We start from the raw sequence: 144,179 nt of genomic DNA on the forward strand, positions 1-144,179 counted from the left end.
TATTAACGGATGCACCTATATGTACCTATATACCGAAGTTCTAGTTCCAAACAGGGGCGGTGGGCTAGCCTAGTGGTTAAAGCATCCGCTCGTCACGCTGAAGACCTGGGTTCGAATTCCCATATGGATACATTGTGTGAAAGCATTTCAGCTAGATATTGGACTGTGACTGATATATAATTGATTATTTCCCCTGCTTGCAGTGTTCAAGGGTGCCTCCGGACGGTGGGGTAGTCCTGTGGTTAAAGCGTTTGCTCGTCAAGTCGAAGACCCGGTTTCGATCCCCACATGGTTACATTGTGTGTATCTCATTTTGGTGTCCCCCGCCGTGATACAGCTGGAATATTGCATAAAGCTGCGTAAAACTCACTCACTCACTCATTCACTCAGGGTGCCTCAGTCTTCAGAAGCCCCAATCGCTGTGCAGAGTTGCGTCCCTTGGACACAACTTTGAATGTGGGTTCTTCCCGGTCCACCACGATTCTGTTTTATGGCAGCACCTTATCCGTGTTCACAGGTTTCATCAAAGTGGAACCGCCTATATGTCCGAAATTGCTCAAACCCCCCATCCCCCAGTACATGTGTACAAATTGCTGACCCCCATCTCCCCAGAACAAAATGGGTGACACCCCCCACCCACCCCTAAAAAAACCCATCACCAAACCCAACCAAACTACTACATGGGGATGACCTCAGGTCACATTATGACGGACTACTTTCCTGATTATTGATAGCCTACTGGTGTCTCGGTCTAACCCCCTCCGATCTATGTCGGGACTTTATGGTTGTGAGTTAATAAATGTCCTTGGGTTTTGTCTGACGTCTGTGTGTCTACAGGGCCACACTAAGGCTGAAGTGGTCGTTGTCGGCATGGGTACTACAGATGAATACCCCAGGTGTACAGAAACGTACCCTAGACAAAATCCAAATACAGAAGGGCGGTGGGATAGCCTAGTGGTTAAAGCGTTCGCCCGTCACGCCGAAGATCCGGGTTTGATTCCTCACATGGGTACAATGTGTGAAGCCAGTTTCGGGTGTCCCCCGTGGTGATATTGATTGAATATTGCTAGAAGCGGCGTAAAATAATTCTCACTCACCCACTAATTCCGCACAAACACGGCCATGCGGTCAATAATTCTATGAGATGAAACTGCTGCCTCCACAACTGAGTTTACGACGCGGTTACACACACCGACGATTTACCACAGAGCGGTATGTCTAACGACTTCGACCGAAGATAATATAGTAAATAACATTAATGTGAGATCAACCAGCCACGCGCTGATGCTCCTTGAGAACCCGGTGAACCTGACGTGCGGGTCGATTAGCGAAACAAAGGAGACGTTTCATATAACAGTGCAGTCCAGTGAGGTAAGATAGATCTAACGCTTTGAAACTGCAATGACTCAGCGTTCGAAATACCTGCCTGCCCGACCGCCCGGGACGGGTTATTTTCAACACGGACTGCCAGAATCTCAATTCACCTGCCCGACGGTCGGGTTAAAATTTAAACATGCTTATTAGTATTTTATTTTTGTGGGCAGGTAAGTTTTGATCAGGGCTAGCAAGTTTTACATCTAACCAGTTATGTGGTCTGGCTGAAAGTTTTGGGAGTTTCATACCCTGGCAATGTGATCCTTCATATAAGTCGCCCGATGCATCGTCCAAGTCTCTCACTTGTATCCCTCGTCTACATTACGTGTCGTTAAATCGTGTCTTGTATCCCTCATCTACACTGCGTGTCGTTAAGTCGTGTCATCACCAAACACATACCGTACCTATATCTGTAACACTCGTCCGTCAACCAGCGTGCAATCCGTCATGTTAGAGGAACATCCCACGCGTAACACCTGCGAGGTTCAAGCGTTCTCATCGCGAGAGTTTTTTGGTAGGAGTTACTGTTTTGTTGTATCAAAAGTGTTGTATAGCTGTATGGCGACGGTCTGTAAATAATCGAGTCGTCGACCAGAGAATCCAGTGATCAACATCATGAACATCGGTCTACGCAACTGGGATACGATGGCATATGTCAACCAAGTCAGCAAGCCTGACTACCCGATCCCGTTAGTTGATTCTTACGACAAGCATGTGATGCTGAAGACCAATTCTAAGTCGGATCTTCACGGGTTCTTTAATGACCAAGGTAGGAGAACCTGTGAACGCGCCGAGCGAGCTTCGCAAACGAGACGCGTTTGTACACGAAATTCTTGAACTAAAACACTTACACCTACATCCTAAGCAAATCACATCTATAAGTAATCATAATTTTCAACATTCGAAGTTGAATCTTGATTGAGTCGATACCCTTAAAAAGGATTGCAATAGAAAACAACAGAGAGATGATTGCATAATAGCAGGAAAACGAGAAAAGCGTGCAATGCGAGGGATACGGGATGTCGCGCTAACATGGATTCTGATGAAGAAGGGAGAGGTGTGTTGCCTCAATCTGTGGACCAAACTGAAAATACGTCTGTCTAAAGTTACCAACATAAAGGACGGAACCTGAAAATGATAGCAGATGTTTTAAGAACGTTTGTTTTGATTTGGAAGATGACATTTTTCCAAGCCCATTGGGAGAACCGGATAAACACGTTGGTAAGTAACACGAAAGTGGTTCAGTAAACATATCGAGATATGCCTCCTGTTCTGTTTGTTGTTTAACGCCACACTCAGCATTGTCACCAATATTCCAGCAAACTGACAGCGATCATTAAACAATTTAGACTAGACAATCCAGTGTTCAACATCATGAACATCGATCTAAGCAATTGGGATACAATTGGGGGCGCGATGGGCGAGCTGGCTAAGGTGCCACGATAGTGATCCAGCGAGGTTGAGGTGCCAGGATCGAGCCCACATGTGACCGGGTGTAAAAACCTAGGAGTCAACTTTGTGTATAGACTCTTTCAGTGTTGTCACAACACCTAGCGTACAGTACACAACCCTGTGCACTTAAAAGAACCCACGAATCCGTTGTTATATGACCAAATGGTGGCCACATGAATACGTGCCAACACCTAGTTGCAGGTACAGCAATGTGCAGTGAAGTTGGACAAAGTACTGTGACTATGTGTCCCAGTCCACCCAGCTGTGAATGGGTACCTCGTTAGGATGAGAAAGCCACAATAACTCGGTGCGCCTAGTGGGTGCAAGAGTTGTATACTCCCCAGGGAGTTGAGATTGCTAATACGATGTACAGCTGATATTGACATCCAATGATCGAGGGAAAAAATACCAGCGCCTTGAGCATGCACTAGTGCGTGGATATCTGCGCTATATAAATATCCTATAATAAAATACATAAAAATACGATGAGTCGATGACATGTGTCAACCAAGTCAGACAGCCTGACAGCCCGATCCCGTTAGTCACCTCTTAGGGGCGGTAGGGTAGCCTAGTGGTTAAAGCGTTGGCTCGTCACACCGAAGACCCGGGTTCGAATCCACACATGGGTACAATGTGTAAAGCCCATTTCTGGTGTCCCCCGCCGTGATGTTGCTGGAATATTGCTAAAAGCGGCGTAAAACCAAACTCAGTCAGTAGTCACCTCTTACGTATGGGCAGCTGAAGACCGATTCTAAACCGGATCTTCACGGGTACATATAAGTTCATTGCCTGGTAGTTCGCTCATTACTCCAAAGACCCGGGTTCGATTCCTCACATGGTCACAATTTACATTTCCACTGTTTCTTGCGATTATATTGCATGAATATTGCTTTAAACTCTATAATTGATGTCTTTGACATTTCAGTGCGCTTGTCAGAGGAGGCCAACGGATCGGGTAGTCATGCTCGCTGATGCAGTTCACCGTATCCCAGTAGCGTAGATCGATGCCCATAGTGGCAATTATTATGCTAGCATTTGTATAGCTCCGATATCCAGCTCAGCTCAGCTGCTCAAAGGCGCTTTGTTTTTCCCTCGTTCACTGGATGTCAATCTCAACGGCACATCGTATTGTCAATCTCAACTCCCCTGGGGAGCATACAACTCTTGCAGCCTACTAGGCGCACCGAGTTAGTGTGGCATTCCCATCCTTACGAGGTACCCATTTTTACAGCTGGGTGGACTGGGACACATAGTCACAGTACTTTGTCCATGTTTACTGCACGTTGCTGTACCCGCAACTGGGTGTTTGCACGTATTCATGTGGCCACCATCTGGTCATATACCAACGGATTCGTGGGTTCTTTTAAGTGCACAGGGTTGTGTACCGTACACTAGGGGTTGTGACAACACTGAAAGAGTCTGCACACAAAGTTGACTCCAAGGTTTTTACACCCGGTCACAGGTGGGCTCGATCCCGCCACCTCAATCTCGCTGGATCACTAGCCTGGCGCTTTAGCCAGTTCGCCCACCGCGCCCCCAATCACTGTATCGCCTGGTCCAAACTCTATTTTTTTACAGACCGCCGTCACACAGGAAGGGAGATTGCCTACTGCAACGAAGTGTTACATATTATAGATGATGAGGTGAGGTGAGGCGAAATTGGGTTTAACGTCGTGCTTGAGAATATAGATGATGATATTTGGTGTTTCAAAATTTGAAGCTAACCCATTCATTATCTGTCCTAAACGTCTCGACTCGGATTGTTTACAGGTACCAGTCTGGTGTTCTGCAAGACGAAACTGTTGGTGACTGTGACGTCGTAGGGAAGAACAAGCTTAAGAAGATCAGAAATAGTACATCCAGTACGAACAAGTCTTTGGGAAATATCTCCAATTCGAAAGTGACCACAACTGATGAATTCCTTCCAGTAACTATAATACATTGTCATTATCATCAAACATCGGCATAAATACCTGGAATGAACAATATTAACAATCGTCTGACAATAAAACGAATGCTCTTTGATTTCCCTGGGTTTGTTTTCATTGTGTAGAGAAACGTTTCAGCGATTTGTCTAATTGATGAGTGAGGTCAGAGTGACCTTTATGTTGTTTTGTTTGTGTTTGTTTTGTTTTGTTTTGTTTTGGTTTATTTATTTATTTATTTATTTATTTATTTATTTATTTATTCATTTATTTTTGTTTATTTATTTTATTTATTTAATATTTATTTATTTATTTATTTATTTTATTTTTAATTATTTTTTTATTTATTTATCTATTTATTTATTTATTTTTTTATTTTTTTTGGGGGGGGGATACTGTTCAGTGTTGATATCTATATGGTATCATTAATATAAGTAGGCATACTCCACCAAAACATTGTATTTACCATGCATAAAAAATGTATTCAGATGTATTTTGTTATGTAATGGCAGGTTATTGAAATGGATTACAACATCAAGCAACCAATTTCTTGTTTTGGAAATATAGAAAAGGCACACAAATATGATGCTCGTTATATATATGTTAGGTTTAATGTGTCTACCAGTCGACATAATCTTAGATTGTATCATACTTGTGCCATAATTCTGCTGTCACGGACTCTAGTAAAGAGATCTACTTCCTTTACCAGAGTTGCCTCCCTTATACCGCTGCTGTGTTTTCCAAACTTAACACATCGCGCGAATCTTTAGTCACACCCAAGTCAATTTGTTTATTGACATGTATTTGATTTTATCAATTGTACTCAGACGAACTTCATAGATATTTGCTTATGCAGCTTATGTAACGTGAGGGAACGAGTGGTCTATCACCTAACTGTACAATTAACTGCACAGCGTCCCGTATTCGTCAGTCATTATACAATCGAAAGTGATTATGCTTTCGAAGTAGTATATTTCACCCCCCAATAACTGAGTGATTGTTAGTATTACCTCGGTATCACACGCATAAGTCTCTTAAGGAGGCTTTTTTTACTCTCAGTCCGAAATCTGTGAAGGTGAATCAAAGATGACATTTAATACAATGAATACAAGACTAATTGGAATATTTTACACTTTGCATAGTTGAATTACGAAAAGAATTAATTATTTTTATTACTACCAAGTTTGGTACAAATAAAAAAGTGCACAAACTTTAAAATGTTTGTTTAAATAACATATTCTTTCGGTATATACAAGAGTTCTTCCTCTAAAACAATACATCTAAAACTGATAAATCATTTTTGGCTCCTGAAAAAATATGCATACATTCAGCTTTCGATTTAATGTGTTGTTCAAGTAACCAACAAAGATGAACAATAAACACGCACAGTTCTAAATAAATAATGGCGGTGGGATAGCCAAGTGGTTAACGCGTTCGGTCGTCACGCTGAACACCCGGGTTCGATTCTCCTCGTGGACCAATGTGTGAAGCACTTTTCTTAACATTGTTAATACCGATGAATGTCACTTTAAACCAAAAAGTAAAACAAATAAAGTGAATTTAAGACTGCGAATCCTCATGATTTTACCTTGCCAATTGAACATTTAAATCTCAGAATTTTATTCGACTTAGGATAAAAGTTGTTTAACAAGCGATCATAGTTTCGCATGGCTATTATTGGTTTGTATTACAAGGGGGTATGCACATCAAATGAAACACCGAAAACGACAAGGGCTGTTATAAGTTAACGCTCTTCGTGTACCGCACGTGCATTTGTTTCACTGTTCCAATTACTGCGCTTACCCCATTGTAATACAAACCAGTAATAGCGATTTGAATCTATGATCGTTTGTTAAACATTTTTGATTCAGCCATCTTGGATATCGGAAACGGATATTGTAAAAAGATCTCGGCGCATGCGCAAAATATGCTTGTGAAATTACAAGCCATGTCCTTTCAGCCGATGCTGTGATATTTGACACGCTGACCTTACGTGGTTTAAAACCTCCTCATAAACCAAACTATCATGGTGTGTTTTCCGATGCTCATAGACAGACACTTTGGAACGATAAATTCAACTGGACGATGTCTTTCCGCCTTGATTCAGACATTGTGGTACCAAATAACATTCTCGTTTCAGGGGCGTAGGAACAAGGTATTGTAATCACATAAAAATGAAACATTATGAGGACGTCCTCCAAAGAAAAACGAGGCGAGCGTTATGGGTGACAAACGACTGTAATACCTCATCGAGGAGGGAAAGAAATGTCGAGCAACTTCGTCGACACATTTCCGTTGATGTTGACGCTACCTGAGAAGAATCAAATGTATCCGATTCGCTTTCCGGCATAACCACCATTTTCGCGTTACAAGAAAGTATAAATTTTACCTGGCGTTTGAAAATGATTTGTGTGTTGATTACAGATGAGCTATTTCAGACTTACCCAACCGACATTATCCCGGTCGTGAGGGGTGGGGCACAATACAGCACCCTCCTTCCAGACGGAGGGGCGGTGGGGTAGCCTAATGATTAAAGCGTTGGCTCGTCACGCCGAAGACCCGGGTTCGAATCCCCACATGGGCACCATGTGTGAAGCCCATTTCTGGTGTCCCCCGCCGTGATGTTGCTGGAATATTGCTTAAAGCGGCGTAAAACCAAACTTAGTCAGTCAGTCAGTCCTTCCAGACGGAACATACATAAACACTGCCGACTACCGGAGTCCTTCTGATCTTGCTCGATACCTGCATTATCTCGACAAGAATGTCATAGAGTATGTACATTTCCGTGAACGTAAGTCATTGTTTCAGTTGCCAAGCAAATTGTCTACGTTACAATCAGTATTTTGCGATCTGTACCTAAAACTTCACAATTTGCCCTACTTTGAAAATAGATATTTTAGTGTACATAAATGGCTGACTGGGGAAATTTATGAAAGTCCCTCAGATTTGTGAAAGTCCCTCATATTTGTTATACATCTGTCATTCAGCTGTTCTACTCGTAACTTTTATGCGCCAATAAATATACATTGCACAGTTCACCGTCTGTGTTTTCCGGTGACGGTTGGTTTATTAAAGGACCCAGACAACAGGAATGATTTATCTGGAGATCCCTAACACCGGGGTGACGTGTAGCTTTGTCATGATGTGTAGTACAAACCGATAATCAGACTATACAGGAATTGAGAAAGGATCACATTGTATAGTAACTGTTGTACATAAATAGTTTTACTGTACAAGGTCAGGAATGCTTATACTACGCACCTATTGATCTTGCTTCCCAAGTTACGACAATAAGCATCATGTAATTAATAAACGATCATATGACACACATATAATTATGATCATACTAAACAAGTACCGTTAAATGACCATACTAAACAAATACCGTTAAATGACCATACTAAACAAGTACCGTTAAATGATCATACTAAACAAGTACCGTTAAATGACCATACTAAACAAATACCGTTAAATGACCATACTAAACAAGTACCGTTAAATGACCATACTAAACAAGTACCGTTAAATGACCATACTAAACAAATACCGTTAAATGACCATACTAAACAAATACCGTTAAATGACCATACTAAACAAGTACCGTTAAATGATCATACTAAACAAGTACCGTTAAATGATCATACTAAACAAGTACCGTTAAATGACCATACTAAACAAGTACCGTTAAATGATCATACTAAACAAGTACCGTTAAATGACCATACTAAACAAGTACCGTTAAATGATCATACTAAACAAGTACCGTTAAATGACCATACTAAACAAGTACCGTTAAATGATCATACTAAACAAGTACCGTTAAATGACCATACTAAACAAGTACCGTTAAATGACCATACTAAACAAGTACCGTTAAATGACCATACTAAACAAGTACCGTTAAATGACCGTTAAATGACCATACTAAACAAGTACCGTTAAATGACCATACTAAACAAGTACCGTTAAATGACCATACTAAACAAGTACCGTTAAATGATCATACTAAACAAGTACCGTTAAATGACCATACTAAACAAATACCGTTAAATGACCATACTAAAAACAAGTACCGTTAAATGACCATACTAAACCCGTTAAATGACTATACTAAACAAGTACCGTTAAATGATCATACTAAACAAGTACCGTTAAATGACCATACTAAACAAGTACCGTTAAATGACCATACTAAACAAGTACCGTTAAATGACCATACTAAACAAATACCGTTAAATGACCATACTAAACAAGTACCGTTAAATGACCATACTAAACAAGTACCGTTAAATGATCATACTAAACAAGTACCGTTAAATGACCATACTAAACAAGTACCGTTAAATGACCATACTAAACAAGTACCGTTAAATGATCATACTAAACAAGTACCGTTAAATGACCATACTAAACAAGTACCGTTAAATGTTAAATGACCATACTAAACAACTACCGTTAAATGACCATACTAAACAAGTACCGTTAAATGACCATACTAAACAAGTACCGTTAAATGACCATACTAAACAAGTACCGTTAAATGACCATACTAAACAAGTACCGTTAAATGACCATACTAAACAAGTACCGTTAAATGATCATGCTAAACAATACCGTTAAATGACCATACTAAACAAGTACCGTTAAATGACCATACTAAACAAGTACCGTTAAATGATCATGCTAAACAAGTACCGTTAAATGATCATGCTAAACAAGTACCGTTAAATGACCATACTAAACAACTACCGTTAAATGACCATACTGCATACCGAAGAAATGAATAAAAAATGTAAATGAGCCAAAAATGAAACTTCCTCATAAATAAATAATACATTATCATACTGCAGATATACTGACAGATTATTAGTTTTCAGTAGTTGCCCTATTGAGGTGTACATTACTGATCGGAAAGCGGCAAAACAACCGTAGTATCTGATATAAGAAATAAAGCGCAAACTTCACTCTGTTTCAAAGTTAAAACGACAAAATACTAACCGCAAACACCACCAAAATAGACAAATAAATAAATAAATAAATAATGATGTTAAAGCAGCTCACAGCTCTCAACATCCGTTTATATCACTTTCCAATTCCTCTTCCAAAGATATATGTGATGCAAATATAAGCACAGTCTCATATACAACTTCCGCTGCTCCCGGAATATCATCTGAGATTAACTTTCTATAAAGGGAAAACAACTGGCCAAATCTCAGACAGCGGGGTGGATAGGCAGACCACATTCCCATTGCACCGCAGGTCAATTACGATACGAATCATTCAGACATTATAGACGATTTCACTACTAAAATTGTACCATATAGATACGTATATCAAACACCGGAAATAAACCTTATTACGTTAGTGTAGGAATAGAAAAACATGTACAGAACATTCACAGAACTACTCATGACATGTCGTTAACCAAGGCACAGTGCTCACATACGGCTTGTTGAGACACCATGCGTGGGGTGTGACAACCGCCGCTCCCTGTGAGACTGGAATGACCCCAAGTTGGTCAGAAGTTAATTACATTTATCGACGATGGCGCGATAGTTCTATTTTCATCAGTATACCAATCAAATGGACCATACATTGTCTTTATTTGTTCTGAGCATAACTGGTCTGACTGTTACCGAATCACAGTAACGTAATTATGACACATAAATCATGAATCAAAGTTTAAATTCCATCCCATGCGTTTTTATAAACTTTAATGCACCAGTTTGAACAATGGCGCCACTTTTAATATGAACGAGAACAAAATCAATTATATATTGATAAATATTGATAATTGATAGCACTGTTTAAACATATCTGATATTTATAATTGCAAATGCATTGAAAGTAGATAAGTCAAGAACAATGGCTGAAAGATAATGAAGACTTAAAACTGCACTGTTTAATAACATGGCATTCTCTGTCAAGTATGGAATAACTATACTAAGCAGCAAAAGAAACGTCAGTTTGGACTTTTCCTTCGCAGAAACGGATAACTGTAAACTCATTTAATGTTTTGATTGTATATTTTTGACAACATCTGAGCAAAGACATTCCTTCCCAAACTCAGAATAGAACCCAGGAAATGGTTTCAAAAACGCAACCTGATCTCGGAGATGGTACTGTGTTCTCCATGTTTTTCATGCAACTCATGCTCCACGTGCTGTTCACAAGGACCAGCCCTATAAAATGCACCCCCAAACCTGGTTGAAACATTCACATTACAGCGTCAGCAGGATGCCTCCTCTCACGACAGCTGAGAGGAACAAGGCGCTAGGAAGACTTGAAGCTGGCCACACTGCACAAGCCGTTGCCAATCACTTCCAGTTCAACGTTTGGACCATCTACAGGCTGCAGCAACGTTTCCGGGCCACCAACACCACAAATGATCGCTCCCGTACTGGCAGACCAAGGGTGACCACAAGACGACAAGACCGCCATGTTGTGCGACAGCATATACAGAATCCCTTCATGCAGGCATCCGAAACAGCACGCCGGACAGTGGGAACACACGGAAGACCAATCGGTACTGATACAGTACGCCGACGTCTTAACAGCGGGAACCTCCATTACCGTAGACCTTACCGTGGACCTCTCCTCACCCCTCGTCATCGGCGTGAACGTCTACAGTTTGCCCTACAACACCAAAACTGGCGATACAGGCAATGGAGAACTGTTCTGTTCTCAGATGAGAGTCGGTACTGCGTATCAACTGCAGATGGCAGAACAAGAATATGGCGGTGACGGGGCCAGCGTTACTCAGACCAATGTGTTATGGAAAGACACTCATGGGGAGGTGCAAGCATCATGGTATGGGGTAGAATAAGCCTGAAACAGAGAGTGGATCCTGTGGTGTTCCAGAACCTATTCCAGGGAGAGGAGGCGGCATCACAGCGGTGCGCTACATCGACCAAGCTCTCAGACCCCACGTCATACCACATTCCGCACGTCACCGGAACAACATTTTCCAGCATGATAACGCCCTGGCCCATACTGCCAGTGCTACACGGGACTTCCTACAACAGAGCGGTGTCAACATTATGCAGTGGCCAGCCCTTAGTCCTGATTTAAACCCAATTGAACATCTTTGGGATGAAATTCAGAGGAGACTTAATAATGTCTCAGAGTGTGGTTCAAGGTGCCAATGGTCTTCATCATCGATTGGTGCACTCCATGCATAGACGTTGTGCTGCAGTTATTGCCGCTCGTGGTGGTCACACTAGATACTGAAGTCAAGAATCCTAATGGACTGCAAACGTTCACGTACTGTCTTGAAATTGTGCAGAGTTATTCATTGATGTGTCAAGATATTGCACACTCAAAAATGTTTTTGATCCGCTTATGTGCATTTCTGTAATGATTTGATTACAGTGCCTATCTAAATTTGAATTCGTACTGACGCTTTATTTTTATGCTGGTGAGTATATATAGCATGCGACTTTCCCAGTGAATGATACAGGTTTCTGAGAAAGCAATCAAATTCATTGTTTTAAGTTAGCATTAACGACATATGTTTTCTCTTCTTTACCTTAAATAGTGCCAGTCCAAGCCCATGTTGCTGACGTTATTGCTTTTAAAAGTTCCTCTGGTGATGATCCTGGTTGGAATTGGTCTTCAGCAACCCATACGTGTTGTAAAAGGTGATTAAGGGGATTGGGTGGTCAGGTTATCTGACATAGTAGACGCATGTCATCCATGTTGGAACCATTGATAATTAAAACCAATAATGCCACGGATCAGTATCGTTGAACCAAACAGCATAGATGAGTATCATTGCGTCAAAATTCTCTTCAAATCAGTATATGGGTTCTGGTGAAGCAGCTTGACAATACAAGCTATCCACAAAACAGCTCACATTGTTCCGCTGATCACCTTCAGCTTGTGTCAACATCAATGTAAGCTCCACATACATGTTGCTCGTTAAAATGTGAATTCGAAGGGAACATATTTAAATCAATGTTTAATGAAGCAACACAATATTAAAATCAATTAACTCAGATCTAAAGCCGGACCGATCGATACCAGTTGATAATTGAGTTTACCCCCGCATTCCTCGGTGACGATGTTATACAGGGATTAATGCACTAACACATCCAGACTCCCATCGCTTCAGACATGTTATAGATTCTGATTGCGAATCCACCATAGGGAGCCCCTCCTATCTGATCTTTAGAATTGGATATTTGTCCATTATGGTCCTATTAGCTAAATTCATTGGGCCCATAAATCAGTTAAAAAGCGTCTTTACAGCTCGGAACTGCTGAAAAAGCGTTTACCTTAAGCCTTCGTTCGGAAACCCAGTAACAGTTGCCATGTAATGATATTAATATTTGCCTTGCTGAAAAACCAGGCAAGTATCCTTTGAATTCCTCCTGTTGCCATCGCTGGGATGGTGCAAGCAATTACATGGCGTTGTACAGTGGTTTAGACCATCTTCGATGCTAAATGCAACCAATCAAGCGAAAAATTGTGTCAATAGCTCGGCCACAAGATTGATACATAATCAAAGGTGTCCGTTGGGTCCACTGTCATTCTGTCTCCTGTCGTGACGTCATATGGTTTGTTTTCCTCATAAACACTCGCCAGGTAATTGCTCCCCGTTCAACCATAAACGACTGTTATGACAAGGAGGTTCATTTATTACACGTGTGAATTTGACGTGTGAGAGTGTTACTTGTATTCCTGAATGTGGCAAAGCAAGGAATTGATTGAAAGATGGGCCGACGAATAAGGTACAAGTGGGCGTTTTCTCAGCTAGATGTGGTTAACAACATCAGTCTAGACTGACTGACTGAGTGAGTTTGGTATTACGCCGCTTTTAGCAATATTCCAGCAACATCACGGCGGGGGACATCAGAAATGGGCTACACACATTGTACCCATGTGGGGATTCGAACCCGGGTCTTCGGCGTGATGAGCCAACGCTTTAACCACTAGGCTACCCCACCGTCCCTCAGTCTAGACAATCTGGCCAATAAAACAATTCACCTGGCCCTGAAAACAGCATGAGCATTGGTAATAATCAACTGTATGTCACGCCCCGAATAGAAGGATCTGAGTGAGTGAGTGAGGATTGAGTATGCTTATGCATGCATTTTGCAGAATGCATGTTTGATGTACAAAGGTCCTCGCCGCCCGTTTTAGTACAGGAGTACGCCAATCAAGTCAAACTAGAGAACGGTATCGGGCATCATTTTGGTCACTAATTTGTTAAATGTGTGAATGCCCTCTTCGAAGGACATTGAATACCATTGTCAACGTAAATGAACAGTTCCAGTAAGCATACCTTCATCTATGCATGCCGAAGTTCATATACTTTTAAGGTATTCTTAACTCTTTATCTTAACGAGGGACCTTGCCAGATTGTTACCCTAGCTAATCTCAATGATTCCAGTTCAACAATACTTGACTTTTGGTAATATCAATTTCTGGTCTCTGATTACGATGATGGGCACATCGTCATCCTGTTGAACCCAATAGATATTACACGCGAATAAAACTTAACGAATAATGTGTTAACGTTAGAAGTGTATTGGTTGATGAATTGACTAACCGTTTGATCAGATTCCCAAGTAACTGAACGTTGATATGTATCACATATCTTATTTTGTAAAAATGGACACCTCTGTGTACCAAAATACTGATGTTTGTCATTTTTCCGTGCTGCAGTTGAGGATGCCTGAGTTGAGGATGTTCCAATTTTTTCGAGACAGCATGTAAAACAGAGTTGAGTGTAGTGTACCAAGAAACACCGACCTAACAAAATTCGGGTTAGAATGGGTCTTCAGCAACACATGATTGTCGTATGATGTGACTAACGGGATCCGGTGGTCAGGCTCGGTAAATTGGTTACAAGGCATGTCACCGCATCTCAGTTGCGTCAATCCGTGCTCATGATGTGAATCCCTGTACTGTCTGGCCGAGATACGTATTTAAAGTGTGTGTGTGTCTGATCGTGCGTGCGTGCGTGAGTATGTGTGCGCGGCTGCTTGTTCTAGTCCGGGCTAGTGTCGGCTTTGAAGTGGTTGCCCACTGAGATACCATGCCGCAATTTAAATATGTTTAACTTACTAATCACACACTGACTCTCTCTCCACCCCGATCACCTGCGTTTCGTCACCTAAACAGATAGGCAGGGAAACAACAAGTATCGTTTTGTGGTATGACGCGCCCGGGGATCGAACCACCGATCCACCAACCCACAGCTCTCCAGGCAGACATGCTGTCCACTACAGACGTGCTATCCAATTATATCCAGATCTTATTGAAATATTTATTTTGATGTTTGCCGATGATGTGGTGTTTTTCTCAGAGTCAGTAATTGGTCTACAGAGGCAAATTAATGCTTTAGAAACCTACTGTAATAAATGGTCCTTAAATGTTAACCTTGATAAAACTAAAATTATGATTTTTAAAAAAGGACCTAACCTATCAAAATCAGAAAAATGGACATATAAATCAGCTATGCTTGAAGTTGTTACATCGTACCAGTACCTTGGAGTATCATTCAATAGAACTCTAAATTGGTCCCTCTCTGCCAAAAACATTTCACTTAAAGCAAAGAAAGCTTTAGTGTCTATTACAAAATGCCTTTGTAGCTTTAAAGACTTGTCATATGATGTCTATTTCAAAATATTCGACTGAAAGATACTACCCATATTATTGTATGGGTCAGAATTATGGGGCTTTCACAAACATGATTGTCTGGAAAGGGTATTGCTTTATGCATGTAAACGATTCCTTGGTGTGCGAATGTCTACACCAAATACAATTGTCCTTGGAGAAACTGGTAGATATCCTATTCATGTGTACACTCTAAAACGCTGTATTGCTTACTGGCTAAAGCTCCTCTCCATGCCCTCTTCACGCTACCCATCTAAAGCTTACAAAATGTTATGTAATCTAGATTTAAACGCAAGCGCCGAGCGTAATAGGTTTAATTGGGCTACACATGTAAAAACAGTTTTATTTAGATTTGGACTAGGTTATGCGTCGATATGGCAGGGAGTTGGAAATAAGCACCAATTCTTAAATTTACTTGTAAGAAGAAGCAAAGATTGCTTTATACAGGAGTGGCATGCAAAACTCCGAAATAGTCCCTGTACATTTACTTATTCCCTGTTAAAACAAGACTTCTTGTGTGAACCATATGTACGTTGTATCAATATCAAGAAAGTAAGACTAGCCTTATCACAGTTTCGTTCCGTTTATTATGATTTAAGTTGTTATAAGGGAAAATTTCATAAGAAATCTACTGTGTGCAGATACTGTAAAATGAATGTCTTGGAAGATGAATACCATGTTCTGCTAATTTGTGATTATTATAGAAACATTAGAAGCAAATATATACCCAGTTACTTTACGAAACAACCGTCAAAACATAAATTAATCCAACTGTTGTCAACTTCTAATCGTATATTGATTGAAAATATTGCTTTGTTCATATACCATGCGATAGTGCAGAGAAACCCACTCTGCTTTTGAACTTTGTATATACCTGTACTATGGGCCTGTGGCCTTCAGTTCTGAATAAAGATTGATTGATACAGACCTGCTGTCCACTACAGACTTGCTGTCCACTACAGACGTGCTGTCCACTACAGACCTGCTGTCCACTACAGACGTGCTATCCACCACAGACGTTCTGTCCGCTACTGACATGCTATCCACTACAGAAATGCTATCCACTACAGACGTGCTGTCCACTACAGACGTGCTGTCCGCTACAGACGTGCTATCCACTACAGACGTGCTATCCGCTACAGACATGCTATCCGCTACAGACATGCTATCCACTACAGACGTACTGTGTTAGACTATTGACCAGGATACGACAAACATAAATGACGATGTTCCGCTGTCCAGAGAGATGCTCCACCTTCTTGACCAAGGAGGCTGCCCAGTGCACATTTGATGTATCATTAACAATTTAATGGTCGTTATAACTGTTCCAGTATTTATTTCAATCAGACGTCTGAGACCAACGTCGCTGAGGGCTTGGCTCAAAACGTTTGGCTGACACGCTGTAATATAACCGATACTGTTAAAAGCGACGTGAAACCAAACTTAGTCGTCGTTACAGCTGCCGCGAGGACTACAAATCTTCCATAAGTGTACTCCTAGAATGAGACTTGTTAACAAATTCATATGACCTATACCGTACAGGTATGATTAGAGAGTATATTAATTGTCCCATCAGACTGATGGCTCTGCAGGTATACCATTACCTGATGTAATACACTTAAGGGATTAGATACCGAGAAAATTCTTATAAATATTACATTTTGAGAATTGCTTCAGGGAAATTGGTAAGAGTTAATGGATGTTGTTTAAGGCTACTTCTGATTGTTCCTGAGCAACGTACTTAGCTATGACTGCTCGGTGTCAGTTGTTTTCTTTTTTCTGTGTGATAACATTAATACTGCTTTGATTACGACTTCAGAAAAAATGACATGCTGTCGTTTGATTACAAATCTTTTAAAAAGTTGAAATTGTACATTTTTTACTCCTTTCTGTTATTGCTTTCAATTCTCGAGGGATTCATGTTTTGATTGACCCGGGACTTTTGGGTATTTGATTTAGCAGTCGGCATATGATGCTGTACTTTTCGGCCAGTGAACATAATTGAACTCACACAGGAGGTACAGGTTTCCGAGTGGTCACAGTAAGTTTCGACCCTTGGCCATGATCCGCTATACTCCCTGATATTCACACATCTCTGTAGTGCAATTCTCTTGCCATGTTACACCACAGTAGTACATGACAACAATACCAAAAACTGATCGGAATCGATTATGTGTAGAAACAAATTCGGATTATACAGATACATAAAAGCAAAATAGTGATGACATATCATCACATAACATTGGTGATGACACCAGGTGTTCACATCATGATGACAAGCAACGTGTTGTGTTTAGTCTATGCGTCTGAATGTCTTAACGTTTTTCGAATGATTTGAGAATGTATTTTATGTTGAGGTTTTAAAGAAACTTTCCATATTCCAAAGACTTATTCATTGTACGATACAGATTGTATTATGACCATGTGTTTGTCAGTATCAGATCGTGATATAACCATTTAAAGGTGAGCGTTCTTGCTCCAACTCATTCAAAAACGTGTCCGTTGTTCACTCGAACAAACACCGGAACACGTGGTAAAGGAGAAAATAGGGAATTGCATCGAACGCCTTTGTTTGTCCCAGATCGCCATGTGGAAATGCCATGTAGCTGACAACCATAAAACATTTGAAAGCTTTACAGAGGCATATACATTTACACGATGCGTGGAACTTCTTTTGAGCAAGAGTTGTATGACACTGCCTGAAATCTTTGTAGAAAGAGTGCAGAAGAACCAAGCGGAGCTCTCACTTGTGTGACGTGAAACGGGAAGACAGGTCACAACAGTGCATCATAGACACACTGTGACTTTCTATGAAAACCAGGTGTCGTTTGACTGGCATTGGAATATCACCATAATATGTTATGGCTTTGACAGTTACATAACCAGCAAACATAGAGCTCACGCCCCCAGGAAAATGGATAATTTGGGATTGTTGACTGTTGCCTTCTGGCGCCAAAACATTGTGTAAGCATAGGCCACTGCTTAGCTGCACGATGAAGCTAATGAAGCAGGGATGTTACTGTGTTCAATGTGTTTGATGGAATGTTTCCTGAAACTATTTGTGATATTTGTTTGTGCTGATCAACATTTGTGTGACAATGATTATTCACAGAATACTTGTTCTTGTATCCAATTATCTGTGTGTTTTGATTTTGGGATTATTATTGATCATTGTTTTCATTCAACTTGTGGACAAGATGTGTTCACGTGAAGTGATTTGTAAGTCGTTTTTGACGTCTACAATCCGTCGGCTTTGCCCACTTGTTAGTTCCGTGGATTGTTTGACTTGAGGATATCCTGTAAAACTTGGTGTCAATGTTTAGGCAAGCCGGTAGTGTGTGCCAATGAAAATCCTTTTAGAACAATTTGTTGACGTTGTTGACAATTCTTCACCCTATACCTTGTTAAACACTGTCTGTTTTAAACTATGAGGTACGGTTGGGTAACCTACATGTTAAAGTTAGAGACCAGGGATCGATTCCCCACATGGCTACAGTGTGTGAGGCCCCATTTTCCTCTCCTCGCAGTGATATTGCTGGAATACTACAAAAAGCCTTTCTTACTAAACCATGATCACATGAGTCCAGTGATATTGTGATCACATAAGTCTAGGTTTTTCCGTTGCTCTTTTTACGATGTAACGTAACAATTAAACACATCCATCCATCCATCCATCCATCCATCCCTTATTCGAATTGTCCTTCATATGTCGGTGAGGCACTGCACATGTTATTACAGTTGGACCCTCACTCTTTTAATGATGGTGGTCCATAAACTCAAGTTGTGTTCCTTAACTTTTTAAAAAATGTTTTTAGTGGTAAATTAATTGCCAAATCGTTAAATGATTAGCATAGGTACCCTAAGCAGTAGCGTCTCATCCGTTTCCCCGGATCTGTATTTTGTGGCTATCAGTACTGGCCAACTGAGGAATCGAACCCGGACCATGTGTTTGACGTATCACGGTTACAACCTTGTTCGTCGAATAGGTTTTCATCCGCACGTTTTAAGAAAACTATTCAAAGCTTGGTGAAATATTTCTCCATGAAATGTGCAAAAATCAGGAATTCTACGATTTATTAAAGACTAAATAACAAAGACGTTTAAACGTAACTAACACACTTACCAAGGTCGTCAGAGAGATGATGCATGGAGAACCACTGACGTCTTCCTCACCAACATCACTGCGCTGAAACAGAAGAACTGGCTGACCAAGTGCCAACTTAGCGTAGAAGAATGTTTAAGCCTCTGAGATGGTTTGCATCAACACCACAGTCCATATGGCGGTGATATGAGGGATCTATTCTTTATAGGCAAAGGTGCCAAATTAGCATAGGTTATTTCCTTTGAAGTCATTAGAAGCAGGGTGAGGTTCTCCCCCAGAGTAGCGCAGACTAAATCCCTTGGATAGCTCAAGTGACCGTGTTTTAATCATCGTTACTTCCATGTGCGTGAGCAATACATTTGGGAGGGATGCATGAAGTACATACATGAATACACTATAAAGATCAGAAGACCCAAGCCCGAGAGACCATTCTTCTGATAATGGTCGATCATTTCACTGGCAACGTGGTGTTTCACATTGCAGTTAATGAAATGACAATATCCGACAGACACAGTTAAATAATGGTTAAAAGTATAAGTTGGATTGCTGCAGTTAGAATCCTCTGTGTAGACATGTAACTCATATCAGTTGTCAGATTCACAGGAACTTTTTAAACCATTTTGATATATGTCGTGTCGTACATAAAGTGAACAATAATGTTTTTAGATTAATAAATATTAAATAAATAATGTGATTCGAGATGGCTGGGTGTTGCAGAGTATCCGCTGCGCTGAGGTCTTAGCATGTAAATGTCCGGGAATCGAGAACTCTGTAACACTGTAATATGAAAATTCATATTGTTTATGTTTTACTGGAGACACAAAGAAACATCACATTCTGTGTGTCAGAAACTTCACTTACGGGAAATGCTGACTCTGGAACTTCCTGTGTAAACCCTGGAAGTCGCACCTCTTTGTCATGGATGTCCTGCAATACGCAAAAGAGTAAGCTTTTGAATAACATTGAAAGCTTGCGTACTTTTGAGAACCTAACCGTCGATGAACCGATTCGGAGGATTTCTGTAACACTGTTCAGCGCTCCGTTTGACACTGTTGATTTCAATTCATGTTACTCAGACCAACTGTGAATTCGAAAATATTGAAACCAAACATCCGTTGAGCCAGTAAGTTAATACATAGACGTTCATATAGGCAGTGCCAAGGACTGTAATTATTGATAAATAATCGCGCCTCCGTCAAATGCAATTCTGTTCGATCAGAATCATACCTCAGTTGCGTAGATCGATGTCCATGCTGTTGATCACTGGATTTTCTGGTTCAGACTCGATTATTTACAGACCGCCGTCATAAAGCCAAGACAGAGAGACTATGATGAGACCATCTGCAAATTCATTCATGTATGCACATATACGCACTGTCTCATATATAAGTTCCGCTGCTCCCGGAATATCATCTGTGATTAACTTTCTATAAAGGGAAAAAGAACAACTGGCCAAATCTCAGACAGCGGGATGGATAGCCAGACCACATTCCCATTGCACCGCAAGTCAATTACGATACGAATCATTCAGACATTATAGACGATTGCACTACTACATTTAGACCATATGGATACGTATCTCAAACACCGGAAATAAACCTTATTACGTTAATGTAGGAATAGACAAACATGTACAGAACATTCACAGAACCACGCATGACATGTCGTTAACCAAGGCATCGTGCTCACATACGCCTGTTGAGACACCATGCGTGGGGTGTGACAAACGGTGCTGCTTGTGAGACCGGAATGACCCAAGTTAGTCAGAAGTTAATTACATTTATCCACGATGGCGCGATAGTTCTATTTTCATCAGTATACCAATCAAATGGACGATAACATTGTCTTTATTTGTTCTGAGCATAACCTGGTCTGACAGTTACCGAATCACAGTAACGTAATTATGACACATTTATGATGAATTAATGCTTTCCCTTACTTGAACCCAAGTTTTGATTCCACCCCATGCGTTTTTATAAACTTTAATACACCAGTATGAACAACGGCGCCACTTTTAATATGAACGAGAACAAAATTATTTACATATTGATAAATATTGATAATTGATAGCACTATAGATAAACGTATCTGATATTAATATTGCAGAGATGCACTAAAAGTAGATAAGTCAAGAACAATGGCAGAATGATTATGAAGACTGTAAAACAGCATTGTTTAATAACATGATATGATCTGTCAAGTATGGAATATGTATATATAGCATGAAACCTACCCAGTGAATGACACAAGTTTCTGAGAAAGAAGTCAAATTTATTGTTTCAAGTTCGTATTCAAGACATGTGTTTTCTTTTCTTGACCTTCAAAAGTGCCAGTTCAAGCCCATATTCATGACGTCATTGCTTTTTAAATTTAATTTGGTGAAGATCTGGGTCTTCAGCAGCCCATGCTTGTCGTAAGAGATCATTAAGGGGATCGGGTGGTCGGGTCAGCTGACATGGCTGACACGTGTCATCGTATCCCTATTACTTTCTCACTTTATCATTGAACGTGACTAATTGGAGTTAGATTGATCTACGCTTGTCATACAAGGCTCGTTGGCTTGATTGATGCATGTCATCATATCACGATTACGCAAATCGATGCTCATGATGTCAATCACACGACTCTCAGGTCCAGACTCGATTATTGCACGGACCGCCGTAGTATCGCCGGAATATTAGTGAGTGAGTTCAATTTACGCCGCACTCAGCAATATTACAGCTATATGGCGGCGGTCTGTAATAATCCAGTCTGGACCAGACAATCCAGTGATCAACAACATGAGCATCGATATGAGCAATTGGGAATCGATGACAGGTGTCAACCAAGTCAGAGAGTCTGACCACCCGATCCCGTTAGTCGCCTCTTACACGCATGGGCTGCTGAAGACCAATTTTGTCTTTGTTTTGCCGAAAACACAGCTTCATAATACAATGTAATCACGGCATCTATTCAAGTCAGGGGCTGTGGGATAGCCTAATGGTTAAAGCGTTGGCTCGTCACGCCGAAGACCCGGGATGGACTCCCCACATGGGCACAATGTGTGAAACCCATTTCTGGTGTCCCCTGCCGTGATGTTGCTGGAATATTGCTAAAAGCGGCGTAAAACCACACTCAGTCAGTCAGTCAGTCTATTCAAGTCAAGTCAAAGTGTTTATTGTATTTAAGGCCTCCGGCCCACATACAAGGAGAATACATGATATACATATATAAATACTCACAATAAGACAAGGATGACAGGAATAAAGTTAATCAATGCTTAACAGTTCATTTCTTAAAGATTAAGCATGTTTTACATATAAGGCAAGTTGGAGAATAACGTTTTCATTATTTGAGGATAGAATTGACACGAAGGCAGTTTCGGGATAATTGGACTGATATTGTACTGGTATATATTTGGTTCTTAGATCAACATAAAATGGACAGAAAAATGTAAAATGGATTTCATTTTCAATGACTGAATGACATAAAGGACATAATCGTAAACATTTCTCTATTCACAATCTTCTACCCTTATTTACGAATATGTCTGAAAGACCAAGTCGATACTGAATAAAATTGCGTCTGAGATTTTTGGATGTTAGCACAGATAAGTATTATTCTGGTTGAATGAGACTCTTGAAGGATCTATATGGATCATAACGTGAACTTGTTTCTAATCCCATGTTGTTTTACCAATATTATCTAAATTGAGAATCATATTATAAGCTAATTTTGGAATTCGTTGTTCGTGCATTCCGAGAATCTTAAACCAATACTTTAAGCATCTAATTTGTGAGTTGATAAAAAGAGGTCATCTACCACACTCGCCATATATCATGCAATTTGGCGTTGATTTACCAACGGATAGAAATCTTTGACAAGCTAAAAGATGCAATTTCTCAATACAATCATGTTTTGGAACCCCCAAATTTCTGAGGCATTATGGGTTGAATTTGAGAATCAAACAATTTAAAATATATACTATGTGTTAAAACGCCTAAGTTCTGATTCACTAAACAGCTCACAGTCCAACTTCCCCTTTCCGCTGATCACCTTCAGCTGACGTCAACCCCAATGTAAGTTCACATACATGTTGCTCGTTAAAATGTGAATTCGAAGGGAACATATTTAAATCAATGTTTAATGAAGCAACACAATATTAAAATCAATTAACTCAGATCTAAAGTCGAAATGATCGATACCAGTTGATAATTGAGTTTACCCCCGCATTCCTCGGTGACGATGTAATACAGGGATTAATGCACCAACACATCCAGACTCCCATCGCTTCAGACATGTTATAGATTCTGATTGCGAATCCACCACAGGGAGCCCCTCCTATCTGATCTTTAGAATTGGATATTTGTCCACCATGGTCCTATTAGCCAAATTCATTGGGCCCATAAATCAGTTAGAAAGCGTCTTTACAGCTCGGAACTGCTGAAAAAGCGTTTACCTTAAGCCTTCGTTCGGAAACCCAGTAACAGTTGCCATGTAATGATATTAATATTTGCCTTGCTGAAAAACCAGGCAAGTATCCTTTTGAATTCCTCCTGTTGCCATCGCTGGGATGGTGCAAGCAATTATATGGCGTTGTACAATGATTTAGACCATCTTCGATGCTAAATGCAACCAATCAAGCGAGAAATTATGTCAATAGCTCGGCCACAAGATTGATACATAATCAAAGGTGTCCGTTGGGTCCACTGTCATTCTGTCTCCAGTCGTGACGTCATATGGTTTGTTTTCCTCATAAACACTCGCCAGGTAATTACTCCCCGGTCAACCATAAACGACTATTATGACAAGGAGGTTCATTTATTACACGTGTGAGTTTGACGTGTGAGAGTGTTACTTGCATTCATGAATGTGGCAAAACAAGGAATTGATTGAAAGATGGGCCGACGAATAAGGGGCAAGTGGCCGTTTTCTCAGCTAGATGTGGTTAACAATCATTAGTCTGGTACACAATCTGGCCAATAAAACAATTCATCTGGCCCTGAAAAATCATGATCCCGCTTAAAACTGAACGAAGGCATGTCTTGTATTATCCATGTAACCCAGTTAATTTTGGGACCCTACATAGCGGATGATGTAACGTAGATCTATTTACAGGATATTTCTTCTTAACAAGGACTCCGGAAAGCTTTTAAACTCGGCTTAGAGATTTTCATGATTGGTGAAAAATTTCTTAATGAATGATTTTTTTTGGATTTTTTTTTTTAATTTTTTTTCTGTTTTGTTGTTGTTTTTCTTTTCTTGGTTTTGTTTTTTGTTGTGGTTTGGGTTGTTTTGTGGTTTTCCTTCTTTTTTTCTCTTTTTTTGTGGGGTGGGGTGGTTTGGGTGCGCGGTTAATGCCGCACGCAGCAGTATTCCCGGAAAATGGTGCAGGTGTGTAAATATTCGCTGGTCGCCTCTTGCGGTGAGTAAGTAAACTTCGACTGCCCCTTACAGTACAGTCCAGCTGCCTATGGCGCAAGATGTCGCTGTGTAGAATTCCGTCCAAAAGATCTGATATGATTGTTATGAGTTTCAACCCGTATAAAAGAATCGACAGAGTGTGTGGGCGAGTGGGTGAGTGAGTGAGTGATACCTGTCAACAATCATTTACTTTGGGCAATATCAATATCAGGTGTAGCTATGTCTCAATAACGTGTCTCTGATTACGATGATGGACACATCGTCATCCTATTTAACCCAACAGAACTTACAGGCGAATAACAGTGACTAAAGAGTTAAGGTTAGAAATGTTTTGGTTGATGGATTGATCAACCGTTTGACTAAACCTCCAAGCAATTGAATGTTCGTATGCATCACATATCTTATCTATAAATAAATGGACACGTCTGTGGACCAAAATACTGAGTTTTGCCATTTGTGTACGTGAGTACATGCGTTGAGGATCGTCCCAATTTTTTCCAAGCAACATTGAAAACAGAAAGTGGACTGTTGTATACCTGGAAACACCGACCTATCAAAATGGGTTAGAATGGTTCTTCAGCAACCCATGATTGTCGTATGATGCCACTAAGAGGATTAGGGGTGGTCAGGCTCGGTAAATCGGGTGGTCAGGCTCGGTAAATTGGTAAAGGCATGTCAACGCATCTTATTTGTTTAGATCAATACTCATAATGTAAATCCCTGGACTGTGATATTTAAAGTGCGTGTGCGCGGCTGCTTTTCCTAATCTGGGATTGAGCTGGTTTTGAAGTGATTGTCCACTGAGATATTATGTTGCAGTTTAAATATGTATATCTTTCTTAAACACACACTGACTCCCTGTCCGCAACGATCACCTGCGTTTTGTCACCTAAACAGATAGGCAAGGTAACAACAAGTAGCGTTTGTTTTGGTATGACGCGCCCGGGGATCGACCCACCGACCTACTGCTATACGCTACAGAGGCCCTGTGGTAGAATATTGACCAGGATACGACAAACATACATGACGATGTTCCGCTCTCCAGACAGAAGCTCCACCTACTTGACCAAGGAGGCTTCCCAGTGCACATTTGATGTACCATCAACAATTTAATAATCGTTATGATCGTTCCAATATTTATCTCAATCAGACGTCTGAGACCAACATCGCTTGGGCCTTGGCTCAAAACGTTTGGCTGACACGCTGTAATATAACCGATACTGTTAAAAGCGACTTGAAACCAAACTCAGTCGTCGTTACAGCTGCCGCGAGGACTACAAATCTTCCATAAGTGTACTCCTAGAATGAGACTTGTTAACAAATTCATGTGACCTATACTGTACAGGTATGATTAGAGAGTATATTAATTGTCCCATCAGACTGATGGCTCTTCAGGTATATCATTACCTGATGTAATACACTGAAGGGATTAAATACCGAGAAAGTTCTTATAACTATTACATTTTGAGAATTGCTTCAGGGAAATTGGTAAAAGTTAATGGATGGTGTTTAAGGATACTTCTGATTGTTCCTGAGCAACGCACTTAGCTATGACTGCTCGGTGTCAGTTGTTTTCTTTTTTCTGTGTGATAAAATGAATACTGCTTTGATTACGACTTCAGAAAAAATGACATGCTGTCGTGTGATTAAAACGTTTTACAAAAGTTGAAATTGTACATTTTTTACGCCTTTCTGTTATTGGTTTCAATCCTTGAGTGACTCATGTTTTGATTGACCCGGGACTTTTGGGTATTTGATTTAGTAGTCGGCACATGATGCTGTACTTTTCGGCCAGTGAACATAATTGAACTCACACAGGTGGCAAGGTTTCCGAGTGGTCACAGTAAGTTTCGACCCTTGGCCAAGATCCGCCATACTCCCCGATATTCACACATCTCTGTAGTGTAATTCTCTTGCCATGTTACACCAAAGTAGTACATGCCAAACACTGATCGGAATCGATTATGTGTAGAAACAAATTCGGATTACACAGATACATAAAAGCAAAATAGTGAATACGTATATGAGGCTATCACATAACATCGGTCATGACACCAGGTGTTCACAAGCTTAGGTTATCGTGTCCTTCTCTTCAGGTATCACCCGACGTTTACAAACGTTTCTTGACTTACGTTGCTTTCAGTGATACACCTGCTGTACGACGACGGACTGTAAACAAAAGAGATGACACTAGATAATCCGTTGATCAGTTATGTGTTATGAGCATTGCTGCAAGCCTGATTCTCCGATTCATTGTAAGAAGTGCCAGGAGATGTGAAACCCGTGTAGGCCATACTACTGGTTGATATCGCACATCATGATGACAAGCAACGTGTTGTGTTTAGTCTATGCGTCTGAATGTCTTAACGTTTTTCGAATGATTTGAGAATGTATTTTATGATGAGGTTTAACAGAAACTTTGCATATTCCAAAGACTTATTCATTGTACGATACAGATTGTATTATGACCATGTGTTTATCAGTATCAGATCGTGATATTACCATTTAAAGGTGAGCGTTCTTGCCCCAACTCATTCAAAGACGTGTCAGTTGTTCACTCGAACAAACACCGGAACACGTGGTAAAGGAGAAAATAGGGAATTGCATCGAACGCCTTTGTTTGTCCCAGATCGCCATGTGGAAATGCCATGTAACTGACAACCATAAAACATTTGAAAGCTTTACTGAGACCTACAAACTTACACGATGCGTGGAACTTCTTTGGAGCAAGAGTTGTATGACACTGCCTGAAATCTTTGTAGAAAGAGTGCAGAAGAACCAAGCGGAGCTCTCACTTGTGTGACGTGAAACGGGAAGATAGGTCGTTTCAGTGCATTACAGTCGGTGTCACTGTGGCTTTCTATGAAAACCAGGTGTCGTTTGACTGGCATTGGACTTGGAGGAATATCACCATTCACTGTTATTGCACATACAGTTACATAACCAGCAAACATAGAGCTCACGCCTCCAGCAAAATGGATAATTTGAGATTGTTGACTGTTGCCTTCAGGCGCCGAAACATTGTGTAAGTAATGAATCAGGGATGTTACTGTGTTCAATGTGTTTGATGGAATGTTTCCTGAAACTATTTGTGATATTTGTTTGTGCTGATCAACATTTGTGTGACAATGATTATTCACAGAATACTTGTTCTTTTATCCAATTATCTGTGTGTTTTGATTTTGGGATTATTATTGATCATTGTTTTCATTCAACTTGTGGACAAGGTGTGTTCACGTGAAGTGATTTGTAAGTCGTTTTTTGCCCACATTGTTAGTTCCGTGGATTGTTTGACTTGAGGATATCTTGTAAAACTTGGTTTGCAATGTTTAGGCAAGCCGGTAGTGTGTGCCAATGAAAATCCTTTTAGAACAATTTGTTGACGTTGTTCACAATTCTTCACCCTATACCTTGTTAAACACTGTCTGTTTTAAACTATGAGGTATGGTTGGGTAACCTACATGTTAAAGTTAGAGACCCGGGTTCGATTCCCCACATGGCTACAGTGTGTGAAGCCCCATTTTCCTCTTCTCGCAGTGATATTGCTGGAATACTACTAAAAGCCTTACTCACTAAACCATGATCACGTGAGTCCAGTGTTTTTCGTTGTTTTCATAAACACTTGTTGTCATCCACGGTATATAATCACCAGCAAACACACATAAGGGTCTGATGGTACCCGTTTTTTATGTCATAACATGAGTACCAAGTACCATTTAGCAATAACGAAATCTGTTTGCACGACATGGCCATATCTATATGAGGTGTGTTGCAACTTTCTGTCTGGTGATATGGTGATATTGTCATACAAGAAATCGCATTCATTTCCATTCTCAAAACTGATTCTTCGTAGAAATGGAGTTTCATTGTTTAGCCCTCTTCCTTGGTTCACGGCAATCTTTTCAATGTAAAGTTCATATTTTCTTCTATATCTCTTATGCTTCAGTGGGTACCCGTACTGACAAAATGAGGATTCGAACCCAGACCATGTGTTTCATGTGTCACGATTACAACCTTGTTAATCGAATAGGTTTTCATCCGCACATTTCTAGAAAACTGTTCAAAGCTATGTGAAATATTTCTCCATGAAATGTGTTAAAACAGGAATTCTTCGAATGCTTAAATTATAACCAAACCATATGACAAAGTAGTGTAAACGTAACTAACAAAATTACTAAGGTAGTCCAAGAGTTGATGCATGAAGAACCACTGGCGTCTTCCTCAGCAACATCACAGGGCCGACCAAGTGCCAACTTAGCCTAGTAGAATGTTTAAGCCTCTGAGATGGCTTGCATCAACACCACAGTCAATATGGCGGTGATGTGAGGGATCTATTCTTTATAGGCAAAGGTCCCAATTAGCATAGGTTATTTCCTTTGAAGTCATTAAAAGCAGGGTGAGGTTCTCCCTTGAGTAGCGCAGACTAAATCCCTTGGTTAGCTCAAGTGACCGAATTTTAATCATCGTTACTTCCATGTGCGTGAGCAAAACATTTGGGAGGGCTGCATGAAGTACATACGTGAATATACTATAAAGATCAGAAGACCCAAGCCCGAGAGACCATTCTTCTGATAATGGTCGATCATTTCACTGGCAAAATTAACATTACAGTTAATGAAATGACAATATCCGACAGACACAGTTAAATAATGGTTAAAAGTATAAGTTGGATTGCTGCAGATAGAATCCTGTGTGTAGACATGTAACTCATATCAGTTGTCAGATTCACAGGAACTTTTTAAACCATTTTGATATATGTCGTGTCGTACATAAAGTGAACAATAATGTTTTTAGATTAATAAATATTAAATAAATCATGTGATTCGAGATGGTTGGGTGTTGCAGAGTATCCGCTGTGCTGAGGTCTTAGCATGTAAATGTCCGGGAATCGAACACTCTGTAACACTGTAATATGAAAACTCATATTGTTTATGTTTTACTGGAGACACAAAGAAACATCACATTCTGTGTGTCAGAAACTTCACTTACGGGAAATGCTGACTCTGGAACTTCCTGTGTAAACCCTGGAAGTCGCACCTCTGTGTCATGGATGTCCTGCAATACGCAAAAGAGTAAGCTTTTGAATAACCTTGAAAATCAGACATTGAGTGTTCGTCAAAAGAAAGCTTGCGTACTTTTGGAGAACCTAGCCGTCGGTGAACCGATTCGCAGGATTTCTGTAACACTGTTCAACGCTCCGTTTGACACTGTTGATTTCAATTCATGTTTCTCAGACCAACTGTGAATTCGAAAATATTGAAACCAAACATCCGTTGAGCCAGTAAGTTAATACATAGACGTTCATATAGGCAGTGCCAAGGACTGTAATTATTGATAAATAATCGCGCCTCCGTCAAATGCAATTCTGTTCGATCAGAATCATACCTCAGTTGCGTAGATCGATGTCCATGCTGTTGATCACTGGATTTTCTGGTTCAGACTCGATTAGTTACAGACCGCCGTCATAAAGCCAAGACGGAGAGACTATGATGAGACCACATGCAAATTCATTCATGTATGCACATATACGCACTGTCTCATATATAAGTTCCGCTGCTCCCGGAATATCTTCTGAGATTAACTTTCTATAAAGGGAAAAAGAACAACTGGCAAAATCTCAGACAACGGGATGGATAGCCAGACCACATTCCCATTGCACCGCAAGTCAATTACGATACGAATCATTCAGACATTATAGACGATTACAATACTAAATTTATACCATATAGAAACGTATCTCAAACACCGGAAATAAACCTTATTACGTTAATGTAGGAATAGAAAAGCATGTACAGAACATTCACAGAACCACGCATGACATGTCGTTAACCAATGCACAGTGCTCACATACGGCTTGTTGAGACACCATGCGTGGGGTGTGACAAACGGTGCTCCTTGTGAGACTGGAATGACCCAAGTTGGTCAGAAGTTAATTACATTTATCGACGATGGCGCGATAGTTCTATTTTCATCAGTATACCAATCAAATGGACCATACATTGTCTTTATTTGTTCTGAGCATAACTGGTCTGACTGTTACCGAATCACAGTAACGTAATTATGACGCATTTATCATGAATCAATGCTTTCCCTTACTTGAACCCAAGTTTTGATTCCACCCCATGCGTTTTTATAAACTTTAATACACCAGTATGAACAATGGCGCCACTTTTAATATGAACGAGAACAAAATTGATTACATATTGATAAATATTGATAATTGATAGCACTCTTTAAACGTATCTGATATTAATATTGGAGAGATGCGCTAAAAGTAGATAAGTCAAGAACAATGGCAGAATGATTATGAAGACTGTAAAACAGCATTGTTTAATAACATGATATGATCTGTCAAGTATGGAATATAGATATATATCATGAAACCTACCCAGTGAAATTTATTGTTTCAAGTTCGCATTCAAGACATGTGTTTTCTTTTCTTGACCTTCAAAAGTGCCAGTTCAAGCCCATATTAATGACGTCATTGCTTTTTAAGTTTAATCTGGTGAAGATCTGGGTCTTCAGCATCCCATGCTTGTCGTAAGAGCTGATTAAGGGGATCGGGTGGTCAGGTCAGCTGACATGGTTGACACGTGTCATCGTATCCCTATTACTTTCTCACTTTATCAATGAACGTGACTAATTAGAGTTAGATTGATCTACGCTTGTCATACAAGGCTCGTTGGCTTGACTGATGCATGTCATCATATCACAATTACGCAAATCGATGCTCATGATGTCAATCACACGACTCTCAGGTCCAGACTCGATTATTGCCCGGACCGCCGTAATATCGCCGGAATATTAGTGAGTGAGTGAGTTCAATTTACGCCGCACTCAGCAATATTACAGCTATATGGCGGCGGTCTGTAAATAATCGAATCTGGACCAGACAATCCAGTGATCAACAGCATGAGCATCGATATGAGCAATTGTATTTAAGGCTTCCGGCCCACATACAAAGAGAATACATGATATACATATATAAATACACAAAATAGTACAAGTATGAAAGAAATAAAGTTAATCAATGCTTAACAGTTCATTTCTTAAAGATAAAGCATGTTTTACATATAAGGCAAGTTGAGAATAACGGTTTCATTATTTGAGGATAAAACTGACACGAAGGCAGTTTCGGGATAACTGGATTGATATTGTACCGGTATATATTTGGTTCTTAGATCAACATAAAATGGACAGAAAAATGTACAATGGATTTCATTTTCAATGACTAAATGACATAAAGGACATAATCTTAAACATGTCTCTATTGACAAGCTTCTACCCTTATTTACGAATATGTCTGGAAGACCAAGTCGATATTGAATAAAATTGCGTCTGAGACTTTTGGATGTTAGCACAGATAGATATTTTTCGGTTGAATGAGACTCTTGAAGGATCTATATGGATCATAACGTGAACTTGTTTCTAATCCCATGTTGTTTTACCAATATTATCTAAATTGAGAAGCATATTATAAGCTTATTTTGGAATTCGTTGTTCGTGCATTCCGAGAATCTTAAACCAATACTTTAAGCATCTTATTTGTGAGTTGATGAAAAGAGGACATCTACCACACTCACCATATATCATGCAATTTGGCGTTGATTTACCAACGGATAGAAATCTTTGACAAGCTAAAAGATGCAATTTCTCAATACAATCATGTTTTGGAACCCCCAAATTTCTGAGGCATTATGGGTTGAATTTGGGAATCAAACAATTTAAAATATATACTATGTGTTAAAACGCCTAAGTTCTGATTCACAAAACAACTCACAGTCCAACTTCCCCGTTCCGCTGATCACCTTCAGCTGACGTCAACCCCAATGAAGGGAACATATTTAAATCAATGTTTAATGAAGCAACACAATATTAAAATCAGTTAACTCAGATCTAAAGTCGGACTGATCGATACCAGTTGATAATTAAGTTTACCCCCGCATTCCTCGGTGACGATGTCATACAGGGATTAATGCACCAACACATCCAGACTCCCATCGCTTCAGACATGTTATAGATTCTGATTGCGAATCCACCATAGGGAGCCCCTCCTATCTGATCTTTAGAATTGGATATTTGTCCACCATGGTCCTATTAGCTAAATTCATTGGGCCCATAAATCAGTTAAAAAGCGTCTTTACAGCTCGGAACTGCTGAAAAAGCGTTTACCTTAAGCCTTCGTTCGGAAACCCAGTAACAGTTGCCATGTAATGATATTAATATTTGCCTTGCTGAAAAACCAGGCAAGTATCCTTTTGAATTCCTCCTGTTGCCATCGCTGGGATGGTGCAAGCAATTATATGGCGTTGTACAATGATTTAGACCATCTTCGATGCTAAATGCAACCAATCAAGCGAGAAATTGTGTCAATAGCTCGGCCACAAGATTGATACATAATCAAAGGTGTCCGTTGGGTCCACTGTCATTCTGTCTCCTGTCGTGACGTCATATGGTTTGTTTTCCTCATAAACACTCGCCAGGTAATTACTCCCCGTTCAACCATAAACGACTGTTATGACAAGGAGGTTAATTTATTATTATTATTTTCATGATTGGTGAAAAATTTCTTAATGAATGATTTTTTAGTTTTGTTTTGTTTCTGTTTTGTTGTTGTTTTTCTTTTCTTGGTTTTGTTTTTTGTTGTTTTGTGTTTTGTTTTGTTTGTTTGTTGTTTTTTGTTGTGGTTTGGGTTGTTTTGTGGTTTTCCTTCTTTTTTTCTCTTTTTGGGGGGTTGGGGTGGTTCGGGTGCGCGGTTAATGCCGCACGCAGCAGTATTTCCGGTATATGGTGCAGGTGTGTAAATATTCGCTGGTCGCCTCTTGCGGTGAGCACCACCGCTTACAGCAGTCTAAGTAAACTTCGACTGCCCCTTACAGTACAGTCCAGCTGCCTATGGCGAAGATGTCGCTGTGTAGAATTCCGTCCAAAAGATCTGATATGATTGTTATGAGTTTCAACCCGTATAAAAGAATCGATAGAGTGTGTGGGCGAGTGGATGAGTGAGTGAGTGATACCTGTCAACAATCCTTTACTTTGGGCAATATCAATATCAGGTGTAGCTATGTCTCAGTAACGTGTCTCTGATTACGATGATGGACACATCGTCATCCTATTTAACCCAACAGAACTTACAGGCGAATAACAGTGACTAAAGAGTTAACGTTAGAAATGTGTTGGTTGATGGATTGATCAACCGTTTGACTAAACCTCCAAGCAATTGAATGTTCGTATGCATCACATATCTTATCTATAAATAAATGGAGACGTCTGTGGCCCAAAATACTGATTTTGCCATTTCTGTACGTGTGTGCCTGCGTTGAGGATCGTCCCATTTTTTTCCAAGCAACATTAAAAATAGAAAGTGGACTGTTGTATACCTGGAAACACCGACCTATCAAAATGGGTTAGAATGGTTCTTCAGCAACCCATGATTGTCGTGTGATGCCACTAAAAGGATTGGGTGGTCAGGCTCGGTAAATCGGGTGGTCAGGCTTGGTAAATCGGGTGGTCAGGCTCGGTAAATTGGGTGGTCAGGCTCGGTAAATTGGTAAAGGCATGTCAACGCATCTTATTTGTTTAGATCAATACTCATGATGTAAATCCCTGGACTGTGATATTTAAAGTGCGTGTGCGCGGCTGCTTTTCCTAATCTGGGATTGAGCTGGTTTTGAAGTGATTGTCCACTGAGATATTATGTTGCAGTTTAAATATGTATATCTTACTTAAACACACACTGACTCCCTGTCCGCAACGATCACCTGCGTTTTGTCACCTAAACAGATAGGCATGGTGACAACAAGTGGCGTTTGTTTTGGTATGACGCGCCCGGGGATCGACCCACCGACCTACTGTTATACGCTACAGAGGCCCTGTGTTAGAAAATTAACCAGGATACGAGAGACATACATGACGATGTTCCGCTCTCCAGACAGAAGCTCCACCTTCTTGACTAAGCAGACTGCCCAGTGCACATTTGATGTGTCATCAACAATTTAATGGTCGTTATGACCGTTCCAGTATTTATCTCAATCAGACGTCTGAGACCAACATCGCTTGGGGCTTGGCTCAAAACGTTTGGCTGACACGCTGTAATATAACCGATACTGTTAAAAGCGACGTGAAACCAAACTCAGTCGTCGTTACAGCTGCCGCGAGGACTACAAATCTTCCATAAGTGTACTCCTAGAATGAGACTTGTTAACAAATTCATGTGACCTATACCGTACAGGAATGATTAGAGAGTATATTAATTGTCCCATCAGACTGATGGCTCTTCAGGTATACCATTACCTGATGTAATACACTTAACGGATTAGATACCGAGAAAATTCTTATAAATATTACATTTTGAGAATTGCTTCAGGGAAATTGTTAAGAGTTTATGAATGGTATTGAATGATACTTCCGACTCTCTCTGAGCAACGTACGAAGGTATAACGACTCTGTGACGGTTTTTCTCTGTATTTTCTCTTTTGTATGTGGGGCGGTGGGGTAGCCTAGTGGTTAAAGCGTTGGCTCGTCACGCCGAAGGCCCGGGTTCGATTCCCCACATGGGCACAATGTGTTAAGCCCATTTCTGGTGTCCCCCGCCGTGATATTGCTGGATATTTTGTATGTGATAAAATTAATACTGCTTTGATTACGACTTCAGAAAAAAACCCAAATGGCATGTTGTCATTTGATTAAAAAAGTTTGAAATGATACATTTTTTACTCCTTTCTGTTATTGCTTTCAATCTTCAAGTGATTCATGTTTTGATCGAGCCGGGCCTTCATCTTTGTATTGTCTCGTTGAGTATTTGATTTAATAATCGGCACATGATGTGTCCAAAGCGGGCTGTAGTTTTCGGCCAGAGAACATACCTCAACTCACACAGAGAGGCACGGCTTTTCGAGTGACCATAGTGGATGTCGCCCCTTGGCCATGATCCGCTAGACACAGGTTTCGACTCACAGATATCCACTCCATTGTCATCTTCGTAGTGCAATACTCTTGCCATGTTACACCAAAGTAGTAAATGATAACAATGCTTAAAACTGTCGAAACAGATTCAGAATATACAGATGCATAAAAGCAAAGTAGTGATGGCATATGAATCTATCACATAAGATCACAAGATTGGGTTATCGTGTCCTTCTCTTCAGGTCTCACCCGACGCATACAAAATGGTCTTGACCCCCGTCGCTTTCAGAGATAATCCTGTCATACGACGACGGACTTTAAACAATAGAGTCTGGACTACATAATTCTGTGATCAGTATCAGGAGCACTGCTGCAAGTCTGATTGTCCGATTCATTGTAAGTAGTGACAAGTGAAAACTCGCATCGGTTATAATACCGGATGGCATCATGATGACAAGTAACGTGTCATGTTTAGTCTATTCATCTGATTGTCTCAACATTTCTCGAATTATTTGACTACGTATTTGATAGTGAGTTAAAGAGGAGTTATCTTTCGTTATTCCAAGGACATGTTCATTGTATGATTCCGTGTGTCTATCACTACCGTGCACGTTTCCTGTCCAACCCATTCAAAGACATCATTTAACGATTTGGAAATTAATTTACCACTAATGGTCGATCATTTCACTGGCAACGTGGTGTTTCACATTACAGTTAATGAAATGACAATATCCGATAGACATCGTTAAATGATGGTTAAAAGTATAAGTTGGCTTGCTACAGTTAGAATCCTGTGTCTACATTTGTAGGCATGTAAGGCATATCAGTTGTCAGATTCAACTTTGTAAACCATATGACTAGTGTTCCTAAACGGTGTCGTACAAAAAGTGAACAATAATATTTTTAGACAAATTAATTATATATTAAATAAATAATGTGATTCCAGATTCAGGGTGTTGTAGAGTGTACGATGGGCTGAAGTCTTAACATGTAAATTTCCGGCAATCGAACGCTGTATAACCATATAATATGAAAACTCGTATTGTTTATGTTTCACTGCAAACACAACGAAACATCACATTTATGTGAGTCAGAAACTTTACTCACGCGAAATACTGACTCTGGAACTTGCTGTGTAAACCCTGGAGATCTCACCTCTTTATCATGAAAGTTTTGCAACTCGCAAAAAGAGTAAGCTTTTCAATAACACTGAAAATCAGATATTGAGTATTCGTCAACTTGAAGCTTATGTACTTCTGAGAGCCTTAGCGTCAGGGAACTGGATCGAAGGATTTCTGTTGCTTCACTTGACACTGTTGATTGTAAATCATGTTTCTCAGACCAGCTGTGAATTCGGAAATATTGAAACCAAACATCCGTGAAACCAGCACGATGACACATGGACACTCGTGTAAGTAGTGGCACGGAATGTAATTATTGATAATAAAGGGCCCTTTCTCTAATGAGCAAGGTTAGTTAAAATGTTAGGTCTGAAAACTTCGTGCTTGATATGCTGCGTTACAGACAGACAAATAGTGAGTACGGTTTCACGCTAGTTTTAATAACATTCCATACATATCACGGAGGGATGCACCAGAAACGTGTAAAACCCGAAAGACAGACAGATAGAAAGAGAGACATGGTATTTTGAGATATCACCTCGTTACATATAAAACACATATAAAACACAATAACACTCTCCTAGTGTTCACGAATATAGAGTTACTATGTGTGTGCGTGCGTGCGTGCGTGCGTGCGTGCGTACGTGTGCGCGTTGCTTATTGAAGTTACACGCTGCTACAATACGTCACATGTTGCTTGGTAACTGTGTAGATGAACACCTTGACGTATTGTAGTGAGATTCTTGTTGTCCGACTTCACCTAAAGACATCAGTTGTTTCTTTCTAACTCACCCTCCATGCGTGTTCCTACCCCTTTGCCAGCTAAGCCACAAATTGTTGCAAGAACTGTCTCGGAGCAGCTTCAAACAGAGTCAGTGTCGAGCTGACACTTTCTTCATTGCTATGGTGTCTCTGATGATGTAAGGTAATACTTGGAAATTCCTTCTGAAGCAGCAATATGGCGCATGTCATTCGGCGGTCGGTCATCGCCATATCTAGGATTCTCTGGGGCAAATTTGACGGTGCTGGTGCGACATGTTTTCTTGGTTTGAGGTCGTCTTCATGTCTCCACCAGCCACGCATAGCCCCATTTACCTACAGCTTGTTCAGCTTGAACCTGATCAAGTGAATACTAATACATTGTGTGACCGTGTCACCACTGGTTTGGTCCATTATTGTGAAGGGGTGCACCTTTGTCAGTTGATTGTCAACATGGTCGAACAGCCGAGACAAGGTCGCCGTTTGACATCTCTTTGTCTAAAAATCGCAACAATGTGCTCTATTGACTCGAGCGTTTGAGGATGTACATATAAAACGTCAAAAGAGTTCATTATTTTGCTATTCCATCCATGCAAGATATAGAGGTATCGGTCAACCCACGTAAGTCCATCATTCAGACAATGAGCGAAAGGTCGTAGGTTCGATCCCCGGCCGCGTCAGACCAAAAGACGTTAAAATATGGTACTTGTTGGTCCCTGCCTGGCGCTCGGCATTAATGGGTACAACAAGGACTGGTCGGCTCGGAGTCAGCATAACGTGTCTGAGTGGGGCATTCATGCTTAACTGCGGCATGGTATCTTAATGAGCTAGCGTTATAAAACCAGCTTAAGTCTGGGCTAGTACAAGCAACGGCACATACACACGCATGCACGTCGTCATATGAGCGAAATATTCTCAAGTACAACGTTAAACCCATTTCACCTCACCTCACCCACTAACTATCAGTCCTCAGGGAAGCTACCATATTAATCATTCCCAAAAACAATTACGTATTTAGGTTACAATATTGAATTTAAAAGTTCGAATGAATTAATGCAACGTTGCATTAAATCGACTCTCTCGACATCTACCGGCCGAACATTATTTCAAGCGAACCCCACAGCGTTATGTCCCTGGGAGCGCTCTTTACGAATATCCTACGCACAACTTTTGATTGAAACCAGTTTGGCAAACAACGAAAACACCGCGTGTGACAGTTTTCGGTGTATGGAGCAATTGTTTACATTCCATATATGGTAAGTGTTCTCTGTTTGGAAGCTGTTCGCCTCTGAGTTAAAATTGTCGATTTCAGGCAAGTCGATAATAAGAATTTTATTGCATCAATAGGAACCTAAAGTGAGCGCATATGACCCAATATATATACAATAATATAGGCCAAAATATTGTGGAAAATGGGTGACATTGTGCCTTTAAGATTAAATTTTCACAGAATACATAACCCATCTATGGGTTTAAAAGCCTTCTATAGTTTGTTATCAACTATGATGAGGTCGTGACCGATGACTCTCATTATACTGTTTATGTGTAATGTGATGACAATATCTGCATTCAGCCGTATTTGCAAAAAAAGAAGGAATTTGCTTACCATTAGACATTTTTATTAATCTCCACAATTGGCGCCAGTGATAAATTAGTTCAAGTAATGTTTTCAGATTATTTCTAACAACGTCATATCTTGATGTATTACCCCAAGGGTAAAACTGATCGGTACACATTTTGTCACATTTGCACAGCGTGTACTTTTCACATTTCAGTCATTCTATGTATCTGACTGAGATAGATTGACATAGATTTCGATTACAAGGACGCTGTTTTTATGCGAAAATTGTAAGTTTGATTTGAAATTTAATGTTGAAGAAAATCAATATCTAAAATGCAGCTGATTATTGCGTTCGCTAAATTTATCATCATACAAACTACAAATTACAAAACTGAGACACGTGAAGATCCGGGTTAGAATTGATCTTCAGTAACCCATGCCTGTCGTAGGAGGCGACTAACGGGATCGGGTGGTCAGGCTCGCTGACTTGGTTCGTATCGTATCCAAACTGCCTAGATCGATGCCCAAGCTGTTGTTCACTGGATTGTCTGGTCCAGACTCGATTATTTACAGACCACCGTCATATAGCTAGAATATTGCTGAGCGCGCGGCGTAAAACTAAACTCACTCACTAACAAAACTGAGAATCAGAATCCAAACAATCCTCTAAAATATCTCTGAACAGCGCCAAAGAGCACCAAGTACTTCTCAACAGTATTTCTTTTTCACACTGCCCAGGGCCATGGCTTATCATCGGTAGTATATTGTTCCATATTCGCAAAAACATCCACGCCCAATGTTAAATCATTACTGAGCATCAACACAGGATGTGAGACCGTAGGACAAACTGTGTACATTGAGTAGTCCTTGATGCATATGGTCAGTTTCAGTTTCAGATCTATCGTCAGCAACGGGAATTACAACATGGCTGATAGCATCCTATATTTCAGCTTGTTTTCAATTTGGCTAAATAAAACCATTTGGGAAAACTTAAAATTATTTGGGACACCAACATGCATAGGTTATATTCCTGGTGTAAGAACATGTTGCTAAACAATGAAACTAAACATTTGACGTGACACATTGCTGTGGGACATGACGTGTTGTTGTGAGACGTGACATATGTATGTGATACGTGACACATTGCTGTGAGACGTGACATATCCCTGTGATACGTGACATATCGCTGTGATACGCGACATATCGCTGTGAGACGTGACATATCGGTGTGGTACGTGACACATCGCTGTGATACTTGACACATCGCTGTGAGACGTGACACATCGCTGTGATTTGTGACATATCGCTGTGATACGTGACATATCGGTGTGGTACGTGAAACATCGCTGTAATACGTGACACATTGCTGTGAGACGCGACATCGCTGTGAGACGTGACATATTGTTGTGAGACGTGACATACTGAAGACGTGACATATTCCTGTGATAAGTGACATATCGCTGTGATACGTGACATATCGCTGTGAGACGTGACATATCGGTGTGGTACGTGACACATCGCTGTGATACTTGACATATCGCTGTGAGACGTGACACGTTGCTGTGATACGTGACATATCGCTGTGAGACGTGACACATCGCTGTGATTCGTGACATATCGCTGTGATACGTGACATATCGGTGTGGTACGTGAAACATCGCTGTGATACGTGACATATTGCTGTGAGACGTGACATATCGCTGAGACGTGACACATTGCTGTGAGACGCGACACGTGACATATCGGTGTGGTACGTGAAACATCGCTGTGATACGTGACATATTGCTGTGAGACGTGACATATCGCTGAGACGTGACACATTGCTGTGATACGCGACATCGCTGTGAGACGTGACATATTGTTGTGAGACGTGACATACTGAAGACGTGACATATCCCTGTGATACGTGACATATCGGTGTGGTACGTGAAACATCGCTGTGATACGTGACATATTGCTGTGAGACGTGACATATCGCTGAGACGTGACACATTGCTGTGAGACGTGACATACTGAAGACGTGACATATCGCTGTGATACGTGACATATCGGTGTGGTACGTGAAACATCGCTGTGATACGTGACATATTGCTGTGAGACGTGACATATTGTTGTGAGACGTGACATACTGAAGACAGATGTGACATGTTGGTGTGCAACGTGACATGTCGCTTAGAGATGTGACATATTGTTGTGAGACGTGACATACTGAAGACAGATGTGACATGTTTATGTGCAACGTGACATGTTGCTTAGATATGTGACATGTTGATGTGCAACGTGACATGTCGCTTAGAGATGTGACATATTGCTGTGAGACGTGACATACTGAAGAGAGATGTGACATGTTTATGTGCAACGTGACATGTCGCTTAGATATGTGACATGTTGATGTGCAGCGTGACATGTTGCTTAGAGATGTGACATGTTGATGTGCAACGTGACATGTCGTGGTGAGTCATGATATATCGCTGTGAGATGCAGCATGTTGATATGTAACTTGACATGTTGATGTGTAACGTGACGTGTTGCTGGGTAACGCGTGTTTCTGTGTAAAACGGCATTCTGCTGGGAAATCATGTTTCTCCTCAACGTAATGACACGCATCGTGTTGCTGCACAGCTGTTACCTGACATGTTTCTATCTAACCTCTTATTTTGATGTGTAACTAAACTCTTGATGTGATGAGCGCCCTGTTGCATGATTTAACCCGAGTATAACTGACTTTTAGCTGTGTGAAATGGCATTTTCTGTATCACGTGCCATCACGTTTGCAGCATATCTGTGACATCTTTAACATTACATGGTGTAACGTGACATGTTGCTGTGATTTATAATTAGTTCCAGTGTCACAAAATTTTGTGATTTTTAGCACGAGTTGATTGCTGGTCAACTTTTCCTTTAGGCTTGTACCTCGACATGCTGCTTGTAACGTATTGATCTGTAATGTGTTCTGTGGTCTTGTAACTCGACATGCTGCTTGTAACGTATTGATCTGTAATGTGTTCTGTGGTCTTGTAACTCGACATGCTGCTTGTAACATATTGATCTGTAATGTGTTCTGTGGTCTTGTAACTCGACATGCTGCTTGTAACATATTGATCTGTAATGTGTTCTGTGGTATTGTAACTCGACATGCTGCTTGAAAGGTTTTGATCTGTAATGTGTTCTGTGGTCTTGTAACTCGACATGCTGCTTGTAACATATTGATCTGTAATGTGTTCTGTGGTATTGTACCTCGACATGCTGCTTGTAATGTATTGATCTGTAATGTGTTCTGTGGTCTTGTGGCTTGGCACGCTGCTCGTAAAGTGTCATGCTGCTGTGTCATGTTGCTGCATACCGTGTGGCGTGACTTGCTACTGTAGACCGTGTCATGTGTTCTCGTACCTCGGCGTATTGTTGTGTGACGTGACTTGCTACTGTAGACTGTGTCCTGTGTTCTCGTACCTCGACGTATTGCTGTTTGACGTGCCTCATTACTGTAGACCATGCCCTGTGTTCTCGTACCTCGACGTATTGCTGTGTGACGTGACTTGTTACTGTAGACCGTGTCATGTGTTCTCGTACCTCGACGTATTGCTGTGTGACGTCACTTGTTACTGTAGACCGTGTCATGTCTTCTCGTACCTCGGCGTATTGCTGTGTGACGTCACTTGTTACTGTAGACCGTGTCATGTGGTCCAGTACCTCGGCGTATTGCTGTGTGACGTGACTTGTTACTGTAGACCGTGTCATGTGTTCTCATACCTCGACGTATTGCTGTGTGACGAGACTTGCTACTGTAGACCGTGTCATGTGTTCTCGTACCTCGACCCATTGCTGTGTGACGTGACTTGCTACTGTAGACCGTGTCATGTGTTCTCGTACCTCGACCCATTGCTGTGTGACGTCACTTGTTACTGTAGGCCGTGTCATGTGTTCTCGTAACTCGGCGTATTGCTGTGTGACGTCACGTGTTACTGTAGACCGTGTCATGTGGTCCAGTACCTCGGCGTATTGCTGTGTGACGTGACTTGTTACTGTAGACCGTGTCCTGTGTTCTCGTAGCTCGACGTATTGCTGTGTGGCGTGACTTGCTACTGTAGACCGTGTCATGTGTTTTCGTACCTCGACGTATTGCTGTGTGACGTGACTTGTTACTGTAGACCGTGTCATGCGTTCTCGTACCACGACCCATTGCTGTGTGACGTCACTTGCTACTGTAGACCGTGTCCTGTGTTCTCGTACCTCGACGTGTTGCTGTGTGACGTCACTTGTTACTGTAGACCGTTTCATGTGGTCTAGTACCTCGGCGTATTGCTGTGTGACGTCACTTGTTACTGTAGACCACGTCATGTGTTCTCGTACCTCGACGTATTGCGGTGTGGCGTGACTTGCTACTGTAGACCGTGTCATGTGTTCTCGTACCTCGACGTATTGCGGTGTGGCGTGACTTGTTACTGTAGATCGTGTCATGAGTTCTCGTACCTCGACGTATTGCTGTGTGACGTGACTTGTTACTGTAGACCGTGTCATGTGTTCTCGTACCTCGACGTATTGCTGTGTGACGTGACTTACTACTGTAGACCGTGTCATGTGTTCTCGTACCTCGGCGTATTGCGGTGTGGCGAGACTTGCTACTGTAGACCGTGTCCTGTGTTCTAGTACCTCTACCCATTGCTGTGTGACTTGACTTTCTACTGTAGACCGTGTTATATGTTCTCGCACCTCGACGCATTGCGGTGTGACGTTCCTTGTTACTGTAGACCGTGTCATGTGGTCTAGTACCTCGGTGTATTGCTGTGTGACGTCACTTGTTACTGTAGACCGTGCCATGTGTTCTCGCACCTCGCCGTATTGCTGTGATGTGACTTGCTACTGTAGACCGTGTCATGTGTTCTCGTACCTCGACCCATTGCTGTGTGGCGTGACTTGTTACTGTAGACCGTGTCCTGTGTTCTCGTACCTCGACGTATTGCTGTGTGGCGTGACTTGCTACTGTAGACTGTGTCCTGTGTTCTCGTACCTCGACGTATTGCTGTGTGACGTCACTTGTTACTGTAGACCGTGTCATGTCTTCTCGTACCTCAATGGTTGCTGTGTGACGTCACTTGTTACTGTAGACCGTGTCATGTCTTCTCGTACCTCGACCCATTGCTGTGTGACGTCACTTGTTACTGTAGACCGTGTCATGTGTTCTCGTACCTCGGCGTATTGCTGTGTGACGTCACTTGTTACTGTAGACCGTGTCATGTGGTCCAGTACCTCGGCGTTTTGCTACGTGACGTCACTTGTTACTGTAGACCGTGTCATGTGTTCTCATCGCTCGACGTATTGCGGTGTGGCGTGACTTGCTACTGTAGACTGTGTCATGTGTTCTCGTACCTCGACGTATTGCTGTGTGACGTCACTTGTTACTGTAGACCGTGTCATGTGTTCTCGTACCTCGACGTATTGCTGTGTGACGTCACTTGTTACTGTAGGCCGTGTCATGTGTTCTCGTACCTCGATGTATTGCTGTGTGGCGTGACTTGCTACTGTAGACCGTGTCATGTGTTCTCGTACCACGACGCATTGCTGTGTGACGTGACTTACTACTGTAGACCGTGTCATGTGTTCTAGTACCTCGACGTATTGCTGTGTGACGTGACTTGTTACTGTAGACCGTGTCATGTGTTCTCGTAGCTCGACGTATTGCTGTGTGGCGTGACTTGCTACTGTAGACTGTGTCATGTCTTCTCGTACCTCGACGTATTGCTGTGTGACGTACCTCATTACTGTAGACCATGCCCTGTGTTCTCGTACCTCGACGTATTGCTGTGTGACGTCACTTGTTACTGTAGACCGTGTCCTGCGTTCTCGTAACTCGACGTATTGCTGTGTGACGTCACTTGTTACTGTAGACCGTGTCCTGCGTTCTCGTACCTCGACCCATTGCTGTGTGACGTCACTTGTTACTGTAGACCGTGTCATGTGTTCTAGTACCTCGACTTATTGCTGTGTGACGTCACTTGTTACTGTAGACCGTGTCATGTGTTCTCATACCTCGGCGTATTGCTGTGTGACGTCACTTGTTACTGTAGACCGTGTCATGTGTTCTCGTACCAAGACGTATTGCGGTGTGGCGTGACTTGCTACTGTAGACCGTGTCATGTGTTTTTGTACCTCGACGTATTGCTGTGTGACGTGACTTGTTACTGTAGACCGTGTCATGTGTTCTCGTACCTCGACGTGTTGCTGTGTGACGTCACTTGTTACTGTAGACCGTGTCATGTGTTCTCGTACCTCGACGTATTGCGGTGTGACGTGACTTGTTACTGTAGACCGTGTCATGTGTTCTCGTACCTCGACGTGTTGCTGTGTGACGTCACTTGTTACTGTAGACCGTGTCATGTGTTCTCGTACCTCGCCGTATTGCTGTGTGACGTCACTTGTTACTGTAGACCGTGTCCTGCGTTCTCGTACCTCGACCCATTGCTGTGTGACGTCACTTGTTACTGTAGACCGTGTCATGTGTTCTAGTACCTCGACGTATTGCTGTGTGACGTCACTTGTTACTGTAGACCGTGTCATGTGTTCTAGTACCTCGGCGTATTGCTGTGTGACGTGACTTGTTACTGTAGACCGTGTCATGTGTTCTCGTACCTAGACGTATTGCGGTGTGGCGTGACTTGCTACTGTAGACCGTGTCATGTGTTCTCGTACCTCGACGTATTGCTGTGTGACGTGACTTGTTACTGTAGACCGTGTCATGTGTTCTCGTACCTCGACGTGTTGCTGTGTGACGTCACTTGTTACTGTAGACCGTGTCATGTGTTCTCGTACCTCGACGTATTGCGGTGTGACGTGACTTGTTACTGTAGACCGTGTCATGTGTTCTCGTACCTCGACGTGTTGCTGTGTGACGTCACTTGTTACTGTAGACCGTGTCATGTGTTCTCGTACCTCGCCGTATTGCTGTGTGACGTCACGTGTTACTGTATTACAAAACACGTTGTGTAACTTGTCCCTGGACGACTTAGCTCCACATGCTACTTGTAACGTAACTGGATCACGTGTGACGTGTGTTGATGCTGAATAATGTAACATATTGATTTGTAACGTGACATGTTTTTGTTTAAGAGTTCGTTTGTTTGAGGTGTCCCCCAACATCTGGACTCGATTCTGCCATAGATGTGGGGCATATTCAACTTCAACTGAAATTAAATAAACGTTCCTTTGTGTGTGGTCCTCTAACATCCATGACAGCACGTCAAGTCCGGTCAATACCCGAGCAGGATTTCTTATCATACCACGTCAGGCCTTCCAACCACAGTATTACCGTGAAGGTCTGTTATATTGCCAGTAGTTACCCTGCCCGGCGCTCGGCACATTTCGAACAAAGACACTTGTCACAGGAGGCACTACACGTTCAATAAGTGTTTCCGTGTAAGGCAGAGAATGTCGGGTAGCCTAGTGGTTAAGGCGTTCGCTCGTCACGCTTAAGGCCCGGGTTCGATTCGCCACTTTGGTCCAATGTGTGAAGCCCAATACTGGTGTCACCAGTCGTGACATTGCTTGGATAACTAAAAGCGGCGTAAAACTAAACTCACTACGGAAAGCCTTGGAGATCAAACATTCGTGCAGCAAAATGCACTCACTCACTCGCTCCGATTTGGGTTGAGACTGGCCGATATGACGGCACTGTTTTAAATGAGAGAGTTTGTTTATATTGTAAGGATGATGTGGAAGATGAGTGTCATGTTTTACTTATATGTCCATTGTATAAGAATGAGAGGTCTATTTTAATCGACAAATGTAATGATGAATGTGATAATTTTAATGGTTTTAATGACAATCAAAAGTTATGCTATATCTTATCCAGCCCAAATGTATGTTTTATTGCTGCCAAGACCTGCCATTTTATACCCTCTAAGCGTACGTCCTATGTATATGCGAAAGCGTAGGTATATAATATCAAATTCAGCTATATATTTTAATTCAATTTATTCATATTTCGTAACATATACCATTCTATACAGTAGGTTTTTATCCTTGAGCACGTTTTACAGAACTTAGTCTCTCATAACTCCTTATAGGAGTGGCTGAACTTTTGTTGCTTTTCTTTTTACTGAATCTATTTTATGCTGAGGTGAGACTAAAATAAACAATATGTCTGTCTGTCTGTCGTGTCATTCGTCAGACCGTCAGTCAAACTCCAGAAACTGCAAATGTGTACTCAGACCGCAGTCCACAGAACTGTAAATATAAGGAGGAAATCAACATAATTTAACATACATTTTTATTCAGCAATTTCAGAGGTACAAAAGATCACGGAAATCTGCCAAACCTTTGTACATTTTTGTTTTGAAGAGGAGAGCTCGATGTTGTTATGGACCGGAAGTGAGATGAAATGGAAACGAGGCTTACTGAGGGCACATGTCTTTGAAAACAGAAATATCACATGAAAGTCTTTTTTTCGGAAATGTTCTCACAATTTCACTTGTCACTGCTGTAATAAACGCTTCAGCTTTCCCAGAACACTTTTATTCACTGTCTGAAAAGAAAACTGTGAGTTAGTTCAAATGATTAACAAATAAATAGACTACCAACAAAAGAATGGGATAACAAGTGATAATACATGCGCATGCTGGTATAGACTTTTTATGATAAGTCAGAAAGGATAATTAATATTGTTTTGACAATATCGGAGACTGTATTTAATAATGAACACTGTATATGCCTTAAGTTTCAACAGAGGAGGGGTTGTGGGGTAGCCTTGTGCTTAAAGCGTTCGCTCGTCACGCCGAAAACCCGGTTTCGATTCCCCATATAGGTACAATGTATGAAGCCAATTTCTGGTGACCACCGCCGTAACATTGCTTTAATGTTGCTAACAGCGGCGTGAAACCTCACTCAGTCAACTGAGAAATTTCGTGTATGTTACTGTTAGAACCATCAGAGACACGCGGGGGTTTAATTCGATCCTGATTTTACCGGAACCATACCTTCTTATCGTCTCGATATGTCGATTATGAGGAGTAAAAGTGAATGGTCAAAAGTGATGCAAAGACCACCGATCAATTTAGCACCAAATCGAAAGCAACAAGACATATTTTCCAAGTTATCGTTTTGTAAACCACGCAAATGTCGTAAATCGTTAGTGTTTTACGACATAGTTTGTGTCAATCGTTCGAGAATGATCAAGTCAGTTCCCCATGTGTGTCTGATAACGGATAAGTGTGTCTTTGGCTCAGAGGTTAACGCGGGTAACTGGCACGTAACAATGGTTAACTAACCTCGTTTTTTACAAATAAATTACATGGGTTTTTAACAATACTTTACGACTTTACGGAAATAGTCAGATGCTCTTAATACAGATCAGCGATTTTTTAAGAAATGATTCAGCTGGTGAAATGCCCAGGTATATAAACGCAATGAGTATATGACGGAGATGGAGAGTTTGATGCCGGTGGAATCATCTTTGACAGCTCCCGCAGCACAAAAGTCATTCCACATGCGGATCACGGAGGAATGATTGGAAACTGACCCTGTCAACGTCAATCGCGAAACGGAAAAAAACGAACTCAATTAAATGGGATTTTGAATTCTGTTGCCCTGGGTAAGCGAAAATGCAAATATGAAGGCGCTAATCGCGACACGGTGTCTAATAGATTACATTTCAAATGAAGGTTATGCTATAGAAAAAATACAAAGAGCGCCACTCATTGCGTGGCAATGAATAAAACTATGACACGAATACACATGGTGCATTTTCTATGATGTATTTATGAATTATTCAGGAAATCGATGCGTATGTGTGGTACACAAGCATTATTGGGCAGCAAGTTTCATCATGATACGAGCTCACGATTAAAACGTTCGAAAGAGACAACTCGCAATGTGGAATATGGTCGAACCTGTAACACTTTATTGTTGCTCTGGGAACGATGATAATATACGCTTAATCGAACTTGCATGATCTATTAGAACACTGCGTTACCCGTCGATTAAGGGAACTGTGTTTTCATTAATACCAAGTGCAATATTTAACGGCTGACGTATAGATTCCACCTGGAACACCTTACAACTCTCAAGGGGAATCCACGGAGGATAACAAACAAACCAATAATGTGTTAGTTACAAAGATTACAAGTATAGCTGAGTTAAGGTGTTTTAATTACATAGCCCTTCAAATCCGTTTGACACGAAAGTTTAAAATCTCTTGATTTTACTTGTTTTGTGAATCGCGTCATTTCTTTAAATCGTCTTACATGACACTATCTGAACTTTTTGAAGGGAAATGTTTTGTCTGTGTATTTCTTCTTGTCATGGTGCCTCCTGTCTAAGAATTATCTTTAAGACCTCTGTGTAATGCTATAAAGTATGGGAACGTTTCAAGACATGACATAGGTAGCCAAGTGGGCAACGTCGCCACATGTTGCATGAGTTGCGTCCCTTGAGCACTCATTTGTTCATGTTACAGATACATTAGAGTGAACGTTCTAATTACTGTAAGGGGTAGGGGTTAGCATAACGCTTAAAACGTCCACCGAAGACCCGGGTTCCATTGCCCACTTGGGTTCAATGCGTGAAGCCCATTTCTGGTGTCCCTTGCCGTAATATTGCTGGAATATTGCTAGAAGCGGCTTAAAATATTACTCACTCCAATGACAGTCTTCACAATGTAAAACATGGTCATTCAAAGATGATTACTCATATTATGCATGACAATGCAGCAAAATATATAAAAGCCCTCAGCACATTACCTGGGGTTTATAACACTCTGGCAAACACATAGAATAAATAACTCCGTCAGGTTTCGTGTCAACTGTTTCTTTCAATCCAGAGCAGCAGACGTTTCCGGTTTGACATATACTCCTCACTTCAGCCTTCCCTTCGTCGCCCACAACCCACTCGTTTTTAAGTCCCATCGTGCAACACTCGTCACTTCCGGCGGTCTGTTGTCCCGATCTGCCCATTCTTGGGAATGCTAAATAACCCTGAAGAGAAACCGAAGACTCTTTGTTAGTACGAACACGTACGTAGACATGGCATCGTTCTACCGTATATGATGATGTCCCTGTCAAGGCCTACATTTGAGGAAGCATCTTTTCCAAGGGAGCGAAACTAGTTTTCCTTAAAGCCCCAATAGAAGCGATGCCTCTTCTCATGTTTGCCTTGCTGTAAAAAAGAAACGATATTAATGTCATCGACATGATTCAGAAGTAGATATGAAAGCATGTGAGTAACGGGTTATCCATTTTTAATCAAAGCCAAAATGAGGTGTATATATTGACATGGACGTAGATCCGATCATTTGAAAACACATTATCTGCAAGAGGATTAAAAACATCTCTGTTCCAATGGGTACTTTTTCACCTTATTTGCTTAATAGGTAACTGTGCACATATAATAAGACACACATGTATACATAGACACACACGTATACAGAAACGGACATACGTATACACACATACAAAGACAATACATACAGGAACATACATGTAGAATTCAGACCCATCCCAGAAATTGTTTTTTGTGTAACGTCGCACTGAGCATTATCCTACTTACATGAATATGGTGGCGGCCTCTAAAAGCTAGAGTCTGGACCATACGATCAAGTGATAGATATTGTGAACGCCGATGCCCATCATCGGGGTACAGTGAATCAACCACGTCACTAGGCTTGACTGTCCCATCTCTTCAGTTGCTTCTTAGCACATGGTACGTGGCTGTCTTAGGGGGACTGCCCGACTGGCTATTTGTGCTCTTACAGAGACACTTCTTCTAATCGTTATCTGGGTACTGAGGTAGCCTAACGGTTAAATCGTCCGCTGGTCACGCTGAAGACCCGGGTTCGATTCCCCACATGGGTACAATGTGAAAAGACCATTTCTGGTGTCGATATGATGCTGGCGTCACACCATATTCATTCACTCACTAATCGCTATCTTATTAATTAGAAATAACAGTTAAAGAGATTCTACAAACACGAAATATTTTACTTCATACTGTCGATAGTCGACATGCAATAGTATCAAATTTTAAAATTTCACCAAATATTCCAATTTCAGTATCTACTATGCTGCAATGACATTGTTTTATAATGTCTTGAAACAAAGACTTTAAGTTAACCTTAATTTGAGAATGAGCGATTTGAACTACCCCGTAGGAACTTCGTTTGAAATCGTTGCACTGCTGAACACAATACTTAACACTAGATGTCTTTACCATTTCCTGTAGTAAATATGTCCCTGGCTTAATTGTACATTTTGCCAACCGAGTGCATACATACACACATAATATTTCAATACAAATGATATATTTCGGACAAACATGACATTGACAGTTTTCACACGGGCATTCTGCAACTGGACACAAACAAAACAGTTTTCCTTCCTTCGGGAACATGAACACCTTCTGTCCTTGCGCCGAAACCCCTTCTGGTGAATACACATACATGTATCAAAGGGCTTCTGAGAAAGGACGGACCTCGTTACTGTGATCTCCCAATGGATATGAAAGTTAAAGACACAAACGAATACTTAGTTTACACAGAACATCGAAGAAAAGTGATGATGAATTTGCATTTCATGAAGTTTACAGTTTGGGCTACACAGAAAATAGACCTGTTTATATCATGTAATCATATGTTCCTGTGATATTCTGTTTTGAATGCATACGTAATGTTTAGATGTTTTCACATCCGTTGCTCTGATACTCGAAGTTATAACCTAAATTATAAGACCTATAGTCGAGCGGCTTGGCAAAACTTCAGTCATAACACCTGGTACTTACGAAACAAATGCATATGTCGTGCTTTGACGGTATTACGTTTAAACAATGTTTGTCTCATGGATTAAACGATCCATCCTTCTATATTTGTATCTCCCTTCGCTCCATATTTTAAAAGTTTTATCAGTATCACAATAATGTCAACCTTAATCCAAGGCAAGGGAATTGGATTTATATATAAAGTAAATGTTTGTATGCCTGTGGCAACAATTTCCTTGCTTTTAGTCCTCAGCCTCCGTTCTATGTGGTAATGTAGGTTTGGTTAAGAACAACCTCTAAATGGTACGAGGACTTAGTATCTAGAATAGGTCGTGAATAACTGGGATCTTGTGGTGGTTTAAATAATAAAAAAACCTATTAGTTCCAGATCATTCTGAGTAACTGATGGTTATGATATTTAACAGGAGATATTATTCTGTCGTGTAAAAAGGTTCAAGCTGCAGGCTTTTTTAGCCCTTATTTTCCATACATAGATTTGGCAAAGTTTTTTACAAGAATATTTCTGTTTCACTAACAAGGTATTGTCATTATGATACTTTTGTTTCTTTATGAGTCTATTTTTGATAGTAAATGAAAGTTCAAAATGTTCATCATAATTGGTTAGCTGAAATATAAACACAATGGGTGATGTTAACATCATACAGTCAAAGAAGGACATGAAACAGATACTGTGTAACGAAACTAATAGCTATCCAATCCGTATCTGTTGATGTCCTTCTTTATTCGTTGTTGATGGTATCATCTTCTCGTACAGACATGCACCTGTGAAAGAAATGTTAATTGACAAAATCACTGTGATGAAATTGATATGTTTTATCGTTGCACATGCACCCATTGACGCCATACCGATCGACCCTCCGATTGCAATCGTTTCCGGGGCATAGGAAACGGAAGTCCGTCTTTACTGCGAAACTGAAGTAGCTGAAATCGAAATTGCGGAATAGGACATGAAACGAATTTGGACACAAGAACATTTCACTTCTTTGGAAACGCCACAAACATCATTGCAACACGAAACGGATATAGATTTACCAAACAGGAAAACATTAAGCATTAACTATTTGATGAGTTACATACTAGTATGCGTTCTTCAAGTTAAAAAGTACATGTACATTTCTTGGTGCAGAAGGTGATGTGATTCTACTCTATCTGTGAATAGATTGTGCATTATCTATTCGTGGTATTCTAGTATCTTTGTAGGCATTCTGCAATCAGGCAAGAACATTGATTGTGAATGCGCTGTGCAATGGGGTTTGGTCACACTAAATTACTTTGCTTCTGTCGTGAAAATAAACAAAGAAAAGAATCTCAAATTTGTGATTGCTGATTTCAGGTGGGAAATCCAGACTCCCTGGTCGTGACCGTGCTTCAGAGTTCTGGTAGAAAACGTTTAAGGCCGTCATCACTTCCAGCCACGATGAGCTGAATTGTATTGATATAACTGTAATACTGTTCAAATCGGTGATTAACTTCTTATTAACCCCCACACACAATTTCCATGTAATTTACGTCCAGTTCGTGTTCGTGTTTTTAGATACGCTCACAATGATGGTTTTGTTTTGATGGTGAACAGTTGCAGTATCCTTTAAATATGCTATTCTGCCGCTGATTTCTATTAACAATTTCAACTCACCAACGCCTGTTTGACTAACAGCAGCACGAGAAGATGTCAAACACTTTATAGCTTAAACTGTTAAACCATTGCTGGATACTAACACCAGGTCAATAAATCCCATACGTGTAAATCATTCATGATACAAAGATTCAGCTCACGCTTCATTGACATCTAGCATTTCATGATGAGACCAAAAAACACCTATATCAGGATAATGGGTTACTGTACAATATATCAATCAAGAAGAGTTCAGTGTACTGCAAGTGACTTCCACCTGCACACATACATGCTTGTGTTGAAAACGTGTTATTGTTGAAACCGGCTGTTATGTGATAGAATCAATGCAGTCTATTAAACCGCATTTGCACAGCAATAGGCTGATCCTTATTTAACACATTAACGATGGCTTACACTGAATTGGACCTGTATGTGTGGCGGTTACAGGTGGATAACAATGACAGGAATACGATGGTGTTTCTAATAATCCATGGGATCAGCTTTGATGTGACCTATTTGGAATCGATGTGGTGCAGGCCAACAGTAGTGTTGCTAACGGGAAAATATGCCATGCAGTGTTTCGTTGTTGAAATGACGTCAGCCTAAACCCTGTTAGCGTGGAACCATTGCCAGTAGTTTTGCTGGCATCCCCCCTTCCGTTTTCAATGCCACATACAATCTTACATATTGAACTCGTCTAGCCTTGATAAGGATGTATTCGTCAGTGCACTAGCAGTAGCATACGGATTAATAATGTTTCCTTCCAATGTCTGTAGCTTACTTATGAAAATTCTTCTGTTTACGAAAAGTCCGAAATGTCTTGAAAATGAAACTTTGATCAATTAACCCTTCAAAGGCATGTATTATTCTAACAAGTTTTCAAATGTATCTTTGAACTTTCAATGTCCATCAGCGTCCCATCACCCTTCCAACAATCGCAACCCATCTTTGTACATGTCTTGTTCCTTAGGGGCGGTGGGGTAGCTTAGTGGTTAAAGCGTTCGCTCGTCACGCCGAAGACCCGGGTTCGAATCCCGGGTACAATATGTGAAGCCCACTTCTGGTGTCCCTCGCCGTGATATTGCTGGGATATTGCGGCGTAAAACGGCGTAAAACTAAACTCAATCAATCTTGTTCCTTAAATTTACAAGAACTGCTGTTTTAACATTTGACTTACTAACCCACACCTGTAACACCTCGTGTACAGACGCATGGATGGAAGCCGTTAAATAACGGTACAGCAGACCGCGTTCAATCATGAGTTAAGGAATCCTGCATTGCACAACCCAAAGCGACTGCTCCATAACGTGGCTTCGTGAGATTAAGCTTAATTCCACACCACAGACCTCAAGCTAGTTGTAATTTAAACAGACAGACTTTGTGATCCCTCTGACTATAATGGAACCAGAACACTGCAAAGACCTTGGATGAACTATTAGACTAACAGCGTTGGCAGGTGGCGCTGTTTACAATACCGACAGCTTTTAGCATTCTGGGGGGACTATTACGAGACCGTATATAATGTGGTCTACATAGCTTGGCTCAGTTCCTTGGTTACGAATGATGCTTTAACGACAGTGTGATGATTACTTGTGCGTGTTCTGTACGTTTCCAACCAGATTGGTCACAATATTTATGTTCAGTTTGTCTTTGGCATTATAATGTTCTAAAAGGTAATTAATACAACATCTAATATTATTGGTTTAGTCTTACAAATCGGTATAATCAGGCCATGTTATTACAAATATTCGCTTATAACGTATACTTAGTTATATCGGGGCGATGGGGTAGCTTAGTGGTTAAAGCGTTCGCTCGTCACGCCGAAGACCCGGGTTCGATTCCCACATGGGGACAATATGTGAAGCCCATTTCTGGTGTCTCCCGCCGTGATATTGCTGGGATATTGCGGCGTAAAACGGCGTAAAACTAAACTCAATCAATCTTGTTCCTTAAATTTACAAGAACTGCTGTTTTAACATTTGACTTACTAACCCACACCTGTAACACCTCGTGTACAGACGCATGGATGGAAGCCGTTAAATAACGGTACAGCAGACCGCGTTCAATCATGAGTTAAGGAATCCTGCATTGCACAACCCAAAGCGACTGCTCCATAACGTGGCTTCGTGAGATTAAGCTTAATTCCACACCACAGACCTCAAGCTAGTTGTAATTTAAACAGACAGACTTTGTGATCCCTCTGACTATAATGGAACCAGAACACTGCAAAGACCTTGGATGAACTATTAGACTAACAGCGTTGGCAGGTGGCGCTGTTTACAATACCGACAGCTTTTAGCATTCTGGGGGGACTATTACGAGACCGTATATAATGTGGTCTACATAGCTTGGCTCAGTTCCTTGGTTACGAATGATGCTTTAACGACAGTGTGATGATTACTTGTGCGTGTTCTGTACGTTTCCAACCAGATTGGTCACAATATTTATGTTCAGTTTGTCTTTGGCATTATAATGTTCTAAAAGGTAATTAATACAACATCTAATATTATTGGTTTAGTCTTACAAATCGGTATAATCAGGCCATGTTATTACAAATATTCGCTTATAACGTATACTTAGTTATATCGGGGCGATGGGGTAGCCTAGTGGTTAAAGCGTTCGCTCGTCACGCCGAAGACCCGGATTCGATTCCCACATGGGGACAATGTGTGAAGCCCATTTCTGGTGTCTCCCGCCGTGATATTGCTGGAATATTGCTAAGGGCGGCGTAAAACCATATTCACTTACTTCGAATACTCGGTTGTGCCGAAACAAGTTCTAATCTATTTTTAACCGTACGGTGTGTGCTATACTCCGGATGAAGTTACAGAAACTGAGTTCTTTGGTCAATGCTCTTCGTAATATTGGATGATGGCTGTGTGTAAATAACAAACGTCAACGTGATCTGGCGTGCAGTGTCATTCAACATCCGCTTTGTGAATTAACTGCAACGTTCAATGCAGGGTGAAATAACATGTCCAACATCATGCTCATTCAAAACTAAATGCCTTATCCAACATCGGCATCAAACAAGGTGCATGTTGCAGCCATTCGCACACCAATTATCGCTTTCAAGATTACCACGTGAAGGGACGAACGTCCCTGTGATACATCTAGAATCATGTACGTGTAAATATTTTCAACTAAATCTAATCTACTGACGTGTGTTTAGGGGACTGAAGGGTGGAATTGGGTGGAAATGCCCATACATAGATGCAGGAGGGATAGGAGGGTATCCATTAGCATACAGTATCTCATGGGATGCTGCTTGGATCAAAATGCTTAAATCGTGCTCATGGTAAGCTACGATTCATACCCCTGTGTCCCCTGAAGGAGACAAATCTTGCCTTCTTCCTCTTGGGAAGGCGAAAAAATGACCATTAAAAACACCACCCTGAATAGTTCTTGGTGGAACTAAATCTTCCTTTTGCTGCAATAAAACCAAACAGGAGTCTCAGAAAGGGATGTGTCAAACACCCTAATGGGATATGTTGTCTTGAGAGGGAAGTACAAAAATTGTCAATTATCATCAAAATGTTGACTATTTTAAAATTGTTATAGAACACTACTATAAATGTGAACAGATGTGCAAGACTTAATCACAGTAAAGGACGGCCAGGAGCACAGGTGAATGCTGTCAAGGTCGTCCCACCCACAGTTACGTCCCTTAGATACTAGGATCCGCTGACTTGGGATAGACATTTAATCCTAGTAACTGGAATACTGTTCCAGGCAGCGTTAAACCCAAGTCACTCTCCTGCGTTCTGGGCTAGAAGCTTGTAGATAATACATGAGTATATTAAAGGCTGTCTTACAATTCATTAGATAGAATGTATGTTGACTGACTGAACCCAACAGCAGGGAGGGTATTGTCTGACACAGTTTGCAGGGGATACATAATCAATTCGCCACATATAGAAGCATGGTTCAGTCTCTGCAGGTTCAGTGGCAATCGAATAAAAGAGATAGGAGAGAGAGAGAGAGAGAGAGAGAGAGAGAGAGAGAGAGAGAGAGAGAGAGAGAGAGAGGCAGAATTGTCAAATACGTTCACGAGAGACAGTCATGTTAGTGAAGCGCACTTCTGTTAAGCCGACCCTATTATAATGGTTCTATACATTGATTAATTCGTGTCATCGAGAATTTCATTCAGTTTAACCCAAACAATGATCCTTCGATCGTCATCTAAACTGTAACGGTTCTGCTCTCAACGTTGCAAAGTCATGCTGATATTGAAGCTTGTACTCACTGAACGGCCCATCCGTGGGAACGCCAAATAGTTCTGAAATGTAAAACATCATTGTTAGCATACGAAATACAACTCACACCAGCCAGCGTATAATGACATCTGAGTGAAAGCCACCATAATGAACACCATCGCAATTAACAACATCAAAGTGAACATTATCGCAATGAACACCATCAAGATGAACACCACCGCAATAAACCCCTCAAAATGAACACCATCAAAATGAATATTATCGAAATGAACACCGTCAAAATGAACACCATAACATAAACACCTTCAAAATGAACACCACCACAATAAACACCATCAAAATGAACACCATCGAAATGAACGCCATCAAAATGATCACCATCGAAATGAACACCATCAGAATGAACATATTCAAATAAACACAGTGAACACCACTCTGCTCGTATTCCTTTTTCGCTTGAGAGTTACAACTTGGAGATCGCTTGTGTAATGAAAACTCTGGTACATCAAAGTTCGTCTGTTATCAACACGTCGGCTTTTATTTGAAATTACGACACTGAGATGTTACATGAACATGCTTTTTTTAAGTCGATAACAAGAGATTATGAGGATATCAATAAGATGTACTTTAGATTTTTATGAAAGGCTGTCGGTACTAGAATCCGGGTCAACTTCATTTCTGATCAATTTTATAGTATGGCGCCTTTTCCAAGCACGTTCAAGGGACAGCAAGTCGGATTTACAAGTCTAAAGTTGTTAAAACAATCTGTCTGCCAAATTGGCACCGCAAATGTTGGGAATCGATTTCCCGTTAACATATCCAATACAATCACCTAGAGATATCACAGGCCCAAGGCGATTAGAGCCAATTCCACCAACGTCTTTTAGCAGTGCACATACGTGTATATGCTGATGGTTCACATGGACTGTCCATTCCACAACTGTCATCATTCTCACATAATATCCAATGATAAGAGACATTAATTATTAAAAACGAGCCTTAAAAATAAACGTGTTCCGTGCCGAGTCAACATTTGTGTCCCATGCTTCCAGGAAATCTAGCGGCAATACCATGCCCCTCTGAAGAACTGCTGCTTTTCATATTCGCTTGTCTGATATTACATCCATATTTTAACCACCGCACCACCAAAATATGACGTTTATTTATCCCAGCAGGCTTAAATAGAAACCAACTGATTTTGCAAAAGTCCCTTTAAAATTACGTTGTCTATATTAACGACCTTCATCTTTTTTTATTATATAAATTTAATCCAAATGGCTACATACGGAAATAATTGCCATAAAAAATGTTATCAACAAAAACAAATGTATTCTTATATAGCTAAATGAATCACGTATTCCACTTAGTATCATGAGTGCGTTCGTTCGCCACACCGAAGACCCAGGTTCAATTTCCCACATGGGTACAATGTGTGAAGCCCATTTCTGGTGTCCCCTGTCGTGATGTTGCTGGAATATTGCTAAAAGCGGGGTAAAACTAAATTCACTCATATTATGTGAAAGTAAAAAGTACACGGGCTTTGAAGCATAAATGAACCACGAGTAGTTACACTGTTTTATTTTTAAGGACTACCAAAGGCTACATATTTACGTTTGTTAAAATGATTAATGTAACGTATACTTACTGTTTAACATCTCTTTACCTGACCCGTATACACGTCATGCTATACTCCAGAATGTTGTCTGTGAGTGTTGCTACTGATACCTTTTCAGTACTTTCAAGCTTGTTGTAATGCTTTTGTAATATATGCCTTTGTCGTACATTACTGGCAAGGCAAACACACGTAGCGATATCAATATTGACAGCGATGTACACGCGTTTATCGAACTCTTTATCTTGCTTAATGCACGACCCCGCACTTCATCATCAATTTGCCCTCGCTAAATTAATATTATTCCAGAACTCAACAAAATCTAAAATGTCAACATGACAATATTTGCCGTTAATGACCGTGTATTCTTTTCGGCGTTCGATGGTAAATGTATTGATAAGCAAAATAAAGTGCAGTTCGTTTATTCAACACTTACTTAGAATTGGCCTTTACCATCAATAACATTTTTTAAACAATGCATAAATTTATTCGGCGCTATACAGTCTCGGCAACTGTGGGATGATTATTCAAAATGTGTTTATCCAGATGAGATGATAGATAGCACTTATTTTTCAGCGTAGGCGTGATTTGAGTAGCTCTGCTCTTAGAGTATACAAAACTTAATGTATTTCCGGTGTTATCAAATTTACAAATAAGTTCATAATGTAAACATGACCATGATCATATATGCCAAATCCTAGATAATTCTGAAACATCAAACCCGTCCCTGCATCTAAGTTCAAGTCCTAAATCTTTTAGCAGACAGGGATAATCACGCACGTTTCCCTTCCATTGGCCACGACAATGAAGAATGACAACTTAAAACACGAGACGAGACGTAAATGGGTTACTTTTCCCTAAGTAAGCATTCGCTTACAACAGCACTTTAGTCAATACGTGTGTACGTGCTAACAGATGCGTTGCCGTATCATACGTATGATCTACACTCTACAGGAAACGGGGTCGTGATGTTACGGAGACGTCAGCAAGGATTCAGTGTCGGAACATACAGTTGCCCGCAGAGTGCGACGGTGACATCGATCCAAAAGCTGTGTGGCCTGTATTCTGAAGTCAGACGCTCTGACCCCTGATGGAACATCATATTTTTATTGATCATAGTCACAGCAGATACCGGAGTGAATATTTCACGTTAGCTTTGTCGCCGGTTCTATGTGTTATATTTTAGAAATCTGTCACCTGGGACTGGCCACTAAATTACCACCAGCATGATGATGTACACCCGATGGGAATTAGAGCCATTCAATGACGTGAATCACATTTGGCCCAAACTAAACAATGTCTCCAGTAGCTTTCTATCATAAAAGCCTTGGGAGATGGACACTGTACCGTGACCTATGCTTATTATATTGACGAATTAGATGGGATAGGACTACAGCGTTTTTTCATAATCGGTTGAAAAGGTCGGTTCTGATTTAGAACGCAATCTTGATTGGGATGTTTTCGAAATGCCAATACTGACGATGATAATTAAGTGAATTATATTGCTAGACCCGCTACACAGAAACGCACTATCCATTGTTATGTCAACATTAAAGGAGCTCCGACAACCTTACAACAGAAACATCTTCATACAAACAGTGGCATATTGATTTTTTTCTCTGGTACGCTGCTTGCAATCAAAAACTAATTTCAAATCTAAAAACACACCCATCCCATGCCCGAATTTCGAAAACACCTGTGGCCGTATGCATATGTCGGGCGTAAATTCTAGTCCGGGCGTAAGTAAAATGTGCGCCCGGACGTAAAGTTAACCGGTATGCACATAGTAGACGTAGTTAAAGTTACGCCAGTCGTAGCGCTCTATATTTACGCCACCTACCCAGCAGGCGTAAGCCATACGTAGCCTTGTAATGGCGGCACTGGATGCCAAGTTTTTTATCAGGCGCACATTTTCAAAAGTTTTTAAAAGTGAACGTCGTGCGAGAATTGCGCTCGCGTGGTCCTCGATCTGCGTATGGCTATAAAATTACACAGAAATGTAGAATATTTAATTTCATATCCGTTGGTATAAATATAAGTGCGACTACCTCGGCGGTTTGAGAAATAGACACTGCTAAATGTTGTCTAAACTTTTGTTACGCGTTAAGAAACTGTCAAATTCTCCGCTTTTTGTCGTGCACCGATAAAAGCACTCTGCTACGATTTTTTTAATTTGGCATCTTTACAGAAAGTGTGAGCGAAGAAAATACAGCCTGATATCTGAACGACATAAGTGTATATGAATTGGGTTTATGTGCTAATGCATAACGTTAGACGCTCAACATTAAAAATGACTCGCAATAAGTGTCAAAAAGGGATTTTCTTCTATGACGTCAACTGACGACAGAGAGGTCATACACGTATAAAAGATAAGGGGGCATAACTGAGTTATGCTTACCACTAGGTCAATGTTACTCAGATCACTTGGAGAAAAGTTGTTGTGGATACTTACGCTATATTTTCGTTATGTTGTGTTCACGGTGAACCAACCTATTCCATTACGAAGTTCCCCAGTGTGAGCGGATACGTTTTGGTAGTTTCACAATTTATAAGAAAAGATGGCAATGTACTACTTGAGAAAGCAGAATAGCGATTTGGATGACCCTATCCGATATGTAAGTTAGTTCTTAGATTCCCATATTCTCCTGTTTGTGTAGATGTATATTGACTAATTTTGCATCATTATTAACGGAGTACTAGCCATATCTTCATATGTACTGAAATTACTGATAATAATACAACATTTTAGTTGACGTCATGGCTTGTTATATGCATTTTGCGACGTCGGAAAAAGACGACATTGGTTTGCTGATTAGTATATATCTTACCTAAATTCCATTAATTGTATGAAAGGTCTCGGCTTCTATGTCTGAATTTAACACTCTTTAGACCAAACATCAAATGAATGATTTTACCAATTAAATAGTGTCCTGAATATATCAACAATTAGACGGTTTGACTGCGTATCTTATTGTGAGCAACACGCGCACCTGTTTGGCATCAATTTAACGTAAATGAAAAATAATATTTCACAACACCCAAATATTTTGCAGTTATGGCTACGTGTGCCAATTTCTTATGTAAATATTATTCAAACAATCAAAAACTTTCAAAGAATAAAAAGCGCCTACCCTATATCCAGGTATAATATGGAATTGAACAAGGCTAAATGTATATACTGAAAATAGTTTGATGAACACAGCGTTCGTTTGGACTTTTGACACTCAATATCTTTCGTTTCATTTTATCCAAACAGTTGATATTGGTGACAAAGACCATTAGTAATTTGATTCTAAAATGTATGGGGAATTCAGTGATGCATTTGTCGCAGGTAAATGTGATATACACGTGATGTAATTGGCGTCTCATTACCGTCCTCCGCGAAACTTGATTTTGTAAACACTATCCAGTATGACGGAAAGCGCACTTCGGCGTTCGTGTTTACAAGTGTATTTTCAGAATTATCATTAGTGATTTCATGAAAACCTGATATCAGTGATCATTAATATGCTATTTTTGAAATTCAATACATCTGAGTAGTAATTATCCGATTTGAACATTTGAAAACATACACCAAATAACGCTGTGAATCGTGATTTCGTAATGTGTCAAATATGGCGACATTTATGGTGAAGCCCATTTTGAAAGTCCATGTTATTTCTCCATCAGGATCCATCGGTAAAGTTGGGTTTTCTCGGTTTTCTTTGGCTTTCCATGATTACGGCTGCAAGGGATGTACCGCGAAGTTGTTTCGCGCCTTTTTACCGGTGGTTTAAAAACGTTCGAAAATCTAAAAAATAGCACACCGCGCCTTGACGTAAATCCGTTAAGCCGGGCGTAGTAACGCCTAGGCCTTAACCGACGTTGTGCATGACGTGTAAGAGGAGGGCGCTGCTAAGCCCGACATAGTGTGTTACGCCTGACGTTAGCTACGCCCAACATGTGCATACGGCCACTGGTGTTTAATCAATATCACTTTAGTATGATTGATGAAGTTATTTGGAAAGAATCGTCTCCATGTACTGGCTTCGGAGTGACCACTAATGTCCCTAAGCGGCTGGTCTTCTGAGTTCAAGAATGTTGTCGCAAACAGATTATGCCAACTGCCACGTTAGTCTGCTTCCATGGCGACAGAAAAAAATGAAACAAAAATGTTATTAAACGTAAAATAAAACCTAAACTTTGAAGAATTCAGATTAACAAAAATGTGTCGAGTGTCGACGAGTTCATGACTTAACGTCATTCAATCTTTCATTTTATTTCATTTCTCTAAATGAGACACATCCATGAACGCTGTTACAGAAAATTTGAGGATACGGGAATATATGGCACCGCTTAGAGAAAAGCCTTCCCTCTTGTAATGAAGGCAAATAATCCAGAATGGTTCCATCGTCCCTTGGTCTCTAAATAACGATGTCTTATGATACCAGGGAGACCAAATGATTGCCAATCCGTGTCAGCATTGACGGTTTCTCCATCTGCTAAACGACACCAGGCTATCGCTTTAATCTTACAATTACTCCGTCAGCTCATCCAGGTTCAATTGAGTGGGAGCTCTGTGCTGACTCGTATTACCTCTGACTACTGCTCGACCAGCTGAAGTGATTTAACGGCTGAGTCTGTCTTGAGATGGAACTCTGAAATCTTGGAAATCCACAAGATCTACGTCCCTTGGTTTCATTAAATAGTCAATACCGAATGTGGTTATGAAAGGATTCGAAGAATGCGTCTTTCAGTTGAGATTAATTCGTATCAACATGATCAAGTAGTGTTAAAAGTTTCTTGTTTGTTTTCTTGAAGTTCATCGAAAGACATTTGCGACTGCATTTTTGTCACATGCGTAATACTGTACGGTAAGTAGAAATATGTACGCTAAAGTAAAACATGCAGTGCAAAAGTAGAAGTAAGACCTGGCGTTGGCTCTTGACGCAGGAACATGAGAAGGAAGGTGGCCAAATTGAAAACAGCTCCAAGTTACCTACTTAACTTTAAGGATCATTTAGTTGTGTGTTCGAATTCTAGATTTGCCTTATGATAGTCTTGGGTCAGCTCACTCCACACCCGAACTCGTTCTTTTAAATATTGTGCTACCACGCCGTAATATGTATGTGTGCGTGCGTGTGTGAATGTCTGTGTGTTAGTGTATGTGCGCGCGTGTATGCGTTGGTGTCTGTGTCCGTGTGTTAGTGCGTGCGTGTGAGCGTGTGTGTGCGTGACGAACGGTCATCAATGTATATTCACCATGTAGCTGCGCATGCTACTAAGATTCATATTTTGAACTTTCCCAGCCAGGGTTTAAATTCATTAAAGTTGTATGCACTGAGGTAATCATGTCTCCTTGGATGTTTGGTTTGTGCTAGGAGACGGGGAAAGGTTAAAGACGAAAATCTTGGTATAGGTCAGACTCTAGTCACATTACTGGAAAATTCAATTTCTGCAAGGAAAGCAAAATTGGATTCTATTTCAAAAATACGTTGGCTTTTGATACACAGATATTCCCGGTTGTCTGGAATGGAGAATGTGCTTCGACTTTTACCTAGATATGTTGAATTTCATATAGTATCACTCAACAGAATCAAATGTAAAAGAATGAGTGAGTATGTTTTTACGCCGCTTTTAGCAATATTCCAGCAATTTCACAGCGGGGGACACCAGACATGGGCTTCACACATTGTACCCATGTTGGGGATCGCACGCGTTGACCATTCGGCTACCCCACCGCCCCCAAAATGCAGAATAAAGGACGGAAACATGGTTTATAGTTTCAAAGAAACGTGACCAACAGCTCTGATGTTATTTCTTGCTCTCCATCTAGTCTGGAGTAACACTTCGTTGCCTTGTGACTTGGCTTTAATTTCCTTTCATCAAACCACTAATCCAAACCATCCTCATAAGTGGAAAACGCCATGGGGACTCAGTGCAAGGCCCAGAGCAATTGCCATGCGGTCACCCTTTGTTAAGCACGACCAGTAACTAGCGGGGGCATGTTTAGCGGAATCAATCCAGATAAGCTATGGACAAAACTTAGCACTTGTTGAGTAGCACTACCGTTCCGCCCAATTCACCCTGCTAACTCAGATTGAATTCTTGCAGAAGAACTAAAGGCTGGCTGTCCCTGGGGACGAGCTTTTATCAAGACGTTGATGCCAATGGTGGCGTTCTACATGCAGATACCTCATCATGGCCACAATTACTCTAATTTCCCACAGATGAGATTTAATCGCTTCTTGTCCGCTGGGACATGGCTATCGCGTAATGGTAGATTTAATTTTGTCATAATGACAAGCCTTCACCCGACTGGTCTGAGATTAAGCCGTCCGCCACATGAAGATGGAACAATTACCCGTTACGCGTATGGGATCGCCGTCTTGGTTTGCAAAATAACGATTTGTGGGACTAATTTGCGGCTGGTGCTGTCATCGTTATTTAGACTATGTAATATATCCATGTCAATATACAGTTGTATGAATACTGGCTTTCTGACACTAAAACCTGTTACTTCCCTTTGGGCGTGTTTAATTGTAACTATCAACGGGAATTGCAAATCGAATTATAGTCACCTTGCAATACACATATCTTAATAAATGTCTATAATATGACTTCCTTCACATGTTGCTTTCTATATACAATTCTGATTTATTGCAAACAAAAAATATACATATCCTCAGACTGCTTTTTTGTACTTAGGTGCTGTCGTTGACAAGCCGGAAAAACGTTGTGAAAGAAAGTATACATTTCAAAATTGGATCTGCCCAAATATTTACAAATGTTAATATCAAAACGTTACTTGACTGAATACAGTCATCAATACACTGCAAAGTCTGAAACACGGAAGCCATTATCAAACACATCACCATCGGAAAACCTTTTCTTATTTGTTTTATTTCAATCCATCGTCAAAGATTGGTGTGCACTTTCTTCAACATGACTTGTTGTTTGTAACACAATGATAAAAATAATATGGATTCTTATATTGAACTAAACTCCACACCAAAGTGTGCTCAAAGCGCTAACAGAGTTCATAGATATAACATGTTTACAGGTATGAACAGGTAGGTCTTAAGATGCTTCTTGAACTGAGTGAGAGTTGGAGTTGATTTCAGGTCAATTGGGAGAGCGGCAGGATCTTCCACCAACATTCTTGAGCTTGAGCAAAAGACATTTTAATCGTTTTGTCAAAAGGCAATTAATCTGATATCAAGTACGATGAAAGAATGATCAACTATCAGCGTAAAAAAAGACATTTCTAAACGTATTTTTCGCTGATATAAACATTGAATGTTGATCCTTCATGAAGTATTACAGGTGTCAATACATTTCGTATAATTACCAAAGTTTTGTATACGTCATTTATACCCATCCGTACAAAGCAACGCCAAAGTTACCGGTTTACCTTGGCACTTTAGTCAAATATGACATATGGATTGCGATTATCAGGGATGTTCTTAAACACTGAAACAGGACATTAGTAATGACACAGCACGGCCATACACATACCTGGACACACAAACCGTTATATGCACCGAAGAACTCGGGCAAATAGTATTCCACTAAATGTCCCTAAAGATGCAAATGACTTCATCATTCCTTTTAGTTTATACACAGTAAGGGCCAAGTGTTACTCAAACCATCACGGCACCTGTATACATTATAAAACTATTTATCATCCCCTATTGTAAACGGATGGCATTTGCAAGGATTATATACCGATACCGGCGTCATTGTTTTCATCAAATATTAAAGGACACATGAATCAGTTTTGTGATAAATGTCTGATTGATGTGGACGTAGATGTTCACTGAAATATCACCTATCAAATAAACCATTAGCCTGACGTTGTCACATGTAATATAATGTTGCAAACGGTTCACCTTTCACATGCTATATCTCGTCTGTCAAAACACGTAACATCATTGCAAACAACACAAGGATTCACTGACCGTTCATTCTGTGTCGGTTTCAAAGGAGTGAGTGAGTATGGTTTTACGCCGCTTTTAGCAATATTCCACCAATATCACGGCGGTGGACACCAGAAATGGCCTTAACACATTGCACTCATTAGGGGAATCGAACCCGGGTCTTCGGCTTGACGAGCGAACGCTTTAACCACTAGGCTACCCCACCGCCCCCGAGTTCAAAGTGACCAGGGGAAGAAGAACAAAACTCATGTCCAATCAGAGTGACTTTCAGCGGAATTATAAACAGAAGAGAAATCTAATACTACATGGCATGATCACCTCTCATCAATTTAACAAGGTCTTCATAAAAATTGCACGTTTCTTAAATGATATCTTGGTCCAAAAAGAGCATCTGCCTTTTCCGATGTCACATCCTTCTACCAATGCTCGTCCATAAAGATCGACTCCAGCAGTCCCAGCACGTAAAATAAGCGTTCAAAACAGAGAGCCCAAGGAGCTCAGTGTAAATCAAAGGTGAGGTGAAATTGGGTTTAACGTCGCGCTGGAGAATATTTCGCTCATATCACGACGTGCATGCGCGTGCATATGTGTGTATGTGTAGGTAAATCAAAGACTATAAGGAAGGAGATCGATAGTATATATCATTATACGTCCTTACACGCGTTTCTAAGCATACACCAACCACACTCGGAAGCTGAAGAATATTCTTTTAAAGGCAAGTAGAAAATGTTACATTTTCTGGATGTTTCTTTTTGGCGACCTCAAAAGATTTATGTGCAAAAAGGAAACAGATGCGACATTCTTTACCTCTCTCATGTTCGTCAAGTGTTTCCAGAGTGTGATTGGCAGAACAATCTCGATGAACCAGTGTCAACCGATAGTTAAGTCTTTCAAGGACTTTAGTTCCTGTAGGCGTGAATGCCACGACTTCTCGTCTGAGAAAGCAATTACCCTCTGACTGTTGGCCAAATATTGGACAGAACAGAAGTAGGGAATGGTCTAACCGCATGTGAATGCATGCAATTAGTTTTGTTAAAGCTACCTTGGAGTAATTTCTCAAATGACATTGATACATACATACATGGCGATAAAGCGATTCTAAGTGTATGGGACAGGATAGCGTTGGATTGGTGTATGTCAATCAATTATGAAATTAACACTTTCAGTGAAGCTGAATGCCGGGCTCGTCAATAATAATGAACTGAAAACAAATAATACGGCTTAGTTCATTGACCAGTGTGCGTGGTCCTTTTCAAACTTTAGAAACTCTTTTCAAACTGAAAATCAAATTTAATGCCTTCTTAATTGTTGAACAATAATTTTAATGTTTGATTGGCTGAATAATATGTATAGCGCCGACAAAAGTTCCTAGCCATATGATGGGATTCGAACCACGGAAGAGGATATTATAGACATGATGGTATCGTATTAAATCAATTAGAAATCCCCACCTAATGTTTCCTTTGCCATTAAAAGTTCTGATCATATGTAATCCGGATTAGAATGACAGCTATCAGATTAAAGTGTAACACTATAACCTGTGTTACGAAACACAACTTGCATGTTTCATATTTTTCAGCCTGTGTCTCAAATTTCAGCCCACAGAGCACCGAAATACCTTAACCCTTCCCCAAAAGCACATTTTTTGTATGCTTTTTGTATAAAGCCATGCTTTTAAAACGGAAGGACTAAGTAAAAAGGATAAATTGAAAGAATACCTTTAATGATTATAATTAACATGATTTATTTATGAAAAGGGTTTATTTTTCTGCATGGCTTCACTGAATCGTAATCATTGCGTTCAAATTGCATTCTCATTACCTGTTGGTCCCTGGAGAGTAATCATGAGGCGGGGCCCAGATTACTGTTTCTCTCTCGGGTAACCATCTGATGAAATGTATTACTCAAAATGTCAAAACAAAAAGTCCCTCTCATACATTATACAAAATCAGCTTTGATTTTGAAATGCATAGTTAATACTAATGGTTTCCATTGCGTGTGTTAATTTCAACCTTAATCCACATAATGAAGTAAACATCTGGATTGAGTGTGGATATATTCATGATTTAGTTTCAAATTACTTTACGCAATAATACATCTGAGATGAGGTTTCTGTAAGACTGTTTATGCCTTTTTAATGAGAGGCCATCAAATTATACAAGTTTGGAAATAATTGTTATGAAGCTGACAAACAGAATTATCATTAATTATGAATAGATGTGGAGCTGTAACATCAGCTTTAATAATAGAATTAACTAATGTGTGTAGTTCACTTTACTCGTTTACCGCTGCTGCTTTCTACTTGTTTCAAAATGTAATCAATGCAATGGTATCACAGAAGTTCTACTGTGAATGTTCTGTACAGTGAATGAGTATGGTTTTACGCCGCTTGTAGCAATATTCCAGCAATATCATGGCGGGGGACACCAGAAATGGGCTTCACATTGTGCCCATGTTGGGAATCGAACCCGGGTCTTCGGCGTGACGAGCGAACACTTTAACCACTGGGCTACCCCACCCCTAGTGTACAGGGGGAGGCTTATAGTATCCCACTCGAGTATGTATGCTGTGTTATTTGAGTGTGGCAATGCTGTGCTGATGTTTAGTGTTCTTGTGTTATTGTTTAATAAACGTACTCTAAAGGTTTCCAGCCATATGGTGGTGGTCTGTAATTAACCGATTCTGGAGCAGGCAATGCGGTGCTTGATATCAAGAACATCGATCTCCGCAGTTGGCATACGAATACATGTATTAGCCAAGTAAGCGAGCCTGACAGTACGATCCAGTTAGGAGCCTCTTAAGACAAGCACGGGTTTCTCAGAATACATTCCAACCCGGAATTTACAGGGTTAATGATGTTCTGAAACACAATACGTGTAACATTTGTTTGACCTGATTGCCACAGACAATGTAATTACCGATATCATATCAACATTTCCCTCTCTGATTTTATTCATAAGAAGAAAGTCTATTTAACGGAGACGTTTTTACCTTTATGCTTGACAATCAGTAAAACAAACGTACCTGAGGTGTGCTGAAGGACAAGTATAAAGTAACAAACAGTACATATTCGTCAAGATACATCAATAATAATTTTTATTCACCTGAACAGATGCTCATTGGTGTACCTTGACCTTTCGAAACCCTTAACATTACGTTTTGTCATCTGTGTAGCGGAATATATCTTGATTTTATATTAATTGATTAGACTGACGTTCCTATAATTTCTTCGGTACCAATTCAAATTTGCCCCAAGTCATTACAATATCGTAAAGATATAAAGGAAATGATCATGTCACAAAACAATGAGTATGTTATCACCACAAGTTATCGAGATAACGTTTGAATTACGTGTTATTCAAATGTCAACCAACAGAAAATAGAATTCTGCAATAAGGGATAGATGTTGACGTCTATGGCGTAACGTCATTATTGTAGAATGACTGTCGAGGAAGAACTATCAATGTCAAAATGGCCGAATATATTCCACAATGGGGACGTGGATAAAGCAATGAGCAACACAGGGTGACACTGTGTGAACCAAACAGACATTCTACTTGTTTACTTGCGTTGTATATCTATTGTATTACTATGTTTGACGTCAGGTAACCCGTGATGAAGAAGGAACGGAAACGTCGTGTGACGCTCCGCTTGAGATCGTTGCGGTGATAATTAGCACGTAGAATGGAGCCCCTGAAACATTCATGCACCATTTTCATTTTCAATTAATCGAAATCCTACACGTGGTCTACAAGACAATAGAAATGTAATTGAATGAAAACATAGAATGGAATCTCAACGCAAGTCTGTCTGTTCTCACGCGGTTTGTGGTACGCGTTAACGCTTTGATCGTTCTTGCATCACGCCAAATTACGTCGTCGATGGAGCACAACGATGGCAGATTGTGTCTCAGAAACATGACGTTATATGTGACTAACGGACTTCTATTCTAATGTGGCATGTATATTTTTCTTTGGTTTCTTCATTCTTATATTTGCTTCAAAATATACCGCTTCCGTTGACCTTTCCGTAAGAACACCCACAGCTACCCGACAAGTTAATTACATATCATGACTGATATCAAAGTCTATGTACACGATCATTGTTGCAGCTGATAGTGAAAGAGAACAGTCATTATTTATGGGAACATTTATTGGCCGGGCAAAGTACTTGCCTGTCTAAGACATGAATTCTTAACAGAGCTGCGTTGAACCAGTGACGTTATCAAAAGCATATTTAATCAAGGTGTGATACGTATATCAATAACATGAAAATAATGAATGAGGACTTGTGTCATTACAAGGCAGCTGATGCCTTCAGGGCAACTGGTCATTATTGAAGCAGGATTATTTTTTTTTTGAGAAGCTGTAAAAGATGTATGATCGAAAACGGGTCAGTGGAAAACTGGTGAAATATATTTCAATGCGTAGGTCCCCCTCCAGCAGCTAATAGCATCATTCATACGTAAAGAAAGATCAAAACTGTATGAAAGCAAAAGACTTAAAATGTTCGATATTTCTGAATATAGTTTAAATAGGGCTATGAATTTGTAGGTTGTCTGTTCATTAAATCTATGGCAGCAGCTTGTCACTTATCGGGTCTGACCAGACAAGCCAATGATTGATATAATGAACAACCATGCATGCTGCCAGTTTACTTTGACACGATATCAACCAAGGTACCAAGCCTGATCCTTGTGATCCTCTCATTGCATTGGATCCTAGGGTCCGAATCTACGGGGACGGATCGACGTCATAATATGATCATAGATCATATGGATCATGATAATACAGTCCAGCACCGTTGTGTCGAAGTTGAAGGGACTGACGTAAATACTTCACAAAATGATGACTAAATAAGGAATAAGCAGGGACCAAGGTCCTACTTCGAAACAACCGTAGGTTCGACACATCAAGGTTCGACACAATGTTTGGCTGCATACAGGTTTAATTATTTCGAGCACTCGTTGTCCCTGGCTCTAATTTCTTAATGTGTCTGTGGTGTATTTAGAGATTATAGTACGTGTTTGTGCAATGGAGGCCTTTCCGATGGCCGATGCTATCACGGGCCCCATGAGCTGGTTTATCAATAGTTGTAATGCTTACAAAGTGCTGGTTACAACTGAGCAATTTCGAGATACATATTGCAAGTAATTAAAATAAGTACTCAAGTGATATCCTTCAAAGCAACAAGACGCATGATTCATGGAAGTTATATTTCTTATCAATATTCATAATCATGGCTTATGTATGTTTCCATACACAAGAAAAAAATGGTGATTTCCAAAAATGTCCAAAATTGGAAACATGATATTTCCAAGGCTTGGAAATTTTTGGAAATTTAGGAAGGATTTTACCACTTCAGTTTCTCCTTTTCCCAAGGATCCCCATGAGTGTATAGACTGTGTATTCGTCCTCCTAGGAGTGTATTCTTCCTCCTATGCGATCAACTAGGAACCAATTCTATATATTAGTATAACCAGGGAGACTATAAGACGTTGTAGATTCTCCCTGGTATAACTTCACTCATCTGCATCCTTGTTGTTCTAAGTGTCAAAAATTGATATTGACTGTTATATTTGCCCTTGGTATGGCTACCATTTTCCAAAATACCGTTTTAAGTGTATGTTTTACTTATTATCCACAGAAGCGCAAATAGTTTTTGACCTGTCACGGTTTGCATAAACACAAATTACATAGACCTACGTTACATCATGGATTAAATAAAAGTTTACCGGACCCACTGACTGACTGGACAGGGTTTATTACATGTCATAAAAGTGAACCCTTGCCAGGGAATAATAGGCTTATGGTAGTAGAATATATTCTCTAATTGGTACCCTCTAATTAACACCTGTCACAAGGGATGGACCGTTTGGGTGGTTTATCATTGCGTAATCAACAGTCAACAGACCATGAAATGTTGTTTTAAGACTGTAGGCGAATTGGGATGTAGGCGAATATGCAGTTGGTGTATTCACGAAATATCATGATCTTGTTAATAAATAATTAGTTATGTTGTCCACACATGGGCGGACTGAGGCAAAATCAACTCAGATGAATTCCTTCTTAAAAACAACATAGTGTAACAAATTGATTTGGTCATTTACAATAAAAGGTGACTACATGTTTAATGCATTATTCATTTTAGATCACGTTAAATAATTTCTAGAGAAATCACTACACAAGTTCATATCACAGATGATTCCAGAGACAAATGGTTCATGAGATTCTAGTTTATGAAAAGCATTAAATTCCAAAATAAGCAAGCCAATCTGTTCTCTAATGCTCAGGAATTATTACCACTTACATGACAATAGTTTGAGGAGGTGTCGACTCAGGAAGCCGACCTCTCGATTTTTATAAGGTTCAGGACGTTGACAAGGGGTACGCTTTGAAGTTTGGGTGTTATTTTAGCACATGGCTAATCTCATGTGACGTGTTATTACAAGCTGGTGGTTGATAGAAGTGAACACATCGCACTCGGAAGCCGACCGTGTAAAAGCATGATTAAAACAATCATATGATGAACACATTTAAAAGGGCACTGATCCAGAGCAATTTCGGCGTTCTGGTTGCCGCTTTTGTTATTGTTTTTCCCCCTGAGTACCCGGATGATATCCCAGTATTTTCGACTGGTTCGTGACCTTTGCTGCGCCACCCGCATGCGCACTTGATAGTATAGGTATAGATTGATCAACAAAATTGGAATCTTATTTACTCGATAATATTTTCATCTTCATTTTTATCATAACAAATGAAAACATTTTGAAGTTTAATCATCTGCCAGTGGTAAAAACGTCAGGACTGAAAAATAACGAAGTCAATGTATTTCTTTATATTTTGTCTTATAATCCTAATTATTTTATTGTCATATTTGTATGCATTTTGAAACTTAATAAAAAGCATACGATCTGCTTATACACATAGTGTATTTATAACATGACTGTAATATCTAGACATTTTATAGAATGCCAACATGAATCATATTTCTATGACTTATTTCTATAGGTATGACTTATGTATGTTGTATGTCTCATTACGCTACACGGCGAAAAAAATGATTATGTTGAATGCTACCACAAATGAATAAAAACAAAATGCAAATATTAGAAATAAAACAGACTAAAGTCTGCAACAATGTCAGGCTATTATCTTGTTCGAGGAATGTATCCATCAATATCCACATAGGTTTAGTCCCGATTTTGACAGTCCCAAATTTGACAGTGAAATTTCTCACTTCTGTAATTGATCTAGCCAGTTATCCCAATTTTGACAGTGAACTTTGGTACACTTGTCAGCACTTCTCGTGCCCGTTTTTTTACATTACTGGTAAGGATATAGGAACCAATAGAGCTTTGGTCTGGATGTGTATGCTGTTTGTTCCCCTCTTCTGACAACAGTCCCATCTTCTGTTGTAGTGACTGAGGCTGTTTATAATTCCTGTAAAATGTAGCATGTTGTAACATGATTAAATAAAAGCTGTCCATATAGTCTCCCGTTAACACTCGTGGCTTACGCCTTCTATGTATTTTGTGTGTTTTATATTTCAATGAATATATGCTAAGTGAACTGAGACTGAAATAAAACACTAATTTATACATATATTTGGCTCGTTTTCTCATTAGGAGTGCTCTCATTCGCATAATCCGGAATATCCTCTTCTATCATCACGTAGGCCCATCATTGTCTCTATAATCCAATGTTAATTGCTAACGGAGGGGACATCGACCTTTTTTCTTAACTCATCCGTTATGGACCAAAGGTCGATAGAGGGGAGTTTCCATGTATATTCTCACGCCGTTATCAAGATAAAAGTTACTACAACCAGGTGAATAGAAGTATATATGCATAGTGACGAGCAGCAAATTAACAACAGGTAATTCAGCAAGTAGCACATCGTTGGGGCCAACAGGAGAGTAAGATCAACAAATCGAAATCCACTCCATTGTCCAAGTGATGGAATCAATCAACATTCAATCAGCTTGTTTATCCTGAACGATGTACATCGAAATGCCGCTCTATGCAATAAACAGGGAGTTGTTATCACGTAAGTGGTTCGTTATATATCCCCATACTGTTTACTGCAGTATAAGTGAGATCTGCTTTAGTTTGCGAATGACCAATCTTTTGAAGTTGATTTAAGTTCTACTTTAGTAAACTGCTACCTAACAGATTGATCTCAGATTAAAACATCTCATTCCAAATTCGTGTTTTCTATTTCAGGTACTAAGAAATACTGAATTTTGACGTGTCTGGTCATGAGTTAAGTAACATAGTGATTATATAATTTTACCATTACATGTGTCATTAACACGTCATTTATGCCATTGTAATGTTCTCTGATCCCTTTCATCATACAGCATTTATTTCATTCAATGTTTTGAAGCTCATATGATAACATGAAAAATGTTACTGTTCCAATTCCTTTTGAAGTGTGAAATTATTTTTGTTCCTCAAGTGTTCCAACCAATTTAGTCATTATGGTTACACACGGCCTGATTTTAATACCTATCAAGGTAAATGTTATACACGAGTACATGCACACACACCCACACAAAACATCCGTAATTTGTGAATTCTGTTCGGACGATAAAGAAATATCTAATTTGATAAGAATCACTTAATAAATAATCTTCCCTTACTCTGAGAGAAGCATGGCATTATTCGTTCATTTTTTTATAATTTTATCTGTATAAAAGAAGGGATTATCAAAAATGTGAAACAAACTTCCGTATACTACCATTTCACTAACATTGCGATATTGACCATGGAATAATGTTAAGTTTAGTCTGTTTTCAATGTCATAATTTGTGAGGTTCCTCATTCACACATACGTACAAACTGACAGCATAACACAAAAAAATATGCAACGAACCATATTCAATACAATACAACTTTCACCGCCTGTGCATACCACACTGTTAACGAATCTCTCAGGTGTGTTAGAGCGATAATCACATCGCGACACGATTAACAAACCTACAGCTCAGCAGATTTTAATAACTTATACCTTTTTAAAAAGAAAAGCAAGATTTATGGATGTCAACTTCTTTATTGTGAATAACACGACGTTTCGGAGCATATGCTTGCTCCTTCATGAGGTGAAAATCTGCTCACAGTAAAGAAGTTGACATCCATAAATCTTGCTTTTTGTATGCATTCCACTTCTAAATGCCCATCAAAGATTTAACTTACTTCCAGAGGCTTCTTTAAGACGCATAAAAACTTGCAACTTGGTTTTCCTTCCAGAGGCTGTCTAAACTGACTTGACTCACTCATCAATTAACAGGGCAGTAGGCCTTGTTAATTGGTGACACTTAACTGCCTTGACTCACTCATCAATTAACAAGGGATTAGGTCTTAGGGCGTGCAAAGAACAATCATTTACCATCACCCACCAGTTATCTCCCCTTGTGGACATTTCCAAAATTGTAAATCTTTGGAAATCTCACCTTTCTAAAATTCAAAATGTCTTGGGAACATTATCTTTCCAAAATTGGAAATGTCTTGGAAACATCATCTTTCCAAGACATTTCCAAGCTTGTAAATGTAGACTTTTTTCCAGTGTTGATATAATGAACAACCATGCATGCTGCCAGTTTACGTTGACACGATATCAACCAAGGTACCAAGCCTGACCCTTGTGATCCTCTCATTGCATTGGATCCTAGGGTCCGAATCTACGGGGACGGATCGACGTCATAATATGATCATAGATCATATGGATCATGATAATACAGTCCAGCACCGTTGTGTCGAAGTTGAAGGGACTGACGTAAATACTTCACAAAATGATGACTAAATAAGGAATAAGCAGGGACCAAGGTCCTACTTCGAAACAACCGTAGGTTCGACACATCAAGGTTCGACACAATGTTTGGCTGCATACAGGTTTAATTATTTCGAGCACTCGTTGTCCCTGGCTCTAATTTCTTAATGTGTCTGTGGTGTATTTAGAGATTACAGTTCGTGTTTGTGCAATGGAGGCCTTTCCGATGGCCGATGCTATCACGGGCCTCATGAGCTGGTTTATCAATAGTTTTAATGCTTACAAAGTGCTGGTTACAACTGAGCAATTTCGAGATACATATTGCAAGTAATTAAAATAAGTACTCAAGTGATATCCTTCAAAGCAACAAGACGCATGATTCATGGAAGCTATATATTTCTTATCAATATTCATAATCATGGCTTATGTATCCATATAGTTTTTATAAGTTAATAACACATTTATTGACGAATAACTCTCTTTTCTAAATTCGCATACATCCGCGGTAATATCGAGCTCAACATGATTATATACTTGCTTTTGTAAGACATGTTCTGAAGAGATGCAGATTGTTTGTACCGTTCGACCTCATGAATTACAATCCTTTATCAACCACACCCTAGATGTGGCGTATGTGGTCTCTTCAGAGTGCTCCTCCTTTTCGATCACGGGTCTATATAGTATTTATACATAGGCGCATTTATGGGCTTGGCAAAATGCTTGTGTCAAATGGCAGTCTGCGTTGTTCAGTACAATACAGAACCTAGTGAGTTCCTGACTCTTCGTTGTCACATGCCTATACCATTAGTGATTGAACTCCTATTACTGGTATATCCCCTGACAACGACGATAATCCATAACAATCAGCAGTCAATTGTATGTTATGACAAGGTTGTCGATTTCACAATGAAAAGCTGACCACGGCACACCTGAGGCTTACAATGTTGAAAGCCATGTTCTTGACAACGTGAATAGAGTCGTCATATTTTCTCTATCAGTATAACAGGAGTGTATATCCTGGATCATAGGTTATTCATCACGAAGCTTAGTAGTTCCTATTGACGACATACTGTAGCTTGACGCTTGAGTTGAGCTTGGTGAAATGTTCTACCGATTTAATATGTTAATTATAATTGTTGAACCCAGACGGTCAAGCAAATATCTACAGAGAAAGGATTGTGCAAAACGTCCATATTTTGACCACGCAGATGAAATGGACATAATTCTTTTTTTCTGGGGAAATTCTTAAAACAGAAATACTTTTTTCGGTTTCTATCAAATATTCAAATTCCAAAATCAGTGCTACTTTTTTATCATTATTTATTAACCTAGTATAATACCGCTAGACGTATGTCATAATGGTTTACAGTTTGACGTCACAATGCTGATGCCTCTATCACAAGGGTATTAGACCTTGCTTGACTCGCGGAAAGCTGAGAGTCATCACACTGTAGGCAGTTTCTATCAATTTATGTTGGAGAGTAATAAAAAGAATTCTAAACTCGCTTCAGTATCAAGCTCGCGTTCTCTCATTTGATACCAAATCATTAACTCTTTTAATAAAAATGATATAACACGGAAGGCCGTTTAGTATCCTCTATGTATCGATGAAAGTCGTTGTTGTATAAAGACCTATTTGAGAGAACATTAGTTTCATATAGTTTTAACTTCATCCTTTAGAGATTTATATTTCACCACACAATCAATTCACATCTACAAGGCTACAAAAGGTGTTCCACTTTTTAAACATGTTGAGAATCAAACCCGGACTGTCGGCGTGACGAGTGAACGCTCTAACCACCAGACTACCCCACCGCTCCTTAAAACATGATGGTGACATACACGTGATAGTGTCCTTCAACGTAATAAAAATGTTTCACCAGTGCACGCTGCACTGTTGCCCATGCGCAACGAAATTGAATAGACAGCACGTGTTCTATGTTTTTCACAAATGGTCCTCCGATAAGATCAGGCATGAACATGTGTCACAAACATTTGATCAGTATGACCTGGCATCCTCTGCGACATTATCTAACACCAGGAATATATCGCACCCGTTTCATCACTGTTTTCTGTTTTGATCTACATTATCAAACATAAAAATATAACCAATCTGTTTCATCATTGATTCAAATCATCACATCATCTGCCGTAAAAGATGCCTTTCAACTGCATTCGTACATTAATGTACATGCACATCAAATGTGTTTCCTTAAACTGGGACACAAAACAAACGTACTGGAGAGCATAGTTCATTGTTTTCATTTGCTGCACACAAAAGAGTGTTCTTCTTCAGATTACTAATATGCCTTGTTGCTTTCTTTGGAAGTTTGACATATGAAGAATTGTTCAGCGGTCCCTTTGATATCAACTAATTCCTATACAAATAAAAACGCCAATGTTTGCAGAGAAGTTTTAACCTTATATCGACGAGTGTTAAAAGATTTGATATCGAAAGACACTAGGGTTAGATTCTATCTGTCATCCAAAGTCATTCTTCTTACTTATTAAAGGGCGAACAGTAATAACCAGTGTTTTGAGTGTATAAAGGACAGCATACAAGCTTCCGTGGAGATTAACGACTTCTATGGATGACGTTACCAATCACGTCACAATTACCGACAAAACAAAGTATTTAGGGAATATTGACGAATCTTACTATAGGCACATCGGCATACTATAGTATACGGTCATGTTATTGCTAGAAGGTACTTCGAGTTACATTGAAATATAATGTACATCAAAGAGACCACTAATTGTACATCGTTATAACAGCGGTTTGTTATACGAATTTCGACTTACTAAAGGTATTCGTTATATCCGTCAGATCGTTATAAACGTAGTTTAAAATTTGCCAAGATCTATTATGAATAGAATTCGATGAGACATCATCATCATCTTTATTTCCTGTGTTAGGAGATTATTGTGAAGATATTTACAGATTTGGACAGTAGATGGACATTTACATATTTTCTAAACGAGATGTTAGTAATTAAAGAGTGGGTTTGATTAGGAATTGCAAAACATAGGAAAACATGTGAGATATCATGACTGAATTATAGTTCATATGTTTATGGCATTTGCATAATGCCTCTCACTGTTCGTAATTGTGAATTGACAGCTCTCTTTGGTAGGTTGCCAAGTATGTTATCGCAATTTGTTATTACGATATTATAACTTACCTTTAACCTTGATCACACAAAGGAGAGGGGTCTGAAGTCGTTGATGCCGATGACGTCTTAAACCGCATTATGACGTCATTAAGCAGGAAGGGACGCCACAACATTGTAATGTCGTTACATATTATGAGTGACTTGTGACCGCAACACGTATATTTGGTTTTAGAATCATTCGGTTCCTGTTAATATTCGTATTTCAAAGTATTTGATAAATAAGAACATTAAATGAAGTGTCGCAGACATGGTTCCAGAGAATATATTCTATCGATACTGCTTTTCCGGCTTCATTGAAAGGATATCTAAACAGGAGTATGAGTTTAAAAAGCACCAGCATATAACAACACTCAGGGTCGTGGATGAACCCAGCAAGATAAACAAAAACACTCTCTTGTCACCCTTTCTGTATGAAATGTCAGCTCAACAACCTTTCTGCAATCGTTGCATGTTCCTTCAAAGGTTCTATCACATCGTTATTAGATTGTCGCTATATCTGTTTCATATTTAATGCTGTAAATGAATTCCAGCTGAACGCGACAAAAGCTTTGACATCAGAAATGGGATTAACGCATTAAATTTATATCAAAACATTTTCAGAAATGTAGTAACGACAAATCAGAACGATGTTCATCGCGTACTGTATAGACATACTGAATGTTTAAAAGTATCCACTGCGCGTTGCAGCTGACCGTGGAGTCGTGGAGTCACTTAGAAAAAGGGGTGTCTCAGAAGTGAGAAAAACTGGCATGAAATCAAAGCTGGTTTATTTTCATGACTTCCCGATCTTTAACTGAAATTCGGTCAGCATGGTTGAACAGATTAAAGTAAAGAAATACATCCAAAGTAAAAAAATACATCCATTTTAGTCACATCGTCGTGGGGCACCGAGCCAATTGTGTATCAGATGGGTTAATTCCAAAGTTTCGATTAACAAAAACACCGGTGCATTGCAATTAGTCACAACGTGGTGGAGATTCCAAAAGTCAATTCTCGGCCACGAACAGCTGAAATAAACCCTCCAAGCCTCTTTTACAATAAACGATGGGGGTGTTTATGTCCTTTAAATAGTTCTCGCCATACGTGCGGGGGAATAAATTAGAAGCAATTAACCAATTACTAGGTCCCATTGGTTCCAGTCCACAATACCCGTTTTGAGGCTGATTCTTACAAATGATTATTTGAGTCGTGTTAATGGCATATGTGAGGCACTATCAGATTATTTGAAGTTTGTTTACTTCCCTTCAAAGGCCTCGCCTAAAGTACCTTGTTTCCCCGTCGTGTTCTAAAGTACTGTCTGAACAATAAGGACACCGGCCATTTTCACCCATCTCCATTAGTGAGTGATAGGCACCAAGGGAAAGATTTGAGGAACTATTAGAAAATTGCCATGCTTCTTGCTTACCATTAAGGAAGTGCTCGCATACACTGTTCAGCTCTATGAAAGAACCATATACTTCTCCCTAATTGTCAAGAGAATGAAGAAATTAGCGTGACCTTCATCATGGTTCGCGAGACCGTATATTCCTGTCCAGCCTCATTGTTTTTCTACGAGTTAGAATTGGTATATTTGCCGTTATTTATATATCTCTTCATGGTAAACGTGATTGCGAAATTTTGTAGGTCAGTTGATCAAGTCCCACTGTGTCTATTAGGAAGGAAGGCTTTTCCAACACAATCTGGATCCAAATAGAAACAGCAACGTCACAGTGGACCACCCTGCTGTCGGTTGATGGTGAGTGGAATATGGGTAATTAGACCCCACATGGTACCGAGTGGTGAGAATTTCTGCCGTGTTATTTCTGGCGGAACATGACCCTAAATAGGGTATTCATCGTGGTATGTACAAATGCCATCAAACCAAAGTCATCAACAGATCAAGACTTTGACTTCACATATCCAAACTATACAATCATATGTCCTCGTGTAAATATTTAATTAAATGACTTTCTTCATATCCACAGAGTCCCCCGCCGTGATATTAATGGAATATTGCTAAAAGCGGCTTAAAACCATACTCACTCACTGACTAATATCCACATAAAAACGTGAAATTGGATGTTGTAAGGTTGTCAGTCATGGGGATACGTAGAGCCGATTTTCTCGACGTATTGAACTGAATATGGTCTCAGGTTACAAAGTTGTATTGTGGGTACCCGGAAGTGGATAGTAAGAAGCGACTGATGTGTCTATACGCACCTGTCCCTAACTGTAAGCTTCATCATGAAACCATGGTTTGCTTTATATATGTTTCGAGGTTTTTCATCACTATACCCGAAGCTCGTGTATTTTTCCCAAAATGGTAAACGTCTGAGATTTGCATCTCTTCCTTCTTGAGAATACTGATAAACCCAACTACCTTACTTACTCACTCACTTCCTCACTCACTATCATCAAATACTCATCAACACTTAAATAACATTAGTTCCGTCTATACACATCTTTCTTCTCCTCCAGCGCTTGAAATAGAACTACCCCCTATGACAACAATTTGTTAAAGCGGCCAGGGAAACAGCACGTTGTTGTAACGTCAACCGATAACCACCGGAGCGGTAACCAAAGAAATGAACACGCACAGATACATCCTTACCTTCCTGGAGATGAGAAATACCATAACAGCGATCATAAACTAACTGTCGGTATGGAATATACCTCAAACGGGAACATTTTCACACAAATGTAGCATAACTGATAGGCGCTGTATACAATGCTGTAACGATTTCCTGTCTTGCAACAGACAGAATGATCTGTGTTAGGACATGTTTGTCGGACGTGGCATTCTCAGAGCGAATTTACACAGCATGGACCTTTTTATGGTAAGTGACAAGAACTAATCCCGTTTTGGTCGAGGTGCTATATAAAATTCTGAATCAAAATGTGTCAGTGAACATGTATTTCCTTAATCGATTAATTCCTGGAGGCGAGGCTTCAGAAGGATTCCAAACCAATTATTTGTTTATACTCATCCCTAAGTATGCAACACTTTTTTGCGCATATATGGCATGACATTACCTTACCAGTGCACAGTGAACTACTTAATAGAAATGGTCCACTGCTGGTGAACTCTTTCGAGAGAGACGCTTTAAAGTTTCAGTGAGTGAGTGAGTTTAGGTTTACGCCACACTCACCAATATTACAGCTATATGGCGGCGGTCTATAAATAATCGAGTCTGGACCAGACAATCCAGTGATCAACACCATGAGCATCGATCTACGCAACTGGGAGACAATGACATCTGTCAACCAAGTCAGCGAACCTGACCACCCGATCCCGATAGTCGCCTCTTACGACAAGAACTGTCAAGCATTGGTTACTGATGTCCAATTCAAATCCGGATCTTCACGGGTCTTTAACGTTTGATATAACCTATCTACTGTAAAATACGAAGGCAAAATCATGCTGATAATTTCTTACACTGAAGGGGACCGCTCCACTAGTATTTCAGTTGCATTCGTATGCCCAAATGACGACCACGGTACCTAATCATTATAGTTCAATCAGATCTAGCTCTACTTTTACTAATCAACCGGCAGAGGATTTGGATATTTCAGAAGGTATAATAAATGACGTATCTTCTCTTTACAAGAGACATGTCCTTTTTGGTTTGAAGCTGGTCTGTAGTAAGTAGCTGGTCTGGTGATCATGGTTAGCCTAGCGGCTCAAGTGTTGGCTCGTCACGCCGAAGGCCCGGGTTCTATTCAAGGTGTATGTCTGAAGCCCTTGCATGGAATATTGATAAAAGCGGCGAAAAACCATATTCACTCAATCCATCAATCAGACGATTGATCAGAGGTTGATCGATTCGGAGAATACCAGATACTGTAGAACATGCACGTAAACCATTTAAGTTTGTTCTATTAATGTCGATGAGAAGGAAAAACAACACTTATGATGCTTTCATGGAAGACATAGAAAGAGGTTATTCCGACACAAAAAACTACACAGCATTAAGGTAAAATTTATATTCCAGAGTAAAGATTCTTTCAAAAGTAACATGAAGTAACAAAGTAATGATGAAGCAACATATTATGTTATCTTAGTATTTAGAAAGTAACTGCACATTTTATTCAAAGATCTGTTCACTTTATGGAAATCGATATCTCAAAGAGTGGCTTTACTTAAAATGTCAAACTGTCTCATCAGTTTTGTATGAGTGGTTTATTGGTTTACTGGTCAATATGTCATAGAAGCAATGTTTTATTTATTGGAGAGATGTCTGTGGACAGCGTTTACAGAGATCAAGTTATAAGGGGATTTAACTACTCAAGATCTTATTAAGAAAGTTATGAAAACAGTGAAAGTAGGAAGACAAACATCTTGTCACTACTACTAGAAAACTTGCTTACGAGCGTAACGTCATCTTCCTCTAGAATAATAAAAAATAGTTTAGGACAAACCACGCGTGACCGAACGTTATGATTATGCCGGATGAGCATGTTGAAAATATCTAACCTACTTTTGCGATTTCCGTGTACAAAAGAAATGAGACAAAGCATTGAACATCCTTACAATGTACAAGCAAATGATCCCTCATGTGCCATTCTTCCTTCATATTGATTGTCGTTCCTAATAAGGGAAAACAGCAGTCAGCGTTTGGGAAACAAACGACTTGTTTTGGAATAGACAAAAACACTGTGCCTAAGGCTACTGTAGGCGTCCAACGGATGTACATTGTTTCTTGGCGACGAGTTGAAGCATGAAGAAGACACAACTCCTTTTATATAATGAGTTTGGACAAGTGATGTCTTGCAAATAGGAAGGAGATAGGCCTTTCAAGTTGATGTGTCTTGGGGTTAATTTTACATTTCGACATCTGATTTATCATCATTTTGACCCAGCGTCATCCGTACTCTTTGTTTCGACACGTTGCTTTCTATTTCATAATTTCCCGAGTTCTGTTTTATTGGTACTGCGCCATTCGTCTTCATCTTTCAAGGATAGGCGATTGATGCTGTAGCTAACAGTATTTGCTCGTGCCCATAGTCTGATTCCGTCTCTCTCAGCATTATTGCCTTAACGAATGAGTTTGGTTAGGCTGAAGCATGGTTTGATGAAGTCAAGTATTTGAGCTTAAATGCATTCGCCGGTGATATTATATCTCTGCTGATATTATTATCAGAGTACGACGTTCACGTTCGTTGAATTAATCACCAAAATTTTCACTCCTGAAAAACGCTTCATACATTAAGAGGTTAATTTTCCCTGTCACGATAACCCAGTATCTTTTTATCTATTTTACAGGAAGTTCTTCTTTTGAAATAGCCACAGTGCTGCTACTATTAGATTTACAGATGTCAGACTGAAATCTCATTATCCTTTACTCTCCCAGGTTAGCTTCAAACCATAAAATATAATTTACACTAACAGTTTACAGGAATATTTCTAACACTTAAAAAGGCGTTATTTTCCAGTTTCACATCCTCAATTTTTAAAATCGATGCAGAGTGGCACTTGATCTAATAACAAGGCATTGGGATTTTTTTTTATTTTCAGTTGTTACAAATAAAAGAGAGGGATTTTTCCAAAAAGGTGTGTGCTTTAAGACAAGACTTGTGAAAGCCATATACTTGATCCAAGCTTGGTGCTTGTCTAATGTTACGACCGTGTTTTTCATGTACCATGTGTTAAAGATGCTAGTATGCATGAGATGTTGAACACGTTTCTACCGGGTACCCACATACTGCTTGATGAACAGAGAGACGAGTGGATGACACGAGTCATGCCCATAAAGAGACGAGTTAAGTTCAGATGTTTCTAAAACTTTTATCATTAGATCCCATTGCAACAAATGTCACAGCGAAATTATCTTTTGCAAAATATTCTATGCCGAGTAACGTGTTACCAGTTTGTGAGCGAATGAGCTGGATTCATGCCGTTTTGTAGCGATGTTCCAGCAATATCACGACAGGAGGCGCCAGGAAAGGCCTCCACACATCGTACACGTGTGGGGATCGAACCTGGAGCTTCTGAGTAATGAGCAAACACTTAATCTACAATGCTGTCCCACAGAGCATGACACTTGATCGAATTCCGTAAACAGAGAATACGTTTAGTTGTAAGGATCAGGGAAGATGGACAATATGATGACGTAGGCTCCAATACGAGCATGCGCATCTGTAACGCCATGGAGTGAGTCGAGTGAGTGAGTGTGTTTTCCCCTTCCTTTGTTATTCCATCTATATCACCGTTGATGAAACGGGCTTCACACATTGTACGGAATAGTGGGGAATCAAGGGAGTTTTGGGCTTGACCAGTCATATGCATTGACCAGTTTTAGACTTGACCAGTCAACGCACTGACCACAAAGTAAGAAGTAAGTACTTTATGTTTAAGCAGAAATCGCATTCAGCAATACAATCACGCTTTACTTCATTACTTTCGTGTTCTAACCGCCTCCGTGGTGCAGTGGTTAGAACGTCCGCCCGGAGAGCGGAAGGTCGCGGGTTTGATCCCCGACCGCGTCATACCAAAAGACGTTAAAATATGGTACTTGTTGGTCCCTGCCTGGCGCTCGGCCTTAATGGGTACAACTAGGACTAGTCGGCTCGGAGTTAGTATAATGTGTCTGAGTGGGGTATTCATGCTTCACTGCGGCATGGTATCTCAGTGGGCTAGCACTATAAAACCAGCTTAAGTCTGGGCTAGTACAAGCAGCCGCACATACACATACACACGTATGCACGTCGTCATATGAGCGAAATATTCTCAAGCACGACGTAAAACCCAATTTCACCTCACCTCACCTCACCTCACTTTCGTGTTCTTGACATAACGTCATTCGAGGCATGCATATTGTACTATGATCCATCGATCATAGGATGTAACTCATACGCCAGCAACAGCGAGGACATTATGTCAAATGGATCCCGGTACACGAATGTAGATTTGGTTTCGCTTAATTTGTTTGGATGGATATCATTAAGTAAATATTATACAAGCCATCAAGATCGCAGTCCCCCGCGTGTTCAACGTTAGAGACATTGATGCACTCACTGTTGAACACGTGTTGTACAATCGTGAGTCGCTTCTTTAATGCAAAATATCCCCTTCCTCATCCCTTCAACCGCTGTAACAACAGTAATGATTTTCCCTGTGGAGATTAAACAACGACTATTAATGTAATCATTTATAAGGTCAAAAGCAGCTACTTGTGATTTTTTCTGACGCAAACTTCAATTATTTTGAAACTTGATATGCTCATTAAATTACTCAAAGAACTTTCGTGCCGCGTAATCACATCAATAACATATTTTGTCAGTCCTTGAGTAATGGCATCTTTCAGGCCAGGTGGGTTAGCCAAGTACTTCTTATTCTTAAGGTCGACCTTTTTGTGTTGGATAATTACTATCCTATTCCTGCTCGATCATATTCTTCAATAGAATCTTTGACGGAGAAATTAAGATAAAAACGAAATATCGATTTTATACTTTGGATAAATTGCAACTTTGAAACCTTTATTACATAAAAACCTTAACGTTTCATGTCCCGAAACTTGTAACATTTGAGTAAAGAGAGTACACGTGTATATGTTTTTTCTTTGTTCTTCTTTGTGATATTCTTTCAGAACTGGAGCTGGAGACGCGGACGAGGTATAATAATTGCACAGTTTAAGAAATTAGGAAAGATTTCAAACGTCACTGTGAATGTTATCGGATATGTTCAGAGAGAGAACATTATTGTTCATTTCAACATTTGAATAGGATTAATATCATTACGAAATGGGGGCGGTGGGGTAGCCTAATGGTTAAAGCGTGGGCTCGTCACGCCGAAGACCCGGGCTCGAATCCCCACATGGGAACAATGTGTGAAGCCCATTTCTGGTGTCCCCCGCCGTGACAGTGCTGGAATATTGCTAAAAGCGGCGTAAAACCAAACTCAGCCAGTCAGTCATTACGAAATGAATGGGTAAGGTCAGCTTAAAAAGTACCTGAAAGGTTGATTTAGACGTTTCCGGGAACGTCCTCTCAATATTTCAACACGACCAAGTCTTTGACTCAAACTGAGACAGCAAGGCATAATCATGATAAGAGATTTAGGATATGGGCAGTTATACTTTTCGGGGAGTTTAAGAGTTTCTTTTCCCTTTTCCCTCATTTTAGCAACACTTGTACACGACCTTGTTGTAAGATAAAGATAGGCAAGTGGAAAATGAATACAAGTAAGTTGTCTGAACACAGCTGATACTATTTGGGTAGAAACGAGATAGATTTCAGTGTTGTCTCACCACCAGTGCCGAGCGTGTGAAAGTTTTCTGTTGATATATATTGCATTGTTGTGAAAAGATTTTTCATTTAGATTCTATTAACGAATTTGATATCCTAATAACAAAGTTCGTGTATAATATGGTATAACTTACAGTGCCCATTCTATTTGAATTTACAAACCCCAGAGTTTTACAGTACAGTAGAGTCGGTCTGTAGAGTCGGAATGAGACGAGCTCAATTGTACGTGTACATGTTGCTCAAATAAAAGTTCAGACCGCTAAGGAATATAGACTTTACCGCTATGAAATATGTAATGCCATGTGAGACATTACGACAAAAGTGAACTCAACTACATTTTTTGTACCTCCGCGTAACAGTACATTCCTGAGGAAATCAGAAACTGAACAAACATCGAAGTACAAAACTAACAGAATAAACTCACCAATTGGAAACAACATTTTCGATATGTAATTCATAGGTGATACTTTTACATTTTATCGAGATTTGTACTGTTATCGTACATGAAAGTTCTAACAGTTATAAACAACCGGTGAAAGTCTACATATAAAAAGTTCATTCAAAAAGTTGAAATCAGTTTCATTACTCACCATTGCCTCTGACCCAACAACGAGGATGACCACCAAGCCAATACTAAGTCTAATAGCAGAGGCTTCCATTTTGGTAGAACAGGCTGTGGTTTCTTGCTAAACGTCCTGGAAGTCACACTTGCAACTGAAATGATCGAGATAGAGACCAGTCGTGCCAAATATACTACAACGCCACCCCCAACCCTCCAGCCCACCCCACTTGCCAATAACCTCCCCATGAGGCGTTGGTTTCCACGGCAACGTCACTCCAGACCAACCAATCAGCGCGGTGCGGAATACCTACGGTGGAGTATCCTAGAATCGATGGTTGCGCTCTAGCCGTTGAAATCAAGGATTTGGTTGTCAGTTAATTGTTCTCGCAGATCTTTTTCATGGGCGGGATGGTTTGTTTCAATATTCTGTGATTTCAGCCAGCTGTTGTGTTATATATTATTGATACACCTACGGTGGTCTGTTCTACACAAAGAGGATATCATCCACAGCGGTAACAGAATCGATGATGTACTGACGTTAAGAGAATGGGTATCACCCATAGGAGTAAAGCCTCATTACAATGAAAAGTATCATCTTCCAACACAGTCGCTTCCATAAAACACCAATCCCTTATGGACTCCCAACCCCGATGCCTATTTGCTTATGTGGATTCTCCGAGAATGGACAATAGGTGGTCTATTATAAAGCAAGAGCCGATTAAATTGGTTCAGTGCCGTATGGAAATAGTCCACGAAAGTTCAATAGAAACTATTATATTTGTGTTTTCCCTCTTTCCCAAAGAATCACCTACTGTCCTGAGCCTTGTAAAAAGTTTCTAAGCTTGGCAAAAACATCCGCCACGAGAGATGGACAGGTTTGTGATGGGATATTGTTATTCAACATCCGTTTTAATTTCAGGAATTAAGTAAGGTTACTTGTCGAAGTCGTATTATCAACAGTTAAACCTGGCCGCTACTCTGGGGAATGGAAAGGTAGAAAAGAAACAACTCTCGCGGGAATGTAACGTAATTGAAATGGATACGTTTCATTGTAGCCTTATACCCCTGGAGCCTAGTTTCACTATCAATTTCCATAAGATTGGTGTGTGAATAGGCCAATACTTGCCACCAATAAACATTGAACAAATGAAATGAATTTGACTATTTATGACAGAAAATGATTTAGTTCAGAACACTGCAGAATCGTGTTTCTATCTGGAAAAATGTGTTTGACTTCTAAACGATTCATGATGTGATGGTTTGTCCTAAATATGCTCAAACAAAGGTTGAACAATTAATATTGAATTAAATGAATAAACATAAATATCCCACAACCATTTCATTAAGTCCGGAGTTCCTGTCATTAGATAGTCCAAACTTGATTAAGCTTGCTGACAACTGAATATAAATCGTTTTAATGAAAGAAGTCATATCTCGTAACGCGAATCATTGCTGATAATTTATACGTGTCTGTCATGTGCATCGTGTCATACATCCGTTTTATCAACCATCTGCAAACAATATGGTGAGACTTATTTAACAAATACATATCATATTCCCCTCCGATGTATCGATATCATTTAATCAGTACAAATGGATTAGAAGAACAAATCAATTGTAACACCATCGTCTGTATAAACACTGCGTGTTACGTAGCTTGGTTAAAATATTACGTGGATCCCAGACAGCGATTTTAAACAGGGTTAATATGAGGACTTGGTGTGGCGTCTAGAAGAATAGCGTGAAGAAGGATCAACGCCAGGTGTTTCTGAAGTAAGATACTGATTAAAAAAAGTTGTGTATCCATAAAATTATCATCATTCTTCTTTATGATACGCTTTGTCAAAAGATTCTTGTAAACGTATATTATACGGTCAAAACTTAATTCCCTTCCGGTTATTTACCCAACTAAACTAGAAATAGCTATAGACCTTTGAATCCGCCTCATTTTTATATATTTAGGTTTTCAATAAACGATTCAGACTGTCTATCAATACGGGGCTGACTTCAATTTTCAAATAGTCAACTGTCCTTTTATGTCAAGCAAAATGCCAGCGTCCCAAGCCTTTGGTGTCTATATTTTGTGTGCATCATAGCTTTGTTTCAAAGACCTTCATTGAACTGTTGCTCAAAGGTTTTTGATAAGGGTTAAAGCATCCAAGGCTTAGCATAACTTTCAAAGATCTTACGGCAGACGGCTGAAGCACATTCGTATATTCGTCGCACCAGTGACCTGATGTCCCATACAATGGCTGACTATTAGTAATTTATTATTCTTAACCTACAATCGACTCAGCTTTCAGCAGATATATTTTATTATGTAACGGAATATGTCTTTCTATGTAAAAACATAACATAGACCGAGATTGCTTTAATAATTCAGGATGAGCATGTAGGAATGTTGATAATTTTAAGTCGTCTCTAAGGATGATTGTAATACAGTGTGTTAGAATGGATGTGATCAGTGAGGTGAGCAGTGAAATAATATGGCTGAGGTAATGACGTGTAAAAGGGTAATTCAGGGTGTGTAAGGATGGGTGAGGTGATGTTGTGTGTAAGAATCTTTTTTGCTTGTGCAGTATATAAGGATTACTGAGGTTGGGCAGTGGGGTAGCCTAGTGGTTAAAGCGTTCGCTCGTCACGCCGAAGGCCCGTGTTCGATTCCCCACATGGGTACAATGCGTGAAACTCGTTTCTGGTGTCCTTCCACACACATCCACACCAACATTGGTGTGATTCACCAGGATGGGTTTGCTGGAATTTGTCTGTGAAAGTTGCAACATCCAAAAGGTATTGCCTTTTTTTCTTATTACAGCATAAGGTGAGTATTACATAAGGATGTGTATTTCTGTTTTACTTAAGAAGGATGTGTATATCTGTTTTACTTAGGAAGAATGTATATATCTGTTTTAAAAAAAGGAAGGATGTGTATTTCTGTTTTACTTAGGAATGTGTATATCTGTTTTACTTAAGAAGGATGTGTTTTTCTGTTTTACTTAGGAAGGATGTGTATATCTATTTTACTTAGGAAGGATATGTATATATCTGTGTTACTTAGGAAGGATGTGTATATCTGCTTTACTTAGGAAGGATATGTATATATCTGTGTTACTTAGGAAGGATGTGTATATCTGCTTTACTTAGGAAGGATATGTATATATCTGTTTTACTTAAGAAGGATGTGTATATCTGTTTTACTGAGGAAGAATGTATATATCTGTTTTAAAAAAAGGAAGGATGTGTATTTCTGTTTTACTTAGGAATGTGTATATCTGTTTTACTTAAGAAGGATGTGTTTTTCTGTTTTACTTAGGAAGGATGTGTATATCTATTTTACTTAGGAAGGATATGTATATATCTGTGTTACTTAGGAAGGATGTGTATATCTGCTTTACTTAGGAAGGATATGTATATATCTGTGTTACTTAGGAAGGATGTGTATTTCTGTGTTACTTCGGAAGGACGTGTATATCTGTGTTACTTAGGAAGGATGTGTATTTCTGTGTTACTTAGGAAGGATGTGTATTTATGTGTTACTTAGGAAGGATGTGTATTTCTCTGTTACTTAGGAAGGACGTGTGTATCTGTTTTACTTTGGAAGGATGTGTATATCTGTTTTACTTAGGAATAATGTGTGTATCTGTTATATTTACGAAAGATGTGTATATCCGTTTTGCTAAAGAGGGATGTGTATGTATGTTTTTCTAAAGAGAGATATGTATATCCGTTATATCTATGAAGGATGTGAACATCCATTTTACTAACGGGGTGTGCATATCCGTTTTACTTAAGAAGGTTGTACACGCAGATAGAAATGCATTTTCTGATTAGGTCTAACGATTGGATGTATTGCTCATGGTTGAAAGTCCATTTCTTCACCCGATTAAGTTGAACCCTCGGTTATACTTTCATGACCAGGAATGTGTTCATACTCTCATGCGTGATATATCAAGAGTTACAAATACAATTCCAGGATTTGGGTCAGTATGAGATTACATATAGATACTATTAAGTATTCCATGTGGTTTCTTGTAACAGAAGAATTCATTGTATGGTGTCATAAGCAGGTGCTTATGAATCACTATCAAATAGTGATAACACCAGGGGTTCTCGAAAACGTTAGCGTATCCATTCCCACTGGTGGCAGCTGTCACAAACACATGCAAAGACTAGTCAATTGTTCACCTAAAAAACACACTGTACAAGTCAAAATGGGGAACGGCATCTACGTGTAATCACATTTTCTCCTTAACGAACATTTTCGATATGACATCAGATGCTTTGATATCACACACGCCAAAACCTTCAAATATTGAATAGTCACATGATTGATTTATTCTTATAACTGAGTGAGTGAGAGAGTGAGTGAGTTTGGTTTTACGCCGCTTTTAGCAATATTTCATCAATATCACGGCGGGGGACACCAGAAATGGGCTTCACACATTGTACCCATGTGGGGAATCGAACCTGGGTCTTCGGCGTGACGACCGAACGCTTTAACCACTAGGCTACCCCACCGCCCCTCTTATAACTGAAGGAGGCTGTTGTTACTTACGGAATCAAGATCAATTGACGTAGCAATACACACAAAAGTACATTCTGATAAGTATTTGCAAGGGATCTGGCAAAACTGCGTGTATCTATCACACATTTCAACAATGATTCTCTTTAGGGAATCGAATTTGTGACATTATGTTCAAACATTGTTCTTGATTCAATTAAGAAATCCGATTGTTCCTTTTTCATTATGCTGGGAATGTAAGGTGCGTTTTAAGCCAGTTTGACAGACGGATTTGTTTTGATCCCAGGTCAACGTAACAGCTTTATGTGCTATTTGTCTCAGCAAATCAGACAAACAGTGTTCCAGGGATGATTGGATATCAGATTTGAATGTCACAGCTGACATCAACTCGATGTCGTAAAACTTAAATTGAGTTAGCGTGATGTTTTCAAAAGAACTTTTGTGAAAAGCTGAACCGGCTCTTTGTTCTTGAGGAAGATTATGACTAGTGAATGTTTCAAGAATTGGGGCTTTTGTCCTGATAGAATTAAACATCAGAAATTCCTAATGCTTTACCTATTCGTTCCAATGAGTGTTCTGTGTTTTCAAAACAGTAAACAGAACCTCTTGGGGTTTAATTAACAAGATACGTGGTGCTAATGTTCACTTCAACAGAAGTGATGATAGTTAGAAATTACAGGTTTCACGCCGCATTTGAAAATTTAGATGATTTGAGAATCCTTTTCATCGCTCTTTCTTGCAAGAATATGTGAGTTAAAGCAGCCTTTTCGCAAACATCTTTCATGGGCTAGCTTTTGCCACGACACCACAAAAGGAAATGTTCACTCATTCAACTGATGTACCGCCTCTTTAAAACTTAAAGTTCTGCATTTACTAATACATGTATTATGTAAAGCAGTGTCAATTAAAAACAACATATTGTATATCGTGCGTTTTCTAACCATTTAATAAGACTGACTGAGTTTAGTTTTACGCCGCTTTTAGCAATATTCCAGCAATACATTTAATTAGAATGGGGTATGGCTTATACAACTTGATAAATGACAGATCATTGTTACTACTATGTAGTTTTTCGCTGCTTTTAAGAAAATCATTTCACATTAGTGAACGTTTGGTACTAACATTTGGCAAGGGAAGGTTACCCTTTCTGGATGATCTCATTTAATTACATTTAGTAGCATTAGTTCACCGTCGGTTCGTCCATTTACACAGGAAATGCTTTCTTTTGGAAACATCGTATTCTATCGGTCAATGTTTCGTACGACCCCTGAGTAAATGTTCATCCTTTCGCTAATATTTAATATTTCATCAGTTAATTTCTAGTCCGACCATTTAAACACGACGTCCTTGCGACCAGGAGGTCATTCTTCTATAGGTGTCTATTTGTTCGTCCACGCGATAGAGGAGGCTCATGTCTTCCTCTTCCTCCAGTTGGCGTTTGAAACTCCCATCTAGTCAGAAAATGCAAATGTTTGCACTTGTGCGGGGCGATCACCTTATTACTTTACTAGTTCTTGCTGTTACAATCGACTTAGCAGAAAAAAATATTTCTCTTTTTCACGAAAGTCTATGCAAACATGTGCATTATATCTAATCGGTTGGTTTATTGATTTGGTAATGTTTCTTTAACAATTGGGATTGGAATGCTTAACCATTTTTTCTTTTACAATTTGATTCAGTTTGAAGAAATCTGTTGACATAATACTCAGTTGATATATCTTGATACCTCGAAACCGGATTTGTGGAAATAGTTGACATCATTAAAAATTATTCTTTTGTGTGAAGATTGTGTGCTAGTTTCAGCGACACATGGTCAGTAAAATATATTGTCTACAAAGGAAATCCTTTCAATGTTTTCTTTTCCTTTTCTTTACGTTGCCAAAGACTTAAGTACAACAGCCATACTCGGTAACGCTATAAATAACAAATAGATGTACTAAAGATCTGACATGAATGAATCAGTACGTAGAATACGTATATTTTCAAATTCACGTAATCTTCTCACTATTTTCTTATTTATCCGGGGCAGAATAGGTCTTCAGCAACCCATGCTTGCCACAAAAGGCGACTATGCTTGTCGTAAGAGGCGACTAACGGGATCGGGTGGTCAGGCTCGCTGACTTGGTTGACATATGTCATCGGTTCCCAATTGCGCAGATCGATGCTCATGCTGTTGATCACTGGATTGTCTGGTCCAGACTCCATTATTTACAGACCGCCGTCATATAGCTGGAACATTGCTGAGTGCGGCCTAAAACTAAACTCACTCAATCACATCAGGCTGCAATGAGGCAGTGATACAATGTAAAACCGACACAAAGGAGGAAATTCGTGTTGGACTTGGGTCATGTTTGGTCCTGTAAACGACAATTAAAGAAACCTCGAAAATATGTGTTAGAAAATTATCAGATGTGTTTAAATGGCTCATAACTAGCCCTATTTGTCTTTTATGAACTGACTGTGACTTCGGACGTGGTCAAATACACAAACATGGTTTAATTGCAAGAAAAACATAGAATTTTAGAGATTTACATGTAAATGTAAGTACAAGTAGGTCTGTGACTCAAGATGACTTTTTCAAAACATATTTTTGTAATGTTTTGAAAGTACATCTGTTCTGAAAAAGACCTACGACGTACAATATTGAGCATATAAAAGCAGAATGCAGCCTAAAATCAGTATTTTCCGCACATTTTCCCCATAACTATCCAGAACCTTATGGCCAAAAATGGTTTTTCCTCGTTCTTTATAACGCAGTCCTTGATTATTTTATTGATGTAAAAGACCTGGTCTTTGAATGGCATTTAGAAGTGATACACATGAGGAAGAGAGTTTTTATGGATGTCAGCTTCTTATTTTGAGGAACACAATGTTCCTGAGTATATCCTTACTCCTTCAGCATTCACCTGATGAAAGAGTAAGGATACACTCCGAAACATTGTGTTCCTCATAATAAAGAAGTTGACATCCATAAAAACTGTCTTCCCTAATGTAAGACCTGTTACACACAAATTTAATAATTCATTATCCGAAACAACCCATTGCTTTGTATGCACGTTTGTGTGTATCAGTTGAATAATTACTATAGTCGTTGCATGACACTGAAAGACAAGTATTCGACCATAAATAGAGACTGTTGATCATTTCGTTGTATATTGCACGCATATTTCAACAACGGTTCTTGTTACACTTAAAGGGCTGAATTCACCTACCAAACAATTTCGTTCATTTCCAGTCGATTTAAAACTGCTCGAAAATGGTTTGAATTAGTTATCATCACGTTAACCTGAAAGGTGATTATGGCAGGTGGGTTTGAAAAATAACTTGTGCCTGAATAAACGTGGGCACAAGATTAAGTCGATGCTACATAATTACAGAGATAGAGCGCGCGCCTAATTGCTCAGTACCACCAATAATCGATCGGGTAAATACAGGCTGAGCATTGCCGACAAGGTTTAATATGAGATGGCAAATTGTCATCAAGAGCCCGGACTTTGCGTAACTTGTGATATGGAACCAGCAAGCATGTGATGTGAATTCTGATGTTTGTGACCTCTACCGCAGTCAATCACACCCGGGGAATTGAAGGGCTTGCTCTCAGAGATGCCAAAACAGCTTTTGGACCAAGGGTTTGGAAAATGTAATGACTTTCAGTCTTTATATTAGATTCAATGACCACTATACCTATTTAAGAACTCTAATGACATACGCTTCGGCATATTTTAAACAAACCTCATGAACAATAAAACACCGATTTTCGTATACTGCAACGTTTCAAACATCCACAACCCCATCTAGTTGCATGACGTTCATGGTAATAGCTTCGGAATATTTAAAAGAAACCGAATCATTGCTATAACAGTTTTAATGGTTGTAAATAGTAACTGTGAGCCACAACTAATAAGGATCCAAACTTATAGCGTACACGTGGTGTCTGAGTGTACATGGAATACATAAGAAGAGTGTTAGTCTGTCTCACAGTCCCTGAACCACATTATTTCCCCTACTGCCAAGCCCTATCTGCAGTGCTAAAACCCTAAATAAAGCAAGTCTAGATTTCCTCAGGTTCTGAATCTCTGGTCTCCCTGGGGCTCCTTTTCAATTTAAATGGGCTTGTTTGTTACTATCAAAATTATATATATTCAGAGACTAAGCATTAGTCTAGAAGAGTGTATGCTTGCTCCTTCATCAGGTGAATTGTTCACCTGATGAAGGATGAAGGAGCAAGCACACACTCCGAAAGGTCGTGTTATTCACAACAAAGAAGTTGACATCCATAAATCTTGCTTTTCTTCTTGAGTGTAAACGGATAAACGGTTGTTATAAATGAATTCGTTACATCCACATACAAGTGTTCATTTCATCAGTTCGGACAACGTCGATGCATCAGTATTATTATGTTTTTTATCAGTATTATTATGTGTTTTATCAGTATTATTATGTGTTTTACCAGTATTATTATGTGTTCTCGAAAGTAATACGCGTATAAGCAGTTTCTAAAAAAACAGAAATCAAATGTCATCTGAAATTTACTGAGTAAACAATATGTGAATTGTTGGACTTCCTCACAGATAGTATGTATGTGAAATTGGGGATTGGATATTGAGCGAGGGAGTGGGCATTTTAAAGATCCAACTGTGCAGCACTCGTTGCTGAGCTGTGTCTTTATGCCTGCGAGTCAAAACAATTCTTATATCAGCAAAATCCATCCAAGGACATTGCAGCAAACATTTAACCTACCTTCAGGTTTATCGATGATCTGGGGACGGTGGAGTAGCCCTGTGGTTAAAGCGTTCGCTCGTCACGCCTAAGACTCGGGATCAATTCCCCACATGGAATTCCCCACTGGTGTCCCTCGCCGTGATGTTGCTGGAATATTGCTAAAAGCGGCGTAAAACATACTCACTCACTCACTATCGATGATCTGACAATGTTCAGTAATGGTCAAACAAACAATCCCATCCCCCTGGAGACCTGCTTTGGCTGGAAATACAAGCGATATCTGAAACAATCTCCTCTCTTTCATATTTAGATCTATACAAAATATGTTTAAACAACTCAAAAGAGTGTATGACAAGGGAACGCCTTCAACAGTCCAACGGTCAACTCGTCCTTTGTGTTGAGCAATTTTCGGTCTGCTCTCGCCTTTAAGTTTTACATTTCACAACTGTTACGGTGCATTCGAGCAAGCTCTTTCTCCGAAGAGGGTCAGGCATTACCAAATTTGACGCATCAATGAGAAACTGCCTCCAATACAATCCCCTATATGTACTTGTTCCACGTACCTGTATATTTGTCAGGGGAACAATTAACTTGCCTCTGCATGTGTTTTTGACAGTGTACCAGGTCGACAGGATACGTTTACCTCTTCACATACACCTGGAACTTTGACTGCTGTCAACAGAGACTGTTAGTCATTATGGGAATTGTTTTACATTTGTCGATTATATTTACGTTCAGAAAAATGTATTGACAAATATTTATGACCAAGTCAATACTAATTGAATCCAACAAGTAAACTTATAATTATTACGCAAGAGCTATTTGAAATTTGGCATGGTTTGTACACATGTAAGCCCAATATTTTAATAAACGAAACGGCGACACTAACACGAATGATTGGACAGACGCCGGTGATGATGACGGTTTCGATTTCACCTACACTGTAATACTTGGTCTGTGAGAACAAACTCGTGGCAAGTAGACATATCATAAGGACAGAATATATGATTATTAAAAAGCCCACGCAATCGCCAAACCTGGATTTTAATCAATTTCGTCTGACTGCTTTAGATCCGTCAATGCATCCGAACGCTATATTTTTCTTTGATCTACGCTTTGAAAATTAGCCTGTTACAATACATGGTAAAAGTTAGTTTCTGTGAATATTTACTTAATGTGTCATTATCAATAACACCAAAACGGCAAATGGATTATGTCATCACGTATTTCCGATGAAATTATTCACTTGTGACATGAAGAGTAGAAAGTGACCGCGATTATTGCAACAACTAGAGCCTTGTATGAACGTGGCTGTGCGGTTATGTTTCCAGGGCTCTTTAATACGACCATACTAGCTATCGCCTTCCAATGGATTACAGTTCATGTTGCGCTGAAACAGTTTGTGAAATCAGACCCGATAATTTCACTCCAGTGTGGCAGCATCACGTCGCGATGTACCACCTCTCTCTTCTCTCTCTCTTCTCTCTGAGTGTCTGTCTCTGCCTTGTCTCTCTAAACACTTTCTCTCCTCTCATAATCTCTCAATATATATCTCTCTTTCTCTCTCTCCCTCCCTCTCTCTGCTCCCTCTAGTTCTCTATCTGCTCTCTCTATCTGCTCTCTCTATCTGCTCTTTCTGCTCTCTCTCTGTTCTCTATCTCTATCTGCTCTTTCTGCTCTCTCTGTCTGTTCTCTAGGTCCCTGTCTCTGCTATCTCTGTCCCTCTTTTCTCTCCCTCTCTCCCTAATCAACATGCTCCCTAATCTCACTCTCTCTCCTTCTAAAACCCCCTCACTCGTTATCTCTGTTCTCTCTCTCTCTCTCTCTCTCTCTCTCTCTCTCTCTCTCTCTCTCTCTCTCTCTCTCTCTCTCTCTCTCTCTCTCTCTCTCTCTCTCTCTCTCTCCCCTAATCTATCATGCTCCCTCAGTCCCCTCACTCGTTCACAGCTACTATGAATCGTCTCCTGGGTTCGAATGCCATATTCAAACCATCACGTTCCGTGGTCTGTCAGCATTGTGGCTGTGTTCGTGGCTTCCACTGTAGACGCCTCAAATCGACGTTAAACCAAAACTACTTGGTCACAAAATACGCACACGTTTATTGAGACGACTAATTCACATTACTTTTTAAGAAACAACAGGTCTTATTGTGCACAGTGACATACACAATAATCAAATCCCCCCCAAACTGAACCCTAAAGTTAATTATTTCTTCTTTATGGTACTTAAGTAGTTATAACGCCAAACAGATTTGACGTCGTAACTTTAACATGCGTTAAGGAAAAGAATTCGAAAAGGTTGACTACAAAGAAAGTGATCGCAGACAACAGTAAATCTGACACCAACTTGAAACAAATCTTTTAAGTCTTAAAATGGGCCGTCGGGAATATATCACACAAATGCAAAGTCCGGTAACTCTAAGAGTGGGAGGCCCCCATATCCGGGGGCAGAAAAGTGGAAGTCTCGCGGTGAACGTGAAGCCAATAAAACGTTATGTCCCATGCGGTTAACTTGATTACAGATTGTGAATCAAAGTCGGAGTCGAGATGCTACATCTTCTGCAAAATGGTTCTAATTCGACTTTCCCTGGGGGTGTCGCTCACTCTCGGCTTTGTATTGTATCCACCAGAGAGACGCCATAATACAGGCCGAGAACGTTCATCCTCGCTACTGGACAACGTCTAAACGAATGGTGCTTGTTACACAACTAATATCATCAATAAATGGTATAACGAAATTTAATGACTGCACGTTTGTAAGTTGATTCATTAACCTAATTGTATGCATGGACTCTAATGAGGTGATCTTAACGGATAATAATTGGTTTGAAAACAATGAAAATGATTTTGAAAGAAAGATACTGGCTGCTCTGTAATTGACTTAAATGGAAGAGGTCTCACCGAACATGAACGTCCACTATTCATGCGATTCAATTTACTGGTTGTTGTTATTATTCCTGTATTATGCTCCCTCGACGATTACCATGCTAATGTTATCATAGTATTACACAGTAACTGTATTCTCGACAATCATTGAAACAGACACAAATCATAGTTCCTTTGCCTAAGGCTTCATGAAAAATCCAGAATATTGCCCATTTAATATCGGAATGTTAGAATCTGGCAGTTAAATATAAACGAGCTTGGGAGTGAGTGAGTTTGGTTTTCCGCCGCTTGAAATAGAGTCTCTGTTATATGAGTGTCAGTTGCGTGTGGGAGAAAACCCATAAGGATGCCACATTTGCCACTTCGATTAAAGAATACGTATGGTGCATATAAACCAAGAAATATAATCAGTGTGAGACTGAGATTCGAACTCCAAACGGGGTTTAACATCGAGTTCAATATCATTGCACTGATACAGCTATGGGAGTTCAGTTTTACAGTGTTGAAACCCCTTATACACATACATGACAGCTGATGTGTATGAACATCGGTGTGTATATATGTGACAGTTGATGTGTATATATATGTGACAATTAGTGTGTATATGTGCTATATTTGGTATGTTTATGTGTGACATCTGGTTTGTATATATGTGACAGCTGGTGTGTATGTATATATATATGTGACAATTAGTATATATAGATGACAACTGATGTGTTTTCACGTGGCGGTTGGTGTGTGTGTGTGTGGGGGGGGGGGGTGCGCGCGTGCGTGTGTGTGTGTGTGATAACTGGTATGTGTATGTATGTATATATGTGACAATGTGTGTATATGTGACAACTGGTGTGTGTATGTGTGACAATGAGTGTATGTATGTGACAATGTGTTTGTATGTATGTGACACTTGGTTTGTATTTATGTGACACTTGGTGTTTATTTATGTGACACTTGGTGTGTATTTATGTGACAACTGGTGTGTATTTATGTGACACTTGGTGTGTATTTATGTGACACTTGGTGTGTATTTATGTGACAACTGGTGTGTATTTATGTGACAACTGGTGTGTATTTATGTGACACTTGGTTTGTATTTATGTGACACTTGGTGTTTATTTATGTGACACTTGGTGTTTATTTATGTGACACTTGGTGTGTATTTATGTGACAACTGGTGTGTATTTATGTGACACTTGGTGTGTATTTATGTGACACTTGGTGTTTATTTATGTGACACTTGGTGTTTATTTATGTGACACTTGGTGTGTATTTATGTGACACTTGGTGTGTATTTATGTGACACTTGGTTTGTATTTATGTGACAACTGGTGTGTAAGTATGTGACACTTGGTGTTTATTTATGTGACACTTGGTGTGTAAGTATGTGACACTTGGTGTGTATATATGTCACAATTTGTGTGTATGTATGTATGTATGTATGTATGTGACCATTCGTGTGTCCCAATCGGTGTCTGTGTGTATAATGTTTGGTGTTACATAAGCGACAATAGGTGTGTATAAACATATAGAAAAAGTGCACAATAAAGAACTTGAAAAGATTGAGAGATGTCCTATTCAATAGAGACACTGGTTATTCTTACGTCAGTGCCGGGGCGTTATCGGGGGTTAATATTGGTTAATATTTCATACAGATAAGATCCAATGTCGAAGACGTACCACGTGTTATTGAATCAACAAGGGATCTAACGTTAGATGAGACACTACACGATACGATCTCGCTTGGCTACAATCTGAACGGACAGCCAGGCCATTTCTCTGCCATTACAATGCAGTGAAGATGGCACCTAGTACTGAAGACTATGAGAAGGCGGGAGCCTAGCGGAACTAATGAAGCGGTGGACAAAATTAATTCTGATAGTGAAAAATAGACCGAGCAGCCTTCAGAGTCGGTTGGACAGTCGACGCCATTTTCGCAAAAGCCCTATCAACTATTTACTCTCCATCACAGAATTCGCTAGAAGAGCACTCAAAATTTTCCCTGTAGTCACATGGGAGTGCATGACTTAGAGTGCTATTAGAAAGCATTTTGATCATGTAGAGACAATATGACGTCATTTCCAAAATGTCGTCTGCCATTACGGCAGCAGACGATGTAAACGAGGGTCGTGTGCACTTCATTGGCTTAAAGATACTTTCAGATATATCTGGCTATTGTAGAAAATGTCAGATCATATAGATAAGGCTCGTGCCGGATAATTGGATATTGAGTAAATGAGGCTTTGTCTTACGTCCCGCTTTAAATTAATAGACACAACGGGAAAACATAAAGACCGGCTCCATTGGGGTGTTGCTGCCTTGTGACAGACAGGACACCAAATACTGGCCAACCGTTGAATTGAAAATATACATTATATACCTTGTGACCTGCAATAATAGCTACTTAAGCGTGAATGTATGTGGGAGGTATCTGATGCATTGGCTCTTCATTTTTAATTGAACTTACACTGACGGAGAAGGTCAAGAGTCCATTGTTTTTCCTTATGAAATCAAACATGATCATGACAGTCAGGATTGAGATTTGATGTAACCATTTACTAACGCACTCTTCTTGCTTGGCTTATTATCAATTCTCTTCCTTTCGGCTGTTCAAATGCTTACAATGCCTGTCGTTGTTTTCTCTGTAAACCGTCCGTTTAGTTAACTCAAGATAATGTTTTCGTGAAAGGTGTGAGTGAGTGAGTTTAGTTTTACACCGCTTTTAGCAATATTTCAGTAATATCACGACGGGGGACACCAAAAATGGGCTTCACACATAATACCCAAGTGGGGAACCGAGTCTTCGGCGTGACGAGCGAACGCTTTAACCACATGGCAACTCCACCGCCCTTTTCTTGAAAGGGTTGTCGTAAGAAACTTAAAGAGTTAGAGTTAGAAAGCCAGGCTCTGTGACTTCTGTTCCATCGAACCACAAATGCAAGGGACGTTGATCAATCGGTCATTGGTTTCAAGTGGTTTGACTGGATATTCGCCTTCCGCCTTATACAGCAAGAATATTGCTTATGGTGGCGTAACCCACCCCTCTGACAATCTGGGTAATGCAAAAGGCTACAGTGTTGTGGAGTGTTCACATTCTCCCCAGTTTCTATTCCCTGTCCGGCCTGCGTGTACAGGGGACGAGGGTGCCGTTACAGCTAATGTGACCGTAACTCCCATATCTCAACATAGACTTAAGGCAGCCTTAGCGCTAAGGTGTCCGTAACTCCCATATCTCAACATAGACTTAAGGCAGCCTTAGCGCTAAGGTGACCGTAACTCCCATATCTCAACATAGACTTAAGGCAGCCTTAGCGCTAAGGTGACCGTAACTCCCATAACTCAACATAGACTTAAGGCAGCCTTAGCGCTAAGATTGTTTTGTACAACAGCACCTGGGCCATTTGTTGATGATGAGCTGGCATTGAACCTTAAGTTGCTGCATTGACATTCTCTTTAAAATTTGTTTGTTTCTTTTATGCGACACTCAATAATACTCCAGCTATATGGCGGCGGTCTGTAAAAAATCGAGTCTGGACCAGGTAATCCACTGATCAACAATCTATGCAATGGAGATACGATGACATGATTGTGTCAACCAAGTACGCGAGCCTGACCACCCGATCCCCTTTGTCGCCTCTTACGACAAGCATGGGTTGCTGGAGACAAATTCTAACCCGGATCTTCACGGGTATATTTTATTCTGTATTTCTAACGCCATATCCGTTCTCATAGTGCTACATGAAAGAAAACATCGTGAATCCTGACCAGGTGAATTTGCAGAGTAGCTTCAAATGCTGTTAGACAAGGCCATTGCTTGATAACCAGGATTGGAGAATTCCACTGCGTGTGTTCTGAGTGAGTTAATGTTTAAATTAAGTATTTAAGTTGGAGATGTTTCTGAATGCTCAGCTGATTGTGAACTGGTTTTTAATAAAATTTGACAGCACATATTTTTTTAAAACGCAAACGGATAGGAGTACACACGAGCTAAGCTTGTCATACGATGCGACTAGCAGGACATAGTGGTCAGCTAACTTGGATCATGCATGTCATCGTATCCCACCACAGTTCATCGATGTTCGACCCGCGAAGGTCCGGGTTAGAATATTGATCTTCAGTAACCCATGTTTGTGGTAAGAGGCGACTAACGGGATCGGGTGGTCAGGCTCGTTGACTTGGTTGACACATGTCATCGGTTCCCATTTGCGCAGATCGATGCTCATGCTGTTGATGACTGGATTGTCTGGTCTAGACTCGATTATTTACAGACTGCCGCCATATAGTTGGAATATTGCTGAGTGCGGCGTAAAACTAAACTCACTCACTCACCCATCGATTTTCTTAATATCAATCACTCGTTGTGTGATTCGATTAACTACAGACCGCCGTCATTTAGCTGGAATATTACTGCGGCGTCAAACGACAAAACAAGGAAAAAAATATTCGAGCTGGCGTCGACCTGATCAGCTATTCAATCCGAACTTCAAACCCAGTTGATGCCTTCCCCAACATCATTCAGAGACTGTCTTAATGTTCAATTTGTTCTGTAACGTCCGGAGCGGTGGGGTAGCCTGGTGGTTAAAGCGTTCGCTCGTCACGCCGAAGACCCGGGTTCGATTCCCCACATGGGTACAATGTGTGAAGCCCGTTTCTGGTGTCCCCCGTCGTGATATTGCTGGAATGTTGCTAAAAGCGTCGTAAAACCATACTCACTCACTAAAGACAAACAATCAGATAGGACATTATGGTATATTCAATTACATTAATTCATGCAGACGATGGTAGGATTTCAGGTGTTTTACCCTGTTTATGTTTCGCGCTGTTCTTTTCACTCACCAACGCAGTTTGTTTCATTGAATGGGGCGTGAAGAACGAAAACAATATAATGCATTAACATGGAGATTTTAGAAACTCAGAGCCATCGGAAGTGTTATCGAATTACTATCATGTTCACCTGATGCCTTAACGTTAATGTCCACGCATCTCATGTTTATACCAGGAGAAAATACACAACTCCACAGACATAAAAATTCAGTATTGTACGGCAGATTATTACTGGAAACAAAGGTTGTACTCTGACCTTTCAGAACACATCATTTACAGTCATCAGAAATGACACAATTCATGGAAATGAAAGTACACATAGGACACTCGTTCAATTACTGCTGTGTCATATTATCTGTCAAATTGATATTATAAATGCTTTGGGTTGTAGTATAAAGGGACCAGCATCATTAGGAAACTCCTATAAGCACTGGTCTGGAGAACTGATCAAAGGAACATTCACGACTGATGTGCTTGATTGGCATCAATGAATGGGCCTGCGATAGATTTCAAAGAATTACGAAACAGGCTTCATACTTATGAGAGCCCTTATAGTCTAATAAACCACAATGCTGTTTTATAAAGTGAAATGACAATCTGAATGCTTACTACTTGCAAAAACATGATCGCAGAGTACAATGGAGAACAGTGAATGCTCCTTGGTGACCGGGAGGTGAATGGTTCCAGATCATAAATGCATTAAAATTATAATTTGAATTAGAACTGAATTAGGGAAATGGTGTGAATGGCGGATGTTGGGGCAGGAAATGCTAACTTGTAAAGATGTTGTGGAGAATGAAGCCCATGTACTTTTACACTGCCCCTTATATAAAATTGTTTCTAAAAAACACGTTAGTTATCTGTTCAACGTTAAATGCGGGTTTTGCGATATGTCTGATTGTGACCAGTTAGCTTGTATTATGTCATGCTCTTATATTTTAGAGTTACTGCCAAAACCAGCATGGATGCCATAGATGTTAGGAAATTACTCTTATATGCCAGCGGAAGTGTTATGAAACTACTATCATTTCACCTGATGCTTTAACGTTAATGTCCAATCATCTCATGTTTATATAGCTCTTCAGCTTTTAGAACTTTAATAATGTATATATATCCATTGCATATTTTATGTGTATCATTTCACCTTTTATAGTCTCTCATAATCCCATAAGGGATGGCTCATCATACGTATCCTATCATGTGACTTGTATACAGTACGTTTGTATGAGATGATATCTAAATATATGTCTGTCTGTCAGCTTATCCTTTTCGCGAACAGGTGGTCTAATCCTTTTTGCGAACAGGTGGTTTATCACTGATTTCAGTTGTCCATTTAAATGATTTTCACAGTTACTTTGTCCTTAACAACAAGTGCAATTTGTTTCTGAGGGTAGTCGAGACTTGGTATCATTTTGCACTAACGTTTTATGTAATAATATCTACACCTATTTTGTTATATCCCTTTTCTTCATATTTTAATGTTTGACATATTTTTGTTGTCGTTTTGGTAAACCACATTTTATCTGCATGTCAAAGTTTGTAACGCCGAGAGTATTCAAACAGGTTAGCGAGCCCTAGTACAGGTAACATCGATATTTAATAATGCTTCTGCCCATCAACCAATATAATATGCCTTTAATCGAGTGTATATCCTTACAACCTATCTTCACTACATCAATGACGTCCATAAACCAGCAGATAGGAGAGCGAAGCATCTACTGTTTACAGCAGTGGACGACATCATACCTTATCTCGAAGCACAATAGCGTATACAATAGCGTTATACATCCACAGTTCAAGCTTGTGCTATGTCAACATCCACGCAGGGGAACTGGTACGATAAGGATTTCACCTACTGATTAATTGTTACATTGAGCATGAATAAGTAAACGTGAGTCATTACTGCAGTGTAATCATCCCTGTGCCTCACCAGCAATATATTGGTGTTATTGTAGGTAGAACAATGTTGTCAATTGATTGTCTATTGCATTCAGAACGGAGGTAGAGGGTTTCATTTACTGTGGACATGGTGTGTGTGCTGACACATTAGTGATCGATGACATGTCAGTAGCACCTATCACTTCACCTGGCATGATCCTTGCATTTCAGTGGTATCGATCGATATGTATATACAAGACAGGTGCAACGTGGATTTTGAAATAGATTTTTTGGTGGTCGTTGGAGAAAATTTCACCATGGTGATAAAACTGTGGTGCGTTTATCGTTGGACGGTTAAAGTCATAGATTGTCTTTTAAGTCGTGAAACACTGGTCTGCGTGTACAGTATTCCTTCTTTAACACATTTTGAATGAGTGTATTTACTGATTTCCCTGCCTTGTTGTACCATATACGGGTATATCACCTGAAAGGAGAAAGGAAATATACCGTGCATGGGTCTGTCGCTAAAAAATATATTAGTTCCATGAAAACTTGGATAAGAGCTGACTTTGCATATGAACCCTACCATGTTTGCAATTTTGTAAATTGTAAAATCTGTTGATTTTCTCAGATAAAATACCATTCGGGAGTTGTTGTTTTTATGAATGTTTTTATCATAATTTGAAATTTGAATGAAACTAGGGTGTTCTTTTTATTATAACTGTAAAGAGTGAGTGCTGAGTCAATTATTTTTTGGAAATAATATTGGTGACTTCAGCGGAAATGAAACATATGATAAAACCATTGAGAGCTGTCGTATTTTATCCTTAGTTTATTGAGAAAATGTCTGTATTTGGTTTTGGTAACCATATGTATTCCAAAAGAATACCACAAGGCAAGCACGTATTCCTCACGTATCTTGCACATGTCATTTAGGCTCAGCATATTTTTATTAACTACAGGAAGTAATACATATATCAATGAAATTGTTCACTTATATTCATGAAAAGGAAACTAGAATGATTCACATACGACAGACAACGCAGACGCTGTGAATCTGCATTACTTGCAATGGTATCATCTTTGTCATATTTATCAGCATACAAAAGGCCTTGTTTCGACATATGTGGTTCAATGTTACCAGACAACTACAAACAAAAATGTAAAGAACTTTTCAAGTGTTTGTTCATTCTTTTTTCTTTGCATTTTTCGATTTCTTTCTGGAGGCACATCAGACATTTCAAGGCTTCAGCATCCTTTGATTGTAATCGCGTTTTTGTATACATGCCTCTCTTCTTCGTTATTGTATTATCTTTTATATTATTCACATGTGATCATTTTTTTATGTTTTAGGTTTAACAAAGGACATTACATTATTCTACACAGCCAAAGTAAAATTTGTTTTCCAAATTGATTAGGTTTTCTCATTACATTCGACATTTCCTTTATTTAGCATCATTTTCGTTGCTAATAAACTTCATCAAACGTGTTGAATTTTCAAGTGCCTACGATAGTTAAATACTTCCAGTGAAACACAAATCACGAGGAAATTCATAAAAAGTGAATCGTCAGAAAACATTAAAAAGATATTGACTTTATAGATTATGTTTTGGAAATTGCTTTGCCTCAATCTCAAATTTGATAAAAATGTATGATAACTCAACCTGTTTAAATGCTTGTACATGGCGTTATATTGACCGGTTCACAAAATGCATAAATCACATCACGACGAATATTGCTAACAAACAGACTCTGCCCTCAACCCAGGTTCACAAACGATTTTGTCAAATATAATTTCTTTCGAGGAAGAATCAGTTTATGGTGAGTCACATACAAGGTTCGGGCGGTAAAAATGTTCATTTCACATCCCTACACAATAAGTATATTATGATATTTTTATGTCAATCTGTCAACAGATTTGTCAGTGAGTTCGTAAAATGACTGAAATATATGGTCAATTTGTTAACCGATTATATAAATGTTTTGTGCATGGGCAGTGACACATGTATATTCACGGTTACTATTGTACTTCGGACAAAACTGGATTTTGAAACCACAAAAACTGTATATGTACAGAAAGTAATGGTTTTTGCCCTAATATTGTCATTATTATCTCATAATGTTTCACAACTTTCTCATGCAGTTAACATTACGAACATTCACGTTTTAATTCAGTTGTCAACATAAGCGATAAGAATCAGTTATCTGTCGTATTTCGAGATGCCCAAGCCCTTTATGTTACATCACACACATGTAGTGTTATGGATTATACGTTAATCCCAATGTTGGCTGTGCTCAATATATGGTCCCTTGATAAAGAGGAATTGCTTTTAAGGACGCATAGATTTTCTTGTAATAGATTGAGTGAGTGAGTAGTTTTACGCCATACTCATCAGTGTTCCAGCTATATGGCGGCGGTCTGTAAATAATAGTCTGACAATCCAGTGATTAACAGCATGAGCATCGATCTAAGCATGTGTCATCCAAGTCAGCGAGTCTGACCACCCGATCCCGTTCGTCGCCTCTTTCGACAAGCTTGGGTTATAGACTATTACTATTACAATTCTAACCCGGATATTCACGGGTCTCTTGTCACAGATGTCTCTCCGTTTTAAGGTTTACTTGTGTAAACTGACCAACTCATGTCATAAAATTCAACTTTAATAATATTTCTATTAATGAACCGAAATATAATCAAGATATGGTCTGTATATCTGTTTGAAGCATTTCATGTTTGCACTAAAGCATAATCTTAAACTGCATGGACGTATGACGATGCGGCTACACTGGCAACTTTAAGCATCTTGTAATGACGTCTAGAATTTGTTCATAGACATGCGTTGTTTTGCATAATTTATTGGCGACCTTTCTTCTTTGGCAATTATCTTTTAACACAGGCTGAAATCTGTTTATCTTGTTCCTTTAGGAACTTTACGCAAGTCTGACTCAAAGTTTATCTCATGCACCTGCGGGAATATTTGAGTCAATAGTTTAATGCCACAGAAATTCAAAATGTAACGACCAGAGAGACTGTCAATAAATCGTAAATTCCCACTTTTTTGTATTAACTTTATCAATTTGAAACACATTTACATTGCAATGATTGTGTTTGAAACTGTCAGAATAAGGGAAGTAACATAGGTATAAAAACATTACCTGTAATACGTAACAATGCATACGATGTTACTTTAAAGATCATATACCTCTCGGTAATAATCGGTTTGGGTCATTACCCATTGAAAGGTTTTATAGAAATGTGTTTAAAACTTTCCAGCGTAGTCTCGGATAAGCACTTAACGCTTTTTACTGCTGAAATCATTCGCGGCAGTCAATGTTTTGTACAATCTGGATTAACCAGCTGTACTTGGCAACGCCAGTGGTGCATCTCGGAAGCACTTACAACTTGTATCCATGATCAATTGGCAATAATGCAGTAATCGTTGTCGAGTCAAGTTCAATAAATTGCTCAAGTCACGGTTATTAAACATCGTTAGTTACACAGTTTCAGCTCCAGTATAAAGGGGATGGGTCGTTTTTCTAGCCATGAAATTGAAAACCTTTGGCAGTTTTTCATTTTGACAATAATAAAAGATGTCTTTTAACTTTTCTGTTTCTGGAATAAAATGTACAAATACTAACGTTTTAGTCGGCCGGCGGTCAGAAATAGATGTTTAGTGATCGAAGGTGCGTGTGAAAGATAGACTTTGTCCTGTACACAACAGTGTAACGTGTACAGCAACCGTGTGTTCTGTCTCTGCATTATGTGATTACTTCATCACTGGGGGAACTTAAAGGGACAATGAGGTAGCTCAGCGTTCGTAGCGTTCTGTGGCCTTCCTTCTCATGGCTAATTCCAACAATGGGTGCGTTTTGTGGTACCAGTTACTATCTAGGCTACTGCAAGGTTCTGAGATTGAATAGATAAGATATCTAACTCGAAATAGTGTGTGAATACGACCCAAAAAAAGATCACTAGTTTGAATGAAGTCGAAATTTCAAATATATGAAATATTAAATTGGGTTGTTGTTGGGTTTATTTGTTGGTTGGCTCTTTTTGTTTGTTTGTGGAGGTGTTTTTTGGCTGTTTGTCAGTCGCTAAGTAATGATACAGGGCATAACACCAGACTTTTTGTAAGAAATGTTGTATAATCACTATAGTAATTATGTAGTACTGATTAAGTAAATGTTGTTTCTCGTATTATTTTTGTTCAGTCTTTTCGCTTCAGTCTGTAAATAATCGAGTATGGCCCAATCACACCAATGCTTGACATCTAGCATAAGCAGGGGCGGTGGAGTAGCCTAGTGGTTAAAGCGTTCGCTCGTCACGACGAAGACCTGGGTTCGGTCCCCCACATGGGTACAATGTGTGAAGCCCATTTCTGGTGTCCCCCCGCCGTGGTATTGCTGGAATATTGCTAAAAGAGGTGTAAAATTAAACTCACTCACTCACTTGATCAATAGCATACGATGACTCAGAATTAACCCCCCGTCTTAATTATCCTACTCTTACGAAAAAGCAATTTTCTACCCCAACATCCCAGCGGGCTCTGCACTAATGACTTTTAAATTCCAATCACATATTTCCATTATAACTTTACAACCATACATTACATATTCTTCTGAAATGTCAACACCAGGAATTGATTACCTCACGACGTGTGAATGCGAGTTTTTTCTATTAAATATTGAACATTGGTAAAGTTAGCATGCTATTAAATGTCTGTGGAATAAATTAGTTTCAAAATTTCGAATGACATAGTCAGAGTGCCGCTGCTCCACCATGGTGTAGTGGGTAGTGTGTCTGCCTGGAGAGCTTGGATGAGTTCGATCCCAAGGTCCTTACATACCAATGATGTTCAACATTCGGAGCCTGTAAGCTGAGTGTTCCTGCCGTAAGCTACACATGATACCAGTGTATAACATATCTAAGCGTCTCTTTCTCTGACAAGAATCGGTGACATTTTAAACACATCCTAAGGCTTCATTAATATCTGTGCCTTCATCAATATCAGCACAATGTACCCATGTGGGGTATCGAACCCGGGTCTTCGGCGTGACCACCAGGCTACCCCACCAACACCCAAGTTTGTTATACGAGTAAGTGAGTGAGTGAGTGACTGAGTGAGTGAGGTTTTACGCCGCTTTTAGCAACATTCCAGCAATATCACGGCGTGGGACACCAGAAATGGGCTTCACACATTGTACCCATAGTGGGAATCGAACTCGGTAATCGGCGTGACGAGCGAAAGCCTTTACCACTAGGCTACCCCACCGCCCCTTCTATAAAAACTCCATTTAGACAACTTCTTTATTGCAATAAATTCGACGTTGTAAGTGAACAGTGTCAGCATCTTCACCAAAACGTCGCATCTATTGCAATAATGAAGTTGTCTATCCATACAAATTGTTTTCCCGCCATCATACCAGCTTCAAAATGCCACTTAAAGAAGAAATGACCGACATAAACCCCAGAAAGTGCAACCAGACACGTTAAACACAAACGTTAAACCATTTCACCTTACCTCTTAGTTCCGCTAAACAATAGATTGTGATCTTTTGATTTGGGTCTATCGTCACCATATCGTTTCCTCTTGAGTTTTGCTAAACTTGTAAATATCTCAAACCTGCTTCACTGCAATACAAGTTTCACATATATCTGATGCACCGTGATAAAACTGAAACAATGTTCAAATCAGCGTAAAACCAACTCACTCACACACTCACTCCAGTTGGTAGGTATTTGCATTACATTCAGCGTGGGGACCCCGACGGTAGTCAAACAGCTGACTAACACCAATGACATATAACATGAAGAGATAAGAGGAATGTATCATATTGCTGGTTCCGACAAACCAGAAAGGATGACAGATTATATAGACAAGAACGATATCCATTTAAGCATTTAGTTTGCTGAGGAGGATAATCAGCAGAATGGATGTCTGATGGCATCAGGTAGGATGGACTTGTGTTAGCCAAGCATTTCCACTTGAGGGAATCTTATCCTTCGAGGTTGTTCCAGCGTCCCTGGGGCATTATATCGTTGAAACACGCGGAGCTGAATCGTGGCATGCTTGATAAACACAACGACTCCAGAGGTAAATTTCATTTGTCAAAAAGCAGGCATCTCCTTACGTGCCCGAGGGGTAAAAAACAGGCGCTCCTTAATTCCTTTTATAAACTAGACATTCCATTCTCAAGTGACGATTACATTTGACAAATTTGAATTGAATTGAGTTGATGTTGAAATTCCTGGTAGGACAGACAATGAATTGTGTAGTATCAACAGTAGGAGCATTTATTTCTGAAAGCGCAAAGGGTTGGGTGTTTAACAATCACTTAAACAAAGACGGATCAAAGCGGGGTTAACTTTATGCTCCTTCAGTGTACGTTTTATCATGATGTTGATGGTGATACAGAGATGTGCTGCGTACCTCTTCATCACAGGGATGTATATCTGACTCGTATATCACATATATATAATGAATTTTTCTATACATGACTTTGCATTTGCTAAATTATTCATATGACCGCTCATATGTTCAGCGCCAATCAGTCCTCTGTTCGTGTACGTATAATACCTCGGAGGAAACGTGTTTTTCTTAACTGAACATGACTTTACTGGATAAATAGTCGTGTACATGAAACACTCTTATAAAAAATGTGCTTTGTTTTTCTGAAATGCGCATGGAAAGAAACCTATTTGAAAGAAGTTGTCCCGTATTAACGCGTGTGACCGATTTCCAAAAATTACCATACGGTGTCATCTTCATTAACGGCCTCTATCATCGAAACTCGAGATAAGTCTGTACCTGAAATTCTTGATCCCTTGAGAATACTTGATAAGAATTAATTCCAATCCACCTATGCAGGTTGTAAAAAAAGACCAACATCATTAAGAGATTTTCTTAATGTTCAATTTGTCCGGACCGGTGGGGTAGCCTAGTGGTTAAAGCGTTCGTTCGTCATGGGTACAATGTGTGAAACCCATTTCTGGTGTCCCCGTCGTGATATTGTTGAAATATTGCCAAAAGCAGCGTAAAGCCCAACTCATCCACTGACATCTGTTACGTCCTACACATACTATCATAAGTTTGAATATCAGGCGCACAGAATATTTTTCAAACGTCGTAATGTGCTCGCGGGTAAAAACAACTTGTAAGATCGGAACCAAGTTTACTCAAACATAAAGTAGACACTACAACACTGTCCAAAACAGGGGTACACCATGGTCCCACTACCTTTCGATGACTACTTGCATTAACGCGTCCTCTTTTCTTCTCTTCCTTTATTTATCATGTATTTTAAAGCAAGTAATAGTTCAAGCAAGTAATTTAATTTGTTCCAACAAATACTGAATATCTTGATACTATTATTATCTGGTTCACTCTATAACGCAACTCACGAACTCATTTAGTGTTTCATTCAGTCTTACAGTCGGTGAATAGTCAACAAAGGAATAGCGTACAACCGAATTATAGATTCCTACACTGTAGTAAACAAGCAGTTGACAGTACTGTTGACACAAGACATCATTGTCAGGATTAAATGGATGATAACATTTGCCATTCTATCCCAGGGGATGGTCGCTGTCGTGTGGTTTAGTGAGACAACGGAGGACACAACAGCAATGCTCTGACATAAGGCCGTTCAGTGCAAAGCTAGTGTTCTATTGTGCAAATATTATCAATTACACTCAATTGAATTTATCATATTTCTCCGAATCAATATTTTGTCCGATTTCTTTTATAGTCATATGCTGTATGCGATGGCATACCACGGCATACCACGGCACGGCACATTTTGGCATAGCAGGTCTTTGAATGGCATTTAGAAGTGATACTCATGAGGAGGACAGTTTTCTATGGATGTCAACTTCAGATCTTTATTATGAGGAACACAACGATTCAGAGTATATCCTTTATCCTTCATCGGTTGAATGATGATGAAGGAGTAAGGATATACTCCGAAATGTTGTGTTCCTCATAATAAAGATGACATCCATAGAAACTCTCTTCTTTATTTTAGCATAATTATCTTTTACCTGTTGTTATGTGCAGTTTTATTCATTGTGAAACAATGTTCCAAGTGAAAACCATTGTGCCTGTTGACAATGTACTTCAACCCTCCTCTGACCTTTTTCTAAGGTATATAAGGGTGATAACTCTTTCCTCTTATCTCACATTACACCTCAAGTTGCAAGAAGACTAGACTAACGCTTAGTCCCTGAATTTATATAATGTTGACAGTAACAAATAAACCCATTTAAATTAAAAAGGAGCCCCAGTGAGTTGGGAGATTCGGGCCTGGGGAAATCTAGACTTGCTTCATTTAGCATTAGCATTGCAGGGAGGGTTAGGCAGTGGGGAAAAAATAATGTGGTTTGGGGACTGTGAGACAAACTACATTAAGATCAGCATTGTGTGTGGTGATCACTTTACCCTGGATACTCTGCTTCGGCCTGTTTTGCCAGCTGGATTACTGTTGCTGAGAAGGGAATACAATCACTGCTCTTGTATTATATTACCTTTGAAATTGTACTGCCACTCTATTTTATACTGCCACTGTAATTCCTTTGTGGTGGTTTCTAGTAATGTGTAAAATAAGTGAATTTAATTTTTTTAACAATATCACTTTGTCTTGTTATTAGATAGTTTTACTCCAAGTTTTTTTACGGACTGATTTTATTTATTTCATTGTTTCAACTTGGGAATCAACACGTAAAACTGTGTACAGTTATTTTACTGCAATGACATGCACACATGTGAACTTTTAGAAGTATTTGTGTACAGATATTTGAACGAGATGACATGCTTGTATGTCTGATAACATTTTAGTATTGTAACATGTAATGTAACATGGGTACAATATGTGAAGCCCATTGAGTTCAATCTGAAATCGGGGGCGGTGGGGTAGCCTAGTGGTTAAAGCGTTGGCTCGTCACGCCGAAGACCCGGGTTCGACTCTCCACATGGGTACAATGTGTGAAGCCCATTTCTGGTGTCTCCCGCCGTGATGTTGCTGGAATATTGCTAAAAGCGGCGTCAAACTAAACTCAGTCAGTCAGTCAATCTGAAATCGTGATATTGCTGTTCTATTGCTAAAAGCGGCGTAAAATCACACTCACTCACTCTATTCGGGAAAGCCAAGAGTAAGGCAGATCGTGAAGTATGTTATTTTGATAAAACGGGGCTTGCTCGTCACACCGAAGACCCGAGTTCAATTCCCCATATGGGTGCAATGTGTGAAGCACATTTCTGGTGTCCCCAGTCATGATATTGCTGGAATATTGCTAAACGCGGCGTAAAACCATACTCATTCATTCACTTTTTTAAAAAAAGGCGGGGGCGGTCGTGGTGCCGACAATCCAAGGATACAATCAAGACTATGCACCCAGGACCAGTTCTAAATTAGTAAACTGTATATGGCGCCATGGTGCTGTCTTGGTTTTTTGGCTTTTGTTTGCCTGTCTTTCAGCCCTCCAATATATCTGCAAGCAGATGATCTCTAGTTCTATATCAGGTAGATTTATGTATTCGGCCAAGTTTGTTGAAAGGATAAAGGATATGTACCAATCGGGAAAACACCTAGAAATATTTTCAGCTTTTCTATGTTCAAACACAAGGCGACATTAATATGAGAGGAAAACAGGAATAAATGTTTACATTTATACATATATACTAGTATATACACTGTGACTGCCTGTCGTTTTATAGGTTGATGTCAGTCTCTCTGCTTCAGTGTGCCTGACAGATATCCCTTGCCTATCTGTGCCGCCACAATGTCCGATCGATTCAGATGTCCAGTTGACCATTGTTGACTTGTTAGCAAGAACAACGCCCTAGTGCCATCAGTCAAAAGGGACTATTTGCACGTGCGGGGAGAGTTGATCAATTTTATCCAGCCAACGATATAATGTAAACATTTTAGTCTGATAGATATTTGACAGATATCTAGTAACCTGTACTACATTCCTGCTTGAATCAAGGCTGGAAAAAGAGATATACCCTTGGGACTATTTAAAGCTAAATGTCGAAACTTTTAATTGCGGCAAATAGATTAAAGCCCTCGCAGACACTAACTTCGCGACACTAATATTCGCTGCGGGACTGCCTTATTCACCCAGGGTTTTCTATATCCGCTAAAGGTTCGCAGCAAATACCAGCGACGCAGTGAATACGATTGTCCGACTTTCTGCGGTTGTGTTGAATGTTCTGTGCGTGTGTTTTCAGATACTTGCCAGCTCATTACATTCCTGTCAAGTTGATATTGTGGGCGAGCGAGAACATGGAATGATTCTGTTTTGTTCAGGACACTTCGGCACACGTCAAATAGGCTCGCGCATCTTGTTGTGATTTTGATGGAAGGGGATTAAAAAGAGATCTTAGAATTTCGGTGTCGCCAGTTACAAGACCTCAGTTAAGCAAAGGTCACCGATGACAACTATTAATTTGCATTTTAATCAGACTTAAAAAAAACAATTCCCTGATGAGGGGCGTCATCTCGAATGATTTGATGTTACAACGACAACTTCTTGGGAACATATCGGATAAAGTAAATGAATATTTTTTTATCGTTCGGACATTTGCAGTGCATTTAACCAGTTTCAGAAACTCGGGCGATCAGACACCCCGAGCTCAACGATTATTATATATTCAATCTGATCTGAAAAGACTTATAACCCTTTAGCATAGATATGAATAGGTATTTCTCATAACCTTTTAGCAAAGATATGAATAGGTATTTCTCACAATGTTACATTTTTTAGTATCCTGAGTTCTTAATTTGATATTATGAATCTTAACCTCTTCATGTACCCTCTGCTGCTTTTTAACTCTAGATATTATTCGTCCTTAATCGATTATCGATATCGTAATCGATATTTGAGTGACACCCGGCCATTCCATGGTTAAACTTTAGATGTACGTCCACTCTCGTTTTATGCCAGTCCATACATCGTTGTTACCGGTCCATACTTGTTTGGTACATTCTCTTTCTCGCTTGATACCTTCCATACTCGTTCCGTTCCCTTTCATACTCTTTAAATTGATGCCCACCCAGAGGACTCGTTTTGTTTTAGCCTTCCATACACGTGTTGTTTCCTGTCACGTTCATTTGATATCCTAGTATGAACGGTCTATATCCTCCTATACGTGTTTTATACTCCTAATTGATGCCCGTCCATGGGACCCGTTTTGTTATATCCTTCTATACACGTTTATATCCTCCCAGAAGCGTTTTATAGCCTCACACGAGAGTTTCATGTCCTTCTCTACTCGTCCATATCCTTCAAGGGTCGTTTTACATCCTCACATATGCGTTTAATAGCGACATATAATACCTGTATATTCTCCCCATCGCGTTTTATTTCCTTCTATGCACGTTTAGTTTCCTTTCACACTGATTTTATACCCTACTACATGTATATTCTTATGATAACAATGATTCCATTCTCGAAAATATTCTATTCCATTTCTCCAATCGTTTGATATCCCTTCTTTGATAACCTTTCCCTGGTTTGATAGCCTTTCCCTGGTTTGATAGCCTTTCATTGTCGTTCGATAGCCCTCTTCACATATTCGTTAAATACTTCTTGATACTTTTGTATTTTGCTATGTAATAATGTCCAATTCTGATGTTGATCACTGGATTGTCTGGTTCAGATTCGATTATTTACAGACCGCCGCCATATAGTAGAAATATTGCTGAGTGCGGCGTAAAACTAAGCTCACTCATTCACTCACTCCAATCCAGCTGGTTGGAAATTCTTTTGGCAGTTTATACGTTTTAATACTTACATATTTCGTTGATATTCTTTAAATGTCTTTAACCCGTGAAGATCCGGGTTAGAATTGATCTTCAGTAACCCATGCTTGTCGTACGAGGCGACTAACGGGATCGGGTGGTCAGGCTCGCTGACTTGGTTGACACATGTCATCGTATCCCAAATGCGTAGATCGATGCTCATGCTGTTGATCACTGGATTTTCTGGTCCAGACTCGATTATTTACAGACCGCCATCATTTAGCTGGAATATTGCTGAGTGTGGAGTAAACCTACACTCACTCATATTCTGAGGTGGACTGGGACTACTTTGAAAGGAATTCTTCTCTCCACAAAACACTGAAAAAATGCCTCATATGTTACTAAAAATACTTGTCTACACCAGACATGCCAAATGTCCAGAAACAAATGTGTTGTGAATACGTGTATGGACGTATCAGCTCTTCCTTCAGAGAGCACATTTAAGCCTTGATTCAGCAAGCGAAAACATATTGTCTCGAACTTTCGCGCATAGAAAATCTTCACCTCCACTGCTTCTGGACGTAATAGTACCGGGAGATGTTGGCAAACAGTTTAAATTGTTCCATCGGTTTCAGCACAGGCGAACTTATCGTTCAGACAGCTCTGAATAAGTTGCTAGGACCAAAAACCCCGACAGCATTCACGAGTGTATGATTTGGGATTAAAAGATTGAAAAACAGCACAAAAGTTAGTAAAACAATATAAACTGTTCAGTATTACCTATTGAAAAAGGAACTGCAGGGGAAAGACATGATATCAAACAAACAGGAAATATTGAAAGACCAGTTCTTGTAGAACTGGCATAGTTCCATAACCAAAAGTCCGAAATTTGTGTACTATAAAATGTTCAAAGAAAATATTAGTCTATTACCCAATCTTGAAATTTATATACATACATAAAGATCTCTATGAATGGCCAAATATATGTAAGCTGAAAAAACTGTCTATCGAGTACTAGAGTAAACAATGTGAAAATCATCAGTACCATCTACAGATTAGTCGCAGTTGTAGCAAACTCATGTTAACTTAATTCTGTCATATTTCATAGAAAATCTCACTCACTATATGTATTTACCTTATATTCTTGTCATCTTGGTTATATTATCATATGTGAATATATATTGTACTTTTCTCATGTACCGCCGTTGGTGGTTTCTTCTGAGAATAAAACAAACTGAAACTGAAGTTATTCAGTAGTGATGTACAGTAAACTATGGTTCACACGAGTACGCTTATAACGAAGTCGCGGATATGACGAACTGATTTTTGTTTCGTCCAGGACACTTGCTCCATACTGTAGTCGATGTGCGTATAGCGAACTACGGTTTTAACGAACTAGAACTAGTGGCCCTTGCGAGCTCGTTATAACCGTAGTTACCGTATCGATACTGGTAGAATGGCTGTGGTTTCGACCTGTAGGTTTTAAATGTTTTAGGGACTGTTTCAGCCTTGTAACGGGTTGATAACGTTTATAATGTGTTAGTCTTTTCAGTCGTATACTTTCTATTCCCGATGAGCATACCCTACAATCAGTGACGCGAGTGACAGAACATTTTGAGTAATGATAGTTAATGGAAGTTGTCTACGTGGAAAGGTCAAGTCCACCTTGGGCGTAGGAGTTGGCAAAGCTGGATTTAATAGAACGACGATTTGAAAATTTATATACAATTTCGCAATATTTACTCGAATCGAAAACAGTTACGATTCAGTTTATGATTTCATAACAACTTGTCAGATATCACGTAAATCTGTCAATTGAAATGACAATGAGTATGTCACCAGGAAAAGATTGCAGTTTGTGTTTGGTTCCTTTCAGGTTTTTACACAGTAGAATCCGGTAACCATTGCGCCATTCTTCCAAAGATGTTTGTTGCGCTTTGACTGCCCACCGGTTAATGATCAAAGTGTGGACGTTTATGTCGTGGAGAGTGACCAAAGAGTTCATTTGTACATTGCACCCTGGGGGCGAAATGTACAATTGATCAACCTGTCATGATGGGGTCGGGTGTATTATTTATACGGCTGTAATGTATTATGATTTGACAGATACAGACACCGAACATGCCAATCATATCTGTGCAATGTACATCAAAGACGTCAATAGTTTGGGGATTAAGGGTAATCCGTCCTCTCAGCCGACCATTGAATCAATCAGCGATTACTGCAATGTTCATCTTCAGAGAGGCTGACTTGATACAGAGAGCTGTTAAATATTACGCCCCGTCAAAGCCGCGTGCAACAGGAGAAAGCGCTGTGATCATAACCGGGGCAATGAAAGTAAACCGGACACTCCTCAATGGTAGATTCGGTGCTTTACTGGGCGTGTGTATTGTGTTTTTCACATTAACCTTTCAAGAAGTATTTAAATAGAGATTTTGCAACGAAATGGTCGTCATTCCGAAGCGATTTACATATTACAATTATTAACACTTTGAATGTATTATGTTGTTTAGACAAATATTTATAGGCGTATATAAACTGTGTTTGCGTGTTCAGTTTTTACAGAATACATTTATACAAAGCGTTGCAGGAATGAGCGATGGTTAAACAGACATAATCATATTAAACAATTAAGCTGGCGTCTGGAATCGATTCCTTAGATGGGTCAGCCGAATGTGGTTGTCTTGCTGACGTGACGTCACGCGTGGACGGCCTATCCGAGGCAAATCTCTCGTGTTCTCGTAATGTTGAAAACGCCTCCATGGAGACCATATCATGTTTCGATGGACACCAAAATGTCTGGCCACTTCATTTGGGCCATTCCAGTCTCCAGCATACCCACACTGTAAGCCGTGGCATAACGTTCGCGCGTTAGGTTGAAAATAACCTGTTTCCCACAACATTCAGAGGCAAAAGAATAATCAACCAAAATCATGCAAAAAGTGAGTAAGTTCATTGTGCACGGGCCACGCGCGATACGTGACATCAAATTTCATGCAAATGCTTTGCTACATGTTTATTTAGGGTTATTTTTATGACTTTTCAAATAACTTTTATTCTATGCAAATTTATGTTATGCACAGTTACATTTTTCCGTTAGTATAGTTTTCGGCCGTGGGAGCCGTGCCTCATTCACTTTATTACTCAAATGTACCACCAACGGTGGTACATGCCAATTTTACACTTGCCAGAGGGGTACACAAAGTCCGTGGTCTACACTACCAGTTGTCAGACTTCCATTTTTGTAGAAACTGCGTTGGCGGAGTGGGTTGGAAGACTGACTTTCATGTTTGTGTGCTGGCGATTAGGTGCCGGACTCGGAGAGCGTGTACAACAAAAGTACCAGAATCTGTACTTTATAGAAAAACTGTAATCCCAAAAAAACTTGTGTTATAGATAAATTTGTTTTAATTAATTTTATTTGATCAATAAAGTGTTCCGTACAAGAAAGAAAAAATGCCATTTTCCGGATAACTTTTACTCTTTCCAAACTTTCTAGGCTCGTTAAATAAATGTCCAGTCTTTTCCCGCCAAAAGGTATTTGCTCCAAGATTTTCCGCTGTGCATATGCAGAGTTTGACTTTCGTACCACCAATTGACCCTTCCACATGACCTTAAATTTTGGGCGACGTCGACCTTGACACCAAGCTAGACGTGCAGCTTTGTGTTCTAGGAATAGCAAAGGACGTCTGATTTTCTTGCTCTATACCCGACCGATGTGGGGCAATTTCGGACCGACAATGTGTAATCCACTCTGTGACACTCTGTGACATGAACGGATGAATTGTTGTGATTCTGAGAAGGGCTGTATCCTCCTAAGGAGTTGTCGACCCGTGAAGATCCGGGTTAGAATTTTCTTCAGTTACCCATGCTTGTCGTAAGAGGCAACTAACGGGATCGGTTGGTCAGGCTCACTGACTTGCTTGGCACATGTCATCGTATCCCAATTGCGCAGATCGATGCTCATGCTGTTGACCACTGGATTGTCTGGTCCAGACTCGAATATTTACAGAACGCCGCCATATAGCTAGAATATTGCTGAGTGCGGCGTAAAACTAAACTCAGTCACACTAAGGAGTTGTCACTCGTGGTCGCCCTGAACGCTGGCGGTCTTTTACGTCGTTAGTTTGCTGATGTTTTCTGTACAGTTGGCGGACAGTCGATGGATGAGGACCAACATCTCTTGCAATAGCACGCCATTATCTTGCCGATTTGAGCAGCTGTCAGTTGAGGAGGCCCCATAGTTGCTTATCAACAATGAAATCAATTGATTGTCCAGGTTATCGCGCTGTAAGAACAGTTTACTTGCAACTTGATATTGGCTTAATGATGGGTACGTATTATACGTAATGCTCGTCTTTGATCGAAGCAGGTGCACATCTAAAATCAGTGAATGGTACTCCCAACGGGTCAAAATAATCATACAAACATAATTTACATATGATTTGAATATTAATAGCTATATGGGGGTGTAATCACAGGCGTTGCGATACTTTTTGTCATTTGTATATGTTTTTGGCAAAATGTCAATATGCTTGTCCATGTTCAAGTATTGCTGTTGAGGTTGAGTTCTTTCGTCTCGATGAAGATGAGACAGAGATGTGATATTCTAAAGTATATTGTGAATTTGTTTGCAAGACTTGACTATTTCATTATGTGAATCCTCCTTCTGGTTAAGTGCAAAAGGCGAACAGTTTTTATATCTCAGTTAGATCCACCAACCCACATATGATAACTTAAAGGATCAATTAGATCGAAGCCTTTCAAGCAGAAATTGGTATTTGATAGAGTATTTGATGCGGACATTGTGTGGGGGATATATGATAGATTATCCACAGATAGAAGCATGTTTCAGCCATTCCATGCTTTGAAGCGACTAAAGGCTGGGGAAGAGGTAGGGGGCGAGAAAGGTAGAGGTAGAGAGAGAAAAGAGATAGAAGGCGACGACAGATGTAAATGTTAAATATCTGTACCACTCCCACACCGTGAATTAACTGGAATACTATTCAGAGAGCCGTTAAACCAAACTCAAACTCATCAATTGACACGCCTCATCACAACCAATATAAATTGTGGGTCACCTTTTTAGCCACAGTTAAAAAAACTGCATGCTATCATATACAATAAACTCTCTTTAGTCTACAGCCCGATATTACAGCACAGTTTTGTTAGAATGTCACCTTCTCCACAGAGATGAGTGCTCCTAACACTGATTCGTTCATCCAGAAACTTGGTAATACGGAAATATCAGAAGCAATGGTCCGCTTCAAAGTCCACGTGATTTAGCTGAATGTACTTAACCTACCTCCGTGATTGGCATGCACCTTGTGACATACATGATGTTAGGTTTAATCTGGTGTCCTCATTAATGGGCACTAATCAGTTGTCTCATAACACTCACATTAATATTTTATGCGCCTGGTAAAGTTTAGCATTGACTCTGACAATCGAATGATCACAAAACTGCCTCGACATATTGTAACTATATCTTGTCCGGATCCACCTGTTCTCTGAAAGGAATCACAGAGAATGTATACGCCATCGGTATGCCTAATGCCCCACTTAGTGCAAATCCTCATGCTCACCACACTCGAATACTAAAATCTCATTACTAAACGGGCCCTAAATTTACTTCCCTTTTGGACCAACAAGTTGTTACACAACTTAATACTACCGTAACACAATTCTGCATGTACAATACCCTCTCATTACAAACGTCCACGAACAATGTTTGAAAATGCATAATCTTATTGTGTACGGTCTGCTCATTCTATCTGCTAGGGAATGAATGGCCTACAAGTGGTTTGTATTCATGTTTAAGGCGATTACCTGTCTGCTACCAAATTACATTAAGGAACTCGTCAACTGTTTCCAATTGGGACACTATTAACTGCTAATATAAGTTAGTTTGCATGTTGTACCAATCTGTATAATGCATTTGAAAAGAGGGTGTTACAGGGCGTGCGCTTCCGCCCACTCTTATTTCACACACTTTACATGTTAACTGCACCCCCAGGCTAAGCCACAGGCCGCGTGGGTGTAATGTCCAGTCACAGCCCAACCTCCGTATTTTTCTGAATCTGCCCCAGGACGATATCGAGACAGTATTCCTCAGGATAGGTTTTGAAATTTTGAGCGAGTCGCCACAAAATGTACATGGCTCATAGGCATTTAACTTTCTGATTGCTGGAAGCGTTACGGAGTCGCGCCTATGGGCAGTTGAGAAGATTTACATTTATATTGCTATGCAATTTCATTAAAATAGGATATACGTTCTCGTTACTGCTTCACATAAATCGGAGGCCATCCCATTACAGGTCACGTGGGAGCGACCTTTCATCTGACCAATCAGTGAAAGTCTGAATGTGTTTACCAGTTTCGCAACTTGGCAGCGACATATTCGGCCTGTACGACTGATTCAATACCGTGGTCGTACTTTCGTTTCAATAAGCGAAACTGTTAAAACCGGTCATGTACATGTATGACGTTTGTTTGTTTGTTTGTTTGTTTGTTTGCTCCGGCGAAATAATCGAGTCTGGTCCCGACAATCCAGTGATCAACAGCATGAACATATATGATGAAACATAGCAGAATAATTTTCTATCAATTAATAATAATAGTCAAGATAGTTTTCAGAGCTGTTATGGAATGGAAATCGACAGTTTAAAACTAGTGTTGTTAATCTCTAGAAAACTGCTTTCTGCTTACTTTATATCGTCTTTTTGTCAGTCTTTTCATTAGTCGGTCAGTGTTCATGAAAGGTAATTCTGACGTGACTCGATAAGGAATCATTCTCAGATTGTGTAGTGATAATTGATTACGCCGCTTTTAGCAATATTCCAGCAATATCACGGCGGGGGACACCGAAAATGTCGCCACATGAATACAATCTCTACAAACTTCTATTTTCCTTTTTTCCTTCGTACATATTTTATTTTTAAAAACCCGTGAAGATCCGGGCTAGAATTGATCTTCATGCTTGTAAGCAGCGACTGACGGGATCGGGTGGTCAGGCTCGCTGACTCGGTTGACACATGTCATCGTATCCCAATTACGTAGATCGATGCTCATGATATTGATCACTGGACTGTCTAGCCCACACTCGATTTTTTACACACTTTTGCCATACACCTAGCGTTAAACAACAATATCATAAATATATTAATAATATTATTTATTATTACTATGGCAGGGGTGGTGGTGGACACGGCCCGTGCTGTAGTAAGCTGTACTGGGTCAAAGTGGTCAGCGTCTATTACTTGGTTAAGTTTTTAGGTTATCTTTTATCCCTATGGAATCTGTCCCACAAACCCCCACCCCACCCACAGCCCACACCCCACACCCCCAAATAATCGAGACTTACACTTATATAGCAGTGACGTTATATTTTCAATCATATTCATACCTTGAACTGATTACTAGCGGTAACTTAAAATCATTTAAACAGAATTGACACCCATGAACATAATCTCAGCAGTCACTATATAATAGTTCCTTCAGATGCAAGACTCCCCCGTTCAATCAAGTTCTAGTTCTCCCTTACCAACAACACGGTGTAATACACAACGCGTTACTATGCGTGTGGACAAATTGCAGCATCAATGCTCGATACTCCGCAAGAATATGCTACCTGTGTGTCATACCCCAGGTGGATCAACAAAATTCCGGTATTGCCCAAACTGTAGTGAGAATTAAATCCATTTAGCCTTCAAACACGATATGAATAATGAACCTGCCAGGGTGCTAGATGTGGTTTGTGGGACCCTGTCAGGCTATATTACTCACAACGCATTTGGTGCTGATACAAAGCAGTATCAATCGTCAAACAGTCAATGATACCAGTCTAAGTACTCCCTGGGGAGCAGTCATTAGATCTCAACAACATTTTACACCCGAGAGTAGAATTAAATCCTCTATTGTTCACTTATTCGTACTGAATTACGGACCGGTCCCCTGAGTGACGTCAGCGAGAGGTAAACGTGAGTTGAGGCTGTAAGGGATTTCGTATAACGCAAAAGTAGCGCTTGAAAGACGTCCCGGATGATGAATTAACACTGTATGATTAAAGGGCAGTCTTTGATACGTTGTACGGGATTATGCTTACACCATACTGTCTGAGACGTTAATACCAACGTGATACGTAATTTGAAGTTTTGAACCGCTGAAGTTGAAATGGTCCAACAATGAAATTCTTTATGAACTTTTCAGATGGATAAGCTACTGCAGTGTATGTTTACGGCATTACCAAACTTCATGGGTTTTACTCACGACATGAAAATGACATTTGCCGTTTACAGTTTTTGGCATTTTTCAAATATTTATAGAAAGGTGTAAGTTTTCTGGTGTATGACAGTTTTTGTCCTCTACGTCACGATATGGCTGAAATATTGCCGATGTGACTATAAATCTTAACTCCCTCACTCACCCCTTACTGTATTAGTTGTTAGTTATCCATCACATGAACTCATAAGTCATAAATACTCCCTCGCGTTTGTCATGTCAACACTGAAAGCTTCGAGGTAACAGGACAATATTTTACAAAACACGAAAGGATGAAAGTGGGTACGGTCTTATAAATCTGATCTTTACATTTGATGGATCAATCCTGACCAACATAGAAAATGTTAACCTACTGTTATAAGATGTGTAAAATTTCTTAACGGCAAGTCTTATAAAACTCCTTAAGGGTCAGAAGTAAAAAAAATATCCTTCACGGTAAGATGTATAAAATTCCTTAACGGCAAGGTGTAGAAAAGTCCTTAACGGCAAGGTGTGGGAAAATTCCTTAACGGCAAGGTGTAGAAAATTCCTTAACGGCAAGGTGTGGGAAAATTCCTTAACGGCAAGGTGTAGAAAATTCCTTAACGGCAAGGTGTGGAAAATTCCTTAACGGCAAGGTGTGGGAAAATTCCTTAACGGCAAGGTGTAGAAAAGTCTTTAACGGCAAGGTGTGGGAAAATCCCTTAACGGTAAGGTGTGGAAAATTCCTTAACGGCAAGGTGTGGGAAATTCCTAAACGGTAAGGTGTGGAAAATTCCTTAACGGTAAGATGTAGAAAATTCCTTAACAGCAAGTTGCTTAAAATTCCTTAACGGTAAGATATGTAACATTTCTTAACGGTAAAATGTTTGGAATTCCTTAACATTTCTTAACGTAAGATGTTTGAAGTTCCTTCATGTTTGATATCACTTAGCGGTAACATGTTAAAAGATACTTTAGGGTACTATGTTTCTACCACATGGGTACAATGTGTGAAGCCCATTTCTGGTGTTCCCCGCCGTGATATTGCTGGGATGTAGCTAAAAGCGGCTTAAAACCATCTCCTCACTCACTATATTTCTATTTCTAGTAAGAAGCTTGAAATTCCTAAACTGTACGATGTTTAAAATTCCTTGACGGTAAGATGTTACCTTGAGGCTAAGATTTTAACAGTCTTTAAATATAAGGGAGTTAAATCTCATTAACGGTAAGATATTTGAATTTCCTTAAACATAAGATATTTTAATTCCCAGCGTAACAGCAGAAATATCAAATGCCTCCACGCGGAAACGTCCTTTTGGCTGAAACAAGAATGAAGACAAAAATCGATCCCGTTATGTAATCGGGTGTGTCAAAATAAATGATATTAACCTATTTCATATTTGCAACATCTATTTACTTAATGCATCAGAAAATGTAAAGGTACGAATAAAATGGCCATGAGTTTTTAAACATTTCAGTATTTAGAAGTATTTCCACATAGCTGCTTGTATTAGTGAAACACTCATTTCTTAACATGAACCCGATCACACGTCGAAAATGTGGCCCTTTTCTATATATTCTAACCATACTAAGTGTTTTATAAAAGCTGTTCAGATACGCTTAAAATAAATAATTGTAAGATAACTTTACCCTATAATTAAAAGTTCCCCAAGGGGTCTTTTCTTGTACGTATCTACTTAAAAGAACCCAAATAACCTTATAACTCTTTAGTGTACCCATAGGCAAATTAACCTAAGCGGTGATGCCAGTAAAAATGCACGGAGAAATAACCTATTAGAATCATAAAGCTTTGGAAAGAACAAAAAATATACATAAAACGAACAACATCTCAATTTTATAATCAAAAGTAATCATCTCGAAAAAAATGTTTGGCAGTCACACAAATATATAGGACAATATAAGGTGTCTCAATAACTGACGGCATTGGTCTGAAATGCGTGGTAAGAATGATCTAACAGCGATAAGGCGCGGGTTGATATCTTCGTTCATGTACACACTGAAGCCCCATGTCTGTAACGGTGTGGTCGATATGATATAAGCGTAGGCACCGTCATCTAACTTACAGATTACTGATAACGGTTCGAGAGTGCATTTCCACTCCCACGCTTTATCCTTCCTCAATATTTCAACTTGAGATCATGTTCCCGGTTCCCAGTCACAGTTAGTATAATATGGGAAACGATGGGTGATCACTGTGGCAGGGGGCGGTGGGGTAGCCTAGTGGTTAAAGCGAATACCCGGGTTCGATTCCCCACATGGGTACAATGTGTGAAGCTATTTCTGGTGTCATTCGCCGTGATATTGCTGAAATATTGCTAAAAGCGGCGCAAAACTTAACTCACTCACTCGCTCATTGTGGCTACCTCAGTTAACAGGTCAACAAGATGTTTCCACTGTACTGATCACAGCCAACGGGTGAACTAATAGGATTTGGCTGTAATTATCATTCTACAATAGAACTCATAGGTTCTCATTGTAACGGCTAAGGGTAACATAGACCTCATAGGTTCTGACTGTAACGGCTGAGGTTAACAATAGACCTCATACGTTCTCATAGGGTTCCTCATAGGTTCTCGTTGTAACGGCTGAGGGTAACAATAGACCTCATAGGTTCTCGTTGTAAGGGCTGAGGGTAACAATACAAGTCATAGGTTCTCGTTGTAAGGGCTGAGGGTAACAATACAAGTCATAGGTTCTCGTTGTAACGGCTGAGGGTAACAATAGACCTCATAGGTTCTCGTTGTAACGGCTGAGGGTAACAATAGACCTCATAGGTTCTGACTGTAACGGCTGAGGGTAACAATAGACCTCATAGGTTCTGACTGTAACGGCTGAGGGTAACAATAGACCTCATAGGTTCTCGTTGTAACGGCTGAGGGTAACAATAGACCTCATAGGTTCTCGTTGTAAGGGCTGAGGGTAACAATAGACCTCATAGGTTCTCGTTGTAACGGCTGAGGGTAACAATACAAGTCATAGGTTCTCGTTGTAAGGGCTGAGGGTAACAATAGACCTCATAGGTTCTCCTTGTAACGGCTGAGGGTAACAATACAAGTCATAGGTTGTCGTTGTAAGGGCTGAGGGTAACAATAGACCTCATAGGTTCTCCTTGTAACGGCTGAGGGTAACAATACAAGTCATAGGTTGTCGTTGTAACGGCTGAAGCTAACAAATATGTTTTCTTTGTGACGATAGAACAATCGAAGTTAACAGACCTCATAGGTTCTCACTGTACTACATAGCAGTCGCTGTTAGCAAGAGAACTCATAGAATTTCGTAGTTACAGTCTAATCAACAAAGGAACACATGGGTTCTGACTGTAACGGTTGATGTTAACAATGGAACTCATACGGTGTCATAGTAACAGTCCAATCAACAATAGAACACATGGGTTCTGACTGTAACGGTTGGTGTTAACAATAGAACTCATACGGTGTCATAGTAACAGTCCAATCAACAATAGAACACATGGGTTCTGACTGTAACGGTTGATGTTAACAATAAAACTCATAGGGTGTCATAGTAACAGTCCAATCAACAATAGAACACATGGGTTCTGACTGTAACGGTTGGTGTTAACAATAGAACTCATACGGTGTCATAGTAACAGTCCAATCAACAATAGAACACATGGGTTCTGACTGTAACGGTTGATGTTAACAATAAAACTCATAGGGTGTCATAGTAACAGTCCAAGTTAAACAGTGAACTCACAGCTTCTGATTGTAACGTCTTAACAAAAGAACTCACAGGTTTGGGTTGTAACGGTTCAAGCTAACAACAGATGTCACAGGTCTACGTCACAACAGCTGTGGGGCGGTAGGGTAGCCTAATGGTTAAAGAGTCCGCTCGTCACGCCGAAGACTCGGGTTCGATTCCCCACAAGGGTACAATGTGTGAAGCCCATTTCTGGTGTCCCCCGTCGTGATATTGCTGGAATATTGCTAACAGCGGCGTAAAACCATACTCACTCACCCACAACAGCTGAGGTTAACAAGTGAACTCATATGTTCTCATTTTAACGAACGAACGGTCGAAGTTAATAAAAGAACATATAGATTCGCATTGAAATAACATCATCTCGCCGTATTAGTCATAGTTACAACTACACTGATATTATCTCACTATATTTCCTACTTTCATACGTTGGCTCGTCACGCCGAAGACCCGGGTTCGAATCCCCACATGGGTACAATGTGTGAAGCCCATTTCTGGTGTCCCCCGCCGTGATGTTGCTGGAATATTGCTAAAAGCGGCGTAAAACCAAACTCAGTCAGTCAGTCAGTCCTACTTTCATATTCCGTTACATTTGAGTCACAGATGCTGCGGAAAGATAAAAGGTGGATATTTCACCACAAATCGCATCACTATCATATGTCATACGTCATGCGAAGATCCGGGTTAGAATTGGTCTTCAGTAACCCATGCTTGTCGTAAGGGGCAACCAACGGGAACGGGTGGTCAGACTTGTTGACTAGTTGTGTAGATTAAAGCCCATGCTGTTCGTCACTAGCTAGATTGTTTGGTCCAGACTCGATTATTTACAGACCGCCGCCATATAGCTGGAATATTGCTGAGTGCGGCGTTAAACAACCAACCAACCAACCAACCAACCAACCAACCATGCGTCATGCAAGAGAATGGAATACCTCACTGGAGTATATTTTATGAAAACAAGATAACAACAGGATGACACCACGGACCTTTCTGGTCACAAACTGTTGCCATAACTGTTGTTGGTGATCATGACACCTTCAGAGCCAGAAAGTAATTTCGTGTAGTTAATCGCCGCATTGACAAAACTAGAAGATACAGCGACGTAAGATGTTTGAGTACTTTAACATATTTTTACAAGGCAGGAGTCGTCTAAGATAGCTGTGGAGGTTGGGAGACCTCACCAGCCATCATCTCACCGCACCGCACCGCGCCGCATCGCAAATTTATTGTTATTGTAATTGTGTTTTGTATTTGCACAAGATATTGATAGCGCGAGTTCAACGAACACAAGACCCACGCTACCCACCGGTCAAACGGGTTTTCTTAATTACATTTTATAAAACATGATTTCTCTCATATTTTACATTACAGTAAGCAAGCTCGTGATATCACGAGTTTTGGGTATGGTGGGATTTTGACAAAGGTCAGTTTCAGATTCAGTTTCAGCTAGACGTTCAGTTTCTTTGACGTCGTGGCAACGTTACAACTTGACGTTGTGTGAAGGAGAGACACAGTTCAATTACGTTGTATGGAAGAGACACACAGTTCAATTCCGTTGTATGGAAGAGAGACACAGTTCAATTCCGTTGTATGGAAGAGACACACAGTTCAATTACGTTGTATGGAAGAGACACACAGTTCAAATCCGTTGTATGGAAGAGACTCACAGTTCAATTCCGTTGTATGAAAGAGAGACACAGTTCAATTCCGTTGTATGGATGAGACACACAGTTCAATTACGTTGTATGGAAGAGACACACAGTTCAATTCCGTTGTATGGAAGAGACACACAGTTCAATTCCGTTGTATGGAAGAGACACACAGTTCAATTCCGTTGTATGGAAGAGAAACACAGTTCAATTCCGTTGTATGGAAGAGACACATAGTTCAATTACGTTGTATGGAAGAGACACACAGTTCAAGTCCGTTGTATGGAAGAGACACACAGTTCAATTCCGTTGTATGGAAGAGACACACAGTTCAATTCCGTTGTATGGAAGAGACACACAATTCAATTCCGTTGTATGGAAGAGAGAAATGAGAATAAAGGCAAGAAGGCGTTGTTGTGTGCAGTTGTACTGATGCAATACATTTCGACTTTCCTGAAAATCAAAATATCCATTATCATAATAAAAAAAAAATAATAAACCTATTACGATTGTATGTTCTATATGTTGACACTGAGCAAATCTCTTTTGTAAAGAAACTGTGGAGTACGGGCGGCCAATTCGTATTGCGCCACAATTTGCTACATGTAATTACCTCCCTTAGGCGCGTAAGGAACTTATGATTGTGGGTTCCAATTTAAGTTCATCTATATTATGTGTCTAGGTGTATCAGCACCATACTTGTTGCCGTGCGTGGTAACTTCGGGTTTTCTTCCCTCCACAAGCAGACACATCATTACAATGCAGCTCAAAGCGGCGTTAAAACAAACCACAAGGCTGTATTGACTCACTCACTGACAGTGAGAGATCTCAGGATAGTGGTCTTTACATTGATCGGCTACTGGGCGCGCTGTTCAAACAAAAACGGAGCATGTAGTAATTTCATGCGTTATTTCCACAGTTGAATTTTGTGGTGATGCTGTTGACGTTTAGTTTCCATAAACATGGGATTGAAACGATGGGTGTAGACATGTGAAACAAGGCTTAATTCAAAAACTTTCAGTTGAAAGGGTTTTTAATAAATGATTGAAATTTAATGATTACATGTATAAGTAGGACGGAATGGGGATAAATGTTTCTTTATTGCTGTGATAGTTAGAACTATTGGAGCAACTGAATTTTGAATCATTGCAATTTAATGTTAATTGTTAAAAGACAAACTTTTTTCTCTCCTTTGTTTTGCTCACAAGAACATTGCCTCGTGTCATTTTTTTAATATTTTCCCACAAAATGTCTCATATCAATGCATTCTTACCAGGTGATGTTGAAGTTGAAACGCAATGATAAACCAAAAAAATCAGTAAATACAGAATTACATTGGGAAATCATTAAATCACTTCACGATATCAATGAATTATTAATAGGAATGAGTTTACAACCTTAAGAAGCTAGACAATGGTAGGTAGCGGCAGCAATAAAAACTTCAGTATACAAATATCACTCACGTACGTCACAAATTCCGCAGATTCAAATTTCTTGAGTGCGTCTGTTTCTAAATCCAGGAATAGAAAGCAGAAGAGTCGATGAGGTCATACACATAACCGCGGTCAGCAAGTAGTTGAGTAAGATACACTCGAATCACTCTCGTTTCGCTCGGAGATTACGTAGTCCATAGACAACTGAGAACACGCTCCTCATAAGAAAAGGGGTCTATTCCGTGAGGTTAAAAAGTTGTGAAACGCGGTGACGACGATCTGACCATAAACAAACACAGGTTAGAGAGGTCATTGTAAATGTATAGCAGTCAAATTCTTTGTACGAGCGCTTCATTCAATTTGCTGCCACTCACCATCATCACAATTGACTGCAAAGTCGTGCCGATGAAATGACAAATAGATGTACATTGGAAAGCAACAGATCGTCTTAAATGGCATTAAAGTTAGTAATTCATCTGTAATAACTCGTCACTTAAATTTCAGACACAGGCATGAACAGTGGGAAAGGTTGTGTAACAAACGATCAAGTAAATGTGTATTAAAGCTTGTAACAAGGGCATATGCAGTGATACGTAGAACCATTTGCACGTGCTTTGTCAACCCCTACTGTCGTTTCTGCAATAAAAGCCTGTAAAAAGAAATGTCCATATCAGGAGCGTATATTTAACGGAATATACAAAGGGAGTCAATAAAATATTCTAAAAGCAATGTTCTTGGTACCCAAAGATATGAACTTGATTTCATATGATTTTGCATAGTGAGTGAGGGTGGTTTTATCAATATTCCAGCAATATCACAGCGGGGACGCTACAAATGTACACATTGTACATATGTGGGGAATCGAACCCGGGTCTTCGGCGTGACGACCGAAAGCTGTAACCCCTAGACTACCCCACACCAGAAATGGGCTTCACGCATTGTACAAATGTGGGGAATCGAACCCGGGTCTTCGGCGTGACGACCGAAAGCTGTAACCCCTAGACTACCCCACACCAGAAATGGGCTTCACACATTGTACCCATGTGGAAAATCGAACCTGGGTCTTCTGCGTTGCGAGCGAACGATTTAACCACAAGCGGGTTCGATTCTCCACAGACCCGTGAAGACCCGGGGTAGAATAGGTCTTCAGCAACCCATGTGCTTGCCATAAAAGGCGACTATCTTGTCGTAAGAGGCGACTAACGGGATCGGGTGGACAGTTTCGCTGACTTGGTTGACACATGTCATCGGTTCCCAATTGCGCAGATCGATGCTCGTGCTGTTGATCACTGGATTGTCTGGTCCAGACTCGATTATTTACAGACCGCCGCCATATAGCTGGAATATTGCTGAGTGCGGCGTAAAACTAAACTCACTCACTCACTCGATTCTCCACATGGGTACAGGGGTTCAAAAATCCCATCGCCCGACGCCCGGGACAAGTCAGTTTTCATTTCGGGCAATCAAATAATGGTATCTTACGTGTCCGTGGGCTACTAGATAATTTCCACTTATGGTTTCAAACTGCAAATAAACTTTGATTTAATTTCATATCTGCTCAAAATGTAGCTATTAAATTTCGCAATGATAATAAAGTAGAGTTATCTTTCTTTGCTATTTATCACTTTTCAATAAATAGTCAAGTAAACATTAACATCAAATACCATGTTGATTTCTTCTTTCATAATTACATCATCATAATTATGTCATAAAATCAAGGCAAGTGGAAAATTAGTCAGGACAAGTGACTTTCTTAAAGTCACTTGCCCTGTGGCAAGTGGCTTTTTAAAACAAAATTGAACCCCTGGGGTATATTGTGAGAGGCCCATTTCTGGTTATGCTACCTTGTCTTTCTTCTCACGTTAAGCTGACCCACCATACCCTAACCCGAACTCACCCACTCACTCACTCAACTGCACGGAGAAGCTGCACACAAATAGAATTTAACCAGAATATATATATACACAATCAAGTGTACACACATGTTCCTGAGAAAAGAATTTTGTCTTCAGTCAGGGGAACTTTAATATCAATGAGTGTACTAGTGAGTTTAGTTTAACGCCGCTTTGAGCAATAATCCAGCAATATCACGGCGGGGAACACCAAAAATGGGCTTCACACATTGTACCCATGTGGGGAATCGAACCCGGGTCTTCAACGTGACGAGCGGCGTTTTAACCATTAGACTACCCAACCGCCCCTTTAATATTAATGCCTATAAACTCTCCACAATGAGTGAATGGCATATTATGTGTACATTTCGCTCACTATATCCGGCTCGATTGTCGTGAAACATTAGCGTCTTTGTAACATTCGAACTCAAATGAAAATAACATTTTCTCTTCGCTCGCACAATATAACATTGAAATACACTGTGAATCGGTGAGTGATGCCATTATTGAGAGAAGCAGTCATAAAATCTACGTTTGAAGACCACCACAAATGATGAGCTGTGAGCCTGCCATATACATTCAAAACCGTATTTGAATAAATTAGTTGTTATATGAGATGCCCTTGTATTTCAACATTTTCAAGAAAAGTTTAGAATCAATGTATATACCCATCGTAGCTAATTCAGATTGTACCAGTACTCAGTTCATGAGTATATAAAGACTTTGGCACTCTTTAAGGGTCATTTTATTGATGCTATACTCACAGAAATGACTTACTGAATCTTTTTCCCCACTCTCACGTTACAATAATTGGTTCCGTATATCGCAGATTCATAGGCGCGATGACAGCATCAAAAATGGTAAAAGATCATGATGGCTAATATACCAAAACCAATTTGTAGCAGTAACTGTTGGTCATTGAGAATTCTGCTGAACATTAACATTATTTGTCGAAAATAATTCTTCGGAGCAGGATTTTACAACCATAGTTTGTTTGTTGTTGATCACCACTCTGGGCAATATTCCAGCTATATGGCACCGGTCTGTAAATATTCGAGTCTGGACCAGACAATCAAGCGTAAGTGAGCCTGACCACCCGATCCCTTTAGTCGCCTCTTACGACAAGAATTGGTTACTGAAGATCGATTCTAACCCGGATCTTCACAGGTGTACAATCATAGCAATGACCCGACACTTAGGTAAAACAGACGTCATTCGGACATATACTGAACTTAATAAACAAGAAAGGGTGTATGCCGTACCATCAATATTTTGGGATTTATTTTTAAGCAAAGTCATGATTTCATGCAGATATTCCCAAAATTATTCATGATCCCGACATGGTTTTGCTCAGAATAGGTAAAGCGATTGAATGAATGAGAGGGTATGATGTCTCGTCACTGACAGCAATATTCCAGCAATATCACACGGGGAACACCATCAGTGGGCTTCACCTATAGTTCACTAGCGCTACCCCACCGCCCAGGAACACAATATATGATGTCACAGAAATTCCAATTGTATATCGATTTTTATTAATGTTTAACAGATGGTTTCTAAACATTTGAAAGATAGAACAAAACAAACATCCGGATTGACATAAGTCGCCGGATGTATTTCTCAATACAATGCGTATCTCTTGTTTCATTTCTCGCTGCTCATTTACGAGCGCTTCTTCTCCACTCTTTCTCTGGTTGTAATACCAGTAGTATCTGGTGCATTACCTGTTCCGTGACATCTCGTGCTTTACCTGTTCCGTGATGTTGGCATCTTCACATTTGACACTTCATGTCACGCCACGGCCAGGTGAGTTGTTACACCCGTCGGCCATACATCATCTTCAACTAATGTCCATATATTTTACAGAATTAACAGATGTTAAACAACTACGCCTCAGTCCGATTTATCTTCGGCCAGGACCCGCCACACATATATAAAAAACAACAACACAATTGGGAGTGTAAACTAGGGAATGTAAATGTAAACTAAGGAATGTAAATGTTAACTAGGGAATGTAAACGTAAACCAGTTAATGTAATGAGTGACTTTAGTTTTACGCCGCACTCAGCAATATTCCAGCTATATGGCGGCGGTCTGTAAATAATCGAGTCTGGGCCAGACCATCCAGTGATCAACAGCATGGGCATCGGTCTGCGCAAATGGGAACCGATGAAATGTGTCAACCAAGCTAGCGAGCCTGACCACCCGATCCCGTTAGTCGCCTCTTACGACAAGCATGGGTTACTGAAGGTTCATTCCAACCCGGACCTTTACTGGTCCCAGTTAATGTAAACTAGGCAATGTAAATGTAAACTAGCGAATGTAAACGTAAACTAGGGAATGTAAATGTAAACTAGGGAATGTAAACGTAAACTAGGGAATAAAAACGTAAAGTAGGGAATGTAAATGTAAACTAGGGAATGTAAATGTAAACTAGCGAATGTTAACGTAAACTAGGGAATGTAAGCGCAAACTAGGAAATGTAAACGTAAACTAGGGAATGTAAACGTAAAGTAGGGAATGTAAATGTAAACTTGGGAATATAAATGTAAACAAGGGAATGTAAGCGCAAACTAGGGAATGTAAATGTAAATTAGGGAACGTAAATGTAAACAAGGGAATTAAGCGCAAACTAGAGAATGTAAATGTAAACTAGGAATGTAAACTAGGGAATGTAAACGAATACATTAAAATATATGGATAACTAATATATTCTTCAAACTGCTCGGGAGGACTGCTGGTTAATTACTTGTCTCTCAGACTGTGGACCATGTTATTCTCCTATCAGCCGAGCCCTCACTGTAATAATTTTATAGCCGGGTCGGTGGGGTAGCTTAATGGTTAAAGCGTCCACTCGTCACGCTGAAGAACCGAGTTCGATTCCCAACACGGGGACATTGGGTGAAGCCAATGTCTGGTGTCCCACGCCGTGATGTTGCTGGGATATTGGGACAGGATCTCAGTCCTTTATATGTACTACCGCGAAGAACAGGAAGCAATCTTTAGAACTCTCCCATCCCGCTTCCCTACTCTTCAGCAAGGGGACGGTAGGGGTAGCCTAGTGGGTAAAGCGTCCGCTCGTCACGCCGAAGACCCGGGTTCGATTCATCACAATGTGTGAAGGCCATCCCTGGTGTTCCCCGCCGTGATATTGATGGAATATTGCTAAACGCGGCGTAAAACTTAACTCACTCATACACCCTTGCTTGTGACATAGCCCTCCGATTCCAGACTGGACAGAACTTACAGAACTTACATTCATGTGTCTCAACAGTATTGCATTTCGGCAATCCTTTCCTTTGGTTCTTTCGATCTCGAATTACCCGCTTTTGATTTTAATGAGGTAATCTTCCTACGAATCTCAATCTAACGGACCTACCTGAATGAGAGTTACAAACCAGCCTCAAAGGTGTTTGGCGATACCAACAGCATGCGACCAGCTTATTAATCACGATAACGTTTGCAAGAAATCCAACACTGAAACTCTGATACACAAACAAAAACAGGAATGTGTTTTGACGGAGGAGATGTATGAAGTCCAGCGGTAGCTTTGGTTTCTAGGGAGTACGAGTTACCGCCCTTACTGCCGTACAGCTCTGTCCAGATCTGCAAATAGTTTATGGATCCGTGAAGATCCGGGTTAGAATTGGTCTTCAGCAACCCGTGCTTGTCGTATGGGGCGACTTACGGGATCGGGTGGTCAGGCTCGTTGACTTGGTTTACACGTCGTCGTATCCCAATTGAGTAGATCGATGCTCATGTTGTTGATCACTGGACTGTCTGGTCCAGACTTGATTATTGTCAGACCGACGCAATATAGCTGGAATATTGCTGAGTGCAGCGTTAAACAACAAACAAAACAAACAAATGTAAATAGGTTATTGGTAGTTTCACTGGAAATTAATTAATCTCAATGTGTTTTATGACTGTCTGTGACAGTAAAGGTTTGTATGTGTTTCACCCATTACATCATTTCTGCCTTGAGTGTCCATTTTACAATGGTATTCGAGAAACTAAATAAATAATCTGCCATCACATGAGAAGCTGTCTCAACTGTTCATGTCAAGGAATATAATTGTCATTAATGATCTGGGAATATATTTACATCTAGCTCTTAAAAAACGTAATACGTTTTTGCGACTGTGATATCTCTATATCCTGATGTGTATCCTGCTCCGTAGCATCCATGTTAATTGTTATATTGGCGCTTGATAAACTGTGCGCATGGTACAACATGTATATGGGCCTGTGGCCCCTTTACTGAAATAAACACCTACCTCTCTATTACAATGGTGCTGTTAGTAGTTCAAAAGCCCCTGATTTCACAAAAAGACTTTGGAAATATTACAACAATGAAAGGGAAACCATGAATAATCTGTCGCGCTAATTCCACGGGGTTGCACCTGTATGAATGGGTGAGTATGGTTTTACGCCGCGTTTAGCAATATTTCAGCAAAATCACGGCGGGGGACACCAGAAATGTGCTTCACAAATTGAACCCACGTGGGGAATCGAACCAGGTCTTCGGGCTGACTAGCCAACGCGTATTTCTAATTGTGAGCGAACTCTGCGGAGACACAGTGGTTTAGGGGCAATGGGGTAGCCTAATGGTTACAGATTTCGGTTGTCAAGCCGAAGTCCGGGTTCGATTCCCCATTTGGGTACAATATGTACATTTGTAGTGTCCCGGTGGTGATGTTGATGGGATATTGATAAAAGCGGCGTAAAAATAAATTCACTCACATAGTGATTTGTGGGTAACTGTGGGGAATTCATGCAATTCAAGTATTGTTTGCAACTATCTGTGAAACGTATTTTTGGTATATGTATTTTATACATTCTCATTGTTGTTAGCTGGCCAGTTCTATTTTAACAAAACCCCTACATTTATAAACCTAGTAAAAAAGTGTGTCCAAATTAAGCGCGGGAGACAGTAGTACCCGCAGAATGCTGCCAAGCCTGCATCTCACCTCGCAGAAACATTCTGCAGATTCACAGATTCAGTGGTTTCATCGAACATGACCCACAATTACCTTCGGTGGTAAATGTATCTGGTGGGTCAAGATTTGAGTTCAGGGGTTGCACCAACCTTTGTGTGTCGATCTATTGTGAGGTGTAAAATCATGATATGGTCCCTTTGAATTTAGGCACATCCTTGGACCACATCACGTGTCACAGCAGGCCAACCAGGGCCGAGTATGGTGATCGGGGCTTTCCGTGCAGCATGTGCAGATCAGCCTCGTTCTCTGAGGTCACGCAGAACAATCTTCGTTGTTAACACTAACATTTGGAGGCACGGGCGACGAAACCTTGAACGTACCAGTGAAAATCCAACGAGTGAGTGAAAATGTACTTTGTATTTCAATTTCTGCGTGTTTTGTTATGTTGAATACCTGTTAATGGCCAAGTTTTCTGCATATAACACGAATCCTGGGGATTTGGTTTTAGTATAAAACTAAAAGTTCTTGGACATGCACTTCACTTTCCAGGCACCGAGCATTTTCTGTCTGTGAAAATTTGATTAAAAACTCTTAGCTTTCATGACGCATCTGTTAAAATACTTAGAACTGATCAAAGTAAACACAACGCAGGTTCTGGTGTCCATACTCTGCTGAAACAAATTCCGATTCCATTAATGAATGTGCACATCGTTTGACTTGTAAGAGTAAAGGAGGCTTATCCTTCATTTACAACCTGGAGCGGTAGGGTAGCCGAGTGGTTAAAGCGTTCGGTCGTAACGCAGAAGACACGGGTTCGATTCCCCACATGGGGACAATGTGTGACGCCCATTTCTGCTGTCCCCCGCCGTGATATTGCTGGAATATTGCTGAAAGCGGCGTAAATTCCAACTTAACACTCATTTACAAACTCGGGAAAGAGTACCTTCCGTTCCCCCAACCCTAAACCTAACTCTAAACCTAACCCTAAACGTAACTTAAAGTTTGGACTTTTAGTCATTTTGTGAGTTCTCTAGTAATTGTTAAGTTTTGTTAATAATTTTAGGATATTTATAAATATTATTAGGGATGGGGAAACGGGAGGAACTCTTACCGTTCCCGGATCCCTTTGCACGCGCCAACATGTGTTATGGGAGACGGGGCCCAGCTTACTTCCGGTACCAGATTTCCGATGACAAGCGTATATTCAAGAACCAGCCATTCGTAACTACTCGCCTCTTTCCGTGACCTACAAGAAGACGCTATCCGGCTTGCCGGAATGACACGAGTAGTTACGAGTTTGGCATGCAAGGTTTAATGGCGATTCTGTGCAGAAGTGAATGTTAGGCAACCTGCTCCATATTGTATTGTGTGTAAAACCACATGTTCGTACGATAACGAATAGGGTGAGAGTTCCGCCCGTAACCCCCGCTTGAAATGTATTCTATTCATTAGGATTATTTCGAGGGGTTAGGTTTTATGGTTTATGGTTATGAGATCACAACGAAGTATTTTGAGTAACCTTCGCTGTGGTACTTTTCCCTTAGAATTGGTAGATGTTGTTGCCCAAAGACGCCGCTACAAGATAGAATCTGTAAGCTCTGTAGCTCTAATATAGTTGAATTTTTTATTCAATTTTTATTCAGATTTGAGTTATGACCCGTGGAAAAAAGCAATCTTATTTGACCCATTATTTGTTACTAGGTCCCCTACTGACAGTAGCGTACCTGCCATTAGGCACGTGCCTACACTTAGTTTACTTCGGCAATTCATCACTATGGCCGTGACATCAGCATCAAGATCCTTCAGTGCAATGAGGAGGATGAAGACGTACCTTCGGTCCACCATGGGTGATGTCCGTATGACATCACTTGCACTTATTCTTGTCCACAGAGATATGTCAGTAAACACAGCCCTTGTCATTGAGCAATTTGCTGCACGGAAGGCGAGGGGCATAGATTTCATTTAAGACTGTACGTAACGTATTGACAGAAATATTACTCCCCAGAATACTTTATTTTCTTATTGATCCACATAATTGTCATGTGTTTATATATACTGTAAGCCATTAAAACGCAATTTGACATTCATACTTTCTTTACTCACACCAATTTCAACATATATAAACCTAACTGGCAGATATGTTTTAAGTGAACATCTGTGAATATTTTCATCTTAAAATGTCCAGTCAACATCATTGACGCAACAACGACATCAAACAAAGGAGGGGTCACTTGCAGTCAATATCGTGTGTGTCCACCGTGCGCTGCAAGACATGCTCGCAGTCTTTGGGGCATTGAAAGACACACATTTCTCAGGAACAGCTGTTGGATGGTCTGCGGCCTCTGATGGTCTGTGGTCTGATCATGACACCACCCCCTTCAAAACGATCATGTTCAAGGACACAGTTTGGCGCAAGTCTTTCTCCTTTACGTCGATAAATCTGTTGACGTCCATCTGCAAAGGATAAGTTAAACCTGGATTCATCTGACAAAATGACATCTGGCCATGTCCTGTTGCCAAGATTGGCCCCATTTGCTGCCCATCGCTGTCTGGCAAGTCTGTGGCGATGCAATAAGGTTGGACCACGGTACGGGTGACGACACCGGATGTTGAAGGCAGCAAGGCGTCCTTGCACCTTTTGGGCGC

General features: G+C 39.9%; 2 protein-coding genes and 1 long non-coding RNA gene across 4 annotated transcripts in view; 2 read left to right on the forward strand and 1 right to left on the reverse strand.

The window, feature by feature from the left end:
* Positions 1-2,286: 2,286 nt before the first annotated feature.
* On the forward strand, positions 2,287-4,851 carry LOC124287275. Its single transcript, XR_006901243.1, has 2 exons — positions 2,287-2,595; positions 4,597-4,851. It is a non-coding gene; the product is annotated as an uncharacterized LOC124287275 (long non-coding RNA).
* Positions 4,852-47,471: 42,620 nt separating this feature from the next.
* Positions 47,472-89,250, reverse strand: LOC124287224 (small cardioactive peptides-like). 2 transcript variants are annotated; one of them, XM_046723721.1, is made up of 4 exons: positions 89,102-89,250; positions 57,843-57,875; positions 49,956-50,189; positions 47,472-47,743 (listed from the first exon to the last, which is right to left on the reverse strand). In XM_046723721.1, the coding sequence occupies exons 1-4, from the start codon at positions 89,168-89,170 to the stop codon at positions 47,693-47,695; spliced, it is 387 nt and encodes a 128-aa protein (XP_046579677.1). In that variant the 5' UTR covers positions 89,171-89,250; the 3' UTR covers positions 47,472-47,692. The 2 variants fall into 2 exon arrangements, with proteins under 2 accessions (XP_046579677.1, XP_046579678.1); XM_046723722.1 differs by having other exon boundaries at positions 47,472-47,739; positions 89,102-89,249.
* Positions 89,251-141,740: 52,490 nt separating this feature from the next.
* Positions 141,741-144,179, forward strand: part of LOC124287215 — a 6,843-nt gene continuing 4,404 nt past the window's right edge. The window contains exon 1 of the mRNA XM_046723714.1: positions 141,741-141,930. Within this exon, the coding sequence (XP_046579670.1) occupies positions 141,792-141,930 (139 nt within the window). The 5' untranslated portion in view covers positions 141,741-141,791. The remainder of the gene's footprint in view (positions 141,931-144,179) is intronic.

The sequence above is a fragment of the Haliotis rubra genome, unplaced genomic scaffold (genome assembly GCF_003918875.1).
Source record: "Haliotis rubra isolate DU_JTF1 unplaced genomic scaffold, ASM391887v1 Scf4, whole genome shotgun sequence".
Lineage (NCBI taxonomy): Eukaryota > Metazoa > Mollusca > Gastropoda > Lepetellida > Haliotidae > Haliotis > Haliotis rubra.

What these genes read in the sequence shown, in the direction of transcription:
- LOC124287224 (XM_046723721.1), bottom strand. Translation starts at nt 89,170, where the DNA reads ATGGAAGCCTCTGCTATTAGACTTAGTATTGGCTTGGTGGTCATCCTC. An exon ending in TCCCACGGATGGGCCGTTCA is followed by an intron (nt 50,190 to 57,842) that starts GTGAGTACAAGC and finishes GTTTCTCTTCAG; the next exon opens with GGTTATTTAGCATTCCCAAG. An exon ending in CAGAGTGTTATAAACCCCAG is followed by an intron (nt 47,744 to 49,955) that starts GTAATGTGCTGA and finishes TTTTCTTTTCAG; the next exon opens with ACAGTGAATAAAAGTGTTCT.